General features: G+C 35.0%; 1 protein-coding gene across 2 annotated transcripts; it reads right to left on the bottom strand.

Moving 5' to 3' along the window:
- Window positions 1-17,651: 17,651 nt before the first annotated feature.
- ABCI12 (cobalt ion transmembrane transporter) lies at window positions 17,652-70,498 on the bottom strand. 2 transcript variants are annotated; one of them, XM_089814136.1, is made up of 7 exons: window positions 69,929-70,498; window positions 41,767-41,883; window positions 26,606-26,842; window positions 19,365-19,529; window positions 18,576-18,651; window positions 18,293-18,357; window positions 17,652-18,190 (listed from the first exon to the last, which is right to left on the bottom strand). In XM_089814136.1, exons 1-7 carry the CDS (start codon window positions 70,280-70,282, stop codon window positions 18,038-18,040), a joined length of 1,167 nt encoding a protein of 388 aa, XP_089670262.1. In that variant the 5' UTR covers window positions 70,283-70,498; the 3' UTR covers window positions 17,652-18,037. The 2 variants fall into 2 exon arrangements, with proteins under 2 accessions (XP_089670262.1, XP_089670263.1); XM_089814137.1 differs by lacking the exon at window positions 19,365-19,529.
- Between the last annotated feature and the right edge of the window lie 32,648 nt (window positions 70,499-103,146).

Raw genomic sequence — 103,146 nt, 5'->3', positions numbered from 1 at the left:
AAAACTTAACCCCAAGATGATGTAATCTCAACTTCCCAACCTTGGAAGTGAAAATGGAGATGTGAGGTCTTCAGACCATTGAAGACCATAACACGAGTCTTCTCAAGGTTCACAACCATCTCATGTCGCAAAAAGATGTGAGTCTATCCAAAAGCCTCTGAAGACCCTTAGGAGAAGAGGCAAGAAGAACCACATCATCAACAAAGAGAAGGATGAAGATCAATACTTGGTGTAGATGACAACTATCACCTACAAGCGAGGAGTCACTGAGAAAATCCTCAAGCTCATCAATGTAGATCTCGAATAAGGTTGGCGAGAGGGGGCAACCTTGCTTCACCCCAATGGTGCTTTGGATAGGATTGAAGAGGCCTTCTGTGGTACTGAGTCTACCAATCACTGTCTCATATAACCTCATGATAACCATTAGTAAGATCTCAAAAACACCAATATCTCTCAGTCTTCGAACAAGGACCACTCTAGGGATGGAATCAAGAGCCTTATGAAAATCCACAAAACAAAAGTAGACTTTCTTCGAGTGGTGTTGAGCCTCCTTGATAGTAGCCCGTAGTGTAAATCAAAGGTAAGTCTATTTTAGAAAACAAAGCTTATTTTGTTTGTTCGCATTGTAAGAAGATTAGTCATTTTTCTGCTTAATGTCCTGCAAAAGGATCCAAGGTAAAACCTTGACCATATAAATAAATAATTCCTAAAGAATATTTTTATGCTAGTGATGAAGAGATTCAAGTTAAAGACATCAAGTTCTTAGATAGTGATGATGAGGATGAAATTGGATTTGTTTCTATTAAGGAAGAAAGTCTTGTTAAAGAGGAAAAATCACTTATTTCACATGTTGAGAAAAAGAAATTAGATTGGATTATAGATATTGGATGTTCACATCGCATGACAAGTGACCGAGATAAGTTTATTGAATTTAAGAGCTATGATGGAGGTGTTATTAGAGTTCGTAACAATGCACCTTGGCCTATAAATGGAAAATGTTCTATTACTCTTGATGGTAAGATTAGCATTGAAGATGTATATTTTGTTAATGGATTGAAACATAACTTGTTAAGGTTTAACAAGGGTTATCATTTACAATTTTTTGATAAGAAATGTTCAATAAGGATAAGTATGGAAATGAGATTACCATAGGTACAAGGACTAGAGGTAAGATATTTCAGTTGAATCACATTGAGATTAGTTGTCTAGTTGCAAAAGGTGATGACTGTTGACTATGACATAGAAAAAAAAATTCATATAATTTTGAGAATATTTTGAAGGTGAGTGATTCTAATGCGATCATAGATCTACTTAAGATTGTGAAGCTTGCTAACATGATGTGTAAGGAATGTGTGTTGGCTAAACCGAAAAGAATACATTTCAAAGCAAAGCATCTAATGCTTCAAAGAAGTTGGACATTGTTCACATAGATATATGTTGTCCTACAAAGATATTGTTCACACAAATTTATGTGGTTCTACAAAGACAAGATCATTCTATGGTGAGAGGTATTTCATTTTTTTATTGATGATTTCACTAGGATGATGTGAGTTGCTTTCTTGGGAGAAAAATTTGAAGCATTTCATAAATTCAAGATGTTTAAATGCAAAAGTTAAGAATGCACCAGGAGTGAGGATAAAATGTTTGAGGTGGAGAGTTTACTTCAATTATGTTCAATGTATTTAGTGAGGAAAATGAAATTCGTAGACAAGTTTCAAAACCTACTACACCAAACAAGAGCAATATTTCTTGAAGGTGAGGTATTACATGTATGTTGGAGAGAAGTAGTTAATACTACAATTTACACCATGAACAAAGTTCAAACCAGACAAGTAAAATGCAAAACACCTTATGACCTTTGGTTTGGTCATACACCTACTATTAAATATGTAAATATTTTTGGAAGCAAATGTTATATCAAAATAGGAGATGAAATAAGAAAAATTGATCCTAGAAGTGATGAAGTCATATTCCTTGGATATTGAACTAAGAGTAAGGCTTATAGATGTTATAATTCAAGACTGGAAAAAGTTGTTCAAAGTGCAAATGTCAAAATTGATGAGAGATTTTAGGTACAAGAAAGGACATTTGAGTATGACTGATGATGATTCATATCATGCTAATACAAGTCAAAGACTTGTATAAAATCATATAAAAAACAAGAACTATTCTTTATAATTGATGATGGAATTTAGGTATAAATTGAAGAACCTAAAGAAGAACAGAGAACACCTAAGTATGTTGCAAAAAACCATCTTGATTATCATATTATTGATGATGCATGCAGATGAGTATTGACAAGAAGAAAGGAAAGAGATAGAATTTGTTTGATTTCTCATATTGAACCTAAAGGTATTGATGAAGCATGTAAGGATGAATTTAAGATAAAAAACTATGAAAGAAGAGTTTGGGCAGATTGAAAAGAAAAATACATGGGAATTAGTCTCGAGACCTAAAGAAAAACATGTTATAGGAACAAAATGGGTTTTCAAGAACAAAATGAATGAGCAAGTAGATGATGTAAGAAACAAAGCAAGACTGGTATATAAAGGCTATTGACAATAGGAAGGTATATACTTTTAGGAAACCTTTTCCCATGTAGCAAGATTAGAGGATGCAAGTTTTTTGTTTATTCATCTAATGATTTTTTTAAAATGTATCAAATAGATGTTAAGTCAACTTTCATGAATGACAAACTTGAGGAAGAAATCTACAATGAACAACCTGATAGAATTCCATCGGCAGAAGAGAGAGACATGGTATGAAAATTGAAGAAGGCATTGTATAGATTAAAGAAAGCACCTAGAGCTTGGTATAGGAGATTGGATAGATTCATTTTAGGTTTGAGATTTAAGAAAGGTAATGGATACATTAATATCTATTTGAGAAACGAATTTGATGGTTTACTAATTACTTCAAGTATTTGTAGATGATAATATTTTCGAAGGAAATGATGATGCAAGCAATAAGTTTTCTAATGAGAGGAAAGATGAATTTGAAATATCTATGATTGGTGAGATAAAATATTTTATGGGATTGCAAACAACACAAACTAAAAGATGGTATCTTTGTATCTCAAACTAAGTATCTTCAAAATTTGTTGGTAATATTTGACATAGAGAATTGCAAATCAGTTGGAACAACTATGGCTATAAGATGCAAACTGACTAACAATGATGATTCACCTAGTGCTATGCAAACTAGATATAGATCAATGATTGGTGGCTTATAGTATTTGACTCATACAAGACTAGATATTGTTAATGTAGTTGGAATTGTAGCAAGGTATCAAGTAGATCCTAAGGAAACACACTTTGCAATAGTAAAAATTATTTAAGATATTTAAAGGGAACATTGGAATTTGATTTATGGTATGATAGATCTAATGATTTCAGATTTTATGCATATAGTAATGTTGATTGGGTAGGAAATGTAGATGACAAAACACAAGTGGAGGAGCATTTTTCTTTGGAAAAAGGTTAGTATCTTGGTTAAGACAAAAGAAATATTGTATCTTTCAATTTACAACAAAGATAAAATATATAGCAACGACAAATAGTTGTAATCAAATAATGTGGATGACACAAATGCTAAAGGATATTGGTATTGTATTTTCTAAACCTACTATTATAAATTGTGACAATACAAGTACAATTAACATGTCTAAGCATCCACTTTTACTTTCTAAGACTAAACATATTACAATTATGTATCGGTTTTTGATAGAGGTCACTAGGAAGGAAATTAGATTGGGATATGTGAGTACAAAAGAGAAGATAGCATATATATTAACTAAACCATTTGCTAAAGACACCTTTAGATAATGGCCCCACTTAGTGCAAAATAATTGATGCAGATTTGCATTAGTCCAGTATATTCAAAGCTTATTCATTCATTTGGATGTGATGCTTGGTACTACTCTTGAAGGAGAGTGGTCACAGTGAGCAGAGCTATTTCTAGAGCTCTTATCTAATGTTTTGGCATAACCATGTTTGTTGGCACATGACATTTTTTTGTTGTAGATTGGCTTGATCCAATGCAAGTACTTTGACAAAGATCGTCATCAAAGGGGGAGAATTTCAAAAGATCATGTGATATTTTGCATACTAACACCTTTATCATTGACGTGAAAGGGGGAGAAGTGGTACAATAAAAAGTCCAAGAAAAAAGGGAAGAAGTAGATTAAAGAAGATTCTTGCACGATTGAATCAGAGTTGTAAAGGTTGTATATGTTAATGATATTCAGAAAATTGTATTAAATGTTACAATATATAGTGCACCAATATAACTAAGAAAGTTTAGGGGTGTGAATCAGTTATCCAACTATTATCACAATTATCAACCTTAAACAAATTTAACCATATGAGCAATATAATAAGAAACCACAACAAGACACTCATGCACAATAACACCAGATATGTTAATAAGGGAAAACCTCGGTGGGGATGGTACCCACAAGATGATGTACTAATATAAATATTCCTTGTTAGAGGATGAACCCTATTAGGAGTCTATAACAAAATTCAGTACATATCAACCCCTGTTAGGAGTTGTGCCAACCATGTTAAAAGTTGTGGAAAACAGTTGGATCCATTGTCCAAACAGCTTAAAGGGCAAGACCAATGAGCCCATTGTCCAAACAATCTCTGTATTATTCCTTATAGAATAATAGAAATGAATAGTAATTCATCCCTCTATCTTGTTAACCAAACCTTAGCTCTTTCTGATCTTGTAACGAGATCACAAAAGTTGCATCCAATAATCCCTTCGATCACTTACTCGCATTCAATAAACACTCTGCTCCTTTTCGCACTTCGTCATAAAATGATCACAACATGCATACTTTTCTTACAAACAAGGAAAATATCTTTCATTTATACCATATCTTCAAAATAATTCCATGAGTCGACCTTCAACCTTTTCCAACTAATTATAATAAGATAATGAATTAATTATAATTACAATAGCACTGTTGGCTCACATTCTATACAAAACTTCACACATGCAACACTAGGGCTTGCGCATCCGTTGATGTCACTATCTGATTGTCCTCTGTCACTGACTGACCGTGCATCTTCATATTACATTTCAGATGAAAGATATAATACAAACATCATAAACTGCTTTCCAAGCACTCTATCTCTACATTGCTCTTAGTAAATCAAGTACAATTTTCGTACGACTTCAACTTACATGTGGCACATTAAACGTCATCATCAGGACATAGTGCAGAACATGTCCATGACCACACATCACCAAACAAGAAAAACCTTGTCTGTACAACTAAGATCTCTCTCTGTTACTCTGTCATTCTTCATAGACTTATTGTTATGTTGGCATCAATGACAAACACAATCATGAATGCAACATGTCAATACTCTCCAATGCTTAGGATACTCCCCCAGTGTAGTATCATCAACATTCATGCTAACAATCTCCCCCTTCTGCATTGATGGAAACATAGATGAAAAATATCTAAGTTCCATGAATACCAAAACAATACTTTGTTATTGTTGTTGTTGTTCTTATCTTCTCAAATCTTCTTCATCAATCATATATGTAATCCTCTGGAACACTGCTCTATTCTTCTTCTTTAGGATCAACAACAGTTGTCATAAATTAGAATTCCTTATGCCGCATATCTCTCCCATAGAGATATTCCTTTATATGAATCTTTCTAAATCTCCCTAATAAAGTAGGGATTTTTATGTAGTCTCCCCATACATGCTTAGGAGATGTTTTTCATGCATATTCTCCCCCATTGACATCAATGACAAAGGCCTCATTATGTTAATTTACTACTCCAAGTCTTCAACCAGCTCAAGTTTCCAAAGACATTGTTCAAGACTAAATACCAAGAGTCCTCAATGACTCAGTTCATCACGGATAATCCCCCATATAGAAAGCATTCAACCTAGTCTAACAATAGTGCTTTCTACGTGAGATGGACATAGGTCAACTCTCGTAGCCCTTGTTGTGGCTGTTGGCATGTATGCTATGCTGTTGATGCTGGTTAGTTCTACCCTCGACGTAGCCTCTGGTCTTGCTCGTGTTCCAGTTTGTCTGAGTGTTGCATTTTTTGTTGCCTCTCAGTCTTGGTTGTGGCCGCTAGGTGTAGTCCTTTGGCTGCTCGTTGGTTGTTGGTTCAGGGTGTGGGAGTGGTCTAGTTGTAGGTAGTTGCTCGTTGGTTACAAGTTCAGGGTGTGGGAGTGCAATGCCTCCTACCACTATTGTTGGTTCTGGGTCGGCTTCTACTATGCCTTCTAGGGGTAGATCTGCCTCTTATGCTGATGTGGCTGCATTTAAGGCAGGTCTTCATGGTGCTCGAGCTGTTCAATCCAGGCCTTCTCATCCCCATGAAGTTTCCCCTGTATGTGTTTCAAACCCTATAAGGGTACTCTTGGACTGAAATAGTCGATAATATTTTAGGTACGACAGATGAGCTCTCTTCTTTTGTTGCTATCTTTAGATTTCAAAGTTTTTGGCCCTCTCTTTCTAAGCATCATGCTTGGATTTCTAAGTATTGGGAGCCTATTTTAGATAGTGAGGTCCACATCTTTCTAGTGGCTAAAGGTTTTTTCATAGTAAAGTTTAATTCTATTAGAGACAAGAAGACTATTTTGTGCAATAACAGTTTTTCATAGGAGGATAGATATCCTCTTATGGCCAAACCGTGGCATATGGATTTTGATCCGCTAACTAAATCATTTAACAAGGTTCCTCTCTGGGTCTAGATACCTTATCTCTCGATGCATCTCTAGCTAGATTTAGTTTATGAAGCTATTGGGACAGCCATTGGTGATTTTTTATATGTGGACTCAGACACTTCGGATATCCTTCATTTGACATATGCTCGATTTCTTGTAGAGATGGATATTTCTAAGGGCCTTCCTTAGAAGGTTTGTTTGGATTCTTCGAGGGGCTCTTGGACCCAAATTTTGGATTATGAAGGTATCCCTTTTCGCTGTAGAAAATTTCATAAGACTAGTCACATTGTTGCTCATTGTGCTACCGCAAAGACTAAATCCAGGTGACCACCTTCCTGTTGGTCATGGGCCTCTTTTGAACACTATACAGTGGTTAAGTCCAGTGATGCACCTTTGGATTCAGCGGTTGTATCTGCGAATGTCTCATCCATTAATGATCTTTCAGTGGCGGTGTTAGAGGAGGTTCTTGTTCCTTCTCCTACCCCAGTACTGGATGTTCCTCCTGGTCCTGTTGGGGGCCAAGACCTTTTACCCTCTTTTTCCCCTACCCCTGTCCTTCCTCCTGGTTCTGTGGGGGCCCAGTTGACAATGGGCTCTTCTAGGAAGATTGTTGGTGTTTCAGATTCCCCTGGGCTTCATTGTTCAGTTTCTTCTGGGGATTTGATTGCTAAGGTAGCTAAGGTGGAGGATTGTTGGACTGCGGTAAAAAGAAAGAACACTAGACCCTCTGCTCCTCCTTTAGAAATGAACCTCCGATCGTGCAAGGGTGGCTCTAAATCAAAGGGCAAATCGTGATATATTTGGCTTTGCCCCCTTGCTGGATCTTTATTTTTGGTTGGTGATAGGCTTTTTGTCACCTTAGTTACCCTATGTTCGGGGGGTGACCAGTTTAGCCTTTGTTTGTTGTATCTTTGTATCTGAACTTATTGAAAATCTTTAGACTTGTATAGGGTTTTAGGCACCCTTCAAAATCTGTTTATCTTAATACAAAACAATAGTGATTTCTACCACTGGACTGATGCACTTACTGCATCATCTACTCAAAAGTAGGCAGGGGCATAACCCCAAGCATACCTCTCCAGTATTCAAATGCATCTTTAGGTAAAGACTTCGTAAAGATATCTGCAATCTGCTCTTTAGTACTCACATACTCTAATCTGATCTCTTTTTATGTTGCTTTCTCTCTCAACACATGATAGTTAATAGATATATGCTTATCCTTAGAATACAATACATGATTCTTAGATATACTCACTATACTTGTGTTATCATAGTAAATGATAATAGGTTCTCTAAACTCAATTCTAATATCCTTCAACATTTGTTTCATCCACATCACTTGATTGCAATTATTTGTTGCTACAACACACTCTGCCTCAGTTGTGCTCTGAGAAATACAATCTTGTTTCTTGCTTAGCCAAGAAACCAATCTTCCTCCAAGGAAAAAATGCTCCACCACTGGTGCTCTTTCTCTCATCCATATTGCTTGCCCAATCCACATCAGTATATGCACATAGAGTGAAATCACTCGATCTATCATTCCAAATTCCATAGTTAGATGTTCCTTTCAAATATCTAAATATCCTCTTTACTACTGCATAATGATACTCCTTAAAACCAACTTGAAATCTAGGTACAACCCCAACTACATTTTCTATATTTGGTTTGGTGTGAGTTAGATATTGCAAACCTCCAATCGTGGATCTGTATTTCTTTTGCTCAACTATAGGTGTCTCATCCTTGCTAGATAACTTGTGACCAATTATCATGGGTGTACCAACAAGCTTACAACTTTCCATTCCAAACCTTTTCAACAAATCTTTCAAGTACTTAGCTTGTGAAATGAAAATACCATCACTGTTTTGCACAATCTGCAATCCTAGGAAAAATTTCGTTTCTCCTATCATGCTAATCTCAAATTCATTCTTCATCTCTTCAACAAACTTATCACTTGCTTCATCATTACCTCCAAATATGATGTCATAAACAAATATTACTATTATCAGAAAACCATTCTCAATTTCTTTCAAATACAAGTTACTATCTATCGTACCTTTAGCAAATCCAAGTTTTTCCAATTAGTTGTCCAACCTTGCATACCAGGTTTTAGGTGCTTGCTTCAGACCATATAGAGTTTTCTTTAGTTTGTATACCATATATTTGTCTTCTGCAGAGGAAAACCTTCAGGCTTCTCAATATATACCTCTTCAAGTTCTCCATTCAGGAAGGTTGATTTAACACCCATTTGATATACTTTGAACTTCTTATTTACTGCATAAGCCAAGAGCATTCTTACTGCTTCCATTATGGCTACAGGGGCATATTTCTTCTCATAATCTATGCTTCTTATTGCGAGTAACCTTTGCAACCAAGTTTGGCCTTGTTTCTCACAACTTCGCTTTGCTCATTCATCTTGTTTCTGAATACCAATTTAGTACCTATCACATTATTGTCTTTAGGTCTAAGAACTAACTCCCATGTTTCATTCTTCACAATCTGGTCTAATTTTTCCTTCATTTTTTGAATCCAATTATCATCTTTACATACTTCATCTGCACTTTTAGGTTCAACTTGTGAAATCAAACACATTTCTTCATTAACTCTGTTTATTGTCGTCACACCTTTGTCTTTGCTTCCAATTATCTTCTTTAGAGGGTGATTCTTTGTCAGATTCCTGTTAGGGGTAGGAGTTGACATCTCAACTCTAGGTTTAGACCTTTGCTCCCCTCTTTGCTCAATAGTTAACACATCATTATGCAGATCATTGTTAGTCTCAAAGAAGACTGCAACATTATGTCTAACAATTCTAGAATTATCTTCTTCATCATCTGAATTGTAATCTAACATCTTTTCCTTAGTTCCAAACTTTTCATCAATCTTTACATTTGCGCACTCAACTATGGTCTTAGAGTTCTATGATTAAAACATTTGTATGCTTTTTTTTTCTATGAATAGCCAAGAAACATACCTTCATCACTTCTTGGATCAAACTTACCAACATCATCATCTCTCATAATATAACACTTACTTCCAAATATTCATAAATACTTAACTAATGGTGAATGACCAAGCCATAGTTCATAAGGTGTCTTGCTCATGCCTTTTTTGATCTGTACTCTATTCATAGTGTACACTATTGTATTGAGTGCTTCTCTCCAAAATGCCTTGGATACATCATTCTCAACCAACATTGCTCATGTTGCCTTTGCTACTGATTTGTTTCTTCTTTCTGAATCCTATTTTGTTCAGGTGTCCTAAGTGAAGATAATTGTCTTTTCATTCCATTCTCTTCACAAAATATGTTAAACTTTCTAAAGGTGAATTCTCCTCCTCTATTTGATCTCAAACACTTTATCTTAACACTAGATTCATTCTCAACTCTATTCTTAAATATCTTAAACTTCTCAAAAGTTTCAGACTCTTTTGAAGAAATACTACCCACATCATTCTAATGAAATCATCAATGAAAATCATGAAATACCTTTCACCATAGAATCCTCTTGTTTTAGAGAGACCACTGAAATCTGTGCGAACAATCTCCAAATTCTTTGTGGTTGTGAACTTCTTGCTGGGAAAAGATACCTTCTTCTGCTTAGCCAAAATACATTCTTTGCAAACAACATTAGTAGGCTTTATTATCTTAGGCAAATCTTTGACTACAAACATGCTACTAACCTTTACAATGTTATCAATGTTTATATGACGAAATCTCCTATGCCATAACCAACTATTATCCACTTTAGCAACCAAGCAAGTCATTTTAGTGGGATTCAACTAAAATACATTGCCTCTAGAACTAGTTTTAGTTCCAATCATCTTACCATCATTATCCTTGATAGTGCAAGTATTTTCTGTGAATTGCAATCCATACCCTTTGTCCACCGTCTAACACTCAACAAATTACGCTTCAATCCATCAACAAAATAAACATTGTCACTGTTAGTTCTTCTATCTAAAGTAAAGGATCCAATTCCTGTAATATGACTGATTGCATTGTTACCAACTCTAACAATACCTCCATCCTAGTTTCTGAATTTAACAAACTTATTCATATCACCAATCATGTGATGTGAACAACCACTATCTATTATCCAATCAGATTTCTTTTCAACTTAGGAAACTACAACATTTTCTTCTCTAATTTCTCTATCAAGATCATCTTCCTTAATAGCTACAAATCCTAGCTCATCATCACTTTCACTTAGAACTCTTTCATCAGATTCCTCATCTTCATTAGCATACAAACAATTTCTAACTCTCCTAGGCTTAAACTTTCCCTTATACTTTTTCTCTATTTTAGGACATTTAGATGCATAATGACCAAACTCATTACATGTCCAACATTTAAAGATATTCTTACCATCTTTTTCTCTTCTCACAAGAAGTGTTATAACTTCTTCAATCTTCTTGTCTTCATTAGATCTGGTTCTGCTACTATAGAAAAATTTTCATGTGTACTTGCGCTTCTAGACAGACTTGGCTGAACATTCAAGGCATTGAAAGTTGTCTCCACTCTTGTTAATTCTCTAGATTGTCTCAGATCCACTTATGTTGCTTCCAAGGAACATTTCCCTGGTAAACTCCTTAGTACAAGATATTAGTAGTTGAATCATCTAAGCAACTTGCCTAAATGGTGGTGTCAAAGTTTTCAAGATCTTCCACACAACCTCATATTCTTCCTTGGTTGCACCATATGACTTGATTCCCACAACAATCTCTAATATCCTACCAAAATAGTTTCTTATAGATTCATCTTCCATCATTTTAGCATCTTGAAACACACATATCCAATTTTGCAATCTTACTCTCTTTGTATGTGCATCACCTTAAAAAATAGAGTAATGCTTTCCGAATTTCATGAGATGTTTGAGGTGATTTTACCTTACTATATTCATTCTTTGAAAGAGTTGATAGTAAAGTTTCTCTAGCTCTCATGTTACACATAAATAGATCTCTCTCTGCCTCACTACATTCTTCAAGCATTTTCTCTTTCACAATCATCTTCTCACTCTTTGTGAAGAGCCAATAACTCGGACCCATGCATAATAGATGAGTCTTTATCTTCTCCTTCCAATTGTCATAGTTGGCCCCATCAAATCTAGGACTATCCTTTCTGGAAAAAAATTCCATTGATCTCCCAAAGTTGTTAAGCTTATCTTTCAAGGACCTAATGCTCTGATACCAATTGTTAGAATGTATAGTCCACCAATATAACTGGGGGGGTGAATCAATTATCCAACTATTATCACAATTATCAATCGTAAACAAACTCAACCATATGAGCAATATAATTAGAAACTACAACAAGATACTCATGCACAATAACACCAGATGTGTTAACTAGGGAAACCCTTAATCAGAGGGAAAACCCCAGTGGGGATGGTACCCACAAGATGATGTACTAATATAAATATTCCTTATTAGAGGATGGACCCTGTTAAGAGTCTATAACAACATTTAGTACATATCAGTCTTTGTAAGGAGACTTTGAATCCCTATTAGGAGTTGTGGAAGACAGCTGGACCCACTATCCAAATAGCTTCAAGGGCAAGACCAATGAACCCACTGCCCAAATGATCTTTGTATTATTCCTTGCAGAATAATAGAAATGAATAGTACTTCCTTCCTCTGTCCTCTCAACCAAACCTCTGCTCCTTTTGATCATGTAACTAAATCAAAAATCTCACATCCAATAATCCCTTGGATCACTTACTCGCATTCAATTGGCACTCTATTCCTTTTCGCACTTCATACAATGATCACATCATGCATACTCTTCTTACAAACAAGGAAAACATCTTTCTTTTATACCATATCTTAAAATTAATTCCTTGAGTCGGCCTTGAAGCTTTCCCAATTAATTATGATAAGGTAATTAATTAATTACAATTACAATAGCATCATCGGGTCATAGTGTATACAAAACTTCACACATGTGACATTAGGCCCTTACACATCCACTTCCATCACCATTTGACTGTCCTCTGTCACTGACTGACCGCACATCTTCGTATTGCATCTCAGATGAAAGATATAATACAAACATCATAAACTGTTTTCTAAGCACTATGCCTTTGTACTACTCTTAGTAAATCAAGTACAACTTCCGTACGACTTCAACTTACCTATTGCACATTAAACCTCGTCATCAAGACATAGTGCAAAACATGTCCATGACCGTGCATCACTAGACAAATAAAACATTGTCCATACAACTAAGATCTCTCTGTGCTACTTTGTCAGTCTTCACAGACTTACTACTATGTTGACATTAATGAAAAACACAGTCATGAATGTAACATGTCAATACTTTCAAATGCTTAGGATACTCCCCCAATATAGTATCATTAGCATTCATGCTAACATTAAGTTATCAACATGATACAAAGTTAATTTTTTGGTTGATGATTTCTCACCATGTGTTGTCATCAATGTCAAAGGGGGAGATTATTAAGAATAGAGGTCTTTGTCGACACTTGAATGTATTATTTTAATTTTGTATTGATGACAACACATTTTTGTGATCATGACAAACACAAATTTTGTATATCATAGGATTATTATTAGCACTGCGAAGTTGGTATTACCAAGCTCAAATTTGTGTAGAAGAATGAGTATAGACATCATGTATATGTTTACTAGATCTTATGTTCAATTCTGAATGAGTTAGAGTTTGTTTTGTGAAGACTGGTAGTAGACCACTATACAGAGATTATTGGTAGAGGTGGTCATATTTTTGTTGTATCTTATTCATGAGCTGAGAATAATGTCATTGAACTTGGATTGTGATATAAGACTTGTTTGTGCACCTATGTTCAAGAGTGAGCATTTGGTCTATTTAGGAAAGGTAGTTGTGTAACATGCAAAATATTTTACTAGCAGTTGCCAATGTTGAGGAGATGTATAGTTTATCATTGTAAAATCTAATATTTGTATGTAACGTATGGGAAAAATATTGTAATATTTGTAATGATATTTATGAAGGTGTGTGCCTTAGCATGGACCTACGTAATTAATTGTACATTTGGGAAGCCTTAATGAGCCAACCTAAATAATTAATTATAAAGGGTATAAAGAAAGATGTTCTTATTGGATGAGTATGATCATCGTGGATATTAAGTGTGCGAGCTTTCATGTTGGATGACCAGAGAAGAGCAATAATTGAGTTAGATGATAAGGTGAGCTTCAAAGGAAATATTTTGGCAAGTTGCAGATCAATCAATTCATTGTTTTGGATATGTTATCCTGAAGGTTTATTCTTCACACTTGGTGAAACATTTAGGCACTGAGTCTGTTGCATATCAACCTTTAACAAAGTTGGAACCTTCTAACAAGGGTTTAAGGTCTCCTAACAAGGATTTGTCCTCTAACAAGGACTGTTGTACTAAATGCACTGTATTTGACTCCTAACGAGGTCACATCCTTTTACAATGAACTTATATATTAGTACACTACCTTGTGGGTGCCATCCCCACTAGGGTTTTCCCTCTGATCAAGGGTTTCTCTAGTCAACAAAATCATTGTCTTATGGTGTACGATTTTTTATTTTGTGCATCATCATTTTAATTGTTGGAGCTTAGATTTACAAGTTTGGATTTAAATATAATTTGAGACGATTCCCTCCCCCTGATGAGGTTGGTCGCAAAATTGTAGTGTGTTATTGATCAACCTACATTTGAGTTCAAATTTTGATCTACAAATGAGCTAGATGGATTCTTTCATTCAAGAAATGAGTGTATTTTGGTTGAGGTTGGATGTTAGGTATGATTTGATCAAAGGAGGAAATTCTTAAGCTACTTATATTCTCATGATTCCTATGTATTCAATGAAATTTCAGATTGATTACTATTGTACTAATTCCCTAGTACTATCGGTGTGGACCTCAACCTTTGAGCAATTTGATTTTTACACAAACTAAAGATGGGCTGATTTTTAGCCTATGATGGGTGCTATACACTTTCGTGAAAGATCATTTGTAGTTGGAGAGCTGTTTAATATTGATAGCTCCTTGATACTACTATCTATTAATATCTGACAATCCTAACATTGACATGTTTGGTGTTTCACTTAATGGGAATTTGATGAGTGGTTTAACGATTTTACCTTTCAAGGCATGGCGGTGTTTATAATTTGAAGTAGTGCAACAAATCGGTAAAGAAACATTCTTGGGGTTCCTATGAGATTTGGGCATTTGGTTTCATTATGTAGGTGCAAATTGTTTGAAGGCAAGTGATCTCTAAGAAGGGAGTTGTAATGTCCCCCTATTTGGGACATTAATAGTAAATTAAATAATCAAATTTAAGTAGTCAAGCTATATCACATTAAATGACAACTTAGTTTAATTATTTAATAATATTTCAAAATGACTTTTAAAGAGCATAGTGAAAAATCAATAAAGTCATTCTAAGTTTGAGGGAAAATGAAGAGATAGGTAGAAGGAAAACAAAAAGTTGCAGGGATGTGCTATAAAGGAACATTGAAAGACTCATTTTGAGAATTCTTTGTTTATGTTGATTTATATTTTTCCTCTTGGAGAAGAATTTTAGGGAGCTTTGGTTTTCAGTTTTGAAAACTTGAGGACAGAAACCTTCAGCATTTCTCAGTGGATTGGGCAGAAACCAAAGCCATCTTTTGAAGTGAATTTGCCACAAAGTTCACAACTGAGCAAATTTGTGAATTCTTTATCTGAAGACAATTCTTCCAATAATAGAGGTATTTCATATATGTTTGGAAATAAGGTTGTAATGATTTAAATATTTTGATGGCAATATTCATATCTGAAATTATTCAAAATAATCATTTGGATGGAATAGAAATCAGTTGTGTGCAGATTGTTGTTTAAATTCCTATGGAAATTTTGGGAAAAATCTAGAGCAAATATCCTAGGGGAATATTTCATTAGAAACCCAAACCAAGAAAGCAAAGAATATGGGAGCAAAATCGAGAAGTTAAAAAGAGAAGTAATTAAAAAAAATTGGTGGTAGTTTAAAATCCTCACAGGAGAGATACATTAGCTGAAGCATTGTCAGAGACTCAGAGAGAGTGAAGGAGAAATGCATAATGGGAACACTTGTTTCTTAGTGGACATAGAAGATCTCCAAGTTTCCAAGCTTGAACATGCCCTTATGTGTTGTTGACCACAAAGCTAGCCATATGCAGCAGCTGTTTGACAATAAGCATAAATGACCTATAGTTGACCTAAAGGCATCTCCCTTGATCTTGTGTTGGCACAGTCCTTGCTTGAAAAACACAGACCATGAGCAACAGAAAAAACAAAAAATCTCTTTCACCATCCTTCCATCTTCCCCAGCCTATGCTCTGATAGCACTTGTTAGATCAAAAGAACAGAAGTGATCAGTAATTATGCCATTATTTCATAATAACACCAATATAATATTCATGGAACTTTCATTTCACAGAATGAAAACTGTTTATGAGTCATTTAAAAAGAGTAAACACAACTCCATCATACATGGGCAGGAAACTCCTCGGCACCTACCCAAAAAACCAATCGAACATCCTAACAAAATATTAGAAACATTTTTTACTCAAAATCCAAAAACATTAGCAGCTCAAAGAAAGTGAGGGACATAAAGGTTGTACAAGCAAAAGGATCTACTCATTTACCTAATTTACCAATGACCACAACAGTGCTCCATACTCATTTGACCATCTGTGCTGAAGTGAAGATGATACAGCTAAAACCCAAGAGCTGACCCTATGTTTGTTGATAGTTATTGTATATGATGTCAGTTTCAAGTACCAAGTGAAATCAAAAGAACATGTACCCCTCAGTAGCACCATTCAAGACAAAAATACATAATTAACGTATTGATGATATAAATGAGGAACTGGAACCAAAAAAGTAGGTCATTTGCTGTAACAGTTCGCAATAAAGAAAACATTACATCCACTATTAACATATGTATATTCTAGATGTGTTATGAACCAACCTGTTCTTCCTTCAGGAAAATTATTTTGTTTACCTTCGGCACAGCTATAAATTTATAATGATATAATTTTATAATCCCTACCTTGTTTCCTTTGAGTCTACATTGTCTCCAATAATTGTTGAAACAAAAACCCGTCCAAAATTTCTCCTATATTTCAAATCCCACTGCCTGCAGATTCAGAGCTTTTCAAACCACCATGTCAATCCTTAACATATCCTGTAATGAAAGACTCCAGCTGTAAAGGAAATTGATCAGTCAAATGAAAGGAAATTAAAGCCTACAATCATAAGAAGCTCTTTCACCTCTAGTCATCTGCATCCTCTAAAATAGGCCAAGCTTCTAGAATAAGTAGAATGTTGCCATACAGAAGCTATAAAAGAGACCCTTGTCAAAGAAAGAAGACAAATATCTTGAAATCTGCCATAATTTTTTTAGGGACTATCTGCTAAGGCTACAGGGGCCCCACACTCAAGGTCACATTTGATATGTTTTAGATTTGGAAAAAGAGAGCAATAAATCAGATAATAGACTACCCCTTCAAATGTTTAGGGAAATCAGAAAGACTTAAGATGCAATAATCTGCACCTTGTCACCCCTTCTGAGAAGAAAGATCACAAAGTTACGTATTCCTATGGTCCTTCTGGCCTGGTGTCCAAAAATTATACAAAGGTTAGGTGCATCCCTTATTCATGATTTCTGTGCATGGTAATACTTGTTTACCTTAATTATAAAGTACATAGTTTTTTATTTTCTTGTGTACGACTGTCTTACTTATTCTCAATAATAATAGATTGTCATTAAATAGTGTGTCTGTGTGTACTTTTTAGATGTTCTAAACTGGAAGAGCTTGACGAACTTGGTGGTGTTCAAGAAATGAGATTCAGTAGCCATCGATTTCCGTTGATTGGAATCTTTGATTTTAATCTTTAATATACAAGACAGTAAAGCTGTAAGCCTGGCAAGCCAGGTTATATTTCAGATTTGCAAGAGCTTCAAAATAAAAGAGTGCACATTGCTTATTTATTCAATTGATACATTTGTCAGGCCATTAGATTTCAAGTCTTCAAGAGGTGCGTAGCCACACAACTAAACCTAAGTATATCTACATTAACAGCTGGTAGCATGGCTTGGTAACGACTCATGCACAGTGATTTGAAAGTCCCCTTCTGTTCATTGGAGACACAATTTACAGTTTAAAAATCACTATTTACAATAAAAATAAATCTCATCTGATTAAATAAGTGATAAAATCATATCAATTAAATTATCTTTAGAACCAACTCCATCCCTGCTAGAAGCACAGAGATTAAGTAATCTTGGAACTCGGCTATCAAGATTCAAAACTGGAATTTTTCATTCAATCAAATCAGGGTTCACTCAGAAATAAAAAAATTCATAGAGAACTGCTAGACCTATGAGCCCACCAAGCAATAGAATTGCTAGCATATCTGGTATCTGGATTGAAAACTTTGTTAATAAATGAATCTTATGATTTGTTGCAGTTCCACGGAAGCCCCGCGCAATCATTGCCTGTGAAAGAAAAAAAAAAATCCCAACATTGCTGCAAACTTTATGAAGTCAACGCCTATTAAAGAACAACTAGGAAAAAACTTCAACTCAAGGCTATGTTACCTGAGAAATCTGTTCAGCATGACTGAATAAGTTGTTGAAAATGCGCCGCAGGTAAAGAAAGAGAACTGCATTAAATTGATAGTCAAATAATGAGTGAATAAGAGTGTGAATATAAAGCATGATAACAAATGATCACAATGATAAAAGTATTCGCCTTCAGATATGCAAGCTAGGGAGATTAAATCTTCTAAAAAGATTATGGAAAAGATAATTATGGATAGCATCCAGCATAATAATGTTAGAAATGACAGTGGGGACTTCAACTTCTCTTTTCTCAACTCACCATCAAGAGTCTCCAACAATGTAAAGTTTTTCCATTGTATCCCACGAGCTACAATTCCAAGTGCTATATTTCGCACCTGTCCATTCCATAACATTACAGTCTTTAAATATAACTATGACATTTCTATGCATATTTTTAGAGATATAACTATAGTATTTGTGGAAAATACAAGGTTGTTCAAAATGGAATATAAGAAAGAGAAAAATTAGACAAAGATAGGAAAACCCATTCAATTTTCTGTACTCTACCCACCACCCAACTTCTTTTCACTAGTTCTCCTTACACAGCCTCTGATTCTTTTGTCCATTTGAAAAGCTATTGTGCAATGAAATAAACATGACAATTATATTGATAGCAGTAAGCGGAAAAGAGATGAAATTATAAGGCTAGATGTTGAAAAGAAGAGAGGCTTGATAGCAATAAGCCAAAATGAGATGAAAGTGTAAGGCTAGATGTTGGAACTTGGAACAAAGAATGGCTAGCATGCATCTTGCATGGTAAGTTTATATTGCATGTGTGTACATGCACACATGAAATGGTAGAACAAAGGAAATAAAAGCCTACACACTGCTTTTTAAGTTAGTAATAAATTCTGGAATTAATTAGATAAAAATGAGGTGAATAGAGCATTCTGTGACAGCTTGCTGTGTCTTATGACTGGTCGTTTCATTAAGAATATTAAGATATATTTATAGTAAAATATATTATCAAGAACCTACAAGAACAAGTGCATAGAATGTATTCTAACAGAGACGGCAGATCAAACTAACAAGCCAACTGGAAGATTACCTCATCAAATACAAGACTGATAAACCGTAGAGCAAGTAAAAGTGTAAGAACAATTTCTTCAATGGGAGCTCCTATATGTGCTAAAGGTAGCATATACCACCTTAAAGCAGCTGCCAGCTGTTCAGGTGTTGTTGTTGTTAGGCAAAGGCTTACACTTTGCAGTACCTGTTCAGATAATTTGAAATTATAAATTTAATATACATATCAACTCTTCCAGCATTCATAAAGAAAAGTTACCATGCACAAAGATAAAATCTGTGTTTGCAAGTTTTCAGTATGGTAGGTTGTAGATGCATTTTGGGGATGGCAAAGAAATTCTAAGTTTTAGGGATAATAAATAAACATATATTAAAGATAAAAGAAGCATTGGACATTCAACATTAGACATAGAAATTGAAAAAAGACCTCTAAAACTCAGTGATTGTGAAATACTGAAATGCTGATACAAAACTGTAAACATGAATGTAAATATATAATGATGTCCATATCAAACATATTTGTGGCCTCTGCGTGTTAGAAAAGAAAATACCGATATAAGAAGTTATCAATAAAAAACAGTTTACCCTAGGTACGTGTTCCTAGAACGGGGACACACATAGGACTTGGGGACGGGGTTCCGGCATCCCTAGTGGTGCCACCAGTTTTTGCTCCTGTAACCAAGGATGCAGAGACGTCCTGGTGTCCCTGAAATGCTGAGATGGACGCTATGCGTCCCTCAACCACCCTGAGGACTCACAGGCATCCACCATTGCGGCAACATTAAAAGTATGTTTAGAAAAAACTTTTTTTTTTAATTGTTTCTTTGGTCCTATTGGAACCCTAAGGGTATGTAGGGCCCATCTATGGCCTTCCATCCCTGCGCAAGGCCTCCAAGAATAATTTGTTTTCACATTTTCATTTCTAATTGATTGCTATAGGAAGAAGAGTAAAGAGGTGAGATATATTCAATGTTCAATTAATTACTGTTTTAGTATTTGGCATTTTACTTCTAAATAGACTTATACATCTTTTCATAGCTAGCATCTTAAGTACCATATATATCAATACTATATAGTATATGCAGCCACCCTTGCCCCCCTCCAAACGCACTCAAATTGAGACACCTTTGTCCCCTGATAACCTGTCCCCCTGTTCCACCGTCCCCTCGCCCCTAATGGCGGTGTAATTATGAAAAATGCCATAGAATATAAAATAGAGTTTGAAATGAGCTGGACAAAAGGTAAGAGGAAATGCCTCTATCTAAACCTCATCCATATACATAACACAAGGATAGGTTGACCAATAATGGTCATATCATATTATAATATTATAATATACCTTATATATGCTGGCCACTCAAAACAAGTTGCATACAAGATGATAACACTAAGGTGTACTATGCATAATAGTAACTCAATGGGACCCAATAAATGGGTTTTGGCTCTACATATTTTATTATTACTCTAAAACTTGGCTTAGAGGGGCCAAATGAAGGTGGCATTTTATGATGACAACAAGGAAAAAGAGGAGGCTCCAACATCTTAAATGATAACTTATGATGATTCTTGATACTCCCGCTCTATGAAAAATATCCATCTAAATAAAGACATCTCTTTTGTGCCTTGTCAAAGTATCATAATTGTCAGCTTCTACATTTGACATACAAATCTGAAAAACAAACAATATCTTCTGCCAAGAGACATCATTGAATGTTGAACAAATCCAAGGGTGACCATGTGCTCCCAAAACAAATAGAGCCACAACTAAATGCTTAATTATCATTATCTTCTGGTGAATCATACACTGAATGTGTTAAAAAAATGTTCTTAGATGACAGGGTTAGTGATAACCAACTAATGAAGTCAACCATAAATATTAAGAATGATTCTATCACCTTAGCTATATAACCAAGGGCTCTCCTATGTGTTATAGTTTATAAAGCATTGGATTAATTTGAATTGTATTCTTGATAGGAATACAGTTTAATCTTGTCATATTTATTATCTCTTGTTGGGCTTTACATTGCCTCTAGATTATGGGTGGCTACCTTCATAGCCAAGCCTTCCATGGTATTAGAGCACATAGAGTGCCATTGCTTTTCCATTTGAGAGATTGGAGTGCATTGAATTTGGACTTTGGAGGCTCTTCTTTCTGGTTTCCTATTGTAGGGAAAAATTGGAGCTTGTTGGTGAAAACCTCAAGATCGATTGTTGTTTCATCCAATTCAAACACTAGAGGAAACAAATCTATAGTCATTTAAATCTTGTAGGTGTGGTGATTCAAGCATCATAATTACGTAGGCGATTTTCAAACAGTGATATTTCAATCATCAAGACTCCTTTTTTTCAAGCAATATTTTTTGTTTGGGGTAAAATTTCATGTCCTACAAAATGGTGCAAGTGGTTTCTGATTTCAGATCTGACTTTTTCAAAAATTGTATGATTTCATTTTTTGCAACTTCCAAGGCCTTATAAAAGTGCATGATTTTTTTTTTGTATTTACAATGGTACAATCAGATTTAGGCTTATTTTTACAATTGTAATGCCTAGACCTTATTCGGTCTTTTGCAATTGAGATCTAAGTCTATTAAAGCCTATTATGGCAATTATAATCACTAAAGTAGAAAGTCCAAGGAAAAAAAGGGAATTTTTTTTCTTTATTTCTAAATTCTTAATAAAATATTTTTAAAAACTTTAATACATGTTTTTAAAAACCAATTTCCAATAAATATGTAAAACTAGTAACATTTTTTTTTTGTCCACCCACTATACTTGTTGTAGTGATTCATCCTCCAACCGGCAGCCAATAGGGGTCAGTTGCCTCTATTTTATTGGCACATCAATGCAATAAAAGAGTATCATCAATGATCATTTGCAACACATTCTTGGTGACATCATCATCAATTTCTAGATTGGTAGCATACCATGTTCTGTTCTCTTGCAATTGCTATGTTGTACATGCACAAATATAAAGTGTCATATTTCTTTGTACTTTGTCATTGATGACATATTTTATGTAATCCATTTGTACATAGTACATTAGGAATTATCTTGTGAGACTTGGTGCATAGCTCCAATTGAGACTTAGAGTGTAATAATCTGCCATTGGCGAGTATTCAGTTGATGCTCAAGCAGGTTTCTCCATGCTTGATCTCTATCATATTGCAGTGTGTGATTCATTATCAGTTCTTCATCGACCTTGGTACCTGGTTTTGTCACGCATTGACATTCTTGGTGTAGCATTGGCTCTATTTTCTTCCTATGGAGTACTGGTCATCATCTTGGACCATCTTTGCAAAAGATTTGACATTGACGAGGAGAATCATGGTCTCTCTTCTTCTCTCTCATTCATCATTAAGAGCAATGTGTATTTTCATGTCTCTTTTGGGGAGAAGTTTTCACCCATATACTTTTCTCCCTCTCTCCTCTTATGAGGGATTGCATTTGCATTTGTACATGGGTACGTAACATGGCCTAGTATCTAGGACCCATCTTGCATTTTTAGTTTGTGTACATTCTCTCTAGGTTGCACTTAAGGGGGTGTTGGTGTAGTTAAGACATTTTACCTTGGTTATTTCAAACCTAAGTACTAATTACACATTTTAAGCTTACTTAGGGAATTCCGAATTGCATAGCAATAGTTGGAGTATTTCCACTTTCTGTAGACTTATCATTTAATCACTTTATCACTCTCCATCTTTGTTTCATAAACTTTATTACACATTGGAGGATGATCCACCTCTAGTGGATATGTGAATCCACCTTGGGTGAGTGATAAGTTGCCTCTTGATTTTCATGTAATGAGACAACAGCACTTGTCATTGTCTCGCTCAATCCTTTGTACTCAACTTGGCTATATGACCAAGGGCTCTCCTATGTGCTATAATCCATTGTATTGATTTGTATTGCATTCTTGATAGGAATATGTAATGCCCCCAGTCCAAGACCTACAAATGATATATGATCTTATAAGTTTGAATTAAGGATTGAAACTTATAGGAACATCGCGATTCCACAATATGTACTTTCTTAACATCTATAAAGAGATATAGGCTGAATCCACCCATAATCATGTAACCACATTTCATGCTTGCATTTAGTAGCCATAAATCATGATTGTACTCATATCCTGCACACATTCATCCATATCACATATTTCAGATCAGGGATGTACATCTGTACTTCATTACCTAGCCATTGCACAGTCATACTTCACGTTCATATTTGCATTATGTATCCTTGGGCAATTAACCATAATGATTATCAGGAAACTGTTAAGTCTTATAAATAAGAGGTTTCCTTAAGCAAGTTCCATTGATCAGAGATAATCAGTGATACCCTAGATTGGTATCAATCCCATTAAATATATCGTTGGAATAAATATATAAATTTATCAGCTAAGGTTTTGATTTAACAAATCCTAGCCGAAGAGGCACAATTAAAAGATAATCATAATCAAGGAATGAGACATATCTCATCCTCATATCCTTCAATTTATCAAATTCAAATACATAGAAGTCATCAACTTATCTTTCCAAGGCATCGAAGACATTACACTTATTTCGTTTATTCTTACTGGACTGGCTCGCAAGTTTTAGTATTAACGGAATAAAATGGTTGCATTGTTTGACACATATCAGATAAGACACCCCTGTTGCAAGCATCGCCGGATTATATCAGACAGAACAACATTCTTAGAATCACATAAGTATAGTAGCATATCAGAAACAACAATTATTGATTGCACAGATTTGAAGGATCTCATTAGAAACAGCATTAATATTGCTACAAACAATACTTGAAGATCAGGTATCGCATGTCACTAAGTTATAATAGAGATAGCAATTTGTGTTGCCATTAGCAATACCGATAAGTCTACTTTGCATAATTATATTTCCAAATCTTATGCTCAAGGATCATTGCACGAAATGCCATAGAAACATAATACTTTTCAATTGTATATCAGATATTTCTAACAACTCAATATCAATCTTGCATATATTTGTACATTCAAATCAGAAATTGCAGTTGAGACACTGTAAATATTTTTCTTAGTTATAATTACGGGCATTTGATTTAAATAAGGAGACAGAATCAGGTAATTGTTACAGTTTTCTTAGTTGGTCAAAAAGGGGACATTGCAGAATACGTTTTAGTCTTGTCATATTCATTCTCTGTTGCCATTACATTTTCCATTGCCTCTAGATATTGGCTGGCTAACTTCATAGCCAAATCTTACACGTACGAACCATAGGGGTGGAACTGATTTCAATTGAATCATTGAAGTTAATTAGAATCAACTAAATAAGTTTACATTCTCATTATTAGTCAAATTGCCTAAAATGCAAATCGGAAATCTCAATTGTTTGACAAAATTGGATAAAATGCAACTTCAGAATTCTCTAAAACAATCAAACTTAACCAGGAATGAAGGATAATGAACAGGAGTACATAGGTTGTAGACGGTTTTGAGATGATCCAAACACTTCAGTGTCAAGCATAACTAGAGTTGGCACTGATGGAAAACAGAAACAGAAAAAAACAATGTAAAAACAAGGACAATTCTGCAAATGACAGAATATCTAGTTGCACCAGGTGTGGTTGCAAATATGGCATGAAGGCTCCAAAACTATGGGATGGCTCTCCTGTTTCATATTGTAGTTTTTCCAAATAGAGTTTAAGAACAAGATGATAGCCGTGCACAATTTCTTTTCCTCTTCTTTGGCTTTTGCAATCATGTTTTCAAGCATTCATGGTCTAAACGTATAGATAATGCCTCAGTGGTTATTGTAAGACAGTCTAAAAGAAATCTAGTTGAGTCTAGTTATCGAAACCAGTTAATTCTTCTTGGTTAAGTGAATGAGAAATTGAGTGCAGTAAAGCAATCCATTTTTGAGAAAGTTGCAGATCATTGCAAGCGTTTACTGTAGCTCTGCAGATTGGTGTCCTTCATTTATGAGTTGCTGCTTTCAAAATTCCACCACCTGTTTAACTTAAGAAACACTGCACAAACTTTGTCTTCAACAACCTCTTGATCTATATCTTCCTCCATTCTTGCATCAAATGAACATTGAGTAACATCATGTGATGCCAGATTACAAATCTAACAACATGCTTATGGGCATCCAGCATTAAAGCTTCCCGCTGTTGAATTACTCAAAATGCATTATACCTTCCTTTCCCTTGGTCTTTGTACTAAACTATGATTTTTTGGCATTCTTACCATTTTTCTGCAAAAGAGCTTTTGTTTCCTTCCTCACCATTGCCATCTTCTTCAGGATGAAATCTACCTTTTTAGCTTTTTCACAGTTATTCTTGTCTTTTACTTTGATTCCAAATTTTAAGCCACAATGCACAAAATCCTTATTAGTATCTGATGGATCCAACCTGGTTATATGTCATGTATATTTAATGTCACTTCTAACTACTTAAAAGTAAATAAAAATGGTTACTTCAATGCAAGCCATGTTTCAATCTAGATTCTAATATACTAGTTCACTGCTATCCCTCTTAATGTGGTTGGTAACTACATCAATTTATAATCTTCATCATTGCCTTCAATCAATTACCATATTAAATATTTCCCGAATCATCATCATACATAATGTGGATACCAAGGTAAGGAATCATTATAATTGGTATTTCAACACAGGCAATCTCAATTTTAAAGAAAAAAAGCGATGGAAGTAAGCCTCCACCTATACGTCGAGCAAGAAAAAAAACACTTGTTATTTCCATGCATGCCAAGATGAGGAATCATCAATGCTCCTATTCAATTTTCAACACAAACTAAAAAAAAGCAGCCTCAGATTTAAGGAAAATAGAGTGATGGAAATTCAGCAAGCAATCATTTGTTCAATCAACAATAGAGCAACCATATCATACCCTCAAGTTCATATACGTATACATATACATATACATATGTGTGTGTGTGTGTGTGTGCGCCATTTGTGTTTCAATCAACAATAGACCAACCATATCATACCCTCAGGTAAATTTTCAAATGAAATTGAATGGCACTTATCCTTCAAAATTTCCTCTTATAAGAAGATATTGTCACCGCTAACAAAGCATACTTTCTCAGGATCCTCCTCCTCCCCAGATACACATGATGAACTAATATATCCCACATCAACAATAGTAGATTACTTACAACTTTCAAGGCATGTCAATATAATTAGGTATATTTAAAAACATGCAAAAATTAACAGAATAAAGACTGGAAATCCCCCACCATAGAATTATAATAACAATTTGACTTACAGTGAATGACAAACAAGAAGCTGTTGTAGCTAGTGATAGACCTTTCCTAGTGAGTCGCAGTGGACCAATCTTCATAACAACATACGAATACGCCCCCAAAGCTGGAGGTATGCTTGGCATTTGCTGCATGGATGGTGGAGGTGTGCGCATCTGAACTAAAGACGGAACTCCATCTGTACCCACAGCCAACATGACAAACAAAATGCCTGAAAGTAAAGTTACCCGAAGAAGTTGATCCTGCCATATCAATAAAAGATGTCATATCAATAAAAGATGTCCTTAACAAGAAATTTCAATATGTAGAAATAAAAACCTCTCCCTTGAAAGAAATCATGCTACAAAACGTCAAGGAAATTCAGTTTTGAGACATTGAAGTAGAAACAAATTTCACTGAATATGACGTATCATCGAGCCCAACTCTCCAACATACATATATAAATTTATTAGGTACATGGAACTGATTTGATAAATAAAAGAAAAAAAAAAGCAACAATAATCAAAGCACGGCATGATTGAGACCCTAATTCCTAAATTATTTGGCTTGAGCCCCTAAGAATTGACCCAGATATTTTAGGTTGTCATTTACCAACTACAAATGTATACCAAATATTAACATGTACCATGCAAGAGGCTTGCCTAGAAGTCATTGCACAAAATTCAAGCACGCAAGTTATTGATGCTACCTTTATTTGATGGCATCTTGCCTAGTGTTTACCATTTGGATTTTTGAGTACTTTATCTTTGTAATTGTAACCAACAATCGTTGAGAGGCCACATGTTCATTGGGCTGAAGAAGGAAGTGGAACTGTCACCGCTGCTGCATTGGGTTGATAAAAAAAAGTTAAAACGTCACCTCTGTTGCATTATCATTCCTCAGCTCCCTGTGAAGTGTATTTTCAGTTACTATAATCTCCGATTGCATGCTGGGCATAAGGCCGGTGAGGGATTTGATTCAGTGATTAATCATCAATCGTTTCTGTTATTGAGTGTTATTCTGGTTCGAAGACAATGAATTATTGGTATATATTTTCCAGCAGTCATTCCTTGTATTTTCCTCTCTTGGTGATTATCATATACGTGATTCATAAAAGGCATTCTGTATGCTGTACATGTCTATTGGTAAATAGACATTCTACTAGTGATTATTAAGTGATAACAGTCCGGTTGGATAATGCATTTTTCTGATTAAGCTTGTGAGCTTTGTATTGAGTCTTTTGATTATTCAATAATGAATCAGTTTTGAGTGTGGCTGGGTCTTAACTTTTACCCTCAGGTTGGAGAGTTTTCCTAGGATAAAATTTCTCGTGTTTATCTGTCCTTATGTTTTTATATTTCTGCAAGTTGCTTCATTACATTTCTGGTTCTAAATTTAACATGGTATCAAAGCCTAGTTTATGGAAAAGATCTAGAAATAGAACTTTTCAAACTTCAAATTTTTTTTTCTTCTAGATTGTTTTCTGTCAGATTTCAACTATGGTAAATGGACTCAAAGTTGAAGACAAGTTGGATGGTGCATCCAGTTTTACTTCATGAAAATTCAGAGTCCTCATTGCTCTAGAAGAAAATGATCATAACTATGTGATGTCTGATGTGGCTGAGCCATCTGATGACACTTAAAAAACCTCAATGGCTGAAGAATAATATCATGGCAAGGAAGATATTGATTGATTCTGTAAAGGATCATCTTGTGCCTATTATATCTATTAGAGTAGTAAGGTAGTGTCTTATTATCTCTAGTTTACTTAAGCTAAACTTTAGGCATATATATAATTAATTCTTTTATTAACTATTATCATGCAACCTAGGGTATTTCCCTTTAGGGTTTTTACCTTTTAGGTTTTACCTTTCTCCTTTTCTAAGGATGGTAATTGTAAATCTATTCATTTTTCTCTCAATACATTTTACTCTTTGAGAGCAATTTGTCCGATCTCCATTCTTGTCTTGTGACAAGCTTTTGCATGCAGGTGTTCATGGGCTGAAAGGATTTGTATTTATAAAATCTAACATGGTATCAAAGCCGAAACTTCTACAGCTTGTTCGATCTTGAAGAACTTTGGAGTTTTTGAGGGTTTCAGTATTCATAATTTTTTTTATATTGGATCTAGGGGGCCTTCATTTCGGGTGACTTTGAGCCCAAACGAACATCACCATTGAGCTCAGAGCGCCCAAAAAACCCCTATTTCCATATAAATATGTCCAATTTGGACACAGTTAGACTTTTGGGCAAAAAAAAATTGTGCCCAAGTTGTAAATTTTGAAACGACAATTACTATTATTGTTGTTTTCTTCCAAAAAAAAATATTATTTTTTTTGGTGTAGCATTTGATTTGAAAATGTTTTTTCAAAGAAAAAAAAACAAATAGCATTTTCTAAAAGTGTGTGTGCCTACATGTGATCAAGGTTGCACATTTTTCAAAGGGGAGTACAATGGGCCCCGGTACCTGCCACAAGTAGGCCTGTACCTGCATCGGTGTCAGCCGGCAGTGGGCCTTGCCCAACTAAACTACCTCTGCCCATGCTTTCAATTTACAAGGCCCGTGAAGTTATTTTTGGCCCTACGTTGGTATACATGTTGCCGCCCAAGCCGTGCGTTGACTGGAATTTCCATGCACTCCTTTTTTGGAAGCCACCCTCCTTTTTCGTGGTACCTACGCCAACGCTCAAATTTGTGGGGGATACACTTTTTGTAGGTATGGTGACCAGCATCTTTGGGAGCCTCACTGCACTTGATCACACACCTTTTTCGGTCCGTACGCCTAGCCTCCATACAGGCCCACTTGCCTCTTGTTTTCAGCCCCTTTCTGGGCAATTTGTGGGTTATGTATTTTTTGAATGGTAGTTTTTTGGTTTCCCAATTCTGGTTTCGGCCTAATATGGTGGTTTCTTGAACAACTGTTTGTGTTTTTTGAAGGACGGTTTTTTCCATTTTGCATGGGCGGTTTCCCATTTCACCGTTGGTTGACAATAACATTTTTTTAGGACAACGGTTTCTTGGGCATATGCTTTTTCGGCCATCAATCTTTATTGGCACCAGACTTTTTTAGCACATTGGAATTTTCTGGCAAGGGAAATTTTTTTTCCAGCACATGTTATGGCCACCAATATTCATCCAACACCGGCCCCATGTTTTCTCTGGCAACAAAGGTATATTTCTGGCAATCGGATATTTTCTCCAGCATGTGGGGTTATTTTACTATTGTTTTTTTGCCTCGACAACAATTTGACTGTCAAATTTCAACTCGTCGCTTGTTGACATCAATGCCTGCATCACACACCTATTTTCCCTTCTAGCTTAGTTTGGAATTACTAGTGCTTTTTTGCTCATATCTCAGGTATATGGACTCTATTTTCAGCAAATGAGATAAGCTCATTTTGAACCCATTGTGATGGCATAGGTACTTTTCAGTTTTGATGCCTTTTTTATAGTTTTTTTTGCTGTCAAAGTGAAGAGTTCTATTTTGCACTATAGGGACATATCTTGAGCATCTGATCTCCAATTTGGGAATTCTTTATATCATTATAAAGGTCTTTTTTTCTCTCTTTCCAGTGATGTTGGTTGTTTTTTCGAATTCTACCCTAGGTACATCCTATTCAGTTTTTTCTTTTTTTGCATTTTGGTGGATATCTTGGTTGTTTAAGGTCAAGGGATCATTTTTGTTGCTTTAGATAAGTCGTCATGGGCTGTACTTTCTATTGTACCAGCCTTATGTCTCTTCTAGTCTTTATAGACATCATTTGTATGCATTCTTGTAAATGCACTGAGATAAAGTGTCATATTCTTTTTGTATTTTCGTTTCATTTGTTTTTCCTTGTTTTTCCTTCTGATTCAAACAATGTTATCTGAGGACACACATTCATATTACTGTATTCTTGGATTCACCATATCTTGTGCTTTATTGTACATGCACTACTCTGATTAAGTAATATAGGAGGTTGATGTTTTGCCTTTGTTTGCCATCTACCTTTGTCTAGTAAGTTTCCCTTTCGTGACATTAGCCTCATGATGTGTCTTAGATTGATCACCTCAATACACTATTATGTGTTCTTTTGTGCATTTTGATCGTGGTTCCTTGACATGTGATTCTTATTAGACCACTTTTCTAGTTGCCTATAACCTCATCCCTGTCTGCATTAGGGAGGGTTCTCCTGTTGGCTCTTATGCTTCCTTGGTTCAATGGAGTTAGCTATGTATTCAGTATTTGTTCCTATGTACTAGGTAATTGCCATGGTTGGGTACCTTTGCATTTCCGTGAGATGGATCATTTACCATATAGACACTTTTCTTTTTATTTCTACTTTGGATGCAACCTTCCATATTTGATTGATCAGCTCTTCAAGCTTTGGTGTTTCATGCCATCTATATCTTCAAGTTCAATTGTTTGCCTATGTGCTTCTTGATTCGAGTAGTGCCATTTGAGGGCGCTCATGCAGATCACAGTCTTCTCTGCCTAAGTTTATTTTAAGGGGGGGGGGGGGGGGGGGGGGCGGGCGGTGATAGAGTAATAAGGTATTGTCCTATTACCTCTACTTTACTTAAGCTAAACTTTAGGAATATAATAATTAATTCTCTTATTTTTATCATGCAACATAGGATATTTCCTTTTAGGGCTTTTACCTTTCTCCTATTATAAGGATGGTAATTGTAAATCTATTCATTCTCTCTTAATACAATTTAATCTTTGAGAGAAATTTGTCTAGTCTCCACTCGTCTCTTGTGACAAGCTTTTGCATGCAGGTTTCTTGGGTTCAAAAGATTTGTATTCCTCATATCTAACAATATCCATGTTGAATTCATCAAACGAAATGTTTAAGAGTCTTCAAAGCTTACATAAATTAAACAATACTAGTAGAGCTCTAGCCTTGAGACATCAACTCCTCCATATAAAAATGGCTAGAGGAGAATTAGTTGTCTCCTTCATGAAGATTACAAAATTGAAAAATCAGCTTAATGCCACTGGAGATTCAATAGAAGATAAAGACCTGGTTATATTGGCCATGAATGGTCTCCCTCATTCTTGGGAGTGTTTTATTCAAGGCATTGGTGGAAGAGATGAATTACCCAAGTTTGATCATCTAAAAGTTGATTGTGTTCAAAAGGAACAATCTTAGATGCAAAAGGAAATGGTCAAAATCTCGTAAAGAAGATCACATTCTTGCTGCTTATACATCTAAAAGGAAAGGAAGTGAATGGAGAAAAGTAGATTTCAAGAGAAATAGAGATAGGGATTTAGATTCAGCTTTTGAACTGAAGAAGAAGAGGGATATTTCTAGAATTCAATGTTTCAGATGTGACAAGTACGGATATTTTGCCAAAGATTGTTTATCAAGACCAAAACATCAAGCTGCTGCTGCAAATGTTGATGATGATTCCTCATAAAGATCTTGTGACAACTCAGAGAGATTTTATTCTGAAGAGAATACTTTTCCCTCTCAAATTTAGATGTTATATTATAACTCTGTGTTAAGTATTGAAATTGTATCTTTAAGGAAGTCTTAGGGCTTCCAGCATAAAGTCTGATCCTAATAAAAAAAATTTGGTACATACTACTGGCTAATCATTTTAACATTTCTGAGGAAAGGATTTTTGAAATTAAAGGTTACAATTTTCATTGTTGAATCTGCATTAGATTTCCATGTTTTCTAAGAACAATTCTATTATATAGATTCTTTCTAAAATTCAATGTTTCAGATGTGAAAGTACAGACATTTTGCCAGAGATTGTTTATCCAGATGAAAACATCAAGCTGCTGCTGCAAATGTTGATGATGATTCCTCATAAAGATCTTGTGACAATTTAGAGAGATTTTATTTTAAAGAAATTTCTTTTCCCTCTCAAATTTAGATGCCATATTATAACTCTGTCAAGTATTGAAATTGTATCTTTAAGGAAGTCTTAAGGCTTCCAGCATAAAGTCTGATCCTAATAAAGTATTTTTTGGTACATACTACTGGCTAATCATTTTAACGTTTCTGAGGAAATTCTTTTTGAAATTAAAGGTGACAATTTTCATTGTTGAATCTGCGTTAGGTTTCCATGTTTTCTAAGAACGATTCTATTATATAGATTCTTTCAAGACCAAATCCCTTATTCAGATTTTGTGTTGGTGTAAATACAATAGTAGAGTTATTCTCTTATAATTGTGTTTGAGTTGCATGATTGGAGATTTAGTCAGCTAGTTCTAAGAATACATATATGCTATTCATATGCAATTGATAGAAAATGGGGATGATCTCAGACTGTTACAGGTATGCTGAAGTAAACAGCAAGCTAGTTGTCTACTTTTTGTTGGGTACTCAAGACTTAAGTGTAAGGGAAAGCTATATCATTTCTTTAAGAAAGATATATATATATATATATGCAACTGGAGAAGATTGAACGAAACTTGTGGGTAGTCACTAGTTTGATAAGTGATGGGCGTTGAAGTTTTATATTTGTGAAAGAGAATATCTACCTAAGATGACATGTCGTGGTTTCTTGAGATTCATCTGTTATTCTTTATATGAAGAGACATGCGACATGCGACATGCAAAGATATACATGTTTGGAAATATGAAAAGACATGCAACATGTGAAGAGACACACATTTGGAAATATGAAGAGACTCGCATTTGATAAATGAAGAGACTTTCAGTTATGATCTGAAGAGTCTCTCAAGTCAAGATATATATGATTATTTTGTGTGATAAGTGTTGTATTCAGTTAGAACTTAGAAGCATTGTACTTAAGCCTCTATTATTTAATAAAACGAGATATATTTTTGGTGTAGTTGGGTTTTTCCCTCAAGTTGGAGAGTTTTCCCAAGATAAATTGTTGTCGTAGAGTTTTTTATTTTGTTTATTGTCGTTTATTTTTATTTCTACGCAAAACATTAACATGGTATTGGAGTGGGTTAGATAACAACAAATAAGAGAGTTTCTTTTGTTCATTAGTTCGTGTACCTATTGCAGATTGCAATAAGTATTTTGTAGGTGATTTGTATGTGTTGAAATTGAAGCTTTGATAGAGATCATGTTTACTTGAAATGATTGCCAAGAGATCTCTTAGATTCTTCTACTTTGCTAGACTGTGATAATCAAGTTGGGTTATTATTTCTTGTTCCTATTTATTCATCCTATTTGTGAGTTGTTTCTTCAGCGATCATGATGTTCTCTGCACCATTCTATTCAAGTTTTTGCATTTTTCCCTTGTGTGTTGGTTTCCAAAAACCGCAAATTGGAAATCCAAGAGCCTGTCACTTCTTCGATAGGATTCAGCAATCAGTTCTGGCCAACGAACAAGAATCACCTTGATTCCCCTGCACTTTAGGCTCCACTACACCTAGGCAAGTAAACCTTCACCTCAAACACTGACTATCTGGTTCAAGGCTTTTCTATAGCGAATTTAAACTTTGGAGTTCTTTGACTGGCAAGGTCTTTGAACTCGATTAATATGGAGTTGTGTGATAGTTTGAAATGAATGTTTTGTATAAGGTTTTTTAACAATGAATTTGAAGTTTGTAAGAAAAAAGTTACAGATTTTCTGACTTCAAATATAAATCCAATACTTCAATGATAAAAAACTAGTGCTTTAGCTTATTTGGGCAACAAAGTCAATTGCAATGAAGATTATAATGTACAACTTTATAATGTTCTATGCACATGAATTATAAGTTCAATAATCAAGACGTGACTGATCAAATATATATACGCAATTCTAAACTAGTCTAGGTCACGCTTTAACTCCTAAGGTTGGGGAGATAGACTGGACATACATTCAGAAACAATTAAATATTTCACAATATCTGTGATGATCGAGTTTAAAATGCCATAAATGACCTACTCCACTTATCTGACACTTAAATTGCTTACATAATTTTAACATGATTATTAAGGATGAATCAACTGCAATTAAATTCTCCATGCCATTTAAATAATAAAAAAGCAACAAGCTTTTATAAATCATTGAAATATAATATTAGAATATATTAAAAAGTCAAATTTGAGCTCCTTATCCCTTCATACAAATGTTCTTCTTCTAATTGCTTATTTTCGAATATGTCGGAATGTATCTTGTCTTGTTTTTTGTCTCTCAAATAATAAACTCATATTTATATCCTATCCTATTCTAAAGTCATGACTTTTCAAATGAGAAATCATAAACTAATTGTATCCCTATTTTATTACATAACATTATTAAATTGTACATTCTCAAATTACATAGCTTTCTTAATTTTAATTCAACCTTCCTCTGATCAAACCATAGAATCATCTTCTAAATTTGCTAAGTGCAATATTTACTTCCACAACTATGTATATTATGCAATCTCAAAAATATATCGTTCTAGGCTTTTAGTGTCCCAGAAATTGCGGCTGCAAACTATCAAAATATTTTATTCTTCATGAAGGTATTGTGGAGCAATTTTTCATACATCCCTGTCAACATATTCGAGGGTTCATCTTCAGCAATATGTAGCGTCTATTCAATGCACATGTGGGTCTTCATAATTATCGGGCGATTTCCAATTTGTACTCTGCCGTTTTCATTCATACGTTGGCAAGCCTTTATGCGAATACATGAGGCCTTTAATTAGACTTGGTGTGTGTCTTTATCAATCCCCATCAATTGCCCTTCCATCCTCCATGCATGCTCTTAGTGCAGACGGAGATAAACTTTTGGGGGTTGTTGATGCGAAATTGGTTTCATACTCCTGTTACTGCACACATGATTTTTCTGAATATATTATCATTGCTTTGTAATGAGTCTTCCGTGATATTACCATATGTATGCTGCTATAACCAAGTTTGATTAAATCGCTGCCAATTTTACTAAACTTAATCAGTGCCTCCATTTTGTATTGTCATGTAAAATCCTTCTTTTATACCCAGGCTGAGAGTGTGAAAGCAATTCAGATGTGATCATCCATTCACTTCTTCTTCTCGACTCTCCAACATGCGGCTATATTTAATCGATTGAAGTCACAGGTCAATCATTCCCCAATTTCTGGGCTCAAATATTCCACTTGATCATGCCAGTATGAACTGTCTAACACCATGCTTGATGCAGCTTGTGTGTATTTTTTGTTTTAAAGAAAATGGTGGAGAAACAGTGATTGCTTTTCTATTTACGAAGAGGAAACTATCATATTGTGCAGAGCATATTTGAAAGTCAGCAGTACAAGCATCCAGCCATGCACTTTCTTTTTCATCTGATAAACACGGAGAAAGAAGAGATCCAAAGTCTATTTCACTTGCCACTCTTTTATCATTCTAGTTTTCCTGTAACAGATTTTAACATTCACGTTGTTGTTTCCTTAATATGGAAAGTGTACTTCTAAAGGTCTTAGCAAGCATTCTTTAATAAAGCCTCTGGGCTTTCATCACAATAAGGGGATCTTCATGGCTCTACGAGCATTTGGAAAGTCTGCTCTTCCAACTTCCATTACTGGTTTCCCAGGTCTGAACATCAAAGAATGGGTTAGGAGTTGGCTAAGTCTGTATAAACATGCCCCTTTGCTGACTGAATATTGTGTTGTTTCATACATGTGCATGAGAAGAGGGTCCTGATGAAAATACTAAGCCATTCGTGCCATTAAATCTGCATGTATTTTCTATCTTACTACCAATGTTTCTGATATCTCATCATATTTCCATGTCACCTACATTTTAGTTGCTATATTATTAGTTTCTGCACTTCTGTCAAGGCTGGAAGTTGCTTTTATTTTTTGTTCCTGTCAAACATGGCTTTCAGCACCCGCTGGCTATGACAGCAGACCAACAGATCATTATGTTATTTGAAACCTGTCCTCTGTCAACCTTAAAATGCTTTGGATCATCCTGAAGTTCCAACTGATCTATACTCAAGCATTTGAACATCTGTATGGTGTTCTGGACATCAATCTGGTTGCCATAGTCAAGCTGACATCTTACGCTTCTGATGCTATAAAAATCATGTATTCTTCAAGGTCTTTGTTATTGGGCTACAAACATGAGATTGGTTGCTTTACAATTAACCCGATTAATCATCTCAGTATTGAGTATAGATGAAATTTCATTGTAGGAAGAGGGGTTTTATTGATAGCCTAGAAGTAATTTGCAGATAGAATCTTTGCAACAATTCATGAGGATTATGTTGGTTAGAATAATATTTTGTAGGCATATGGCAGAGGCTAATGTGGATATCACTAAAGTATGGAAAATAGAACAACAATATTAATCATAGGGAGAAAAAATAAAGGCAGTAAGAACAGTGCATAAATGGAGATCATAAAAATGAGGGCTCCATCACCGTGTTTGGTTGGAGTTTCAGTTTGAGCTGCAGTAGTTCATTGTACATTAGAGACCTTTTGTTGTTAACTTTATTATGGTCTTGTATTTTGTTGTGCTTGGACAGTTTGTGTATTTCTCTCTGTGAGTGCTATGGTTGTGTGTTGGCATCTTTGTATCTGCTTTTTTTCAATTGTCAACAGTGGTTAGTGTTGTATCTTTATTTTCTTTCTGTTCTTTGATGAAGTTTATTTGTTGTTATCATGAGTGCATACAAAGAAGCATGATCAATATGGCTGCTTGTATTATTGTAATGGTGAACATCTTGTACGTGATCACTTCTTCCTTCCGTGTTGGGCAGTTCTCTTTGTCTAAGGCTTGACAAAAAAATATTTTTTCTGACAGAGGTCTGTGATATCGGTTAGTGGCTATTTGGAGAGCAGCTTGTATGTGTGTCTATAGAGAACAGCCTATCTATGTGTATGGTGGAGAGATCATTGGAGGCGTGCGGTTCATTTAGATTTCTATTAGTGGTATTTGCTGCAATACAGCGTGGATGCAGAGGCACACAGTGTGTGTAGAGATTTATTGAAATGAAGATTTTATATTGGCTTCTTCATCATTACTGTGGGCCATTTTTGTGGCATTCACTACAGAGCTAGAGGCTCAGGTGACTCAATTGAAGGCTCTATTGCTCAAGGGGATCAAGTATCGCCTAGAGGGCGTTATTCTTTGACTACAATAAAGAGATGAGTATTTTAAGATTATACCTTTGAATATATATCATGAATTTTATGTAGTCAATTCATGCAATGACATAGAGAATAGTGAATCATGTATGCTTCAGGTATCTACTAATCTCTCTTAATGCTTGCAAGACGGGTCGAGAAGAATAAGGAGGAGTTAAATTAGACAACCTATCAAAGGGATAATACACTGAAGATGAAGTGGAGACTAAATATATTTATTACATAAAGGAAAGCTTGATAAGCTGAAGAGGAAGGACTTCTTTAGGCTCATTAAGATTCAGAGGGAGTTTGTGTGGCAGATAAAGAGTGTCAAGTCCTTTGCAGAGGACCAAAAAACTCTTGTAGGAACGTGACTGCAAAAGGTTCTTGTTTGGTCAAGCATTGAAATCTTCTCTAATTTATTGTGATAGTTTAGTTGTGAGAAGGGAGTCTCAACATTTAGTTGTTCTTATTATGTACTACAATGAGTTCTTCTGAGAGGGAAAAGTTTGAGGTGCAATCCCTTGCTAATGAGTGACTGTAAGGGAGAAGTTCGAGGTGGAATCCCTTGTTAATAAGTTCTTCTCTGCGAGAGCAATTCAAAGTGAAATCACTTGTTAAGAAGTTCTTCTATGAAAGAACTTTGAGGTGAAATCTCTTGTTCCACCCTTTGCGAGTAGGTATGGTGGATCCACACTCTGCGAATAGGCATGGTAGATACATTCTTCTCTGAGAGAAGTCTAAGGTGAAAGCTCTTGTTCCACCCTCTACAAATAGTTATGGTCATTCCACCCTCTAGGAATAGACATGGTGGAAGTCATGTTGAGATGACAATTTAATGTTGAGAAAATCTATTAAGAGATTTTGTTACTGATTTTTTTGTTGCAGCTTCTTAGTTTGTCATGTTAGAGATGGCAAGACATGAATATTATCTCTCTTGCAAGAGGGAGTGTTGAGGTTTTAGAGCTGTGAGAGAGGGTATCTACAAAAGATGATATGTCGTAGTTTCTTGAGATTCATCTGTTGTTCTTTATATGAACGAACACAAGACATGCGAACAGACACATGCTTGGAAATATGAAAAGACATGCAACATGCGAAGAGACATGCATTTGGAGATATGAAGAGACTCACATTTGACAAATGAAGAGACTTTTGGTTATGATATGAAGAGTGTCTCAATTCAATATATATATGATTGCTTTGTGTGATGAGTGTTGTATTCAGTTAGAAGCATCGAACTCGGACCTCTATTATATAATAAAAGAGATATTTTAGGTGTGGCTGGATTTTTCCCCTCAAGTTGGAGGGTTTCCCTGGGATAAATTGTTTTGTCTTAGTGTTCTTTATTTTGTTTATTGTTGTCAGGGCAAAACATTAACAATGGTACAATATCAAGACTAGTTTAAAAACTTGGTTTTATTTTGCTGGGAATATCAGATTGTTGGTCAAACTCCTGAAGTCTGTCGTTTTGACTTAACCATTTGGGTGAGTTTTGAGGGCATTTTGTGAAGCTTAGAGACTCAGTTGCCCTGTTTGAGCTGCACAGACTGCTACAGCAGTTAATAGATTTTACTTTTTAGTTGTGAACCTGCATGTGTTTATCGAAGATGTTGGACGACTCTTAAAATCCTATTGGAGCATGAGATCTTTATTCTTTGAACAAAGGAGAAGCTAATGACATCTCAACGAAGTCAATAAATAGATAAGGATTTCATACTCTTGAATTATGTTTATCAATCTTGTCTGTAGTTCACTCTTTAGAATAGTAATTCATGTATTCTTTTTGGCATTGGTTTGTATGTTTCTTTTCGGGGTAGTTCAATTCTATGAATTATTATCAATCTCTCTAAAATACAGGATGGATTAAGGTGAAAAAGGATGATGGATTAATTATCTGAAACTGCATAAGAGGAAGAGATTAAACATCCACTGTGTAGGTCATGACAGTGAAATGAACATACATGAAGACTTAGCTTGCAGTCATGAACCTAGGTAAGATGTCACATAACAATCATTGAGAGGTCACATGTTTGTTGCGTTGAAGAAAGAATTTCAAACTCACTGCTATTGCTATTTTCAGTTACTATAGTCTGTGATTGCATACTGGTGTGTAAAGTCAAAGGGTGATTTGATTCACTAAGGCAGCGTGATTGGGATCATCAATCGTTTCTGTTATTGACTATCTATATTGGTTCAAAGACAGTGAATGTGTGATGCTCCCAATTTTTAAATGTAATACTTTAATTTAATTAATAATTAATTAATTAGTCCCAGAAATTAAATTAAAATAATAAAGGACCTTTAATTAATTCTTGAATTAATAAATGTGGGCCCAAATTAATAGAGTAATAAAATAATTAATATTATCAGCGTATTATAAATCTCTAGATGCTTCTTGGAGGACTTTTTAAGGAGATGGTTGGGCATCGTAATTCATCATAGATTGGATTTGACTCTTGTATTTCTAAAAGCTGGAGGCTGACAGAGTTCGTGCACAGTTTCGGGGGTGGAAGACCCTCCTCCATACTCTGCCTGTTGCAGTTTCAGTGGTTCAACTCCACCCTATTTTGTCAGTGTGCACCAGATATGCTAATCATCATCATTTGGCGATTGTTTGTATCTTCACAGATCTTGTCCGATGCACATGTCATTGAAGCAGTGGATCTGAAAGTAATGTATTTTGTGTCACTGGCATTTGGCGATCTCTGGATGTTCTCTTGTCTGTGCAGATCTACTAAATCGTGTTGTGGCGAATCTATCCAAAAGTTGTCTTTGTCATTTATTCATTACAATCCAGTTTCTAAATAACTAATGCAACGTTGTGCATACCATCCCCATCCATAACACCTCGAGTAACATCATTGTCGTGCCAAATTTGCTAATCATAATGATTTGGCGATTGTTTATATCTTCTCGAATTTTGTTTGATGCACATGTAATTGAAGTATTGGATCTGAAAGTAATATATTTTGTGCCATTGGCATTTGGTGACTCTCTCTGGATGTTCTTGTCTGTGCGGATCTGCTAAATTGAGTTGTGGCAAATATATCCAATAATTGTCTCTGTCATCTATTCATTACAATCCGGTACCTAATTTACTAATCGAACGCTATACATACCATCCCCATCCGCGATGCCTTGGGCGACATCATTCTGTTGCTGTACAGTCATTACCCCTTCACCGTAAATTGCATACCTAACAGACTCCAAACACTATATTGTGATTCTTGTCCAACACCATACACCTTGGCCTTACCACTCATCATACGCCAAACCACCCATTGCCGTACAATCTTGAACCCGTACAGTCTTCTTAAGCCTACGATACGCCCAATCTTAGTCGTACATCATCCCTTCCACCATATGATTGCTCTTCTCGACCATACACCTCCACTTGCACTAACCGTATGGCCTACTCCAGCCTTGAGAGAGTGTTGCATAAATCACACACATCTTTTCGTGACACTACAAAATGATCGGTTTATATTATATGTTCCTCTCTTGGTGATTATCATATGGGTGATTCATAAAAGGCATTATGTACGTTGTAGATGTCTACTGGTAAAAAGACATTCTACAAGTGATTGATAAGTGATAACAATCTCGGTGAAGAATTCATTTTCCCAATTAAGCTTGTAAGCTTTGTATCAAGTCTTTTGATTATTCATTTAAGAATCAATTTTGAATGTGGTTGGGTTGTTCTCCTCATGCTGGAGGGTTTTCCCAAGATAAAAATTCTCATGTTTATCTATCCTTGTGTTTTAATATTTTTGCAAGTTGCTTCATTACATTTATGGTTCTAAATTTAACAATTAGGCCCTCTAAGTTAACCACTGTAGTAAACCCTCAAGATTGATGTCAAGTAGGATATAGAGCATTTACTCTCCCTAAAGTTATAGTTAATATAGAGGACTTTTCTCCAACTTTATCCATCATGTAACACTCAATCATTTTTTACTTGTAATTGAGAATAATGTATTTATATTGCCTTTATGAGGGCCCACGGTAATTTGTTGTTCTTGTACATTGATCTATATATGTTTCAATTTCATGTTCTGTTAATGATGAGATCTTGCTCTTAATTTTCAGTCCCAGCATAAAATTGACAAAACACATTTTGTAATAAAAGAAACAATGATATTAATACAACCATATGCATAAATTATAGAAGAAAGTGTTCAGTCATACTTGCCAAATGCCATGTGGAAGTGTCCACCTGGATAAAAGTATCAAAAACAAGACTAATCCCAAGCGAATAACCATGTGAGACCTTGCAGGCAACACAACAAGGGCTAGAAGCCATGCCTACATCAAGATGCAATTGCATTAGTAAAATGATAGTGCAATATTGAAAGGATGCGTGAATTGAAAAACATTATTCTACATAAGATTAAGATAAACTATAATTTACAAATAATATTATGAAAATGAAAGATGGTTGACAGTAATCTGAAGAAAAATCAAATGGATGAATTGTGGAACAAATTTTAAAGTAACTAGTATCAGATAAGAATGTAATTTGAAAAAGTGTATTCCATAAACTTCAAGAATATGTTAGAATGATGACAGAAAAATAGTTGTGATATTGCTATCAGGATTTAATTGTGTAGTTTTTGAGTCAAACTCATTGACCCATATTTCACCTCCCGGGAAGTCCTAGTGCTTCACCTCTGTGAGCATCACCTAAATATAATGAGTGCTAAGTGTTTCGTTTATTCTCATGTCAAGGGAAAGTCTTGTGCCACCTCTAAGGACCACTAGAAGTGGAGAGTTGTTACCGCATGTAACTCTTGTGAGGCTTCATGAACCTAGTGTGCCCAAAGTAAGAGAGAAGAAGTGACCACTAGGTACATCGGGTCAGAGATAGTGTCAAGAAGGAGGTGATGAGCTGATTTGTGGTATGTCTCAAAGGAGACTCAATCTGCAAGGTGTGGTCCCAAAGTCTCTAAGTCTCTTGAAGATAGAGAGCAAGAGACTATTGGTCAGTGTACCCGAAGAAGGTTGCAAGGGACTAGCACCCTATGATCTCATAATAGATGGGGCAATGGGAAATGAAGTGTGTCTCGGTCTCAACCTCCCCCAAGTTGCAAAGTTGGCAAATCCGGTCCTCCCTATCAATTTGGTGATCTGACTAGATATGGAGTTGATGCAAACCCACCCTAAAAGATCCTAGGAAATGTGGAATGTGTGTCCAATGTCGAGAGAGGTATGAATGGCGCACAATGACCCCATCTTGAATATCAATAAACTACTCCGCATATAAGGTCATCCTTGCACAGAGCCCCCTTGAGGGGTTGATCCGTGTGGTAAGAATATACTACCTATAGATGTCCATCTTGATGTGCTTGTTCAACTCTTGCCAAGAAGGGAGAAGATGGGCAAGGACATCCAAAAAGTACTTGAAGGGAGGGAGGCAGCCAATGTCAATCCCCACTGTTCTTAGGAGTGCAAAGGCTTCTACATAGCAACAACATGCCCAATCAATGAAGTCAGCTCCTACAATTGCCACAAAGGACTGATAAGCTAGGTAAGAATATATGGGTTGCCCCTCAACCAAATCTATAAAGCACCGAAGGTGGAGGAACCAAACCAAATCGAAAATGGTCCCGAGTTTGAAAGGATGAGCCTCAAACTCAACCAAAATTATATCGAGGGGGGTAGACTAGTGGAACCTGATGAAGCACTTGAGAAGTAGGGCCTAGACCCTCTAAATTGAAGCCTAGTCTGATTTTGACAGAGAGGACCCCCAGACCACTGAACCATAAAGAATTGTCAACTTGATCAAGGTGTCTCATAGAGTTGTCTTTGACATGATGTCCTATAAGTGATGAAGGAAGCATTGTCTCTCTAGAAGGGTAAGTGACCCATACCCCTTGTTGATATGGGGTTGCATGGAAGGTCTTATATTGAAGTAGGGATCGGAAAACTTGACTTCCAAGTATGTATATAAAGAAAAAATCTCAACCTCTGTGCCTTGGAAGAAGTGGAGGTGAGGTGTTCAAGTAGTTGAAGACCATCACTTGAGTCTTGCTCAGATTACCCACTAGTTATCACAAGTCGCAAAAAGAAACTATGTCATCTAGAAGTCATTGGAGACCCTTCAAGGAGGAGGCAAGGAGAACATCATCTGTAAAGAGAAGTATCGAAATCAAAATGTGGTGTAAGGAACAACCATCACCTAGAGCAAATGCTCGCTAAGGAAAGCCTCCAACTCATCAATGTATATGCCAAACAAAGTAGGGGGGAGAGGACAGCCTTGCAAAGTCAAGAATCTGCCCACAACACTCTCATTAAGTCTTGTGATGGTCATCCGTAGAATCTCAAAAAGAGCCGCCCAAGGGAGGAAAACATATGCTTTGCGAAAGTCCACAAAGAAACAATAGACCTTTGCAGAGCAGTGCCTAGTCTCCTCAATAATAGCCATGGTTTGTACTATGTAGTCTGAAAATTTTCTCTGAACCCAACCTGGGCCCTTGCCCAAAGATGAAGTCTATCAAGCTCCTCGGAGAGAATAGTGTGCAAAACAGTGGTATATAATATAGAGGAAGTTTGTCCCACTATGATGGTTTTGTTGTAGTTGGGATCAAAAGTCAACCTAGCCTTGTAAATAGGATGGATAATACGTCATGACTAGGAAGGGGAGAAACTAGTGCAAACAACCCTGTTGAGGAGAATAATGAGGAAGGGGCTCAAAATAGTGATGTCAAGCTTGAAGAGTTTTTTTTGGAATCCTTCCTCATCTATTACCCTGTTGCTATTCACGGATCTGATAGCCTCACAAATAGTAGAGAAGGTGAAGATATGGCAACGGGGTGGGCGTGAGGAGGATGGAGGCCTAGCCAGGGATATCATAAAGGGTGGAGGTGTACAAGACCAAGGAGTTTTCATGCAAAATGGGGGGGAAGGATGTGCCAAAAGGATTTGAGGGTCTGCAGGAGTAAAGTGCAAAGGGAATTGCATTGCAACAAGAAGAACGCTCCCTTCTTATGGCATTGGAAGCGGTAGTAGGAGAGTCTTCGCTAGGTGAGTAAGGGGTAGGGGAGTGGGAGAAGTTGCGCCAACCGAGCGGTAGGAACACTTGCAATCCTCATCATACCACTAGTTCATGGGACAGGTGTTCTAGCACTTAAGGCAACATGAGAAGGAGGTGGAGCAATGATGAAAGGAGAGAAGGGTCGACTCCCAAAGTTTGGAGGTGAGGCAGTCAAACATGGCGAAGGTGCAACCAATGAAGGTGGAAGGGTTTGGAGGGAGCCGTCAAAGGTGAGAGGTGAAGAGGTCTTGATCCCCATCATCGAAAGAAATGGAGGTGTGGGTGGGGGCCTACATCAGCGGGGTGGGAGAGGAGGGGAGGCCTAGATAGAAAGGCTCAGGAGGGTGTGGTAGACCAAGGGGAGGTGAGAGATGCTAAAGCAATTGATGGAGAGAATGAAGGAGGCACAATAGAGGGCATAGTCCACCACACTTGCCCCCCGAAGTGAGGCCGACAGGTGAACAAGATGGATCTAGGAAAGCAAGAGAGGCCATTCAAGATGATTTGGTCCAAAAACCCACAGAGATGGAGAAGATGGTGATCATACTGTGTAAGGCTTCTATCCTTGTCTTTTGAAGATTGTTGCAAGCTCGAAGAGTACGGATTTGACTCCGATGAACAAATAAGATCTATCACCCAATTGTGAAGGGTTGTTTGGTGGTCTCTAGTATGGGCATTGAAGTTCCCAACAATGATAATGTCCCCAATGGTCAAAAACCACGAAATGCAATCATATAGATCCCCAAAAAGGGGTCCCCTTCCTGCATACTGTGTATAACATAGTACGAAGATGTCAACAAAAAGTAGCAAGCTGCAATGAAGATGTCCCTAGAATGTGTCACAGTCTAGTCGATATGGATACACATGAAATTGGCAGCACTGTTAGAGTGAACCATTGAAATTGCGCTCATAAGACAGTCCCTAACCTAGCAAGTGACCCAACCAGAACTCCTAACCTCATCTTTGAAAGTAGAAAGCCACTGGAAACTAGTAATGCCAAGGAGAGGGTAGAGGGGGCTCTTATGAGTCTTGGTAACCATAAGTATGTCCGCAAAGCCCATAGCATCGTGAAGGAGACTTGACATGGACCACAAAGTACCATTTTTGTTGAACTGCCTCTGAGACTGCCACTTGGCCTTGACAAATAGCCTCGAATCCCACCTCGAGGGGAAAGAATCTCGAATAATAGCCCTAAGGTTCCTAACAATACCCACTTCCCATTTAGTCTAGCCTTAGCTAAAAGGCCTCTAGAGTGTCTTAGCTTCGAAACCTAAGACTTGGTGAGGTCCTCATCAAGATAAATCTTAGAGGAAAGAGTAAAGAGTTCCAATTACACCCTAAGGACCCAAAGGGAGTCAACAAGTTATAAAAGCTGAAGGAAGAGGATTTTGTCATGTCCAATCCAGGCTCTATCCAAAGTAATTTCCATGATGCCTAGCTGCTCACTGAAGAATGAGTAACTCACTAAAAGAGCTTCAATGGAAAAAGGAGGAACCCCTGAACCCTCAGGTTGCATTTGTGGATGTGCCTAACCCTTTGATCCACCAACTTGGCCTGCACTAACTCTTGAGATAAGCATTGTGATAGGCACTGTGTTGTTGCTGTGGCAAATAGATACCAGGATTTGAATTGTTGTTATGTTTCAATTTTTAGGGAATTTTGTATGATGTCTAGTATGAAGTCTGTGATTTGCTAGAGATAACATCCTTGAGACATGCAATTTCTGAAATCGCAACTGATAGTTTAGCAAAGATATTTGAAATCTGCAGGGAGTTGGACTTGAACATTAGTTCGTAATTTGTTAGTAACGAAGTCGATGAGTTTACACTATCTTTAAGCAGAGCATTCTCGATCTCCAACTTAGCCACATGCTCCACCAGCCAATACACATGACATCTCAAAAAAATGCTTCCACACCACATTCATCAAATGTCTGTCAAGTTATCATCAGACAAAAAGTGATATATTAAAAATTGAAATAATAATCAAGTTCCAAATATGATGAGCATATAAATTCTAACAAAAAAAAGAACCAAACTCTCAAAAACAATGAGTAAAGTAGCAAAAACTTATATGCCAATTGCAACTTGTCACTAGCAGCTCTAGATTCACAGACACCAAAAATTTCCAATTTGTATCTTGTGGCAATTATAGACTAGACTCCTCCTACAAGTGATGTTACTGTCGAAATACATCTCACACTCGCAAGCTCTAAATCAAGGTAGTCGTACACAATCTGCGTGAATAGTGACAATGGAGATTCAACAATCTACAAGTTTCATTCTATCAAATACCTGAGAGAAAACCCAAAAAAAATTTGCTAGAGTAACTCCATTTTTGTTACATCCCAAACTTTGCTACATTTAAAAATAATCTTCTAGCCGTTGAGAATTCGTGTGAAGTCAATTGTTCAGTAAAGATGTTGAGATAATTGATTCATGTGAAATTGATTTATTGGTAAAGATGTTGAGATATTTGATTCATGTGAAATGGAACTTTGGTTATTAGTTATTATTTCATGTGACATGTTAGTTACCATTATGGTGGAAATTGAAAAAAGTGTTTCTTCAAAATTGAAAATGATTGTGGTATTTTATTTATATTTCAAATTATAGAAATATGTTATTACTCTGGAACCATTTCCTTTTTTGCAAGAGCATGATGAGGGGGGGGGGAGCGTTGCCAAAATGGGAGTTAGGAATGGGACACCCAAATCCACTGTCAAACCATCAGGTATGTGATCTAACCACCTAGATCAAGGATGAAAAGGCTAGACAAGCAAGAAGGTACAAAGGATGACCATGAGCTAACCAATTAAATTATAATATTATAAAAAAACTCAAATAAGAAAGATTACCTTCGTTATGTGGATGATCTTGGTATTTCTTGCAAATTCTATCATGTCTTAGTATTATAATATCGTGTCTATACTCATACTTGTGTGGGTATAAAATATGCACATATGTATGCATGTGAATCTCTAATTTAGCGTATAAATATATACATATGTACATATATATACATACATGTTAAGGCTACTCAAATAAGCATGATTATAAAGGGGCAACATTAATATTTTAAGGCATGAATAAAGATGTTGCCACCCTTATTCTTTTATTTCGAACCTTGGCTATGGTTTATTTATTTACTTATTTGCCTTGAGCGAGCACCTTTTTCATGTCTCTTTTTATGGCATCAAGCTATATGTGGCATTCCTTTTATTCAATTATGAATTAGTACGCTCATGCAAATGCCTTGCCATCTCAATTGTTCTTGCATAATTGAGCATGCACACAGGTGTCTCCTTGCTTCTCTTGCTCGCCTCATTAAGGATGCCTTGTGATTTGAATTTCCTTAATAAAATGGTTGCCTGCTTCAAGAGAGGGACACCAAATATATCGCCATGCACTAAATTTGAGGGGTGAATACTCGGTACCATCGGGTGTGAGGACATGCAATTCACAAACGCTAACAAAGAAAAGCTTGAAGCTCAACTAACCAAGAGGACATCACCATAGTCCCCAGGATGCAACAACTTTGTTCCTCCTCCATGCAAAAGTGAGTCCCCCTCTAAAATATATGACTTTGTTATAATTGGTTTCCAGTGTTGATGACTACCACAGACTGAAATCAACAGAATCTCTAATCTCTGGCAGAGTTTGAGGCTAACAAAATATGTTGAAAACAGAGAGCTCTTCATTGCATACAGAATGACAAAAAAATTAGAAACCTAGAGAACATCCCTTATTAATGTTAACCAAATGAGACCTTGATACCATGTTAAGTTTTTTTGCCAAAAAATAAAGATAAACCACAGGAAGAATAAAATAGACAAAAGAGACACAAAAGATTATCCTAGGAAAACCCTTCCACTTGAAGGGAAAAAACCTAGCCACACCAAAAAATATATCTTTTATTGATAGTAAAATCATATAAATAGATTGGAATAGGACTCTTCATATCACACACGAAGGTCTCCTCAAATTTCTAATACAAGACCCTTCATATTTCCAAATATTCAACATTTCACATTTTCGTATGCATGCCTCTTTGCATGACATATGACGTATGACGTGTCTTTTTATATAATATTATCTTTAAATATGATTACAAATGTCTCTTTCAGCTGAAGATGACCATAACAGTCATAATAAACATATTTCTATTCCATAAAATCAAAGATAAAGATCTCTATCACACTACAATCTTCAACACAAAGCACAATGAGCAAGAACTTGAGAAGGTGAAAGAAATCCTAAGACATTAACTTGCAAAAGCCAAGAAATTCAAGTACAAATTCATAATTAGCACAAAAAAGCTTGATGAACAATTGGAAAATCGATGACAAACAAGATATGAAAATGCAAAATGTTCTAAAACTGTTGAAGAAAGAGTAATTGAGATTGGGCGACCTAAGGAAGCACTTAAAAGGCAAGCAAATGGACAAAGATTCAATGGTGGATATTTCACATGTAACAAATTCGGTCATAGGGCAAAAGAAAGCAAGGGCAACAGTTCTACTACACCATTTACAAGATATAGCTTGACATGTTGGCAATATAGACACAGATCCAATGAATGTTGATCTAAAACTAGACCTAATGCAAGACCTGCAAACAAAGGTAATCATACATGTTTCAAATGCAATAACTTTAGAAATATTGCAAGGATTGTAAGTTGAAGACTAATCAGTTAAACGGTCCAGAGGTATGGAAGTCCAAATGTTATTTGTTACAAATGCAACAATACAAGACATATTGGAAAGAATTGTAGGTACAATGGAGTGAAAAATTGGAGGAATCAGTCAGCTGAAAAGAAAAATATGTTGACAAAAAAGGAAAGAATATTGATTTTGATGAAGTAAGAAAGGAAATGGATAACACTTGGATCAAAAAAGAACAGATTGATTCAACTGGACAAGTCACACCAACTCCTGGTGTGGGCACTTCATAATCAAACTAATTAAATCTTAGGACCTAAAGGGGATATAATAACAAAAAATCTTAACTTAACCCAAAAGTTGTAACTGTGAAGGCAACGATTGTAACATGAGTTGGTGAATGGTCTTTCAAATCTATATTTTCAATTGAAGATGATTTCATGATTGTATTGAGTATCACAGACGAAATGTAATTCACAAGCAAATATTAGCTTTTTGGAAGCTAGGGTATAAACGACATTAAAGAAGCTCAAATATAGGAACTCAAGGATAAAAAGGCATTTATAACTTCATTTTACACCTTGCTATCCAGAGAACAAGTGATGAACTAGGAAGGAGACCTTATAGCAATTGTGCAACCAATCAAGTTTCACGAGAAAACCCTGGAATGATAGGAAAGGTATTTATCTCTTTGAAATCTTGTAAAATTTATCGGAGAAGAATAGATACACTTCAAATTGTTGAAATCATTGAGAAGCCTACGTATGAGTTTAAGAAACATTCATTCAAGTCAATGGAAGATGATCAAAAAAGGCGAATTTTCACATGTTCCCTATGGCATTCTTCATGTTGAGGACATAAGAACATATCTTCATTATAAGATTGAGGAATTAGGTGATTTTGAGATATACAGGTAGTATAAATCCTTGTGTGAAAATGGAATACTGAAGGATGAATTTAAAAAGGTTGATCAAATCAAATTAGCTCAATTTGTCAACTTCTATGTCTTTGATGAACAAAAGTGGGTGAGAATTGTCTTAAGTAGGATCCAAGATCAGTTTTTATGGCTTGATGATAAACCCATTAAGATCACTAAGGAGTTCATTCATGTAGTTACTGAATTTAGTGCAACTAGTGAAACACCAACCCTAAAATCTTCAAAGAAAAATATTTTTGAGCACCTTACCAATTTGAAATGGGACAAAAGAGTTGTGACTGCAAATGACATCAAGAAACCTAATGTTAGACTTGCTTTCGTGGTGTTAGGTTATAAGGTATATCACAGTAGCAAAATCGAATCTATCTCTGCACCTATTATCCACGGTGCTTATTGAATGTGAAATGAACATGCTCGTATTAATGTTGGAGAGATTATGAGAGAACAATTACTGGAGAAGCTTAGCAAGATTAAGAAAGATAGGACACAAGTATTCAAGTACGGATCATTGATAATTCACATGCTTTTCTATATGACGAACCATTTCCCCGGTATTTCAAATGTTACTTGGCAAAAGGACATGCCTCTAGCTATCCAAATCTATTGGTACTACAGAAAGCAAAGAAGGAATCAATTGATCAAAAACTTTTTGGCTATTTCACAATGTTTCAGAAGCAAATGCAAAAAAGGGAGAGAATTATTAAGGATTCAGTTGAGAAATATTCGAACATAGTTTGTTTTATAGTTGAAACAGATGTTTTGAGATTGTGTGTGTTATGCACATTGCATAATATTGTTATATTGTATTATTTTATTTTATTATGTAATGTTGTACCTGGGATCACCTAAATGGATGTGCAACATGTAGAGACTCCCATGGGATATACTTGAAGGGTTGTATTGTAACATTGCAACAATATTTGATGTAATTATTTAATATTGGGGAAAATATTAAATGTGGGGTCAATGGGTTAGGTAGTATATGGTTTTAGCACATGGTTTATGTAATATCACTTGGTGGTTTTGTGTGAGCTTGCTACTATCTAAGTAACCACAAGAGTAATTGTTGTATGAGAAGGGCAAGAAGCAAAAAGGAAAGTCGAGCAAGACAAGGATTGACAGGTTAGCCAAGGAAGCATTTGTGAAAGTTGGAAGCATGACATGGAATGTGTGGATTCATGCTTGTTCTCATAGATTGTTCGGTGGTGGCAATGGCTTTGAAGATTTTCACAGTTGTATTGCAGTGATTTTTTTGCTGAATAATACATGGTGATGGATGTTTTTGGAGGCTGGGTTTTTCCCTCAATAAGGATTTCCCAGAGTATATCTTGTGTCACATTTTTGTGGGTACGTTGTCTATTATCTTGCATGTGAATTTTAATTGCATATTTATTTCAGATCTATTATGGGTTATGTGGTTAAATTTTAGATTGCAAATTTTCTTACAAGTGGTCTCAGAGCTATGGTTTTATTGTCGTAACTCTAGATTGAGTCCATGAGAGGATAAAAGAGAGGGCAAGATATATGGACTTTGTAGGTTGTTTATTGTAGATCTGAGGGTTTTTGGATTTGATGGGTTGCTGGCAGATTTTGGGTGTATGAAATTGTTGGTCAAAAGAGTTTTTTGGATGTTTCATTTAAATAAGGGTTTGAGAGGATAGCTTGCAGAAATGACCTCCAAGGTAAAAAAAAGACATCGTCATTGGATCTGGTTTGATTTTCTCATTAATTTTGATATATAATATGCTTTAGTTTGGCCATATTGATAGAAAATGCAAAAGATTTTTAGTTTCAGCATGTGATAGCCTTCAAATTTAATCCCATTAGAATTTTGGTCGCAAAAAAAAAATCGCTGTGAAAATGGTAAAACAGTCATAACTTTCACTCAAGCTATCAAATTTCGGTTTTCTTACAGCCGTTGGAAAGCTAATTCAGAGCACTACAACTTGGTGTAGATTTAAGTCCATGATTTTGATATTTTGTCAGGTTTTAAGAGCCCGAAAGTTAGATGTTTATTTTTAGCACAGTTTTGGGCATAACTTAGACATACGAAGTCAGATGTTGGACTTCGAGTAGTCACTAGAAAGTTCTTGGAGAGCTCTATACATTGATTCAAATTTGGTGTGGGTTTGACATAATTTATTAGATGATATATCGATCAAAATAGTTTATGATATATATTGACTATGGTAGCATTGTGAGTTTATGACATTATACATTTTAGAGATTTGAGATTTGATAACATTGTATACTCAACTTATATTTCAGCTTGGTCTCATGATGATATGGTTATTAATATTTGGTTTGGGTACGCATAATGACTTTTTGGGTCTATAAGTTGTGCAGAATAGTAAGCGGTCTATACTTATAGGTTGCATTAATGACTTGGGTATTGGCTGTCTTTGCACATTGATCTTTCATTATTGATGCATATTCATATTTGTGGCTTGGATTTGAGTCGTCTATGCCCTTAGTCACATGATTTATTGATTTGTCTTCATGAATAAGGGATGAGATGTTACCAAGTACAGTCATGGTGGAGAATTGTGGTACAGTCATGGTGGAGAATTGTGGTTGACTATTTTATGGTAATAGGTTCGACACTTTGAGAGTTAGTTGTTCGCTTTAGGAATGTAATCATGCTGCCATGGATTTTGGCATGGCACAATTGGATATAGAAGTACATCCTTGATGTTCATTGGTTTGGATTCCTGATTTGGTTATGGCAATATATATTCTTGGTTGAGGATCATGGTTATTTGGTTTCTTTTGAAGATCTCATGATGTGCACTTTGAGTTCTTTGATGGTTTTTCATCATGATGTCATGGATAGCTTGGATACATGATTTAGTGGAGCTTGTGATAGTAATGAGGTGGTAGTGCAGGATTAGTTCCTACTTTGGTTTGTATCTTCTTGGGTTGGAGATCTTGATTTCGCTTGGTACTGACACTTTAGTTGTGTGTAGACCTGGAGGATCTTCATGTAGGAGATGGATGTTATGATGCCATGGGTGACTTGGTACCACGATTGAGTGGAAGTTGTTGCCATTAATATATTTATTGAGTGTTTGCAGATGTTGGAGGTTTATCTTAGATCCTATTGCTGCAGAAGTGTCTTTGACACTTGCATGGTGCACTTGGTTCTTCATGGTGTGTGAAGATGGTTGCATCTTGAGGACTCATAGGGTTTTTGGTAAAGGTGTGGTTTATGCTTTCATTTGACATGTTATCCAGTTAGAAGGTAAAGTCCACCAATATAACTAAGAGAGGGGGTGAATCACTTATACAACTATTATAACAATTATCAATCGTATTAATCCTTAACCATACAAGAAATATAATCAGCAACCATAACAAGATACTCATACACAATAACACCAAATATGTTAACAAGGGAACCCTTGATCAGAGAGAAAACCCCAGTGGGAATGGTACCCACAAAATGATGTACTAATATAAATGTTATAGAGGATGGACCCTTTTAGAAGTCAATAAAAGCATTCAATAAATATCAGTCCCTGTTAGGAGACTTTGAATCCATGTTAAGAGATTCCAAACCTATTAGGAGTTGTAGAAGGCAGATGGACCCACTGTCCATACAGCTTCAGGGGCAAGATCACTAAACTTACTGTCCAACTAATTTTTGTAGTATTCCTAGTAGAATAACAGAAATGTACTACACTTGTACTTCCTCTTCCTCTATCCTGTCAACCGGACTTCTCTTCTTCTGATCTCGATACCAGATCACCGATTTCGCATCCAATAATCCCTTGGATCGCTTACTTGTATTTACCAAATACTCTGCTCTTGTTCACACACTTAGCACTTGATGCATTCACATCCACTACCACTTTACCAAAAGAAAAATAATCTTCCTTTATACCATGTCCTCAAAAAAATTCCTTAAGTTAGCCTTGAGGCTTTCTCAATTAATTATAATAGGACCACATTAAGATAATTAATTATTTCGCAATTACACAACACTATCGGCTCACAGTTTTTGCAGCTTCTCACACGTGCAACTCCAAACCTTGCACACTCACTAACATCACCATCAGGCTGTCTTTTGTCACTATTTGACCTCGCATATCATGATTCCATTTCTGTTAGGAGATACAATCCATTCATCAAAAATTGTTTCTCAAATACTCTGTCTGTATATTGCTCTTTGTAAATCAAGCATATCTTCTGCCATCTTCTCCTTGATACACACTTAACCTCGTCATCACAACATAATGTAGAACACGTCCCTAACCGCGCTTCATATGACCATCAATCATTTCTCTATATGCTCTCATTCTCTATCTGCTACTCTGTCAATCTTCATAGAAACCATATTATGTTGTCATCAATGACAAACACAATCATGAACGCAACATGTCAATCATGCTAACAATCTTCACATGCTTTGGCAATGCTTCAGATACTCCCCCAAAAGAATACCATTAGCATTAATGCTAATATTCTCTCCCTTTGGCAATGATGGAACATAAATGAAAAATATCTAAGTTCCAAGAATAACAAAACAACTCTGCTATTGATGTTGTTATTCTCATCCTTTCAATTCCTCTTCATCAATCAAATCTAAAATCCGACGGAAGATTGCTCTGTTTTGCATCTCTTTCTTTAGGATCGGCATCAGTTGTTCACACACCAAACAACTCGTATTAGTTGTTCACATACTAAACAACTCGCAACTTCTCCCCCATTCAATGTATCTCCCCATTGAACCCTTATACATAGGAGATCTCAATCTCTTCCCATTGATCAATCTTTCCTCCATTAGAGGATCTTCTCCCCCATTCATACATAGGAGATGTTTTTCATCCATACTCTCCCCCATTGACATCAATGACAAAGGCTTCATTATCTCAATCATCTGCTCCAAGTCTTCAATCAGCTCAAGTGTTCAAAAACATTGTTCTGGACCAACTACCAAGAGTCCTAGATGACTCTACTAATCTCTGATACTCCCCCATAGAGCAAGCATCAACATTCAATCTAGTCAAACTATAGTGCTCTGCACCACTGGACTGATGCAGTCTCTACATCATCTACTCAAAAGTAGGCAAGAGCATAACCCCAAGCATACCTCTCAAGTACTCAAATGTATCTTTAGGCAAGGGCCTCACGAAGATATCTGTAATCTAATATTTTGTATTGAAATACTCGAATCTGATTTCTTTCTCTGCAACTTTCTCTCTCAAAACATGATACTTATTAGATATATGCTTAGTCTTAGAATGCAATACATGATTCTTAGACATACTCACTGAACTTGTGTTATCACAATGTATGATAATAGGATCTCAAAATTCTATCCCAATGTCCTTCAACATATGCTTCATCCACAGGATCTAATTACAATTGTTTGATGTTGCTACATACTCTGCTTCAGTTGTACTCTGTGAATTACAATCTTGTTTCTTGCTTAGCCAAGAAACCAATCTTCCTCCAAGAAAAATGCTCCACTACTAGTATTTTTTCTGTCATCCATACTGTCTACCCAGTCCGCATCAATATAGGCACATAAAGTGAAATCACTTGATCTATCATACCATAATCCATAATCAAGTGTACCCTTCAAATATCTGAATATCCTTTTTATTGTTGCATAATCATACTCCTTTGGATCAGCTTAAAATCTAGCTACAATCCTAATGGCATTTGCTATATCTGGTCTGGTGTGAGTTAGATATTACAAACCTCCAATCATTGACCTTTACTTCTTCTGCTCAACTATAGGCATATCATCTTTGCTAGATAACTTGTGACCAGTTATCATAGGTGTACCAACAGGCTTACAATTTTCCAAACCAAATCTTTTCAACAAATCCTTCAAGTACTTAGCTTGTGAAATGAAAATACCATCACTACTTTGTACAATCTGTAAACCTTCAAAAACTCCATCTCACCAATCATGCTCATCTCAAATTCATTCTTCATCTCTTTAGCAAACTTATCACTTGCTTCATCATTGCCTCCAAAGATTATATCATTAACAAATATCACAGTTATCAACAATACATTCTCAATTTCTTTCAAATATAAGTTAACATCTGTCATACCTTTAGCAAATCCTAATTTTGCCAAATATTTGTCCAACCTAGCATACCAAGTTCTAGGTGTTTGCTTTAGACCATACACTGCTTTCTTCAGTCTAGATACCACATCTTTTTCTTCAATCAAAAGGAATCTTTCAAACTACTCAATGTAAACTTTTTCAAATTCTCCATTCAGAAAGGCTGATTTGACATTCATCTGATATACTTTGAACTTCTTATTTGTTGCAAAAGCTAGAAACATTCTCACTGCTTCCATTCTAGCTACAGGGGCATATGTTTCTTCATAATCTATACCTTCCTACTATGAATAACCTTTGCATACCAATCTGGCTTTGTTCCTCACAACTTCACCTTGTTCATTCATCTAGTTTCTAAATATCTATTTAGTTCTATAACATTCTTGTCTTTAGGTCTACAAACCAATTCCCATGTTTCATTCTTCACAATCTGATCTAGTTCTTCCTTCATTGCCTGAATCCAATTATCGTCCTTGCATGCCTCATCTGCGCTTTTTTATTTAACTTGAGAGATCAAACATAATTCCTCATGTACCATGTTTCGTGTCATTACTCCTTTGTCTTTACTTCCAATAATTTGCTCTGCAAGGTGATTCTTTGCCAAATTATTGTTAGGTGTAGGAGTTGTTATCTCAACTCTTATCTCTTCTCTGGGTTTAGTTCTTTGTTCTCTTTGCTCAACAATTTGTACATCATTTTGCTAATCATTGTTAGTCTCAAAGAAAACTTCAACATTCTCATAGTTAGCCTTCGGATCAACAATAGTCACTAAAGCTATCTCTTCTATTACTTCCTCTTTCTTAATCAATTCAAGCTCATTATCTTTATCATCACTGTCGTTCAAGAATCTTTCCATACTTGCTTTAAATTCTTTATCATCATCAGACCACAAAATCTTTCTAGTTTTTCTTACTCTCTTCGTACATCTGGACGAAAAATGAACAAATTCTTTACATGTCCAACAAACAAAAAATTTCATACCTTTTGGCTCTCGTTTCATAAGCAGATCAATACCTTCTCTAATCTTCTTGTCTTCTTCGGATCTAGATTTGTCTTTACTTGTGCTTCTATTCTTTTCTATGCAACAAAAAGATTCAGGAAATAGAAACTTGATGCTCTGTTTTGTACACAATTCTAAAAACTCACCAAGAACCTCCCATCTTTTGAATAACAAAATTACCTCCCTCTGACTTAGGACTTTATTTTCTAAAGTGACTTGTCATTGATCTCCCAAAGTTGTTAAGCTTTTCTTCAAAGACCTAACACTTTGATACCAATTGTTATAAAGTAAAGTCCACCAATATAACTAGGGGGGGGAATAAGTTATACAACTATTACAACAATTATCAACTTTATTAATCATCAACCATATGAGCAATATAATCAGCAACCATAACAAGATACTCATACACAATAACACCAAATATGTTAACTAAGGAAACCCTTGATCAGAGGGAAAAACCCAATGGGGATGGTACCCACAAAATGATGTAGTAATATAAATGTTCCTTGTTAGAGGATGGACTCTATTAGAAGTCAATAAAAACATTCAGTACATATCAGTCCTTGCTAGGAGACTCTGAATCCCTGTTAAGAGATTCCAACCCTGTTAGAAGTTGTAGAAGGCAGATGGACCCACTGTCCAAATAGCTTCAGGGGCAAGATCACTGAATTCAATGTCCAACTAATCTCTGTATTACTCCTTGTTGAATAATAGAAATGAATTGCACTTGTACTTCCTCTTCCTCTGTCGTGTCAACCGGACTTCTCTTCTTCTTCTGATCTCAATACTAGACAACCAATTTCACATCCAATAATCCCTTGGATCGCTTACTCGCATTTACCAAATATTCTGCTCTTATTCGCACAATTCGCACTAGATGCATTCACATCCACTCCCACTATACCAAAAGGAAAATAATCTTCCTTTATATCATGTCCTCAAAACAATTCCTTGAGTTGGCCTTGAGGCTTTCTCAATTAATTATAATAGGACCACATTAAGATAATTAATTATTTCACAATTACACCACACTATCAACTCACAATCTTTACAACTACTCACACGTGCGACCCCAGAGCTTGCACACATAACGTCACCATCAGGCTGTCTTCTGTCACTATCTGACCTCACATATCACGATTCCATCTCTATTAGGAGATACAGTTCATTCATCAGAAATTGTTTCTCAGATACTCTCTGTATATTGTTCTTTGTAAATCAAGCATATCTTTTGCCCATCTTCTCCTTACTTGATGCACACTTAACCTTATCATCAGGACATAGTGTAGAACACATCCTTAGCCGCACTTCACGTGACCATCAACTCTCTATCAATACGCTCTCGTTCTTTGTCTGCTTCTCTGTCAGTCTTCACAGAAACCATACTATGTTGTCATCAATGACAAACACAATCATGAATGCAACATGTCAATCATGCTAACAATCTTCACATGCTCTAGCAATGCTTAGGATACTCCCTTAAAGGAATACCATCGGCATTCATGCTAACATATCCTTGGTGTTAGGATGGTTTCATTATTATGTCATGGTATACTCTTGATACGCATTTAGAGTTTTGACATGTTACGATATGTTCATATGGGGCATGTTATCTCTTTAGTTGAGATGGTTTAGATCATGTTGTCATGTTTATGTTCTTGAGGCCATGGTTGGAACTTTGACATTGATCTTGGTGTAGTTTTTTTATATTGAGTATATTGATCATTTGTTGGATACTTCATGATATTGTTGTGTTGCATTTGGAGTTGGCATGGATTGATTGGTTATAGGTGCTCACGGATACTTAGAAACGGTAGTGATGTTGATTTCTCTTGAATTAGAGAAGTATTTGTTGGGACAGTTGATGGTTTCAACAAGAAGTCTGAGGGGCATTTATTTGATATGGACTTGAGAGGAGATTGTCCTTAGAGGAATCTTGGTTGGAGACTTGGATATCTTGATGAACATTCTCATTCCCCCCTCTTGGTCTTCTCGGTGGTTTACTATTTGAGAGGTATAGCCCATTGTTTCTCTCAGGTGCATTATGTTTATGCTTGTCATTCATTGATATGGATCTTGAGCTATGGTAGATGAGTTAGTTTTAGAGGGTTCATTTAAAAGATGGTTTAGCATTGGTCATCTCCTTGTGCATATTTTGTTATGTTAGTTGAGTTTGGGAAATGGTTTTATATTAGGCATATTCCTTGGATTAGGAATAGTTATTCCTTGGTTTAGGAATGGTCTATGAGTTTGATCTTCTTGTAAGCGGCTTACATCCATGATTAGTTCTATGGTATGGTTTGGGTGGTGTTGTGGCTTCTTGGCTGGGATTTTATGGAGATCTTACTTGACACAATTTATATCTAGAGGTGTGTCGGAGGACATGATACAGGTTATGATTTGCATGGTGTCTCTTTGGTCCTAGTTATCTTCTTGGATGTTTGGTCTCACTTACATTGGATTTGAGATTGGTTAGAGATTGTGATCAATGGTTTGTGTTCATGTATGTCATGTGAGAGATGACATGGTTATTTCTTTATCTCTTTCTTTTGTTGGTTGTATCATCAAAGACTATATCACGACTGTATATGAGACGAGATGTCTCAACATTGATCAAGCGATAAGCTTTGTGAAGACTACTGTATCCAGCAAGCATTGAAATTGTGACTCTTGGCATTCAACTTGGTGCGTGACGCATCAAGGATCCAAGCAAAAGCAAAGGAACCAAAAACCTTCAGGTGACTGATTTTGGGCCTGTGACCTAATCAGGCCTCTTCCGGAGTTTTATCTTTGACTGCCACTATGGGTGACCAGTTCAAAAGATAAACTACAATGTTAACTGCTTCTGCCCAATACTTCTTCAGAACATGTCTGTATTCGAGCATGGATCAAGCCATTTCAATGATTGTTCTGTTCCGATGTTCAGCTACATTGTTCTGTTGTGGTGTGTGGAATGTTGTTAATTGGCATCTGATGCTATGAGTATCCAAGAAGCTAGAGAAAACATTTGAACAAAATTGCCCCCCATTGTCTGATCTAAGAGTAATAATAGATTTCCCAGACTCTTTTTCAAATTAAGGTTTAAAATTTTGAAATATAGGAAATGCATTTGATTTCTTTTTAAGGAAATATACCCATATTTTTCTATTGAAATCATCAACAAACAACAAAAAATACCTAGATCTAAGAATAGGAGTGGCCATATGGCCGTAGATATTAGCATGAACAAGCTGAAGTACCTGAGAAGCTCGCCATGAAGCGCCACTAGTGAAAGGTGTGCGATCTTGCTTTCTAGTGTGGCATGCATCACAAACTCCAAGTTATTGAGTCTGAATCTCTGGCAATCCAAAAACAAGCTCATCCTAAGCAAGCTGTGAGAGATAATGCACATTTAAGTGCCCATATCGTTGATGTCAAATTGTACTAACAGAAGACCGCCGAGCAGTCATACCAAAATCAATAAGTCTAAAAAGACCATGATCCTCAAGACCTACTACAACAATAGACTAAGTCACTCTATCAGTGATAGTACACTGATGTGAACTGAAGGTGACATCCAACTGTGGAGAATGTCACAGTAATTAACTAACTAAGAGTAGATTTAGTTCCATCCCTGGAACATAGTACACATTGAGGAAAATGAGATTCCTCCCAGCAGACTGAATCTAAATGTTGCCTTTTTCGACAACAGTGCACTCTTCTCCACCACCAAAAATAATATCTGAATAAGGTTGATAGTCAGTAAACCAGTCTTTGCATGAGTGAAATGACGAAAATCAATGCCCATATCGTTGATGTCAAATTGTACTAACAGAAGACCGCCGAGCAGCCATACCAAAATCAGTAAGTCTAAAAAGACCATGATCCTCAAGACCTACTACAACAATAGACTAAGTTGCTCTATCAGTAAACCAGTGCCCATATCGTTGATGTCAAATTGTACTAACGGAAGACCGCCAAGCAGCCATACCAAAATCAGTAAGTCTAAAAAGACCATGATCCTCAAGACCTACTACAACAATAGACTAAGTCGCTCTATTAGTGATAGTACACTGATGTGAACTGAAGGTGACATCCAACTGTGGAGAATGTCACAGTAATTGACTAAGAGTAGATTTAGTTCCATCCCTGGAACATAGTACACATTGAGGAAAATGAGATTCCTCCCAGCAGACTGAATCTAAATGTTGCCTTTGCCGACAACAATGCACTCTTCTCCACCACCAAAAATAACTATCTGAATAAGGTTGATAGTCAGTAAACCAGTCTTTGCATGAGTGAAATGACGAAAATCAGTGCCCATATCGTTGATGTCAAATTGTACTAACAGAAGACCGCCGAGCAGCCATACCAAAATCAGTAAGTCTAAAAAGACCATGATCCTCAAGACCTACTACAACAATAGACTAAGTCGCTCTATCAGTAAACCAGTGCCCATATCGTTGATGTCAAATTGTACTAACAGAAGACCGCCGAGCAGCCATACCAAAATCAGTAAGTCTAAAAAGACCATGATCCTCAAGACCTACTACAACAATAGACTAAGTCGCTCTATCAGTGATAGTACATTGATGTGAACTGAAGGTGACATCCAACTGTGGAGAATGTCACAGTAATTGACTAACTAAGAGGATTTAGTTCCATCCCTGAAACATAGTACACATTGAGGAAAATGAGATTCCTCCCAGCAAACTGAATCTAAATGTTGCCTTTGCTGACAATAGTGCACTCTTCTCCACCACCAAAAATAACTATCTAAATAAGGTTGATAGTCAGTAAACCAATCTTTGCATGAGTGAAATGACGAAAGGCACTTGAATCAATGTACCAGGCAGACAATTTCACATGATCTGTAGGTCTTTTAACCATGAAGGCATAAAAGGCAGATTCTGTCTACTCAGTGTGCTCTACATTGTTCGCTTTGGGCTACGATCCTAGTTGCTTAGATTGGGACACTAAGCATTTCTGACATTCAACCTTTATTTGCCCAAATTTGTGGCAGTAGTTGCATTGAATGTTCTTCTTCTGGGAGCCTTCTGAATCTGGAGCAAAGGATGTCTATTGAGAAGACTGTTGGTGGTACTTCGATTAATGCTCCAATACAAACTGCAAAAAGCCATGACTTTTTAGGTGAAAAATTAATCAAACCCAACATGATTTTTGAGGTGAAAAATCAATCAAAACCCAACATGATTTTTGTAGTGAAAAACCAATCAAAACCTAACATTACAAAGCTTCATTATTTTTTAGGAAAAATAGTAAAACCCAACAGATAATTTTTTAGGAAAAAATTACAAACCCACAAAGGAATCCCACACAACTCTGTGAATTACAAAATTAGAAATATTTAAGGGAAAATTTATAGAAACCCATTTTTAAAAAATTAAGGGAAAAAAAAAATAGAAAACCCATTGGATTTTTTTTTGAGGAAAAAAATTATGAAAAAACCCACAAGAATTTTTCAGGCAAAACACGAGACTTTGCATGGTAAAGCAACAAATGCAAACAACATGCAACAAACATGCAAGTACATGCAACCCTCACAAAGTAGACCCAGAAAATTTGAAGGGTGACCCAGAAGAGAGCTCAAAAAACCCAGAAAAGATATGTTGTCAATGTCTAGATTGGTTGGATCAAAAATCGAGGCACACAAAAAAATCTGAGGACAACTCAATTGAGCTCTCGAAAAACCCACCAAGAATCTCGAAACAAAAGAATTTTTTGAACAAAAAAATTAGGGTTTTGTACAAAAACAGCCATGCGATTAAAAAAACCACAAAAATGGCAAAAATGAGCAAAAAAAATAGACAGATCTTAGTTAGAAATGGGTTGAAGAATCGAACCAAAAGTCAATGCATTCAGATCTTTCAGAACTGAAACCCTAGTCGGATTATATAGAGAGTTGGAAGCAAATATGCATGTAAATAATTTCGAAAATAAAAAGCAAATAATTTCAACTAAGAAATTATAATTATTTTTAAAAAAAGTTTAGAGTATTGGCTCTGATACCATATTACGAAATAATTGGAAAATTTTTGCTTGTTATTAACAAAGACCAAGAGGTCATTATATACAAAAGAATGGAACGATGTTTCCTTAGGAAATGATCATAAAGAATAGAAACATTTTATTTTGGTTAAAAGAAAGCTTAAAAAGTTACAACTAACTAAAGATAACTAAATATTTACAATAAATTAACATTAACTAATACTAGACGATTATCTATTATCGTAATAGTTATGAGAGTTGTTCTTGCAGGTTATTGCTTTATGTATTGTGGATGTCCTTAATACTACATGGATTCACTTCTTTGAGATGTTGTAAATGGATTGGTCATAGATTCGACATTATCTTTTGTAGTGGAAGCTTCTTGATGTATATGTGGCAGGTATTGCTCTTGAGGCTTGTGATTGCAAGTCTCAAATTGGATATGTTGATGATGTGAGATTCACTTGGTATAACTTTTGAGGTATGGATAGTTGGATGGCATGGCACTTGTTGTGGGTGTTATTTTAGCTATGGATTTTGACAACTATGGATACATGTGATTACCTTTGGATCAGGCGTTTGTGCTTAACATTTGAGTTGGTATAGGATTTTATGATTCTTATGTGACAGGTTTGGTGGCTTTCTCTTTGGATGGTTTCTATGTATGTCAATTGACAGTGGCATAATAGGAGGTGAGATCATTCATGTTTGAGATGTTGGATACTTTGATTTTGTTCTGGGCACCAGAATGGAGCACGATCTACTTTGATTCATGATGGTAGATGTGTTAGGATGGATTGTCTCCTTGTTCATTTATGTGGCTACGGTTTGACCCTATGCAATGTATACAACAAGTGGGAGATTGTTGAGATTATGTTTGTTGCACACATTGCATAATAGTTATATTGTATTATTTTATTTTATAATGTAATGTTGTACCTAGCGCCTAGATGGACATGCAACATGTACAGATTCTCATGGAATGTATTTGATGAATTGTATTGTAACATTGTGATATTATTTAATGTAATTATTTAATATTGGAGAAAATATAAATGTCCAATACCAAAGGTAAGGTCAATGGGTTAGGTAGCACATGATTTATGTAATACCACTTGGCGATTTTGTGGGAGCTTGCTACCATATAAGCAACCACAAGGGGGGTTGTTGTATGAGAAGGACAAAAGGCAAAAAACAAAGTCAAGCAAGACAAGGCTTGACAAGTTAGCCAAGGGATCATTTGTGAAGGTTGAAAACATGGCATGGGATGTGTGGATTCATGCTTGTTCACATGGATTGCTTGGAGGTGGTTATGGCTTTGAAGGCTTCCATGGTTGTGTTGCAAAGGTTTTTTGCTGAATAATACATGGTGATGGATGCTTTTGGAGGCTGGGTTTTTCCCCCAACGAGGGTTTCCCAAGGTATATCTTGAGTCACATTTTTGTGGGTATGTTGTATATTCACTTGCATGTGAATTTTAATTGCATATTTATTTTAGATCTATTATGGGTTATGTGGAAACTGCAATATTTTAGATTGCAAGTTTCCTTACAAGATGCATGTTACATAGAAGCAGTGGAACCTCGAAACTCATAGTTAATACCCACAAGATATGAAGTTGACCCTCCAATTGTGGTCAAGCATGTTGATGGCATGATCAGAAAACCTAGAGATCCTAATGCAAAGAGATTTTGGACTTATGATGAGAAATATTAGAAAGTTCAAAATGAATGTTATCAAGCACCAAGAACCAAGAAGGTCACGAAAATGGTTGACAAAATTGCAGAAAAGGAAGGAATATGCAAGGAGCAGCTGGCAGAAATCAGAAGAAAGCAAGAGGAGAATGAGAAGAGCAAGGCCGTTCAAGTTGCACTTAATTGATGTAGAGAAAGAAGCTAAACCTTCACGTAATTCGATGTTGTCCAATCAGAGAACAACAAGGAGTGCATCTAAAATTATACCTACACTTCCTGAGAAGAAGAGCACTGATAGCTCAGTAGAGAAGACATCTACACCGAATCTTTCTAAGGCATACGACAAAGAAATCCAAGTATGAACCGGTAAGAAGGAGAACCAAGGAGAAGAGCAAAGCACCTCAAAAGAGGACAAAGGCTGATAACGATGACTCATCTCCTGAGTCTGATGATTCAAAGAAAAGGTTAACGACTGACGGAGCAATTGCAAAAAAAGTTGTCAAAAGAAGACATACAACTGTCGGTGAGAATGAAGATCCTATAGATAAGATTTTGGATAAGGTGGTTAATCATGGCATTTTAATAATATCAGATTTTCACAATCCATTACTAATGATGATTATGCTTATGGATTTGATTTTATATTTTTTTATCATCAACGTTTCGGATCACACTCTGTGATCCATCATCAGGATGAGAGAAGGATGTAAGATGTGATCACATCTTACATCCTTCTCTCATCCTGATGATGGATCACAGAGTGTGATCCGAAACGTTGATGATAAAAAAGCATACACAATCAAATCCAGAAGCATAATCATCATGGCATTTTAGTTCAATTGGGAACATGTTATTATTCATTTGATGAAGTTGATCAAAGAAGACTTGACCAAGGAGTTATTGCTTATTTGAATAAGTTTATGATGAGTTATATCTCAAGTTGGAAGAAAGAAGACTATTTGCACTTGACGAAGCCCGAAGAATTAGAGAGGGAATCCTCTCAAAGATATTCTACGCAATCAGAAATGATGATAAGAAGAATTTACTTGGTGAAGAATTTTGACTAAAAGAAGAATTAACATGTTAATGGATTGAAAATCAGAGGAGATCATTTCAGAAACTGAGTATGTATTCAGCAAGATGCTATTAAAACTAGACATAATGTACCAAAGAAGAAGGAACCAAGGACAAAGAGGAAAGAGGATAAACTTGATATTGGTAAACAATTATTTTATATTGTTGAGGAACCAGATCTATTTATTGCAGGAGTACCTATTACTCTTGATCCGCTGAAAGAAGTTGAACAAGAAAAAGAAAAAGGAGAAGGGGACAAAGTTAAACCCGAAGATGTGATTCAGAAAGAAAAAATCAGAGGAATAAATATCGGTAAAGGCTATACTGTTGGTAAGCCTGACGAGGTAGAGACTGGAAAGGAGATTGATGAACATATTGAAGATGTTCAAGATTTAGATGTCATGAATAATGTAATTGCAGATCAAAATCAATCAGAAGATCATACCGAGCAAATGTAGTCAAATGCTGAGCCATCACTTGGAAAGATGGAATTGTTGGCAAGAGACACCATTGAATTTATCGATGTATCTGATAAACAAGTTCAAGGACCTATAGATTTGGACAATCTGGATATAGATGAGCTAATGAAAATACCAAAAATTGGTCATACAATGGCTAAGGAAAGAGTTTTGCACAACAGTGAGAAGGAAGGAAGATTGTTATCTAGAGCAACAAATGTGCTAAAGAAAATTGTGCATGTTAAGTCTGAGACTGGTGATTCTTCTGCACATCAATTGGAGAAACTACTTGACTCTTTTGATGCAAATTTTGAGACTTTGGAGAAGTCAGCTCTACTGAAGCTACAAATTGAATTGATGCAGCACCAATATAATCAACAACTATGTGCTCTTATTTCAAAGGACAGGCCATCATTTGAGACTGCAATTACTCAACTGAAAGAGGCTATATCAATTGGAAGTAAGGTATATAGGTTGTGTATAAACTTTCCTATACATACTTTTGATGTTGACAAATTTATTGAGGAAGGAGAAACTAAACTTGCCGAGTTATCAAGGAACTTTGATCCAGTCAAAGGGCATGCATCGGAACATGCAGCTGAAGATCTTAAAGTACAAAATCAGATCAAAATACTTGAAGTTGAGAGACTAAGAATGAGAGGTAGATTCACAGATTTAGAGAATCTAATTGTTTCAAAGGTTTAGATGCAGAAAGCTTTGATAAAGGCAGTTAAAACTTATGAATATTCAGTCCACTGAACCTGATTGAGGCTGAGAAATCAGCATATGCTATATGCAGACAGCTTCAGATTGTGGAAAGTCTTCGGAAGTCTTGGGATATAGACTTGGTAGCTCTTAGAAGCAACTTGTCAGATGTATTCAAGTTTGTATGACATTGTATTTTTGTATATATATGGGCAGTACAGAAGCTTTGGTAGATGAATTTTTCTTTTCAAACCCCGCCTTTGCCATTGATGTCAAAGGGGAAGAGATTCAGTGAAAGTGTATGTGTAAATTAGGAGGAGAGATGTCTACCGAAGGGGGAGTGCATATTTTTGAAAGAATTTTTGATACTTGGTATTATGACTGGCCGTTTGGTCATTTTTCAGTAAGAGTTGCAATCAATACCAAAGGGGGAGATTGTTGGCTAGAGTCACCTAATAATGCATAGTACACGCTTATCATTTTGCCACCTTACAAGATTTTAGCCTATCAATTGATTAGCTGGTGAAGATGGACGGAGTGTTTAGAACAGTGCAGGATACGAGCAGATATTTTAGATCAGTAGGACAAAGGTTAGAGAATTATGATTTGCACAGCTAGATTCTAAAAGTAGACATACTGAAGTGTCTAATCTGATCATCACAGGCTAAGTGTTGCAGGATACATGAGATATTCTATTTTGGAAATCGGTTTATCTGTAAATTGATTGGGAACAGAGTTGAATGATTCCATCAGTAAACTTGGTAAATCGATGAGTTAGTTTGTTTTGGTCATTGATCATTATGGAGCCGACTATGAAGAGTACTCTAATCATATAGCAAGTTGTTATGTGGTGATTTGATCAAGGTATAATGGAATATTCTATATGTTTCTTTATATATCTTTTGTGTCGACTGAGTTATGTTTTTGGCACACGTGAGATGGAGTTTTTGGGATTCTGGAGTGAGATATGAAGCGATAGGATCAGCATAGAATATGCAGTGTTTGCAATCTGTTGTTGATGCAAGAAGGCAGAGGACAGTAAGCAGCTTGATTATATTCTTTCACTTGAACTGATCAAAATACGTGATGCTATATAACAGTTCTATTTTGGATTGTAGTCCAAATCTGAATTATACCTCACTTGTTTTGTAATTGTATGAGTTGTTGCTCATAGGGTTGTAGCCATTACTATTGTAATTTTGCAGTGTGCTCCAAGTGAATGTCTGGAGTAGGCTGTTTTATTGTGTGTTCTTCAGGGAATGTTTAGAGTAGGCTGTTTTAAGAGGTCTAGTTGTTCAGAGGAAAAGTAAAACAATTTCTTTTTCATTTAGAGGGATTAGGAAGGTTTCTGCCCTTAGTATAAGTTCAGCTGACATTCAAACAGTTATTGTTGCAATCTTGCTGATATGTATATGTAATTCCCGAGAGAAATATTAAGCTGCTGAGTTCCTATGTGTAAATTCTTTCAGTTTTGTGGATAGAATTATGCAAATTTTGAAGGTGGAATCACATATTCTTGGATTAAAGAATCTTATAGCCTTGAGGCAGTGCAGCAAAGATTTGCTTCAATTAGATTTCTTGGATTCGTTGTTTGCAGGCCAACAGATTGCAACCGTGAACCCAATGGCTCAGAGGGATGTTCACGTCAATCGGTTCAAGAGAGATGGAATGGATGCAGGGCGGCAGATATATATGATGGAAGAAATGCTCAGGTAGAGTGCAAACTGAAGCAAAACCCTATTGATTGGATGATAGAGGTTTTAATTAAACAAAGTACTAAATTTTGAGTAGATATTTCTGAATTTAAAGGAGTATTGAACAAGGAACTCAACTCTATTTATGACTTGGGTTTAAATGCATGCATGGTAATTTGATGTGTTTAATATATTAATGACCCTAGGAGGGAAAACTTGCAGTTGCAAAAAAATTCCACGATGCTCTATGGTGAAATAACTTGCAAACATTAGGGCAAAGAAATGGAAAACTAGGAGTGTGGGCCAAGATAAGCGCCTTAAGGATAAGTTCCTACCTGATCTTTAGAGATCTTTAGATCATCCATAAATGTTATTTAAAGATTCACTAAACTTGACTTAAAGGGATCAAACAGTACAAGCTTCTATAGAACAGTTCACGACATACAAATCAAGGTTGTTGTTTAGGAAGGTAAAGAGAACGCAGCAGCAGGTATATTACTTCGTTATAATTGTCAGTTCCACAATGATTTATCCCTGATTAATGTCCACGCCATGGATGAAGCAAATCACTGCGCTTTTAAACGAGAAGACGTTGACAAGGAGGCACCAAATATTGAAAAAAAAATAGGCGGTGCAACCCCGAATAGAGGAAAGTGAAGCTCCTCCATAACTAAAAAGGAGGAGCACTAGAGACAGCATCATGCTGCTGGACTCTCTACAATAGAAATCTCTTAATCAGAGTGTCTAGGAAAACGTTAAAACTGTAAGCACCGCCTGCTAATATATGGAATTCTGTATCAATCGAACAAAACTAACAGTGCTGAGTATTCTTGAAAAGTTATCTTTCTTGTTTTTAAAGTCTGTCTTACCGTTTGGTCAGAAAAGTAACTTGGAATGATTAACGATTTGACAGAGATATTCCATAAACTATATACACCTGGAGATGTCTGTGTTTGGTTTTCTTTCATTTAATGAAGAGAGGATGAAAAGAGAGGTTGAGGGTACGGAAGAAAAGGAGTTACCTGCTTGACCCTGGGATCCAAATGATGAAGAAAAGTGGTAGGAGAGGCAACATATTGAGCAAGAGGGGCAGATGTAGCCCCTGCAACCATTCTCAATAAGTTATCAGCACCCACCATGTCCAGTAATAATCCCTTCATCTTCCCCCGTCCCTCTTCATCACCCCGTGCCTTCGCCCTTAACCTTATTATCCCATGCCGATCTCCTCTACTTCTGCTCTTTAATGTACAAACTTCCGACTTCCTAACACCTAACAAGTAACAATTGTACTTCTTAAAGACGGGGCAGATTGACTGCAATTGCACCCTTGCAGTGGCAATGGGTGTTCTGAGATCCATAAAAAAATGAGCTGGCATTCTTCGTACTTATTGCCTCCACTGTATACACTATTTTCCTGCTCTGGACGCCTCCATTGTTAACACTAATTTCACTCAGACATTAACCAGTCGCATCCTGATAAAATAATAATCGTGTAGGAAGATGTAAACTGGAAAAATAAGATAACGAGAACAGAGTTTTAATGGTGAAAGGTGTGTTTTTTCAGTTTTTGGTTATTTTAATGTTTTTGTTCTTCTAATTTTCAGAAGTATTTTGGTATAAAGTTGTTAAACAATTTGACTCTAATTCATTTTAGTTAATAATATGTTTTTAATATAAGTATAATATGGTCTATATTTTACCTTTCTACTATACATTATTATACAACCACAAAATACTTGAAATTGTTCATGGATAAAGGAACAAATCCTATTCACTTTATTTGAAATAACTCACAAATAAATGATTTGTCAAAAGAAATCAAATTCTATATTAGAAAAAATTCTAAATGTTATAAATCAAAAACTAATATTTCCAACTGAAATAGGAATATAGAGATAAGAATGGAAATGAAATAGGGATATATATAGATAAGAATGGAAATAAGAAACAACTATTGAGATAGATAGAGAAAAGTATTTTAAAAATAATTTTACTATATATTGTTTTTGAAAAAGGTATAATATGAATTTAATTAATTAATTTTTAGTTTCTCCATGGGCGGAATACTTATGGCTAATTTGACATTACAACTGACCAATTAAATCAAAAAATTTAAAAGATTATATAAAACTTTAAATGTTTATATATTTTTCTATTTTTTTATTATTTTATAAATCACATTTTTCATTCATTCTATTGGTTCATACTAATTTTTTTAGGGGGTAGAAAATTAATTTTCTTCAACAAAAATACAAATATTTTCTAACAACTTCATCATGCATTAATGAATGCATTAATTACAACTTTATCTTTTCTACATTAGATTTATTTTTTTTAATTATTTTATCTTCCACCTCATACAACATGTCTAATCAATATTAATTATCACAATCTATTTTTCTTACCAAGTTCAAATATAAAATTAAATATTTTTAATTTCTTATTTTAAATATATATATTATTAGTTTTACATTGATGTTCCTAAAACTTCATGTAATGCATAAATTCAAATTCTCTCTCTCTCTCTCTCTCTCTCTCTCTCTCTCTCTCTCTCTCTCTCTATATATATATATAATTTATAAATATATATTTTTAATATAATTTCAATATGTTATATATTTGTATTTGAATTTCTAATTTTTTTAAACTTTGTTTTTTTATTAAAAGTAGTTAAATTATTACTATTATTTTACTTTTATAAAATTAAATTAAACAATATTATTTTTTAATTATATTTTATAATATTGTTTGTAATATGTATAATTGATAGGTGTTACAATTTATAAATTATATCATTTATTATTATTATTATTTTTTATTTAACAATTTATCATTTAGTTTAAATATATTTAAAACTTAAATATATATTTTAATATTTAATTAATAATTATATTATATATATAAAAATATATACTAAAAAAAACCACAAAAAAGAAATAATTCAATTCTAAAAGATATATAAATTATTATTAAGTTTTTATAAACTATTTATTAAAATTAAATAGTTATGTTCTATTTCTTATTTATAGAAATATGAATTTTAATATAAAAAATAAATTCTTAGTTTCATTAATTAAAATATAATATATTTTAATTTTTTATTATAATCATGATTTTATTTTAACTATTTGTTTTATTAAGAAAAATAATTATATTTAATTCTCTCTCTCTCTCTCACACACACACAACTTATGTTGGTATCACTCTATCTTACTATTTTCTCTCTCTTCGTCTTCCTCCTCTATATTATCTATCCTTTTTTCCTCTACATATATATTTATGTTGTTATTGTTCTATATTGTTATTTATCTCTATCTATATCTATATCCTAGTTTTTGTCCAGTGTTAATGATTAAAAATAGTGTGAGTTCTATTTGATAATCAAGATGAGAATAATACATAGTTGGGGGAGTTTTTCCAACTACCTATGGTTGTTGAGTAGCATGCATGGTATGCTTAAACATATAATGTGATACTCCAAATGCTTCATCAGTTCTTCGAGTTCTATAATTCAAATATTGGTATTTATATCTTTCCTCATTGCACATAATTTAAGTTGTCAATGTAAAAGGTTCAAATTTGTCTAAAGCATATGTATTGATCGTAGTATGATATTAAGTACATAGTGCCATATTGGGGACTTTGGTCTCTTATTCTTGGGCTTAAATGCCCAAAGATATAATAATATAACATGAGAACTTAACAACAAAATATGAGTCATCCTATCAGATCACAAGTGCATTTCTAAGACGAAAATTTAACAACAAAATATAAGTCATCCTATTAGATCACAAGTGCATTTCTAGGCAAAAATTAATGCATTCACAATGTTAATTTATAACTATTTAACCTTATTCTCACTCATCCACACCTCTACAACCATTATGCATTAGGCAGGAACTATGACACATTGTGTCTCTTGTTAAATATGTAAAAAGAATGGTATCTAAATTATTTATAATTAATTATTTGTACTTTTAAGGAAAGTCTAATAAAAAAATTCTATAAGTGTTGTCATGAAAGTTAATATCAAATTATGATAAATTAATGATATATGCTTGTTAAAAATTAAAGAAGAAGAAAATAAGAGTACTATTAAGGTTTGTTTGGCTGTGGGAATAAGAATATGGGTATATGAATACGTATTCTAGAATAGAAAATAAGAATAAGTATTCCTATTCTTGTTTGGTTTAGTTGAAATTTGATGGGGAATTCACAGACCCAAAATTTTATATTTTCTAAAATAAATAAAATTGGAATAGGAATATGTATTCCAATTCCACTTATTTAGATGGAATTACAAATGCTCAGTTTGGGGCCAAAATTCAAATATGTATTCCTATTCACAATTCCGATTTGGTGCACCCAAACGGAGGATTGAAATTTCAAGAATTTACATATGCCTATTCCACTCATATTCCCGCTACCAAATAGACCCTTAGAGAATGTTTGAAGACCTTAACACCTTGGAACAAAATCATTTTCGTAAAATGACTACTCTCATTTAAATTTCTCTAGAAGGATATAGCTTGATAGGGATAAAGGATATTTAAAAAGAAAATATCATATTTTTAAAGTAAAAATCATAGTGGATTATATTCCTTATCATCCACTTAACTAATGGACTTTTAAAAAGAACACTTTTTAATATGTAGATTCCCACAATCCTTATTCAAAACACCTCTTACTACTTATCATAAATCAAAATCTAAGCTGCATTATTATTATTATTAGATTGTTTGTTGAGTCTAAAAAATTGAGATACATTTTTTCTTACATGAGAACAATAATTGGTCATAAGCCTTGTTAACATGTTTGAAATACATCAAATAGTATGCCACTCATACTCTTTTTTCTTCAATATGTCTTTATACTAAATGATAAACTGTACATGTGTTTGATATAGGCTTGGTCTTTTAGGAAAAAGAGTGAAAAGGAACATGTTGCATACATAAGGGTTGAAAGAGATTGAAATTTTATTCTTAATTTGAACAACGTCATTTGTACTTTGCCTAACCTAAATCTTATGTTCAAATTTCTACAATTTACAATATTTTTTAAAGGTTCTCCTTCAATAGGAAAGCTTGTTTCCACTCATTTACTATAGGCCTTGATTGGGTGGTACCCACAAACCATTATAGCGTGTTTGGTGGAGGAAGCAACTCTAATTGTCAGGGATTGATAACAGTCTCAAAGATGGGTGAGTTAAGATTCCTAGCACATATGAATTATTCTTCTTTGTAAAAGACTAAGATACATAATATATTTAATCTAAATGAAGCATTTGGTGGGAAATTGGTTTGGCAAATGTACACTAAACCTCAATCCACTTGGTGCAAAATTATGCAACAAAAGTATCTGGATAATAATGATCCTTCTAGAATTCTCTCTATTTTGGATCCTCCTAAAGGTTCAGTTATATGGGATTTCATGAGAGCTTCTCATAATATTCTGGTTAATTATGTTTCTTGGGAAGTTAATGATGGTACTAAAGTTAACTTTTGGAGAGATTCTTGCAATGGTCAAATTCCCCTTTCCAATAATTTGATTTCTCTGAATATTATTGAAGTGTCAGAACTACACTGGGGTACTCAACTTTATCAGTATGTGGCATATGTTTGTGAACTTTCAGGGAAAGTGTTTTGGAAGGATCCAACGGTTTTACCACTTTCATCTTAGGAAATTAGACAATTCAAAGATATTTTGTCTTCCAAGCAAGTCTTTTTTTCTGGATCTCAAGATAGGATTTTATGGGCTCTAGCTAAGGATGGCAATTATTCAGTAAAAGAGGGTTATAAAATTTTGCAGCAAAATGTTTCACATAAAGTTACCTGTAGGGCATTTTCATTTTGTTGGAATCATATTGTACTTCCAAAGGTAGGTTGTTTCACTTGGCTAAAACATAGGATTTTGACCAGTGACAGATTGGCTAGATTTCACATTGTCTTCTCTTTTAACTGTGTTTTTTGTGATGAGTGTGAAGAATCAGTGGATCATCTTTTTGTCTCATGCTCATTTGCTTATCAATGCTGGAGTTTTGTCTTGAATAAGCTGCACTATAGTACTCCTCTCCAAAATAAATTGTGGGGTCTTTTTCAAGCTTGGCCAGTCCTTTATCCCAAATCATTATTTGCAAACCTTTGGAAATGTATCCTGGCATTGGTTGTTTGGGCTATTTGGTGGGAACGTAACAAACACATTTTTAGAAAAGAAAGCCATTCCTTAGAAATTGTTTTGGAGGGAATTGAAAGATCTATCTTAGAGGTGACAAATTCAAGTTTGCAAAAGACAAAATTTAATCCTATTATTACTTCTTGGGACTCTCAAATTATTCAAAGATGGAAACATTTATTCATTCCAAATGGTTGGAAAATTGGCAATTCTTCCACTTCTTCATTATCCCATAAGCAAACAGGATGGAGGCCACCAGATGAGGGATATTGGAAATTGAATTTTGATGGCGCATCAAGAGGTAATCCTGGACCTTCTGGTTTTGGTGCATGTATTAGAAATTCAGATGGAGATGTTGTGGCAATTACAGTATCCCCTTTGCATATTAATACAAATAACATGGCAGAGGCACAAGCTCTGTTAGCTGGTCTTATTTTAGCAAAACAAGGTAATTTTCGGTTGCTACATATTGAAGGGGACTCCTCTGTCATTATTAATGCCTGTATTCATAGGACTATCTTCTCTTGGAAGTTAAAATATATTCTTATTCAAATTTGGAGGCTCCTAGATGAGTGCTTGGATGTTTGTATTTCACACACCTATAGGGAAGGAAACCATGTTGCGGATTTTCTTTCGAATTTGGGTTGTGATGGGTTATTGATTTCATCACTTCACCCTTTATCCATAATTGAGAAACATGTTGCCCTCAAAAAATTAATTCAAGAAGATAAGTTTGTTGGATCATGCTCATGTATACCAGTTTGAAGGAAGGTGATATTCAGTTCTAGATATATTGATGGGTGGTACTTGATTCACCCTTTGTAATTATTTGTTCAAAATATCTAAAACTATGTATACATTAGGGACGATGCTGGGTTTTCTTCACTGATTCTTTCCTAGTTGACCTCGTTGAATCAGATTAATAAAATATTACAGTGGCTTGCCACTTTTGCCTTAAAAAAAAAAAACATTTTATTATATTAGCCACAAATCTGCTTTGGTATTTTTTTGTGATGGCTCATTGCTAGCTCCTCCTTGTTTGCTTGGTAATTAGTCAAAATGCCCTATTTCTTTAGAGGTTAATTGGCTCAAGTTATGGCTTCTACTTTTTAATTTTTTAATGAAAACTTGTGTTCAAACTACTCTCATTTATTATAGTACTAGGCCTTTTCGATGTTCAAGAATTTGATCTTTTAATCTTGTTATAAATGAGGTACATTTAGATCAAAGATTGACTAGATTTAAAAGGGCTATAAAGAGCTTCCACAATACATGAAGGTCTTAGATTTAAATTTTGGCTAGTCCATTAAAAACTTAATGTTGAAGTTAAATAGTTCGAAATATTTTGTAGCATTGAACCATTTTATAGACCATCTTAAAAAAGTATTAGACTAGTAACAAAGATTCTAGATTGAAGTCCTCAGTAGTCCATGAAAATTCCCATAGTAGTCCCCTAAAATAGATCAAATTATTCAATCATTGAAATAGATAGAGAGCAGTTACTAATTTGAATTTCCATGCAATTTCCATCTATGCTCAAATGAGGGAGCCATTTAGAACATGGCCATGAAGATTAAAAAAATCATAATCATTGTTTATTTCATTGTCTTATAAGATTGATTCATAAGAATTTAACACTAATCACTGAATAAAATCAAATGACAAAACCATTGAAAATGCAAAGCACATTGACAAATTTGAACTTCAATCAAAATGTTACACTGAAATGAAAACAACCATTTGAGACATTACTACAAAATTAGAAGACCACCTCTAATGATTGTTTGATTCTTCGTGTAAATAAGAAAGATTTGATTGTTTGGACTTTTTTTTTTAGTCAAGCATGCTAGGAAATAGTGGATTACCTTCTTTTGAATCTCATTTCATTTTTTAGCGTATTTTTAGTTTCATTTGTTTGTTGGGAATGTGATTTTGGGAAACTGAATTGAGTTCTTTGAACACTAAGTTTGATGGGTCTACTTGCAACCAACATTTTAAGTTCTAATTTTTTCTTCTGGAAATCAAATACCTAGCTTGATTTTAAGGATGCTAGAAGCAGTGGTTGTCATACTTTTGGTTGCAATGTCTCTCGATGTGTTAACAAAGTGATTGGTGTTTTTGGGATTTTTCCATTGGATTTTGTTTTACGTATGGTTTGCTACAACTTGATTTCAAGACGTTCTAAAAGAGTCATTAGATTTTGGGTCAATTCAGTTATTGTTGTAGCATTTTTAACCATGATCACTTTGGAACCTATTACAACTATTCATCAAATTTCCCTAGATACCACTAATTGTAAAGTTTTTGCAACTATATGATTTATAAAAAAATTTAGCTTGGAAATGTATGATTTAATCCACCAATTGATATGAAAGAAATAAATCTAAACTAGAAACCACAATGCCAAAATAATTTTTTATTAATATCCATCTAGAAAAAAAGTTCCTATAGAAAAGATTTATAATACGAGGAAAGGATATAAATAATTTCTCTCAACCTTAAATTTAGGACTTTATGGATCGACTATAGACTGAAAATCATCCCCTTTGTTCCTTTTTTCTTTCTTTTTGTGTGGTTATGTTCCTCCTCTTCTCAAATTAACCTCCTTTGTATTTCCTCATGGTCTTAATTTTTTACCTTGGTCATTTTAATTTCTCCTCTTGATTAAAACTTTTCTTACCTTCATTCACCAATTGATGATAGAAAATTTTGATAATTGGAGATTAGCAGTTGTTCATCATTGATAACTTTTCCATATTTCATATGCAATTAGAACTTCCAAATACCACAATTCAACTTCCACGTCTCCCAACAAACAAACAAAAAGAAGATAGATGGGCTCCATCTAACGTAAATCCATAGTCTCTGAGCATCTGAAGTACATGATGGACTCTGTCTATGGATTTTCGTCTAAACAGGCTAGGATTTTTACTTATGAGCAATATACTTTTAGAGGAAGAGAAACAACATTACTAGAGTAAGAAGTGTTTCATGGTATTATGTTGGTGTTCTCTCTCTCCTTGTATTTGTGGGTATGGCTTCACATGATATATGTCATAGAAAATTTGATGAAATGAGGACTATTGGTGGATTTCTAACAAAGGCAAAGGGAAAATAAGGTGTTTTCAAAGAGATTGAATGTACATAAGTGCAAGGAAGATGACATACCAACAATGTATCTTAAGTAAAGAGTGAAACCCTAATGTCATGAACTAAGCAATAACATAATAAGAAATTCATTCAAGATTAGCCAGGTTTGCACTTGTAGGGAATCCATATATGTTATCTTGACTTGGGGTTTTACCATTGTCATACAAAGAGGATGATAGAGCCTTCAAGGAAATTCTAATAAAAATCTAGTAGAAAATTTTGTGGCTATGAGTGAGTGCAAGTACTCCACCCCATAGCTAGTGCTCATTCTTTTCAAATAATAAATGCCTTGGCCTTATTCATTCTTTTTAGATAATCCCATGATCGGGTGTGATTTGGGACATGTGAACAATGAATATTTGGATTATTGTGACTCAATCTTTTTCTTCTTGATAATGTGTTCTTCCATTATTTCCACCATATATGAATTATTTCTAGCATAAATGAAGGTCTGAGTGCCTTGTGTAGCCCTAGAATCTCTACATTGGTATATGCATAAATAAATCTTTGTATTTCTCTTAACATGGCGATTTATTGCAGGTTGGTTTTATAAATAAGGAGACTTGCCACATTTTGGCCTTTGGGCAGCTTGGAGAATAAATCCACGATCTTAGACATGTAATGAATTTTTTATAGAAAATATGGCACCACAATCCCTTAAAGAAGCTCTATAGTATATTAGAAAATATTGCTCTATACAAGATTGTCATTTGGGAGAATGCAATCAAAGAGGAGAGTAAGTATGGATTGCAAGGATATTATGAGCAAAAAGAAATCCTCAAATATCTTCAAATTATCTTTCCTTCTTGAATCCTCAAATAGTTCTAGCCTCTTCTATAATATAGGGCACAGTTCTGAATTGATTGAGCTACTTGTTTGTTGGATTTGTTAGTAAATGCGGATGTATTTCAAAGATCTAATGAGTTTAGGTGAATATTTAGGTTTTTTTTTGAAATATAGGTGGATGATGTGTTAGAATGATAGCATAACTAAGAGGGGGAGGGGCAGGGAGGGTGGGGGGAGAGGTGAATTAGTTATCATTGAGTTCAGATGTACTAAATTCAACTTTTAACAAATTCAAATAACTTAATCAAATTTATAAATCCACTTGACCAATATAGCAATTCATCAATAATTCAACATATTCATCCAACACTAGATCTTTGTTCAGTATATGTTGATTAACATAAATAAATAATAATAAATAGCATGAAACATAAAAACAACATTCACACATGTATAACACTATGATTTAACATGGAAACCCAATTTGGGAAAAACTACCAAGTAACATGCTCCCACTTTTTACTCTTCTGAAGTGAGCTCAGTTAAGAGAAAACCTCGTTAAAGGTTACAAAACACACTGTTAGGTGTGACCCTGTAAAAAGGATTTAATCATTATGTTAGGAGTGGCCTTTTTAGATGACTTTAGATCATTCCATTAGAATGTCACCTTGATTAATGGATTTACAATATGACTATTAGGTCAACCTTGATTAAAGGATTTTACTGCCAAAATGATTAGAAAGTAACAACTAGGTTTGATCTGATAAAATACAACTCACTTTGAAAATTCAGATCTTCATTTGGCTCATTCCTGGTTTATTAATTGAACTTCACCATATTCTCCATCTCTTCACCAACTTCTCACTTTTCCTCTGTTACCTTGTTCTTCATAGTTTCTTCACAAATTTGCCAATCAACAGCCATAAAATATCTCTTGTGCCTCCTTAAATAGGTATCTTTGATCTTTTTTCGCTTAAACATTGCCATAGATCTTAGGGTTTGATTAGATTCAATGAATTTGCTCATCATTTTGTCCTTCTTCTCCTCTCTTGAAACTTTTGGAAACTTCTCATTAAATCCTTGCCTTAGATCACTTAACAAACTCATTTGTACATTAAATATTCCAAATCCATCCTAATCATTTACATGTTTTGACTCATCCATAAATTCAACTATGTCAACCTCAAATCTTGATTCTTTCACAAACTATTAACTTTCTGACACTTGGTCATCACTCTATTCCTTGTCTCAATCATCAATGTCTAGCTCAGTCTCTACTAATTCTATCTCACTTAGCTAAATTGGCTTGCTTAGTCTTCACTACACTTGGTCAATACTACAACTTTCTCTTCAACTTGCTCGGCCATTACCTTCACTTAGTTAAATTTTTTCTTCTTGGCTGTAACTTAAGTTCCTTAATCTTATGTTGTAACTTCTTCAATGACCTAGTAAATTGTCACTCAGTCAAGCCTTTTGTTTTACTCAACTTCTTATCTTTCATCAACCATCTTGTTGATGTTTGATAACTTCAGTCAGATAAACTTGCATATATATATATATATATATATATATATATATATATATATATATATATATATATATATATATATATATAAACACCAAATATCATATCAATATTAATACATTTGTAGCAGATCCAAAAATTCAACATGGTATCAGAGCTAGGTTGCAAATGTATTGATCAAGAATTGAAATTAACATATGGAAAGACCTGATCTACAAATTGGATGGTCGGGTATGAGGATCGATCCAATAGATATGTAAATTAATGTCTTTGAAATAGCTATCAATTTATGAGAATATGTGGATGATAAATGGAGCAAGTGATATGTTTATGCATTGATCGATGTATATGAGGCATTGAGTGTAAATGAAAATACAATCTTATATATTGTAGTATCTTGATAATATCAATACAATTTCCAACATTTTATTGCATGAAAATTCATATTGTTTTTTGTCAAATATTGTGATTCAAAACTTCAAGACCAATTGCACTATGATGTCCAAGTCACTTCAAAAACATGCATAGGCATGTAACTATTCATAACATAGTATTTATATACTAATGTAAATGTACAGACCTAAGGTCGAATGACAAATAGCACACAAGGAAATTTGAGGGTTGATGAGTTGCAGAAAGATGATGAAAGGTTTGGCAAAATTTATAATGAGTGCTACAAGAAATGTATCGAAAATCTTGTAATTTTGGGTCTCAACACTATGAAGAGTATTAAGGCTTAGTTTCAACAGGAAAGAATAAGGGGATACCGATCAAGGGAAATAATAAAAAACAAATCGCAAGAAATGAGTCATAGACCACTAAGGTGATGACAACCCTAGTCAAAAGGATGAAATAAGAAGTCTATGGATAGGGAGCTCGAACGAGGTATGTGGAGTATAGTTAGAATAGGAAAAGTGTGTAGGTTTACTGTTAAATGGCAGAGTGCTAGTATCATCACAAGACACACACACAAAACAAAAATAAAATAAAAACCTTTGCCGACAAATAGGAAGACATGACAAACAAGATTTGTGGTTCAAATGGAGGGGTTCATCCCTTAAAAGGTTGCTTTCTTTTTCATCGTGAATGTGCATTTAAGTGAATAGTAATTGAGAAATGATTGTGGTGGCATAAATGTTAAATATATCATTTTTTTAAAAAAATTAAGTTAATTTTATCTTATTTCTTATTTAAAATGAAGAGTTGTGCGATTGAAACATGTAAGAGGGTAATAATATTATCGTGCATATATGCTATAAGGAAATTATATATATATATATATGAGTATTATGAATTCTCATTTTTAATATGAAATCGCTCTCTCACGATTGTAGGTAATTGAATAGAAATCTATATAAAGTATAAATATATGAATTTATACAATTAAGGAATAAAATATGAATCATGATAATATTAATAAGATGTAACGCCCCGCCAAGGGATCCAAAAGAATTAACCTAAAGTTTCACTAAGTTTGGTAGCATTTTTAAATTATTTTTTTGAAACATGAAAGTTAAACTATTCACAACATACACATAGTAGTGGAAGCAATAACAACATTCTACTCGAAGTATACATAAACATACATAACAGGTTACATTCCTTAAGGATCCCTTAACATTGAATCACATTTAAGTTAATTAATATTGATTCCATCTAACACCATATCCACATGAAATAATAATGAAAAGTCCAATGTTCTTAAACAATAAACTTTTGTTCCAAATGTCCCCTAGTAAATTTACATTTCAGAATGCTCAATAATCCACTGTACATGTCACAAGGTATGAAAGACATAAAAGAATATACATGTGTGAAAATAAAGTACATCATCCTATTCTAATCCATGATGCAAGTGTAATAAAGTAAATGAAACCACATTTCATACATGATACATCATTATAGAGAATATAAACATCCATCGTAAAGGATAACCATACATCATAAACACAACTAACTAAGTGCACGGTTCCTCCCAACTGTAAATAGCATCATTAGACCATCATGGGCCCTAGCCATCCCTCCATGTGTAACATCCCAAGTTACCGAAGAGATCATCATTATTATCATAGTAGGAATGTCACTCCTAAAAAAACATACTACATCATATGTAGAAAGAAATCTAACATGCTACAACATATGCATAAGAAATCTAATCATGCAAAATAAGGCATAAGATAAATAAATAACATCATCTATCATATGCTAATCATCAATATAAGGATACATGTTCATCATCATAATCCAAGAACAAAAAGAAGATAGATGTCATCAAAGAATGCTTCAGCCATGGTGTCTCAGACGGATCTCAAACGGTAAGAGTGAAAAAACACTACCACCCGACCACGTGGGACCTAAATGGCCCGCTGAGGAGACAGTCTCAAATCCCAAACAGGTAATCAAATCAAATAACACAAAAACTCTCTAAGTCTAGGAATCCTAAAAGTATACTAACTCAAAGGTTCCAACATAAACCGACATCTAATCCTAGAGGCACACAAGACACGTACGAACCTACTATGTAAGCGGGAAAGTGTCATCCCACAAATCACGCTAGAGTTACCTTGGTTGTCTCTCTATAGACCCCAACCCCCTAGTGATCCCTATGTGGCCACTAGTATCCTCTTATATTGACGAGGCATACTACAGAATGCAAGGTTACAACCAAGCGTTCTCTCTACTCCCATCCTAGAATGTACTAGCACTCGAGGCATGGGCGAGAACAAACAATTATCTTATTAGGTTCATTTAAGTCAGTATTAAGTATAATATTTTCACTTATTAAACAACTTACAATGAGTTACCCTGGTAGCCACTTGGGGCCCCGACCCCCATTGCAAGCCACTTCCTGAAACTACATGTAGATATCCTACCCTAAGCTCATGAAATCACATAATCATAGAATTACCTCAGTCCTATACAAGCAACTGGAAGGCATCATAATGATCATAATAACATATCAGTTCTCTACGAGCAACTGAAAAGCATCAATGACAAATCACAATGTCCATCGGTTCTCATCGAGCAACTGGAAATTATCCCATAATAACACTGTTCAAAGACTTCCAAAAAAAATGTCAAGTCATACATGTCTCATCATGACATCATCAAGATCAAATAAACACTTCAGTCCCATCAAGGCGACTGGAAAGTAATCCAAACACAACTGATCGATAACTCATAAATGGTTACATAAATCACAGCTTACATAGGAAGACTGGAAACAATATCAATCAGTAAACCACATACACCACAGAGCATGCCATCTCATAACCATGGTTGGGTTTAAAAGGTCAAGATCAAAAGACATTATCATGACATCACAAATCATAATCCTCAAGCCTCTGGTAGACGTCCTATAACTGGTCAACCAACTAGTCAACCCAAAACCCAAAACAGATAGCATAGAGAAAACACAAGATGCAAGCACATGTTTGGGTTTGCTAAAATAACTTAGTTGAGATAAATATGGGGTTCTCAATTTTCGTTAAGAGTTAAATATCAAGTGAAGGAACATTCATACATTTTTCCTTATAACTAACCTATGTAATTAGTTAAAGATTTTCCCATAACCCTTAGAATCAATTTTCTAAAGTGCCCAAGAATAGATTATATGCACATTACTTAGACAATAGCCGTTATCATGTATTAATAGGACACATAGAAAATTCAATATGAACGAATACAATTCTTCCTCATTTATCTATCCTTCATCTTAGATTAGATTAAATTAAATTTATATTAGTAGACTAAAATATTATAAAATGATTAATTATTGAAAGAAGCAAACTATTAATAAAATTTTATTTATAATAAATATAATAATTAATATTTAAAATTTATTAATATTAATCTTTTTTTAAATAACAACATAATAATATTCGAAATATATTAATAACATTTCATATTTCACATATTTCATAACATGATTTTTAAAAAAAAAAAAAAAAACATAAAAAAAACATTTGTATGTATCGCCATCGCAGGTACGCAGTACCCTGCTGTCGCAGGGCTTGCGGTGATAGCAGGTACAGAGTACCCCTGTCATCGTAGTACCTGCAACCCGCAGGTATGTGGGGCATGGGTTCGTCCCTTCCACTTGATTTTTTTTTTTTTTTAAAACATTTTTCATTAAATGTTGCAGTACATATATATATATATATATATATATATATATATATATATATATATATATATATATATATATATATATATATAAATAATTTCGTTTCCAAAAAATGTTTTTTAATAAACGTATTTCGACTCATATGTATTTTAAAGAAAACATTTTCAAATAAACGTTTACAATATGTCCTATTTTAATATCGACAGTTTAATATATGATAGAATTTTCAGAGCTAAATATGTGTACACACACACACACATATGTATATGTATATGTATATATATATACATGTATATATATCTATATATATATATATATATATATATATATATATTTTAGGTATAATTTCGAACGATGTGCACAGAATTATTCGGATGAAGAAATACAGTCTATCCTATTTTAACCATCTATTCCCTCTGAAAGGATTAACCCACATCATTTAAAGATGGCCCATAAATTCCTTAGATCTACGCACGTGGAGGTTTTCTCATATAGAAAATTAAATATCCATAACAAGACTAAATATAGCTAAAACATTCATGCATAGAATCTTCAGAAAACATTCGAAAAATACGAAGAAGATAGGAAGTGCAAGAAGTGAAAATAACATATGCAAAATCACAAGTTTCTACTTGGACACTGATGCTAATTCACTTCTCCTCGAAATTTGCAGAGCAAGCTCCTTCCTTCTCCAACACTCGCGGATCCACCTAAAAACGCTCCCCGAGCTTCTAGGAGTGCCTGAATATAAGGACCTCTTAGGAAGCACCTAGAATGTCTCTAGAATCAACCAGAAGATAAGATAAGCGTTGACAACTAAGAACGAGCCTTTTCCAACCTTCTAGATGAGTCACAAAGTTGTAGACACCATGTGCTTAATTTGTGCGCTAACTCCTGTGTTGTAGACACACGTGCATTCAAGAGGTGCGTTTACTCCTAGGTAGACTTATAACTTTTATTTTAATTCTTTTATTATTTTTGTTATTATTATTTATTTATTATTTTATTATTATTAATTTTAATTTCTTTTACTCAATTAATTTCCCACTTAATTAATTAAAATCAAAATATCAAAATATCATAACATTATATTAATTTCCCCAAAACAATTAAATCTTTTTTAAAATTTTAGACTTAATTAATAGAAAATTTACCAAAGACCTCCAAGATAAAATATGAAAACCCATCATAGAACAATCCATACAAAATCAGTCTAAGGGGTTAAAATCATGAATTACGTCATCTAATGCATTCAGAAGGTAAAACATCTTAAATACTTGTCCTACCTTTCTAGGACAAAAGGTTTAAGGGTTTAGGATTTGGACTTGAGAATTTATCTCCCCTCTCTTACCTTTGAGATAGTGCGATAGGGTACGCTCATCCTGGCAATTCAGGGAAGTCGATACGCGGTACTTGCAACCTGCATAAAATCCATGCATGTACATACAATATATATATATATGCTAAACTAAACAGGCAATGGCAGAAAGTGGTGCATCGTGTAGATCCCGACTAGCAGGTGATTATGACTCCCTTCCTTAACCACATCAAAAACACCATACATAAGGAGAACAAACACGCACACCATACACATGCAGTATGGTGTAAGTATCCATAAGACAACAAACACATATAATAATCCATTTAGCTAAACATCATCAATAACTGAGAATAATGTAATAATCATCATGCATACATGAAATGTAAAGTCTAAGTAATCACATCATATATCAACTGAATCTATAACACAATATTTGATAGTCTCAAAATAATGCTACTAACCATCAACATAAAACTAACCTAACAGAGTTCGAAAATGATAACAACAATGTAACTAAAAAAATGTAAACTACGGCAGGCACTACATAAGAAATCTATTTATGTTGTTGTTAGTAAATGAATGAAGTTAAAATACTAACAATCTTTTATTACCTTAATTTTTTCCTTTGAGAATGTTCTTGCAAGAAGAGGGAGATTGAGATTCAGAGGGGGCCTAACATTTCATTAGAGACAACCTTGAAAGAGATGGAGTAGGTAGAGGATATGAGTTAGTCAATCTTTGGTGATCCCAATCATATTGATTTAGATGGAGTAAACCATGTTGTGATGGATTCTCTATTGATCAATAAATTATAGCAGTTAAGAGGATTGCAATTCATGAATATGCCTCATGACTATGTGATTTAATGGGCCTACTTCATGTGTGCATTATGAAGAAGTGAAAACTTCCAAATGATGTCACTTGTATTTGCAAAAGTTACTGTAGCTTGATGAATATCATTGATATTCAGAGAGACCAATACTCTTGATATCATATGTGATATCAAATCTTATTTGGGTACTTGGAAAATATCATATGTTGATATTATGGAAGACCGATACCCATGATATCAAATGTGATATCAAATGGTGGAAATTTTTTGAGATATCAAATGAGATATTCTTAAAATTATTATTTGTAATATTACGTTGAAGTAATATTTATTCTTATATGTTTATCCTTCTAAGCTAAGAGGGAGTGTTGATGTTTGATAGGTTTAGTCAGATAAATTTATATATAATTATATATTATATATGTGTGTTCTTTATATTGAGAAATAAGGTCATTGTTATATATATATATATATATATATATATATATCTGATTAAATTTATTATAATTGTTCATTATTTGATTAATGAATAGACATGTCCCATGAAGGGACGTGCCTATTCATGGCCTATTCTATATATATATATATATATATATATATATATATATATATATATATATATATATATATATATATATATATATATATATATATATATATATATATATATATATATATATATATATGCGGATGTTGCATTTGGAACACACATACCAAATATCACAACAATGTTAATACATTTGCAATATATCCGAAAATTCAACACATCTTTTCTATACTTCAACTCAACTATCTTCTTCACTTAATATAATGATCAAACAAATCATTATTTTTTCAAATACCAACTCATCAAGTGCCCATTGTAATTCCATCAAACTTATCTCCTCATTTCTCAACAACTTTACTAGCTCACCTTGTTATCTCCTCTTTTGAAATCTTCTTCATCAATCAACTGATATGGCATTCTACACTATTATCAAATGTCTTACTAGTAAGGTTTTATATCAATGAAAAAATAATAATTGTTCTACTTGTAGTATTCAACAATCTCCCTCTTTAGCATTGATGGTAACACCTTTAGTTACCATGCAAATGCAAAAGACTTTCTCATGATCTTCACTATTAGCTTCCTCTGTGTTCTGTAATAGATCTTCATTAATATCCTTAGTTTCATCTTGATTCTCATCCATGCAACCTTCAATATGCTCTCTCTTGGCTTCTTTACACTTCTCCCTCTATGATACCAATTGTGATGACTCCTCTTTGACATACATCTCCTCACACATTCTCATATATTACATTCATAAGCTCATTTTTTTGTAACTAGATGGTAACTATCATACATCTCCCTCTTTGACAAAAATTCTAAACACGTCATCCACTTATATACATCATTCTCTTTATCACTATACTGAGTGATATTTTAAAATATCACTCCCTCTGTCATCTTATATTTGCAACTTCACTAACTTATACTACTGTCTTTCGCTTCACAACTTTAGGCAACTCCTAAGTGTGACCTCCTACATCAATCTATAAGATATTCTTATCATAACAATTGATGCAATGTTGCATCTTTTCTTAGTTAGCTTCAAATAGGGGAATGGCCCCTAACTTAACTCTTAGATACTCAAATGCATCCCTAGGTAATGCCTTAGTGAATATATCAATCATATGTTCCTTTGTGTTCACATACTTTGGTCTTACTTCTTTTTCTTGCACTAATTCCCTCGAGTAATGATACTTAATTGAAATATACTTGGTCTTTGAGTGCATCACACAATTTTTAGATATGTTTATTGCACTTGTGTTATCACAATATATCACTACAGGTTCATTAATCTCTTCCTTCATTCCTTTTAACAATTGCTTGATCCACACAATGTTTGAGCAATTTATTGTTGCTACAACATATTCAACCTCTGTTGTAGATTGAGAAACACAGTTGTGCTTCTTTCTTGTCCATGAAATCAATTTCTTTCCTAGAAAAGAAGCTCCCCCACTTGTACCTTTTATGTCATCAATGTTTCCAACCCAATCAACATCTGTGTAAACTTTCAGCTCAAAGTTGTTATTCTTCTTTTGTCATAATTCATTGTCTTCAGTACCTTTCAAATATCTCAATATCCTTTTCAAAGGAATCATGTGATCCTCCTTAGGATTAGTCAAAAATATTATAACAATACCAACAACTAATGCAATGTTACGTTTGCTATGAATAACATATTGCAATTTGTCAATCATTGACCTATACAATGTCTAATTTACTTCAGCAAAATCATCATTCTTTGGAAGTGTATGTCTAGTCACCATAGGCAATCTAACTAGTCTTGAATCTTCTATTCTAAATGTCTTTAATATCTCCTTGATATAATTTGATTTTGTAATGTATATACCTCCTTTCATTTGATGGACTTGCAAACCAATAAAGAATTTAATCTCTCCAAACATTAACATATCAAATTATTTCTTCATCTCATTAGAAAATGATTTAAGCACAACAAATCATGTCCTCCAAATATGATATCATCTACAAAAATTTCAGCTAGCAATATCGTGTTCTTAGATTCACTCTTCAAGTACAGATTGTCATTGTCATTAGTTATTGCAAAACCAATTTTTCACCAAATATGTATGTAACCTTTAATACCATGTTTTAGGGGCTTGTTTCAAACTATACAATGCTTTGTGCAATTTACATACCATGTTCTTCTTGCTAAGATCAAAAAATCCTTAAGGTTGTTCAATATAGACTTCTTCTTCCAAGATTCCATTCAGAAATGCATATTTCATCCATTTGATATAACTTGAAACCTTTGTAAGCAACATATGAAAGCAATGATAAAAATACTGGGTCGGGTAATTTTGGTGAAGAGGATACCAATCAGAGTGAACATTCCCTGGGAGTGAGGGATGAAGAAGAAGATGTAATGGAGAAGGGAAAGGAGGAACTCTTGAATAAGGATGTTGAAAATGTGAAGGAAGACATAAGGAAAGAGAAGAACGAGTCTATGGGTAAGGAAGATGATCCTATTAGTAGAGATATTAGGCTTTCTTTCCTACATACTACAAAGCTCAAGGCAGACTCTTCCCTTAAAACTAACTCTTGGGTGTATAACAAATTAATGAACTTGAAAAGAAAAGTCACAACAATTGAGCAGAACTAAGATACTGATCGCACAAAGACCACCCAGATGGAAATTCAGATTGGTAATATACTAGACAAACTAAAGGAATATGAAAACAAGCTCCAGTTATTGATCAAAGAAGCAGTAAAAAGATGGAGCAAGTTACTTCCAGCATTTGTGCTGCTATTGCTACTAGCTTAGGGAAGAGAACTAATGAAGAAATCATATCTCCAGGTGGTCCAAGTAAACGAACCAGATAGAGCTCTAGGAAAAAAGTTGTTGAGGGCACTATGGGATCTGTAGTTTATACCATCCAAAGTATCGTGGAGGCTAGAAAAGAGGTGGTCCAAATGATCAAAGAACTGCAATAACAGTTTTTCTGTGTTTCTGGTTTCTAGTCTTTTTCTTGTTAGTTGTCCTAGTTTCTGGTCAATTGTCTAGGTTTTTTATCTAGTTTTATTGTTTTAAAACTAGGTTCTAGGTCCTTGTAAACCCTAGTCTCATTTTTTGGTTTTATTTTGTGGTTTCATGTCCCTATAAAACCTGATTTTTAATCTTTTAAAACTCCAGGTTTCAAATCCTTGTAAAACCTAGTGGAACTTAATGGTTTATCTTTTGATTTCTTATTAAGGGTTTCAGGTCCCCTTCAAAACTTGTTTTTACCTTAATCTAAAACATATGAAAGTAACATTCTTAATCCTTCCAACCTTGCAACTAGGATAAATATCTCTCCATATTCAATTCCTTTCTCTTGTGCATATCCCTTACAAACCAATCTTACTTTGTTCCTTGTGACTTCACCTTTCTCATTCAACTTGTTTATGAATACACACTTTGTTCCAATCACATTCTTATCATTTTTTCTTGGTACCAATGTCCATGTTTTATTCTTCTCTATTTGATCAATTTCCTCATTCATTGTTTTGACCCAATCTTCATTCTCCAAAGCAGTTTTAATTGTTCTTGGTTCAAACTCACATAACAAAAATGTATCATTCTTCAATTTGTTTCTTTTCATGACTCCTAAATCTTTGTCTCCAATGATTTGATCTAGAGTATGGTGTCTTCTCACATATATTGTTAAGACAAGTTCAAATCTTCTTTCTCCTTGTGGTAATTCACTTGGTCCAACTTGCTCATCTTCTGCAGGTATCTCCTATTGTAACTCAACTTCCCTTGTCTAGTGTTTTCCCTCATCTTTGTATGACTCAACTCCTACAACTTGATGCTCAATAGAGTTTGTGTTAGAATATAGTCCATTGATATAACTGAGAGGGTAGGCGGGGGGGGGGGGGAATCAACTCTCCAACTAATATCACAATTATCAACCTTACACAAACTTAACCATAGGAGTAATATAAACTGAAACCACAACAAGATACTCATATATAATAACACCAAATATGTTAACTAGGGAAACCCTTGAGCAGAGGGAAAACCATTGTAGGACTAGAAAATGGGTTAAACATCTATCATACTATGAGAAATCACTAAACTCAATCAATGTACACTAAAAACCATCTAGTATACCATGAATGCCAACCAAAATAAAGAAAGCAACACAAAGTAAAACTTCCTCTTTAGTCGTAGCTTTCATGTTCTTTCTTCTCCATATGATGTAGCTCCAATTACCTATAATGCACACAATTGAAAAGTAAAAGCCTATGATATGATGATGCTATGAGAATACTAGAAGAGTGATTTGAGGCTTGATGATTATGGACTTAGGCATTAGGATCGGAAATAAGAGGAAGAATGCTCAATTTATAGCCATCACGCAAGAGGAGAGCATTTGACTTGTCACCTTGGATATGCAACTTGGCAAGAGATTCCTTTTGGAAATCAATGACACATATGACACAATATGCCAAATGTAAGATTGTATGATGCATAGAGGTCAGCATGGCTAAAAATGGTGGAGGATCTATGATGCACCATGTGACACCTCAAAGCCACTTAAAGCCAAGAATCTATGATGATGACGTTTAAATATAGATATGTGTAAGGAAGAAGAATATATGGATTATGAAAATTCTTAGCCAAGTGTAAGGATATAATCCATGATGTAATATGTCCATGTGTCATGATGATGTCAATATTATGTGGAATATTTGAATTAGAAATCCATATATCCACACAAATGGAAATTAGTAAAATGGAAATCTGTTAGAATTCTTTTAGAATAACTGAGGGGGGGGGGGGGGTGGGGGTGAATCAATTATTCAAGGTCTAAATGCCCTATTAATACTTTTAATAGTTTTTAATGAATCCATACTCTTCATCTGTTCAAACTTAAATTAGTCATATAAGCAAATTACTGTAAATCAACATGCAAAGATAAAACATTCAAGATCAACACATGACACAATAATTTACGTGAAACCCAATTTGGGAAAAACCACCAGTAACATGCTACTTGATTCTCACTCTTCTGAAGTGATGCCCTATTAAAAGCCTGCCTTGTTAAAGGCTTACAACACACTGTTAAATGTGACCTTGTTATAGGATTTCACCAAACTGTTAGGAATGGGCCTGGTTAAAGGTCTTTAGAACATTCACTTGGAATGTCACCCTGTTAAAGGATTTGTCTAATGGCTATTAAACCAACCTAAGTCCATAGGATTTATCTTACTGTTACAATTGCTAAAAAGTAACGATAATGGTCTTTTGATCTGATATAACTTACAACATTCTTTGCAGATTTTAGATCACTCTTTTAGTTCAATCCTTATGCTTGGCTTCAATCAATTTAGCTTTGACTGCTTGTCTCCCTTTCAAGCTTCGTCTCCTTGAGTCTTCTTACTCATTCTGCCAATGCAATCATCCTTGTGGTGGTCTATTCAAACAAAATTCCTGTGTTATCTTCTCCTTAGCACATTCTTCAGCATTTCATGCTTTTATGCTTGACCATGGCTCTTTCTCTCACTATCCCCTCTATTTCGCTCTATTTCTTCATTAACTTATGTCTTCTTATATAGAAGTCTGATTTGCCTTTGCTGCTCAATTCTCCCTCTCCAATTTTGGGTTTCAAAATGGATTAGGTAGGATACAATGTATCTACCCCATATCTTGTTCTCTTCTTGAAACTTTTCCAGTTATATCTTAAAAACGTTCTACATGGTGTTCTATGCCACCAACTCATCATTCTTATCTTCCTTTTAATTCAAATATTTCTAGATAACAACTTTGTCGGCTTAGATCTGATGAATCTTCGATTTCCTAAATAATGCAGCAACTCGGCATTATTGAGTTACTGGTGCTCGGCACCTCTATGTTACTCGGTGTACACTCGAAAGTGTACCACTCTAAACCCTTCTATCCAAACGATTCCATGAGTTGGAATGCTTGGATGCCGGCTTAGAGCTCCCTATCCATGGAGTGCAAGAGAGTATATTTCAAGAATAAAAAAAGCTCTCAGATGAGCCTTAGAGATACTTTTCTTGCTAGTAAACCATGCAATGGGAGGTTCCAAAGACAAGATGCAAGAATGCAAATGTCCCAAGGAGTTCCTCAAGGATGCAATGCAAATGAAGATTAAGCTAGAATGAGAATGTCAAATGCAACTATGCTAGAATATGAATGAGAGTGTTACAATCCAAATATTAAGCTATGTGAGAGATTATTGCAAAATAGAAGCTAAACTAACATGCAACATGAATCTAAGCTAAAATGCCATGGATGAGAGAATGTAGACAAGGAAGAGAAGTTCTCCACAAAGCTCCAAAGAAAACCTGTTAGAAAACCTGCAGCATAACAATGTTCAAAAGATGGATTGATTGAGGGGGAAAGCTCTCTCCCTTTTAAAGATGTATGGATGGTGGAGATCAAGATGAAGATGGTGGATGATCAACGGTTGAATTCAAAAATAGGAGTGATCCATGTGCACACACAAATCAACCAATAGAATATAAGTTGACTTGTCATATAAGACAAAAGTCACAAAGCCTTTTCTTTTAATTGCAAAATAGAAAAAGGACTTTATGTGTGCACTTTAAGTGGGTTAGAAGAATGGGGTCTTTTATTTAATTAAAAGGGGACATGTTCTTTTAATCAAATAATGAACTTAGGATAGCATAGTCAAACTATAGGTTATAATCAAATAAATTGATTATTAGCAATTTGGTCTAGATAAATGATTAAATTAATTTAGCCAAAATGCTGAGAAGGGGGCTAATAGTCTAGATGACCATTTTTAGGTGATTACACTCGGCACCTATACCTGCTCGGCACTTGGTTCTGCTTGGCACTTGATTCTGCTCGGCACTTGAACTTGCTCGGCACTTGATTCTGCTCGGCACTTGAACTTGCTCGGCACTTAACTAGGAATTTTCTCGGCTCTTACTAGCTTGCTCGGCACTTGAACTTAGTTTGAGCTTTACAAAAGACTTAGCTAAAACCTTAGATCTTTGATATGTTTTAGTGTGCTCATTCTTCGTATCTTTTAGTATGTCATCCAATACACTTTTTCACCAATGGCTTAGCTGATCCTTGTACTTCATTACAACATCATAACTTCAACCTTTCTCTAGGTGTTCTAGTTACATCTTGTTGATTGCCTCCACCTTGACAATCAACTAATTTATAGTATTTGGATCACTAAAGCAATTGTCATCCCTACAAGTAGCAAGTTTGACATTAATGACAAAACAATGATTGAGGACATTTTTTACCAGTTCCATATATTATTCCAACAATTGTTCTTATGATCATTTCAATCATTTCCAACAAAATCATGAATGGAAAATAGAACTTAGGAAATTATGAATTCCTATAGTTTGCGAAGATGAATCAATTAATTAATGAATAGCAATTAATTGAGAATGTTAGTCAGGAAGAATGATTAGTAATGTGAGATGAAATATGATTGAAATGATATAGGATTAAATCATGGGTTATTTAATCCTGTAAAGAAAATTAGTAAATTGATTGGCTAATTTTTTTTGATAAGCATGACAATATCCTTTGATGAAATGTGACGATTATGCAGATCGACTAGGATGATGATGGGTAGACCAAAGCCATGGTAAAATTAAATGACTGATTTAGATTGATAACATGCCAAGGACACATGACATGGATTAAGGACATGTAATATTTAACTGACATTGTAAATTCTACAGGATCAAGATTGATTGATAGGGTTGATCATAATAACATCAACGAATATTGTTAATGTTATTAAAAGGGGTTTGATAATTTCATGATCTAACACTAAGAGACTCAACAACATCAAATATTGGATCATGAGAATGACAGTTTGACTTATCACTAAGAGCCATGATAGTACTAAGGTCAGATTGATAGGTTTGATAGATTTTTAGATTTCCAAGGCACTAAGAGATGTGACAATTCATAGGATTAGACAAATGATGATAGATTTGGGAAGTTTAACATGTTTTGGATTGATTAGGACTAATTCTAGGTGATTCCAGGTAGATTTGGGGTGATTCTAGGTTGATTTGATATGATTTTGAGTTGATTTGATATGATTTTGATGATGTTGAAATGGTTCCAAAATGATCTGCAATTGATGTGAAAGAGGATACAAGTGATGGCAGACATTGTTGAGATATAATCAAGTTGACCAAAAGATTAGAATTAATGGAATGAGAAAATGGGACAAGTTAGTATGAAAAAAGTGATTAAACTATAGACACGAACAATTTTTAAGCATCTACATTTTGCCTCTCTTTGATACAATGTGATTTAGAGTGTTGTGTCAAAGAACACTTCTGAAAAGGAAATAAAAGCATGCCCTAGTAGGGGTGGTGTATATGGGTTCCACCTCAAGAAATTGACCAAAATGGGTAGATGATAGGTCGATTTGCTGACAATGAGAAGACAAAGCCATAGCAACTGACAAATCACAAATCGAAGGTAAAATGTAAAAGTTATGGGGTCCAGAGTGCAAAAAGGCATCACAACCAACACAGAAAGTGGCTCTGGCACATTGATCTAGAAAAAAAAGACTATAAAATGGCTTTAAGGGGGTTTGAAATTTATTTTCACCCTCACATTTGGTAAAAAAGAGCTTGAGAGCAAGCATAATAGACCGGTTACCCAGGGAGCAACATCATGGTGAATGAGTGCATACCTATAGATGATAGGAAGATGTAGGACCTTTGGTGAGTACATCAAGGATTTTTTAATTCTTTTTATGCTTTTCTATGCTTTTCAAGCATTTACGAGTCAGTCGGAGGTCAAACAGGACCCATCTAGGGTCTCGGGGTCAGTTTAGGGCATCAAGATGCCCAAATTGCACCCAAAACACATCCAAATACACAATGGACACATTTTTCATAATCAAGTGTTCATTGAGCACACTTGGCATGACCAAGTGGGCCATGGGCGTAATTGGGGGCCCAAATTACGCCCTAGGATGCTCTAGGGGTTCGAAAAGGGTCTGGATGAGCCTAGATTGACCGAAAACTCGGGGCACACTAGCAAACCCCTAGGATGATTTTAGAAAAGGAGTAGGACACAATAAAACATGGAAAAAATGGTCAAACTTATAGCAAATGTAGGTCAAACCTAGTTAGATGCTAATAGAGAGAGATGCAAAGGGCTAGAAAGAGGGCAAACAGACTCAGAATGACTCAAAAATTGTACCACATGCTCAAAACCCTAGGAGGAGTTCAAAACATAGGTCAAATTAGGCCAACATGGTTGGAAAAAAATCAAACCTATTCAAACCAAGCTCAGATGAAATAAAAATTTGATGGATGGATAGGTAGAGGGTCAAAATGATGCAATTGAGCTCGAAATAACCCAAAACTTGGTAGACATGTTCAAAAACCTAGAAAGAGTTCAAAACATAGGTCAACTTAGTCAAAAATTCTCAAAAGTCAAACTAGGCCAAACTTGGGTCAGACATAGGTTAAACTTGGGTACAAAGCCATAGAAGGCTAACATAGGCTACATGGTTATGCAGGAGGATCTGCCCATGTTGCAGATGAGGGGACACAGGCCTCAAAGCCTGATGTTATGTCATTAGATGACTTCTAGTGAGTGAGAGATCTTGGTAGGACTTAGCTTGTATGATATCACATTCATGCTTGAGGTGAAAGGGAATAGAGCCCTATTGACAACACTAATGAAGAGATGGCATTTGGAGACTAGTTCTTTCCATTTGCCAATGGGGAAGGTGGTTGTAACCCTAGAGGATGTATGGAGCATCCTTCAAATTTTAATTCATGGAGAGTTAGCTATGTACAACCGAGCTATTGGGTGAGTGACACTACACCGGTTGTTTGGATGTGGAGATGTAGAGCGAGGTATTTGATTTTATGACATTAGATGGGAGCTCTTGGTAGTGCAACATGAGCATCTTATAGCTATTATCTACTAGGTGGTGGGTGGAATACTAATACTAGATAGGGATGGACATGGATTTCCTAGCGGATGCAGCAATGCTCGAGAGGATGGTCATGAATGGGACTACGTTTGCATGGGGACCCTGCATGTTGGGATGTTGTACTACTATCTCCACTAGGTGGCATATAGAGGTGGATTGACATTCAGTACTAAAGGGACACTACTACATATCTTGGCATATGAGCATATTGTAGTGTTCAGACCTCTTGTAGAGAGAGCTAGTCGAGGATATACCTTATTCATATAGCTATAGAGGCATACTGGCACAAGGACCACTGGGGTATTCTCGGTTCTTTAGGCATCAGTTGGATACCATGACACAATTTATCTGGAGACCATATAGAGATTTCCTAGGGTGGTACAATGATGAGATCCACCTACCATATTGTAGATAGGAGTTCTATCTTATAGGGCACATAATGATTGGTCACTTGGTGATAGAGATGTACTTTCCAGAGCGGGTACAAAGATAATTTGGGGAGAGACAGGAGGTGCTAACAATTTTGGCATTATTTGCATGGTCCAAAGTAGAGATTTGAGAGTGGGGAGAACCTATCAAGACATAGGTGGCCTACATACAATTGGAGGATTTGAAGTTGAGGGTGTGGGGAGCAATATCAGATGTGGTGTACGTAGGCACGACAAAAACATACGATAGGTGGTTTACACAACATCGCTCGAGGTCATTAATAGATCCAGTAGTGTTGATACCACAGGTAAGATCACATGTAGAGTAGGGTGAGGAGGATGAGGAGAGGGATGGGGAGGAGGATGAGGGAGATGACGAGGAGGGAGGAAATGAGGACGAGGAGGGGGAAGATGGAGAGGAGGACACTGAGGTGGGGGATGATGATGCAAGGATAATGATGGGGAGGGTGGGGATGAGGATGTTGAGGGAGAGGATGAGGGAGATGATGATGAGGGAGGAGAGGCGAAAGGGGATGAGGAGGAGGATACTAGTGGGGTTGGTGATGTGGGAGATGATGAGGATGACATAGGTGTAGATGCAGTAGCAATGGATGTAGAGGAGGATCTAGTGGATGACACATGAGGTTGCTAGTTCTGATATAGGCAGGTCCTAGCCAGTTAGTGCTTATGGAGGTGATCAGAGGGCTCTAGAGTCAGTTAGATTTAGTTGTAGTAGAGAGGGATGCAGTAATAGCAAGGAGAGATGCAGTGATAATAGAGAGGGATTAGGCTATTACAAAGAGGGATGCAATGGTGCACAAGGAAGAGAGGGAAACATAGGATTCATGAGAGTTTATCAACAACATTAGAGATTTGAACTTCTAAGAGATGGCCATAGTGATGGTTGTAGCACATGTAGAGGCATAGTATTGGGGGGATCACTATGAGACAACAATGCCACTAGGGTAGAGAGTAGAGAGCTATTAGTCAGTGAGGAATCACTCTTTGTAGACACACAAGACACAAGGTAGTGGGGGTGTGATGGGCCTATTGAGGCCACCATAGATAGGTGAGTGGTCATCCTCAAGATCAGACAGAGGTCGCAAGGCTCGGGACAACACAGGTTGATACAGACACACTCTTGTATAGAGGAGCTTCTTTTTTTTACTTTTTTTATGTTCTTTCATGGTTCATTCCTACAAGCAGTTAGTATTGATGTAAACCATGGTCATGTACTCTAATACTTTTGTGAAACATTTATCAGATGAAGCTATGTTATGATGACTAGATGAGATGGATTATGCATGTGTTTTATATGTTTTTTTATGGATGCATTGATGCTTTTCTATGTGGACTTTTATATGATGACATCATGTGTTGGTTTATCACATGTTATGCTTATGAAATGACATCTTTATTTATTTATTTATTTTGCCACATGTTTTTCTCATGAACAAATGTAAATGAGATGTAAATGATATGGAATGAATGCAAATGAAATGTAAAATAATATGGAATGAATGCAAATAAAATGTGAAATGATATAAATGCCATGTTTATGCATATATGTATTGCTTTGGGTTTTTTTGGACTTTTGACATATGCAGGAATGTAGGATGACAATGCTTTTGGTGTATCTGAGTATGAGACCAAAGTGGCGGATGAAGGAAATGCAGAAGATAGAGGAAATGAGATGAGGAATAGTTAATATGAGGTGAGGAATTTTTCTTTCAAAAAGTGCACTATATGTTATTGGAGCTTTATTTTGATGTGGTAGAGGGAATGCAATGCATCATGGCATAAAGGGCTAGAGCGAAAATACAAACCTTTTGCATAAACAAGCATAATGTAGACAAAAAATGGCATTGTCCTTCTTGAGACATATATACATGCCCTAGACTTTCAAAGCTACATTTTAATAGACAAAATAAAAGATGACCATGAACCATCTTGACCACTCTCACTCTCATAGATCATTTTATATCATCGACACTTGGCATAGGAACATGATCAAAGAAAAACAAAGCAGAAATAAAATCGCTCACTAAACAACGTGAGCCAACAACTATTCTTTTCCATTATTACTTGCTTTTTAGTGTTTTAGGTTTATAGATATTGTTTTATAGGTTGATCATGTGATAGGTTTGTTTGTTGGTTCAATTGATAGGTTCATAGTGACACATTAGATTGATTATTGGTTCACACTGCTCAGATAGTGTGATTGTCATTGAAGTGCAATGCTTTGAGTTTTAGTCTGCAAAAGTGTGAATGTTTAAGAAAAAGGGGTGATTATCCATAGTGAGCATTTACAAGGTTTATTACAAATTTTTGGTGGGTTTTGTGATTTTTAGGGTTTTTGAGGATATTTGATGTTTTTGCGTTACTCATTTCTTCAGGAAATTTTATTATATTTAGGGTTTCTTTCAGGATGTTTTATGATTTTGAGTGATTTGTTCAGGACATTTTATGATTTTTATGATTTTTTCAAGATATTTTATGATTTTTATTATTTTTTCAGGATCGTATCTATATTTTTACGAGTTGTTTTATGATGGTATTTGAATATTAAGGATTTTTTCAAGATCGTAAGGGGTAGCAAGGGTTAGCTCCAATCTGATATGTGATAAGTCCAATGGATAAGATGTTCTTAGAGAGATGCCCCCGGTTCAAGTTAAAGCTCATGCACTGTGCAGGTGATATGCCCCCAGACAAGACACAATCTATGTACAAAGGTCAAAGACAGAGTATGTATAGACTGGTGACACATGTGTAAAATAACAATGGACATTAACTAGTTTGTGGACCATGATCAAGGACTAAGGATATCTTGCAATATGAAGGATATGATCAGGGAATAACAAAGAAGGGGGAAAAATTAGATGGAATCCCAATAGATGGAGGAGCAATAATTGATTACACATGGTGCCTATTTGCCAGGTTTCCACTTTTGGACAAAAATTATCTCTTACTCAAATTTTTGTGCCAAGATGCATGTTTGCTAGGTTTTCATCAAGGCATCCATTTTTTCATAACTTTTTTCATTTTTTTTTCACTTTTTATTTTTCATGACTTTTTGCCATTTTTTCAATTTTTTTAGGACTTTTTTTTGTGTCATTTTTGATATTTTTTAGGACTTTTAGACGTAATCAAGTATAGTACTTGTGAAGATGCATTTTTTTGATGGATACAAGTAATGGTTCACCCTTTGGAGTCACAAGCTAATATACTCTAGACCTAAATGTCATAGTAACTTCATAGGTTCCTTCCCAATTTGGTTCAAATTTGCTTGGTTTTTCTCTATGTTGCCGAGTCTTGTAGTTCATCTTCAAGACTTGATCACCGATCTCAAAATGATGACCTCAAACTTTATTATTATAATTTTGTTTGATTTAGTTTTGGTAAGCTTGTATATGTGTCAAGACAACTTGCCTCTACTCATCAAGCATTTCAAGTTCATGGAGTCTAGATACTTTGTAGTGTTCATCATCAACAACATCTTGTAGGGATACTCTCAATGATGGAATTTCAACTTCAATGGGAAGTATTGCCTTGGTTCCATAGACAAGAGAGTATGGTGTTATGCCAGTGGGAGCATGCACACTTGTTCTATAGGCCCAAAGAGATGGAATTAGTTGTAAGTGCTAGTCTCGACTAGAATCATTGACAGTCTTTTGGAGAATCTTGACAATGGTCTTATTAGATGCTTCTGCTTGGCCATTTTCTTATGGATGGTAAATACTAGAATATCCATGGTAGATTTTGTATTTCTTACAAAGCTTATCCACATCCTTATTTTGAAAGGGAATGCCATGCTTAGTGATAATAGCCAAGGGAATTCCATATCGACATATGATATAGTTCAAAATAAACCTTGAAATCTTCTTTCTAGTGGTGAATGTTAGAGGGACAACTTCTATCCACTTGCTAAAATAGTTTGTTTCTATGATGATGCACTTATGGTTGTCAGAGGAAGGAGGAGAAATAACTCCAACAAGATCAAATTCCCACTTTGAGAAGGGCCATGGAGATATGAATGGTTGCAGTTCTTGTGCTAGTGCGTGAATCAAATTACTATGTATCTGGCACTTATGACATGTTTTCAAAAAATTGTGGGCATCTTGTTCCATGGTAGGCCAATAATATCCCACTTTGAAAAGTTTCTTGGCTAGACTCAGACCATTGAAATGACCTCCACATATACCTTCATGAACCTTGTGTAAGGCAGTTTCAGCTTCTTGTGAGTCAAGGCATTTGAGAAGGGTTTGGTCAAAGGATCTCTTGTAAAGGGTGTCACCAATAATGACATATCTAGTGGCTTGGTGGATGAAGGCTCGACGTTCATTCTTGGATAAGTTAGGGGGTAGGATTTGGAAATGTAGGTAATCATAAATGTCTTGATACTAGGGGGAATTGGGACCAAAAAATTCACACACAAACTTAGATTAAGAGAGTTCAAATGCTAGGATCAAAAGTTACTCGAAAAGGAACTCACAATGCTCCACATTTTGAGGCATATCAATCATAGAAGTGATAGTAGCTAGAGCATCAACTTCCTTGTTTTGTATTCTTGGTAGTTGACGAAAAGAGATAGTGACAAATTTAGATTTAAGAAAGTATGCCATCTACTTGTAAGGCATTAAATTATCATCTTTTTGTTTCATAGTCACCATTGACTTGGTAGATGACTAATTGGGAATCACTAAAAACTTGCAAGTGTTGTATGTTCCATTTGGATAGCTAGCTTCAGTCCTATGATCATTGACTTGTGTTTTGCTATATTGTTTGTATAATTAAATGCTATCTAGTATGACTTTGGGATGATGTCTCCTTGTGGAGTGATAAACATAATGCTAGCTCCTAAACCATTTCTTGTATGTGATCTGTCAAAGTAAACCTTTCATTCATTAGCTATATCAATGTTAAATATGGCTTCATCTAGAAAGTCTATCAACATGAGATGATCATTTATCATAGGTGCTTCTGCTAGCTGATCTTCTATCACTTGTCCTTTAATTTCCTTTCTATCTATATATTCGATGTCAAATTCACAAAGGATCATAACCCATTTGGTTAGGCACCTTGTAAGAGTGGCCTTGCTTAGGAGATACTTTAGTGGGTCAATCTTGGAGACAAATATTGTTTTTTGATGGAGCGTGTAATGCCTTAACTTTTGGGCTAAAAAGATGACAAAAAGACAAGCTCATTCAATGAGTGAATAGTTCAGTTCATATCCCACAAGTGTTATGTTGATTTAGTAAATGGCTTGCTCTCTCCCTTGTTCATCATTTTGTGCTAGGAGAGCTCCTAATGTTGTCTCTGTAATATATATATATATATATATATATATATATATATATATATATATATATATATATATATATATATATATATATATATATATAATAAATGGTTTTCCTAG

The sequence above is a fragment of the Cupressus sempervirens genome, chromosome 2 (genome assembly GCF_028749045.1).
Source record: "Cupressus sempervirens isolate cs-2001-9-10 chromosome 2, ASM2874904v1, whole genome shotgun sequence".
In the NCBI taxonomy this organism is placed as follows: domain Eukaryota; kingdom Viridiplantae; phylum Streptophyta; class Pinopsida; order Cupressales; family Cupressaceae; genus Cupressus; species Cupressus sempervirens.
The sequence above is the reverse complement of the archived record's forward strand: the minus strand, read 5'-3'. Positions and strand labels throughout refer to the sequence as shown.

Excerpts from the sequence above, each read along its gene's own strand:
- ABCI12 (XM_089814136.1), bottom strand. The coding sequence starts at position 70,282 with ATGCCAGCTCATTTTTTTATGGATCTCAGAACACCCATTGCCACTGCA. Across the intron at positions 26,843-41,766 it reads TTCCACATGGCATTTGGCAA|GATCAACTTCTTCGGGTAAC; the intron begins GTATGACTGAAC and ends TTGATATGGCAG. Across the intron at positions 18,191-18,292 it reads ATGCTGAACAGATTTCTCAG|GCAATGATTGCGCGGGGCTT; the intron begins GTAACATAGCCT and ends TTTCTTTCACAG.